The 143,746-nt window shown below is 46.1% G+C and overlaps 2 protein-coding genes across 6 annotated transcripts; both read left to right on the top strand.

Annotated features, from left to right (window-relative positions):
* The first annotated feature begins 33,497 nt into the window (after positions 1–33,497).
* Positions 33,498–95,394, top strand: DLGAP3 (DLG associated protein 3). 2 transcript variants are annotated; one of them, XM_049878701.1, is made up of 12 exons: positions 33,498–33,576; positions 55,928–56,009; positions 57,463–58,620; positions 62,867–63,072; positions 63,410–63,482; positions 73,052–73,265; positions 73,548–73,861; positions 74,267–74,352; positions 92,411–92,895; positions 93,916–94,007; positions 94,276–94,419; positions 95,168–95,394. In XM_049878701.1, the coding sequence occupies exons 3-12, from the start codon at positions 57,514–57,516 to the stop codon at positions 95,384–95,386; spliced, it is 2,940 nt and encodes a 979-aa protein (XP_049734658.1). In that variant the 5' UTR covers positions 33,498–33,576; positions 55,928–56,009; positions 57,463–57,513; the 3' UTR covers positions 95,387–95,394. The 2 variants fall into 2 exon arrangements, with proteins under 2 accessions (XP_049734658.1, XP_049734659.1); XM_049878702.1 differs by lacking the exon at positions 33,498–33,576 and adding an exon at positions 37,578–37,589.
* Positions 95,395–102,923: 7,529 nt separating this feature from the next.
* Positions 102,924–107,069, top strand: SMIM12 (small integral membrane protein 12). 4 transcript variants are annotated; one of them, XM_049878697.1, is made up of 2 exons: positions 102,924–103,021; positions 106,136–107,069. In XM_049878697.1, exon 2 carries the CDS (start codon positions 106,141–106,143, stop codon positions 106,417–106,419), a length of 279 nt encoding a protein of 92 aa, XP_049734654.1. In that variant the 5' UTR covers positions 102,924–103,021; positions 106,136–106,140; the 3' UTR covers positions 106,420–107,069. The 4 variants fall into 4 exon arrangements, with proteins under 4 accessions (XP_049734654.1, XP_049734656.1, XP_049734655.1 ...); XM_049878699.1 differs by lacking the exon at positions 102,924–103,021 and adding an exon at positions 103,043–103,249; XM_049878698.1 differs by lacking the exon at positions 102,924–103,021 and adding an exon at positions 103,044–103,381.
* Positions 107,070–143,746: the final 36,677 nt, after the last annotated feature.

Below are 143,746 nucleotides of genomic sequence, written 5' to 3'. Positions count from 1 at the left end.
ATGGCCAATATCAGTCCATTTCCGCACACTAATGCCTAGGATGGAGCCCTGGTGGTGCAGTGGTTAAGAGCTTGGCTGCTAATCACAAGGACAGCAGTTCAAACCCACCAGCTGCTCCTTGGAAACCCTATGGGACAGTTCTACTCTGTCCCATAGGGCCACTATGAGTTGGAATCAACTCCACGGCAACGGGTTTGTTTTGTTTTTTGGAATGCCTAGGGTATCGATCTTCAAGTGTTTCATTTAATTTTTGACAACTTCTGATTTTGGATTACACCTCAACATAAAGAAAACAAAAATCCTTACACCTGGACCATTAAACAACATCACGATAAACAGAAAATATTGAAGTTGTCAAAGATTTCATTTTACTTGGATCCACAGTCAATGTCCATTGAAGCAGCAGTCAAGAAATCAAACAACATATTGCATTGGGCAAATCTACTGCAAAAGAGGAAAACCCTTAACGAGATGGATTGACACAGTGGCTGCAACAATGGGCTCAAACATAGCAACCATTGTGAGGATGGCTCAGGACCTGGCAATATTTCCTTTCTGTTGTGCATAGGAGTGCTCTAAATTGGAATCAACTTGACAGCACCTGACAACAACAGCAATAACTAAAGCTAAACAAAAGTATAATGTATGATTCAGCATTCAGTGCCTGAAATGGATCCATATGTGCACCAAAAGACAGGTACACAGCATGTTTATAGCAGCATTATTCATAATAGCCTTAAATCAGAAACAAACCAAATGCTTATCAGCAAAAAAATGTTTAAGTAATTTATGGTATAGTCATATCTTGGCATATAACAAGGCAATGAAAAATACCAAAACCGTTGTCATGGAGTTGATTTCAACTCATGGCGACCCTACAGGACAGAGTAGAACTGCCCCATATTGTTTCTGAGGAGTGCCTGATGGATTCGAACTGCCGACCTTTTGGTTAGCAGGTGTAGCTCTTAACCACTATGCCATCAGGGTTTCCAAAAAGAATTAACTGCATGTAATAACATGGATGAATCTCAGACATAAGGTGGAACAAAAGAAACCAGACACAAGAAGTACACTCTGTCTGATTTTATTTTTATATAAAGTACAGCAAAACTAATCTATTATGATAGTATTTAGAATAGTGGTTCTCCCTTCGGGTTATTAACTTGATCTGGATGGTGCGTTACTATGTGATGAATCATGGAGCTGTACACTTAACATCTGTGCACTTTACTTCATATAAAGTATATTCCAATTAAAAAAAGGGGAAAACTGTACTTCTTACAACAGGTGTAAAACTAATGATATACTTTTTTTTTCTATTTAAGAAGAATGCCAATTGAGGTGAAACTCACGTAACATAAAATTAACTATTATAAAGTGAATAATTCAGTGGCATCTAGTACATTCACAATGTTGTACAACCACCACCAAAACACCAAAATATTTCATTACCCCAAAAGGAAATCCTGTACCCATTAAGCAGTCACTCCTTGTTTTTTGCTCCCTCTAATCTTTGGAAATCACCAATTTGCTTTGTCTGCATGGATTTACCTATTCTGGATATGTCACATAAGTGGGTTTGTACGATATGTGACCTTTTATGTCTGGCTTCTTTCACTTAGCATAAAGTTTTTGAGGTTCATCCGTGCAGGTTTTATTATTTATCAGTATTTCCTTTTTATGGCTGAATAATATTCAATTGTATGTATATATCACAATTTATTTATCCATTTGTCCATTGATAAACATTTGGGTTATGTCTACTTTTTGGCTATTGTGAATAAGTGCCACTATGAACATGCACATGCATGTATTAGTCTGAGTACTTGTTTTCAGTTCTTTGGGGGACTATGCCTAGGAGGAAAGCCTGGTGGCATAGCAGTTAAGAGTTATGGCTGCTGATAGAAGCACCACATTGCCCCTCCACAGCAAAGACCTGAAAAACTAAGTTAAACAGAGACAAACGTCATTCCTGGAACTTGAAGTGCCAAATAAGGAGACAGAGAACTCAGCCAAGCACAGAATGGAATAAAAAATTACAGAGGACAGAAAGTGAGGAGAGAGGCGTGGAGGGCCCCAACAGCTAACGCAGCACAGATCCACCATCTTGGACTCCAGTCGGGGATCAGCAGACAGAGGGCATGGGAAAGCTGCTTTGCAGAACTCCCAGCAGGAGACAGAGTACGATACAGGGAAAGCGATACAGGCTTTCCCACCCCCATTCTCTCCCCGCTGCTCTACCTCCGAGCTCCTGGCTGGCTGTGGTGGCTCAGCCGGTGGGGACTGCAGTGTTGTGCCCCTTGGATTCGCCCCATCCACGTTGGAGATCAGCGGACAGGGAGTATGGGAAAGCAGCTTCTCTAAATTCCCAGCAGGAGACAGTGCACCCGGTAACAAGTGATAGATGCTTTCCTAGTCCCCTCCCCCGCTTTGGCCTCCTCTGCTTCCTGCTAGCCGCAGTCTCTTGGCCAAGAGGCAACTGCTTTGGCCTCAGACTGCTTGGATTCGCCTTGCTTACACTGGCCGGGCCTCTGAGCTGGTGTTCGTTCTTTCGGTCTCTTTTGGTTTCTTCTGTGCCTCCTACCACCTCCCCCTCCTTTCTCTAGAACACCTGGCTCTGTGTGCCATCTTTGCTTCTTCCTGAAAGGCTGTGAAGCCCCTCTCCACTGGGGAACCACTCCCCCGGCCTGCGACACCAAGCTGGTGGGATCCCTGGGACTTTTTTTTCCCCGTGTTTTGCTTAGTTCTGTTCTTTTTTTATTTTTCTTTTCACAGCTTGGGAGCCCATTCTAACCGGGTTGCACTGCACGGCTTAGGAGCCACTCCCCCAATCTGCGTAGCCACGTAGGTGGGATCCCTGGGGGCATTTCTTTTTTTCTTTTCTCTCTTTTTTTCCTTTCTATCTTCATTTCTCAGTTCTTGTCTTTCTACAGTTATCTTCTTTTCCTGTTCTCCTGCATACCTGGTGCTGTGTGACATCTCTACCCCCTCTAGCCAGGCTATACTGCACAGCCTGGGGGCCACTTTCCTGGTCTTAGGCCCACAGGTGGGACTCCAGGACTCCTGGAGGCTTTTCTTTTCCAAATTTTTATCTAGTTATTTTCTTCTTCCTTTTATTTTTGCTTTTCTTGGTTTCTTATCTCTCCACTCCAATGGCAAGCTCCCTTAGCACTCTTTTTTTCCCCTCTTTCTTTCTTTGTTTGTTTTTGGCTCCTGTTTTTCTCTCCTTGTTCCTACACCCCATTAGCTCCACACATCACAACCTCCCCCCTCTTTCCTGCCTACCTGCACCGTGCACTGAGAATCACACCCCCGAGCAGCACAGGCACGGCCTACTGGAATCTACTCAGTACTGATTGCTGGCCGGCCCTGTTGGCCCTAGGATGTGCCACAATCAACCCATCCCAGCCCCTCCCCTTCAGCTGGACCTGCCCTGTGCACCATAGCTAGATGGCCCTGCCCCTTGGACAAGGAGGTGAAAAGTATCATGACTACAGACAAGCAAACAACAAAGAATGCACAGCCCACCTGCTCAATCATAACAAAATAAAACAAAAAAATCAGGACAAAAACAAATCTACAATCAAGAAATGAAGAAAATAACTACTGAATGTCCCGAAGACAATATCAAAACATATTAAAAAAAAAAAAAAAACAACAGGCCAGGATGGGCCCAGTAGGAGTCTAGAATAAAACACCAGATGACTTTCTAGTAGAAGAAAAGGCACTAGAGCTACCTGACAGCGAATTCAAATCTCTAATATTCAGAATAATCTAAGAGTTGAAGCAAAAAGCAGACAAAAATGAGGAAAAAAATAGACAAATTTTTGGAAAAGGCAGACAAATTCATAGAAAATACAACAACAAAAAAAGGAACAATTCAGGAAGTAATACAGGAACAAAATGCCAAAATAAATTCATAGCTAAAAGTCATACAAAAACAACAATTAGAAATCCAAAAGATAAACAAGATTTCAGAAATGGACAGTGTCATAGAAGGCCTGAAGAGCAGGTTTGAAATGATAGAAGACAGAATCAGTGAAATTGAAGACAAACATGTGGATACAACTCTGAGGAAAAATCAGAAAAAAGAATGAAGAAAAATGAAGAAACCCTGAGAATTATGTGAGATACAATCAAAAGCAAAAATTTGTGAGTGATCGGAGTTCCAGAACAGGGTGAGAAAACAGAAAACACAGAGAGGATCATTGAAGAATTGCTGACAGAAAACTTCCCTAATTGCATGAATGATGAAAATCTGAACATCCAAGAAGCCCAGTATAGGATAAACCGCGCCCCCCCCCCCAAAAAAAACACCAAGGCCTATCATAACCACACTCCCTAAAACCAAAGACAAAGAAAAAATCCTGTGAGCAGCTCGAGAAAAACAAAAAGTCACAGAGGAAAAACAACAAGACTAAACTCTAATTATTTGGCAGAAACCATGCAGGCAAGAAGGCAATGGGATGACATACATAAAACCTTGAAAGAAAAAAACTGCCAACCAAAATAATAGATCCTGCAAAACTTTCGTTCAAATATGATGGTGAAATTAGGACATTTCCAGATAAACTGAAATTAAGGGAATATGTAAAAACCAAACCAAACTTACAGGAATTATTAAAGGGAGTCCTTTGGTCTGAGAACAAACAACATCAGACCACAGCCTGAATCTAGGATGCAAGATTGTACCAGCCAGATACCAACCTAGGCAATGAACTCTCAAGGACTAATCAACACCAAAACAATTGCAACAGGGAACCAGAGAGGTTAATCTGTGAATGACAACAATGTCAGAACAATAAAAGAAGGAATAAACAGTATATGTATAGTTTTTTTTTTTTTGTATAGTACTCTGTAATGGAGAGGAAGGCAAGGCAATACTGAGTAATAATAAACAAAAAAAACACTGCCGTCAAGTCGATTCTGACTCATAGCGACCCTATAGGACAGAGTAGAACTGCCCCATAGAGTTTCCAAGGAGCGCCTGGCGGATTCGAACTGCCGACCTCTTGGTTAGCATGCGTAGCACTTAACCACTATATCTCCAGGGTTTCCCAAGTAATAATAGACTGGTTCAAACCTAGGAAGATAAGGGTAAATTTCAAGGTAACCACAAAGAAAGTTAACAAAAGTACTCATCAAAATAAAGAAGAAAAACATAAAGTCTCAATAAAAACAAAACCTACAAAAACAAAAGAAATGAAGAAGAAATCCACAAGCAAAAGGAACTCAGCACAGGACATTATGCTTGGGTGAAATAAGTCAATCACAAAAGGACAAATATGAGACCACTACTGTAAAACTCATGAAAATGTTTATATACAAAAAGAAACAATATTTGATGGTTAAAAGGGAGAGGAGGGGTGGGGATGGAAAAACACTTAATAGACAAAAGGTAAGCGGTAACTGGTGAAGGGTAAGGCAGTACACAATACTGTGGAAGCCAACACAACCTGTATAAGCCAAGGCCATGGTAGCTCCATAGACACATCCAAACTCCCTGAGGGACCAAATTACGGGGCTGAGACCTGTGGGGACCATGGTCTTATGGAACATCTAGCTCAATTGGCATAACAGAGTTTATACAGAAAATGTTCTACATTCTACTTTGGTGAGTAGCGTCCGGGGTCTTAAAAGCCTGTGAGTTGCCATCTAGGATACTCCACAGGTCTCACCCCTTCGGGATCAAAGAAGAATGAAGAAAAGTAAAGACACAAGGGAAAGATTAGTCCAAAGGACTAATGGACCATATCAACCATGGCCTCCACCAGACTGAGTCCAGGACAATGAGGTGGTGCCCGGCTACCACCACTGACTGCTCTGACAGGGATCACAATAGAAGGTCCTGGACAGAGCTGGAGAAAAATGTAGAACAAAATTCTAACTCAAAAAGAAAGATCAGACTTGCTTGCCTAACGGATGCTGGAGGAACCCTGGGAGTGTGGCCCCTGACGCCCTTTCAGCTCAGTAATGAGGCCACTCCTGAGGTTTGCCCTTCAGTCAAAGATTGAACAGGCCCATGGAATAAAACAAGACTAAAGGGGTGCACTAGCCCTGGGGCAAGGACTGGAAGGCAGGAGGAAACAGGAAAGCTGGTAATAGGGAATCCAAGGTTGAGAAGGGAGAGTGTTGACATGTCGTGGGATTGTTAACCAATTTCATACAACAATGTGTGCACTAATTGACGAGAACCTAGTTCTGCAGACCTTCATCTAAAGTTCAATTAAAAAAAAAAAAAGAGCTATGGCTGCTAACCAAAAATTTGGCAGTTCAAATCCATCAGGTGCTCCTTGGAAACTCTATGGGGCAGTTCTACTCTGTCCTGTAGGGTTTCTATGAGTTGGAGTCGACTTGATGGCAACAGGTTTGGTTTTGGTTTATGCCTAGGAGTGGAATTGCTAAGTTACGTGGTAACTCTATGTTTAACTTTTTGAGGAACCATCAGACTGCTTTCCTGTACTAATTGTTTCTGACTACCATATTTTCTTCTAGTAGTTCATGATATATATAATAAAATTTGGTTGTTCAATATAACTCTTGTTTATTGTACAGTCTAGTTGAATGGAGTAATATTTACTTTTTGAAATATTACATAAAATTTCTTCTCTCACTGTATTGCCCATTAAGTTATTAATCTCATTTTGAATTCTCCATCCCAGTGATTATTTATTTTATGATTAATTTTTATCCATCCTACGTGTTTATCCATTCTATCATCAAATTTCAGAATTATTTCATTATATCTAGAAAATATTCTGCAAATATTGTACTTTTGTTGGCTAAATATCAAAACATAATATTATTTTTAAAAGAATATCATGCCAATATTCTATATTAAAATTTATATTTATTTAATACTATCATTTGTTTTCTCTTTATTCTGCCCCCCCTTTTTTCAGATGTAATTACTAGATGTGATGTCAACAGCTTCCAAATCCTGAGTAACAGAAGCATCCATGTGTTCTTTAATAAATTATGATGTGTGTGTGAGAGAGAGAGAGAGAGAGGGATATGCCAGACTCCCAAGGCACAGAGACCAGAGATGGACCCTTCTTGCCTCAGTAGATGGGGCCACTGGTCAGGCCCATCTGGTTTCTTTCCTAACACTTGATCTGTAGCGAGAAATTATAAGTTTTCAAATCTCGAGAACAGCTCTTGTTTCAAATATTTATTTCCGCTGTCTCCATAAACAGAAATAACTAACATTTACTGGGTATTTCCTATGTGCCAGGAGCTACTCTAAGCATTTTACATTTGTTTACTCACTAAATACTCAAAGAAGTCTATGAAGTAGATACCATTATTACTCCACTTTTATGCATGAGGAGACAAGGATACAGAGGTTAAGTAAATTGTCCAAAATAATGGAATAACCCAACAATGTCAGTGCTTTCATATTAAAATTTCCTCCCTTGAACCTGGGAGAAGCACAAAAGTCCATTGCAAACCATGTTTCCCAGCTCTTGGTTTAGAAAATACGATCATCAAATTTACCTATCCATCCCCAACCTTTCTCTGGAATTCTAATCTCATAATTTCAGTTGAACTGGAGGTAATTCCTGAGTGCATACCCTGGGAGACAGGGACCATGAGTTTGAAATGGAAGAGTTAAGTCACTGACCTCTAAAACCATGGTGCTTGGTCAACTTTGCTCTGGGAAACCCTTATCCCTTCCATTGTGCATTCCTTAGAAGGAGAGTCTCTTCCTTACCTCCTAAGAGTGATGACATGGACTTTCTGCCTTGAATGCAATGGTAGTGTTCTGGTTTCATGACCTTCAAGCTACAGCTGAATTTCTGCTCCACAAGCATGTAGCATGGCTGAGTTCCTGCTTCGCTGGTTCCCAGTGGTGGTGGTGGTGATAACATCAACAAGAATAGAGTTTTAGCAGGGTTGAGAATCTTGTTGAATCATCAAAGCCTGAGGTTATGGAGTCCCTGCTTGGATGTCCATGGCAATGGGAAAAAGAACGATATTCCTAGCAGCTCAAGCAATTTTACTTCAGGACCTCCCCAACTGAGTGTAACACAGAAAAAGCATTCTCTCCATTTCACAAGAGGTAACTTGAATCCCAGGTATCAAACTAGAGCGCCAGCCTTTCAATTCCGCTAACAATAGCCCATGGAGACTTCTGGCCCTTAAGTGGCAATGAAGGCTCAGGACCTAGTGATGGGAGCCAAGTGTCAGTTTGGAGTGGCACTTCTACGAACAGTTGGGCCCCAAGGTTACAGATTTTTGGCTTGGTTAGCCATAGCTTAAAGCTCCCACTTTTTGCTTGCTTACAAAATGTCTGTTTTTTAAGCTATCAAGATTTAGTTGTGAACACTAATGGATGGCATATATATTCATCAACTGACAAAATTCAAGGTTTCTGGTTACCTTGTGAGATTTCATATATTCATATATATGTATATATATACACACACACAGTGTGGCTATAGAACAGATTTTATATATATATATATATATATGAAGTTACACACTCTATTTCAATTCTTTTAAGATAGCTCTAGAAATTTCTAACATGTATACTGTAAAACTTGTGAAAGCCAGAACCTGTGTAAGGTGGAAACTTGTCAGAGAAGGAAAACTAAAATATTTTCTACTAATAGAGAATGATAGAAAACTGGTTAAGACTTCACCTTGTCAAAGGTGGAAAACTTGCTATACCCAGAAAAATAAGACACTTCTGTTGAGTTCTGGTTCTCACAGGTTTCACTGAACTAAATTTATCAAAGTCGGAAATTAATCATCTCTTTATCCTCCTCCCATAAAATACAAGGATCTTAGAATACTTTGACCCATTCTTTCCAGATTTGTGTTATTGTTGTCATAGATTTTAATTCTATCTTTAAAAAAACCCAATAGACATTATTATTATTGTTTCATATGTTCAAGTTTTGTTTATATTTACTGCATATTTGCCATTTTCTTTGTTCCTCACTACTTCTTGCATCTTAGACCTATTATCCAAGATTACTTCTCTTCCACATGACATCATATTATATCTAAAGAACTTTTATTATTTTCTTTAGTAAAATCTGATCCCCAGCATCTGTCAGTTTGTCATACTGTGGTGGCTCACATGTTGCTGTGGTGCTGGAAGCTATGCCACCGGTGTTTCAAATACCAGCAGGACTACCCATGGTGGACAGGTTTCAGCTGAGCTTCCAGACTAAGACAGACTAGAAAGAAGAACCCAGTGATCTAATTCTGAAAAAATTAGCCAGTGAAAACCTTATGAATAGCAGTGGTACAAAATTGTCTGATATAGTGCCAGAAGATGAGCCTCTCAGGTTGAAAGGGACTCAAAAGACTACCGGGGAAGAAATGTCTCCTCAAAAGAGAGTTGACCTTAATGACGTGAATGAAGTTAAGCTTTTGGGACCTTCATTTGCTGGTGTGGTGTGATGCAAAGTGACAAGAAACAGCTGCAAACATCCATTAATAATCGGAATGTGGAATGTACAAAGTATAAATTTAGGAAAATTGGAAGTTGTCAAAAATGAAATGGAACACTGGAAGACAGATATCCTAGGCATTAGTGCGCTGAAATGGACTGGTCTTGGCCATTTTGAATCAGACAATCATACGGTATACTATGCTGGGAATGACACATTGAATAGGCTAAATATATAAGACTATTTAGGATTTATTTTTTTATATATTTTTAGGATAGTTAGACCAAAAGCCCAGGGCCTCAGAGAGAGGTGGCAAAGAAAAGTGATGCATAAATTAAACAACTTTCTTTTATATTCCTTCTGTATACGGGAATGGTGTTACATTCATCATCAAAAAGAAAATTTCTCAAGTTCTCTTCTGAAGTACAATGCTGTTAGTGACAGGATAATACCTATATGCCTACAAGGAAAACAAGTTAATACGACTATCATTCAAATTTATACACCAACCACCAAAGCCAAAGAGGAAGAAATTGAAGATTTTTACCAACTTCTGGAGTCTGAAATTGATCAAACATACAATCAAGATGCATGGATAATTACTGGTGATTGGAATGAGAAAGTTGGAAACAAAGAAGAAGGATTGGTAGTTGGAAGATATGGTCTTGGTGATAGGAACGATGCCAGAGATCATATGATAAAATTTTGCAAGACCAACATCTTCTTCATTGCAAGTACCTTTTTTAACAACATAAACGGTAACTATACACTTGGACCTTGCCTGACGGAATACATAGAAATCAAATCAACTACATCAGTGGAAAGAGACAGTGGAAAAGCTCAATACCATCAGTCAGAACAAGGCCAGGGGTTGTCTGTGGAACAGATCATCAATTGCTCATATGCAAGTTCAAGTTGAAGTTGAAGAAAATTAGAACAAGTCCATGAGAGCCAAAATACAACCTTGACTATGTCCCACCTGAATCTAGAGACCGTCTCAAGAACAGACTTGAGGCATTGAACACTAATGACCAAAGATGAAACGAGTTGTGGTACGACATCAAGGACATCATGCATGAGGAAAACAAGAGGTCATTCAAAAGACAGGAAAGAAAAGACTAAAATGGATGTCAAAAGAGACTCTGAAACTTAATCTTGAATGTAGAATAGCTAAAGTGAAAGGAAGAAATGATGAAGTCAAAGAGCTGAGCAGAAGATTTCAAAGGGCAGCTCAAGAGGACAAAGAAAAGCGTTATAATAAAATGTGCAAAGATCTGGAGTTAGAAAAACAAAAGGGAAGAACACTCTCAGCTTTCCTCAAGCTGAAACAACTGAAGAAAAAAATCCAGGCCTGGAGTTTCAATTGGAAGGATTTTGTGGGCAAAATGCTGAACGACACAGGAAGCATCAAAAGAAGATGGGAGGAATACACAGAGTCCCTGTACCAAAAAGAAATGTCAACATTCAACCATTTTGGGAGGTAGCATATGACTAAGAACCGATGGTATTGAAGGAAGAAATCCAAGCTGCACTGAAGGCATTGGTGAAAAATAAGGCTACAGGAATTGACAAAATACCAATAGAGATATTTTAACAAAGGGATCGAATGCTGGAGGTGCCCAATCATCTATGCCAAGAAATCTGGAAGACAGCTAGCTGGCCTACCAACTGGAAAAGATCTATATTTGTACCTATTCCAAAGAAAGGTGATCCAACAGAATGCCAAAATTATCATGCAATATCACTTATGTTACACACAAGTAAAATTTTGCTAAAGATCATTCAAAGTGGTTATAGCAGTACATTGACAGAGAACTGCCAGAAATTCAAGCTGGATTCTAAGGAGTACGTGGAACGAGGGATATCATTGCTGATGTCAAATGGATCTTGGCTGAAAGCAGAGAATACCAGAAAGATGTTTACCTGTGTTTTATTGACCATGCAAAGGCATTCAGGTGTGTGAATCATAACAAATTATGGATAACAGTGCGAAGAATGAGAATTCCAGAAAACTTAGTTGTGATCATGCAGAACCTGTACGTAGACCAAAAAAGCAGCCATTTGAACAGAACAAGGGGATACAGCGTGGTTTAAGTCAAGAAAGGTGTGTGTGAGGGTTATATCCTTCCACCACACTTATTCAACCTGTATGCTGAGCAAATAATCTGAGTAGCTGGACTATATGAAGAAGAACAGGGCATCAGGATTGAAGTAAGTCTCATTAACAACCTTGGTTGCTGAAAGCGAAGGGAACTTGAAGCACTTACTGATGAAGATCAAGGGCCACACCCTTCAGTATGGATTACACCTCAACATAAAGAAAACAAAAATCGAGGGCCAAGATGGCTGACTAGGTAGACGCTACCTCAGATCCTTCTTGCAACAAAGACTCGGAAAAACAAGTGAATCGATCACATACATGACAATCTATGAACCCTGACCAACAAACACAGATTTAAAGGGTTGACCTGAGTGACAGAGACCAAGAACGAACAACTACCGGGAAGCAGCGACTGTTTTCGGAGCCTGGAGCCAGCGTCCCAGTCAGGAAACCTTGGCGCAGGGCTTTGGACTGGGTGCAAGGGAGCTGAGCACGGCATCCTGTGGCAGCGCAAACATGGGGCGCAGCCCTAACCCCCTTAACTGACCTCGGGAGGGGGCCCAGCCTGTCCGCGCAGGCAGCACCGCGATGCAGCTGGCGGGAGGAGAAGTCGCCGGGAGGCAGCGACTGGTTTTGGAGCCGGGAGTGCAGCATCCCAGCCGGGGAACCTTGGCGCGGGGCTTTGGACTGGGTGCAGGGGAGCTGAGCACGACATCCTGTGATGGTGCAAACATGGGGCGCAGCCCCAGCCTCCTGAACTGACCTGGGGGGGTGGGGGTCCAGCCGATCCGCGCGGGCGGCTCGGCGATGCGGCTGGCGGGAGGAGAAGTCACTGGGAGGCAGCGACTGTTTTTGGAGCCGGGAGTGCAGCGTCCCAGCCGGGGAACCTTGACGCTGTGCTGTGGACTGGGAGCGGAGGAACTAAGCGATGCTTCTGAGACAGCGCAAGCACAGGACGCGGGCCTGACCCTTGGGGGCAATCTCTACCCAGCCAGCGCACACAGGCAACGTTCCCCTCGGGAATCTCAGATAAAACAGCCGTCCCAAACAAGATAAGTAACTTTGTCTATATTCCGGGGTGCTACTCTCTCCTGTTTTTCTGAACCCTCCCCTCCCCTTCCCAGGCGGCTTCATTAACATTGGAATTTCCTGAGCCAGAGGGAGAACTGCTCCGTGGTTTTTCTTTTCCTTTTTTTGGTCTTTTCCTAACCCATTCTTCTGACCTGAGAGAAGCAACCACAAAAAACCCAGGGACCAAAAATCCTTCCCTAATTGGACTAAAAACACAGAACCAGCTCCAGCCAAGCATATGTGATCCACAGTCTGCGGCTTTCATCCCTACAGGGAACAAGGAGGCTATTATAATGCAAAGGCATTTCTTATAGAGATATGACTGCATTTGTTTTAGCAGATTTACTGGAAAGACAAGTTTCCCAGGTCTGATATCTCTGCCTATTCAACAGAGCCCTCACTGACCCACAACAGGGAACTGAGGGCTGAAGCTCCCCCCAGACCACCTAGCCTCCTGCCTTAGGGGTCTAAGGAGGGTGACACCTACCAATCTGTACTTGCATTGGGGGCCTAAGGTACAGCTGCAGAGCCCACCCACCAAGGTACTTTAGGAATAGAGACACACCTACCTCACTGACACTTGGGGGAAGCCTGTCAGTATCCTGACCCCCCCTAGAGGGTGAACCCCAGCTGCTACTAGAATCTGGTGCACACAACTATCACCACTACTTCTCAAGGTGGGTAGGTGACAGTGTGCATCACACACTTGATGACCCAAAATCAGATTCTACTCAAGAATAGTGAGTGGACTCAGGCATATATATCTGGTAACAGCCCAAACCAGCTGGTAATAGGTCCTAAGTGAGTCAAGGGCTACAACAATCAAGACAGCGCAATCTAGTAGCCCATCTACGTATATTGAAAGAAAACAAAACAAGATAAGACTCAGTGGGCAAATATAGAATAAACCACTACAATATCTTAGAGATGGCTCGGAGACAGCAGTCCATATCAAACTACATAAAGAAGCAAACCATGACTGCTTCTACAACGCCCCAAACTAAAGAATCAAAATCTTTCCCAAATGAAGATACAATCCTGGAATTACCAGACACAGAATATAAAAAACTAATTTACAGAATGCTTCAAGACATCAGGGATGACCTCAGAAATGAAATAAGGCAAGCTACAGAAAAAGCCAAGGAACACACTGATAAAGCAGTTGAAGAACTCAAAAAGACTATTCAAGAACATAGTGGAAAAATTAATAAGTTGCAAGAACTCATAGAGAGACAGCATTCAGAAATCCAAAAGATTAACAATAAAATTACAGAATTAGACAACGCAATAGGAAGTCAGAGGAGCAGACTCGAGCAATTAGAATGCAAAGTGGGAAATCTGGAGGACCAGGGAATTAACACCAATATAGCTGAAAAAAAATCAGATAAAAGAATTCAAAAAAATGAAGAAACCCTAAGAATCATGTGGGACTCTATCAAGAAGGATAACTTGAGTGTAATTGGAGTCCCAGAACAGGGAGGGATAACAGAAAACACAGAGAAAATAGTTGAAGATCTGCTGGCAGAAAACTTCCCTGACATCATGAAAGACGAAAGGATATCTATCCAAGATGCTCATCGAACCCCATTTAAGATTAATCCGAAAAGAAAAACACCAAGACATATTATCGTCAAACTTGCCAAAACCAAAGATAAAGAGAAAATTTTAAAAGCAGCCAGGGATAAAAGAAAGGTCTCCTACAAGGGAGAATCAATAAGAATAAGTTCAGACTACTCAGCAGAAACTATGCAGGCAAGAAGGCAATGGGGTGACATATACAGAGCACTGAAGGAGAAAAACTGCCAGCCAAGGATCATATATCCAGCAAAACTCTCTCTGAAATATGAAGGCGAAATTAAGATATTTACAGATAAACATAAGCTTAGAGAATTTGCAAAAACCAAACCAAAGCTACAAGAAATACTAAAGGAAATTGGTCAGAAAACCAATAATATCAGATACCAGCACAACACAAGGTCACAGAACAGAACATCCTGATATCAACTCAAATAGGGAAATCACAAAAGCAAATTAAGATTAATTAAAAAAAAAATGCTCAAAACAGGGAATCATTGAAGTCAATATGTAAAAGATCACAATAATCAAAAAGAGGGACTAAATACAGGTGGCATAAAACTGCCATATAGAGAGAGATAAAAGGCGATATAGGACAATAGAAGTTAGGTTTTTACTTAGAAAAATAGGGGTAAATATTAAGGTAACCACAAAGAGGTATAACAACTCCATAACTCAAAATAAAAACCAAGAAAAACGTAACGACTCAGCAAACATAAAGTCAAATACTATGAAAATGAGGAACACGCAATTTACAAAGAAAAACGTCTCAGCACAAAAAAGTAAGTGGAAAAATGAAATTGTCAACAACACACATAAAAAGGCATCAAAATGACAACACTAAACACATACTTATCTATAATTATGCTGAAAGTAAATGGACTAAACGTACCAATAAAGAGACAGAGAGTCTCAGACTGGATAAACATGATCCATCTATATGCTGCCTACAAGAGACACACCTTAGACTTAGAGACACAAACAAACTAAAACTCAAAGGATGGAAAAAAATATATCAAGCAAACAATAAGCAAAAAAGAGCAGGAGTAGCAATATTAATTTCTGACAAAATAGACGTTAAAATTAAATCCACCACAAAGGATAAAGAAGGACACTACATAATGATAAAAGGGACAATTGACCAGGAAGATATAACCATATTAAATATTTATGCACCCAATGACAGGGCTGCAAGATACATAAAACAAATTTTAACAGAGCTGAAAAGTGAGATAGACACCTCCACAATTATAGTAGGAGACTTCAATACACCACTTTCGGAGAAGGACAGGACATCCAGTAAGAAGCTCAATAGAGACACAGAAGACCTAATTACTACAATCAACCAACTTGACCTCATTGACTTATACAGAACTCTCCACCCAACTGCTGCAAAGTATACTTTTTTTTCTAGCGCACATGGAACATTCTCTAGAATAGACCACATATTAGGTCATAAAACAAATCTTTGCAGAATCCAAACATCGAAATATTACAAAGCATCTTCTCAGACCACAAGGCCATAAAAGTGGAAACCAATAACAGAAAAATTAGGCAAAAGAAATCAAATACTTGGAAACTGAACAATACCCTGCTGAAAAAAGACTGGGTTATAGAAGACATTAAGGAGGGAATAAAGAAATTCATAGAATGCAACGAGAATGAAAATACTTCCTATCAAAACCTCTGGGACACAGCAAAAGCAGTGCTCAGAGGCCAATTTATATCAATAACTGCACACATACAAAAAGAAGAAAGAGCCAAAATCAGAGAACTGTCCCTACAACTTGAACAAATAGAAAGTGAGCAACAAAAGAATCCATCAGGCACCAGAAGAAAAAAAACAATAAAAATTAGAGCTGAACTAAATGAATTAGAGAACAGAAAAACAATTGAAAGAATTAACAAAGCCAAAAGCTGGTTCTTTGAAAAAATTAACAAAATTGATAAACCATTGGCTAGACTGACTAAAGAAATACAGGAAAGGAAACAAATAACCCGAATAAGAAACAAGATGGGCCACATCACAACAGACCCAACTGAAATTAAAAGAATCATATCAGATTATTATGAAAAATTGTACTCTAACAAATTTGCAAACCTAGAAGAAATGGATGAATTCCTGGAAAAACACTACCTACCTAAACTAACACAATCAGAAGTAGAACAACTAAATAGACCCATAATAAAAAAAGAGATTGAAAAGGTAATCAAAAAACTCCCAACAAAAAAAAGCCCTGGCCCGGATGGCTTTACTGCAGAATTCTACCAAACTTTCAGAGAAGGGTTAACACCACTACTACTAAAAGTATTTCAAAGCATAGAAAATGACGGCATACTACCTAACTCATTCTAAAAAGCCACCATTTCCCTGATACCAAAACCAGGTAAAGACATCATAAAAAAAGAAAATTACAGACCTATATCCCTCATGAACATAGATGCAAAAATCCTGAACAAAATTCTAGCCAAGAATTCAACAACATATCAAAAAAATAATCCAACACAACCAAGTGGGATTTATACCAGGTATGCAAGGTTGGTTTAATATTAGAAAAACCATTAACATAATCCACCATATAAATAAAACAAAAGACAAAAACCACATGATCTTATCAATAGATGCAGAAAAGGCATTTGACAAAGTCCAACACCCATTTATGATAAAAACTCTCACCAAAATAGGAATCGAAGGAAAATTCCTCAACATAATAAAGGGCATCTATACAAAGCCAACAGCCAACATCACTCTAAATGGAGAGAGCCTGAAAGCATTTCCCTTAAGAACGGGAACCAGACAAGAATGCCCTTTATCACTGCTCTTATTCAACATTGTGCTAGAGGTCCTAGCCAGAGCAATTAGGCTAGACAAAGAAATAAAGGGCATCCGGATCGGCAAGGAAGAAGTAAAATTATCTCTATTTGCAGATGACATGATCTTATACACAGAAAACCCTAAGGAATCCTCCAGAAAACTACTGAAACTAATAGAACAGTTTGGCAGAGTCTCAGGTTATAAGATAAACATACAAAAATCACTTGGATTCCTCTATGTCAACAAAAAGAACATCGAAGAGGAAATAACCAAATCAATACCATTCACAGTAGCCCCCAAGAAGATAAAATACTTAGAAATAAATCTTACCAAAGATGTAAAAGACCTATACAAAGAAAACTACAAAGTACTACCAGAAGAAACTAAAAAGGACCTACATAAGTGGAAAAACATACCTTGCTCATGGATAGGAAGACTTAACATAGTAAAAATGTCTATTCTACCAAAAGCCATCTATACATACAATGCACTTCCGATCCAAATTCCAATGTCATTTTTTAAGGTGATAGAGAAACAAATCACCAATTTCATATGGAAGGGAAAGAAGCCTCGGATAAGCAAAGCATTACTGAAAAAGAAGAAGAAAGTGGGAGGCCTCACTCTACCTGATTTCAGAACCTATCATACAGCCACAGTAGTCAAAACAGCCTGGTACTGGTACAACAACAGGCACATAGACCAATGGAACAGAATTGAGAACCCAGATATAAATCCATCCACATATGAGCAGCTGATATTTGACAAAGGCCCAGTGTCAGTTAAATGGGGAAAAGATAGTCTTTTTATCAAATTGTGCTGGCATAACTGAATATCCACTTGCAAAAAAATGAAACAGGACCCATACCTCACACCATGCACAAAAACTAACTCCAAGTGGATCAAAGACCTAAACATAAAGACCAAAACGATAAAGATCATCGAAGGAAAAATAGGGACAACGTCAGGAGCCCTAATACAAGGCATAAACAGAATACAAAACATTACCCCAAATGACAAAGGGAAACCAGATAACTGGGAGCTCCTAAAAATCAAACACCTATGCTCATCTAAAGATTTCACCAAAAGAGTAAGAAGACCACCTACAGACTGGGAAAGAATTTTCAGCTATGACATCTCCGACCAGCGCCTGATCTCTAAAATCTATATGATTCTGTCAAAACTCAACCACAAAAAGACAAACAACCCAATCAAAAAGTGGGCAAAGGATATGAACACACACTTCACTAAAGAAGATATTCAGGCAGCTGACAGATACATGAGAAAATGCTCTCGATCGTTAGCCATTAGAGAAATGCAAATTAAAACTACGATGAGATTCCATCTCACTCCAGCAAGGCTGGCATTAATCCAAAAAACACAAAATAATAAATGTTGGAGAGGCTGCTGAGAGATTGGAACTCTTATACACTGCTGGTGGGAATGTAAAATGGTACAACCACTTTGGAAATCTATCTGGCATTATCTTAAACAGTTAGAAATAGAACTACCATACAACCCAGAAATCCCACTCCTCAGAATATACCCTAGAGAAATAAGAGCATTCACACAAACAGATATATGCACACCCATGTTTATTGCAGCTCTGTTTACAATAGCAAAAAGCTGGAAGCAACCAAGGTGTCCATCAACGGATGAATGGTTAAATAAATCATGGTATCTTCACACAATGGAATACCACGCATCGATAAAGAACAGTGATGAATCTGTGAAACATTTCATAACATGGATGAACCTGGAAGGCATTATGCTGAGCGAAATTAGTCAGAGGCAAAAGGACAAATATTGTATAAGACCACTATTATAAGATCTTGAGAAATAGTATAAACTGAGAAGAACACATACTTTTGTGGTTACGAGGGGGGAAGGGAGAGAGCGTAGAGAGGGTTTTTTACTGATTAGTTAGTAGATAAGAACTACTTTAGGTGAAGGGAAGGACAACACTCAATACATGGAAGGTAGCTCAATTGGACTGGACCAAAAGCAAAGAAGTTTCCGGGATATACTGAATGCTTCAAAGGTCAGCGGAGCAAGGGCGGGGGTTTGGGGACCATGGTTTAAGGGGACTTCTAAGTCAATTGGCAAAATAATTCTATTATGAAAACATTCTGCCTCCCACTGTGAAATGTGGCATCTGGGGTCTTAAATGCTAACAAGCGGCCATCTAAGATGCATCAATTGGTCTCAACCCACCTGAATCAAAGGAGAATGAAGAACACCAAGGTCACACAATAACTGTGAGCCCAAGAGAGAGAAAGGGCCACATGAACCAGAGACCTACATCATCCTGGGACCAGAAGAACTAGTTGGTGCCCGGCCACAATCGATGACTGCCCTCACAGGGAACACAATAGAGAACCCCTGAGGGAGCAGGAGATCAGTGGGATGCAGACCTCAAATTCTCATAAAAAGACCAGACTTAATGGTCTGACTGAGGCTAGAGGAATCCCAGCGGTCATGGTCCCCAAACCTTCTGTTGGCGCAGGACAGGAACCATTCCCGAAGACAACTCATCAGACGTGAAAGGGACTGGACAGTGGGTAGGAGAGAGATGCTGATGAAGAGTGAGCTACTTGTATCAGGTGGACACTTGAAACTGTGTTGGCATCTCCTGTTTGGAGGGGGGATGGGAGGGTAGAGAGGGTTGGAAGCTGGCAAAATTGTCACGAAAGGTGAGACTGGAAGGGCTGACTCATTAGGGGGAGAGAAACAGGGAGTATGGAGTAAGATGTATATAAACTTATATGTGACAGACTGCCTTGATTTGTAAACATTCACTTGAAGCTCAACAAAAATTAAAAAAAAAAAAAGAAAACAAAAATCCTCACAATGGGACCAATAAGCGACACTGTGATAAACGAAGAAAAGATTGAAGTTGTCGAGGATTTCATTTTCCTTTGATCCACAATCAACACTCATGAAAGTAGCAGCCAAGAAACCAAACGATGCATTGCATTGGACAAATCTGCTGCAACAGACCTCTTTAAAGTGTTGAAAAGCAAAGATGTGACTTTGAAGACTAAGGGGCTCCTGACCCAAGCCATGGTGTTTTCAATCCCCTCAGGTGCATGCAGAAGCTGGACAATGAATGAGCAAGACTGAAGAAGAATTGAGGCCTTTGAATTACGGCGCCGGCAAAGAATATTGAATATGCCATGGGCTGTCAAAAAAGTCAATAAATCTGTCTTGGAAGAAGTAGAGCCAAAATGCTCCTCAGAAGCAAGGGTGGTGAGATTTTGTCTCATGTACTTCAGATGTGTTATCAGGAGGGATCAGTCCCTGGAGAAGGACGACATGCTTGGTAAGATGGAGGGTCAGGGAAAAGGAATGACTGCAACAATGAGTTCAAGCATAACAATCGTGAGGATGGCACAGGACTGTGCAGTGTCTTGTTCTGCAGTACATAGGTTCACTATGAGTGAAAATCAACTCAATGTCACCTAACAACAACAACACCAGAAGTCTGCTAGTGGCAAATTCTCATTTTTCCTTCTCTGAAATGTCTTTGTTTCACCATGATTCTTGGAAAGTGTTTTTAACTGGCAAAGATATCTAGATTGACTGTTTTGTTCACTTGGCGTTGAACATACCACTCCACTGTCTTCTCTGTGTCAATGACTACTTTGTGAAGTCAATTGTCAGTTTATCTGTTGCTCCTTTGAAGGCAACCAGTCTTTTTTCTCTGGCTGCTTTTAAATTCTTCTTATCTTTGGTTTTACAGTTTTAATATGATGTTTAGATGTGGATTTCTTTTCATTTATTCTGCTTGACATTTGTTGGGCATCTGTGGATAGATGTCTTCATCAATTCTGGAAAATCATCAACTATTCTCTCTGCAAATATTGCCTTTGCCCCATTCTCTCCCTCTTCTTTTGGGCTTTTGATTTGATGTCTGTTAGACTATCTCATGTTATCCTTCATGTTTCTTAACCTCTTTCTCTGAGCTCTGCCTTTCTGTGATGCCTTCTGGGGATATTTTTCAGCTCTATAGCCTTGTTCACTGATTCTATTATCATCTATGTCCAGTCTACTCTTAAAGACATTTATTGAGTTTCTAATTTTAGTTATTACATTTTTCATTTCTAGGGTTATATTTAGTTCCTTTTATTATCTTCTTGGTCATTCTTTAAAATTTCTTTTTCTCTGCTCATATTTCAAGTTTGACTTTTATTTTTTAATGGACCTGAGATATACAGAATTAGAGAAATCATAACCCTTGGTTCATGGTTCATTGTCATCATTGGGTATGGCTCTCTTTCATTTTGTGTATGTGTATGCATGTATAAAAGAATGTAAAATATCTATAATCCCACCACCCAACCCAAAACATGTCTCCTCTCCCCATCCTATAACTCTGCCCCCCCCGCCCAAACTTGTGACTGTCATTCTCTTGCCTTTTTGTTCTTATAGTTTCACCAAGTGTATATGTAGCCTAAATAATATATTGTTCAGTGTTAGCCATTTTTTAACTTTATGAAAAGTGTATAATGGTGCATGTGATCTCCTGGAACTTTTAATTTTATTTTAACTTGACATTATACTAACTAAGATTTAGCCACACTCTTGCACGTTCTATATAGTATTCTGGAAGCCCTGGTGGTGTAGTAGTGCTACGGCTGCTAACAAAAAGGTCAGCAGTTCGAATCCGCCAGGCACTCCTTGGAAGCTCTACAGGGCAGTTCTACTCTGTCCTATAGGGTTGCTACAAGTCAGAATCGACTCGACAGCAGTAGGTTTAGGTTTATATAGTATTCCATTGCGTGACTATTCCGCAAGTATTTTATCCATTCTTCTGTTAGTGGACACTTGGATGGTTTCTAGTTTTCTCCCCCTATTACTAACAGTCTTGTTAGGAATATTCATGTATCCATTTCTTGATAAACATGAGCAAAAGTTTCCATCGAGTATATTAACTAGGAGCAGAATGCTGGGTTATAGAGTATATAGGATTACTAGTCAGCAGCAAGTACACACCGGTAGAGCTCTTGGTTCGCATCTAGTCTGGTCAATTCCCTTGTGGTGGCACCGGTGGTTAATACTTAGAATATTACCCTGAGAGTATATCAATTTGCAAGCTAATGATAAATTATTTTAAAATGGTTGTTCTAATGTATACCTCTACTGGAAATGTATAAGAGACCCCGTGGATTCATATCCTTTCCAACGCTTGGAATTACCAGATTTTGTAATTTTTGCCAATTAAATGGTTGTAAAATGGTATCTTATTCTGGTCTCGATTTGAATTTCCCTAGTTACTAATAAGTTTGAGCATCTCTTCAAGTGTTTATTGGCTATATGTGTTTCCTCTTCTGTGAATTCCCTGCTTATGTCTCTTGCCAATTTTTCTATTTGTTTGTCTTTTTCTTATTGATTTGAAAGAATTCATATAAAGAAATAAAAATTTTTGATACCAATTCTTAGTCAGTTATATGTGTTTAAGTATCTTCTCCGGATTCATCGTCTGTCTTTTCACTTTCCTTAAGGTGATTTATGAATAGAAGTTCTTAACTTTGATATAATCAAATGCATCAGTGTTTTCTTTCTTAGTTAATGCTTTTTTGTGCCTTGTTTAAGAATTTTTCCTAATCCAAGGTCAGAAAAATATTTACCTATACTTCTATTAAGATTTTGCATTTGACATTTATATCCTTAACCTAACAGAGATTTTATATGTTGTATGAAGTAGGCGTCCAATTAACTTTTTTTCCCAAATAGATCTTCATTTTTTCTCCTTTTCCCACTTATCCGCCATGCCACCTCTGTTATACATCAAATTTCCATATGCAGTCTGTTTCTGAGCTCTCTAGTCTATGTACAGATCATTTTGTCTCTCTGATCCAGGCCTACGTGGTCTTTAAGCTATAGCTTCTTAACATCCTGGTATGTGATAGGACAAATCATGTTGCTTTATTCTTCTTCTTCAGAAGTGCTTAGGGTAATTAATGAGATCTCCTAGCATCCAGTTTGGGAATTTTAATACCATTTTGAATGAAAAGGATCCTGGGGTCCTTGGAAAAATGACTGTTTTCAGGTCTGGGAAAAAAATGTACAAAATGAATTGGAACATAGTCTTATATTAGAAAGGAAGGAAATTACCAAGTATTTCTGGGATTGTGTTAGAAGGACTTAGCAGCCAACTTAAAGATGCTCCCTTTGGCCAAAGATGGGAAAAATAGAGCATAAATAAGATGAATAACTTCAGTGGATTAAAATATATCAAACATGTTTAAATGAATGAGTTTATAATGATGCTTTAAATTCCTCATTGGTCACCTTTGGAATATGCTAGGGAACCAAATCATTAATTTTATTTTATTATTGGGATAAAAAGGACATATAGCAAAAGGCATAAAATACATTAATCTTAAACATATAAAGAAAATTTACATTTATATATATCTGCATAACTCTCACTCAAAACAAGATATAGAGCAGCACTTCTTAAACATTTTTGTGCATATGAATCACCTGGTGATTTTGTTGAAATGTAGGTTCTGATCCAGAGGGTTTAGGAGATTCAAACTGGATTAAGAAGAGGACGTGGAATGAGAGATATCATTGCTGATGTCAGATAGATCATGTCTGAAAGCAGAGAATACCAGAAAGATGTTTCCCTATGTTTCATTGACTATGCAAAGGCTTTCGACTGTGTGGCTCATCATAATCATGGATAACATTTCAAAGAATGAGATTCCAGAACACTTAATTGTGCTCATGTGGAACCTGTACATAGACAAAGAGGCGGCTGTTCGAACAGAACAAGGGAATACTGTGCAGTTTAAAGTTAGGAAGGTGTGCCTCAGGGTTGTATCCTTTCACTATATGTATTCAATCTGTATTTTGAGCAGATAATCTAAGACGCTGGACTATATGAAGAAGAACGGGGCATCAGGATTGGAGGAAGGCTCTTTAACAACCTGTGGTATGCAGATGACACAACATTGCTTGCTGAAAGTGAAGAGGACTTGAAGCACTTATTGAAGAAGATCAGAGACCACAGCCTTCAGTATGGATTACACTTCAACGTAAAGAAAACAAAAATCCTCACAACTGGACCAATAAGCAGCATCATGATAAATGAAAAAAGATTAAAATTGTCAAGGATTTCATTTTACTTGGATCCACAATCAACACCCATGGAAGCAGCAGTCAAGAAATCAAATGACACATTGCGTTGGACAAATCTGCTGCAAAAGGCCTCTTTAAAGTGTTAAAAAGCAAAGGTGTCACCTTAAGAACTAAGTTGAGTCCAACAGCTGACCAATGAATAAGGAAGACCAAAGAATTGATGCCTTTGAATTATGGCGTTGGTGACAAACTTTGGATATGCCATGGACTGTCAGAAGAAAGAACAAATCTGTCTTGGAAGAAGTGTGGCTGGAATGCTCCTTGGAAGCAAGGATGGAGAGACTTCGTCTCACATACTTTGGACGTGTTACCAGGAGGGAGCAGTCCCTGGAGAAGTACACCATGATTGGTAAAATAGGGGGTCAGCAAAAAGGAGGAAAATCTTCCATGAGATGGACTGACACCGTGGCTGCAACAATGAGCTTAAATATAGTAAAGGTTGTATTTTATTCTGTTGTAGGTGGGGCAAGTATGAGTAAGAACCGATTAGACTGCACCTAACAACAACGACAATATATAGATACACCATGTTTTTGCATACTGGCTTGTATTCAGTGGATACGAATTTACCTTTTAATTTTAATAGTTTGTCAGTTCCTTGGATTTTCTATGTTCACAATCATCTACAAATATTGATAGTTTTATTTCTTCCTTTCCAATTTAAACTTTTTTTTCTTTTTATTATACTGGCTCAAACTTCTAGTAAAATATTGAATGACATGGTGATAGTGGACATGCTTATCTTGTTTTTGATCTCAGGGGGAAGGATTTCGATATTTCATGCTTAAGAATAATCTTATCTGTACAGTTAGATAACAATGATTGTGAGCATGGCACAGGGCTGGGCAGTGTTTTCGTTCTGTGGTATATAGGTTCCAATACTACTACTACTAATAATAAAAATAGCAGCAACAATAATACCAAGTGTTGATGAGGATATGCAGCAAATGTTGTTGTTGTTATTATTAGGTGCCGTAGAGTCGGTTGGTATTATTGTTGCTACCTGGTCCTGTGTCATCCCCACGATCTTTATTATGTTTGAGCCCATTGTTGCAGCCACTGCATCAATCCATGTTATTGAGGGCCTTCCTCCTTTTCGATGACCCTCCACTTTACCAAGCATGATGTCCTTCTCCACGGACTGGTCTCTCCTGATAAAATGTCCAAAGTACATAAGATGAAGTCTCATTCTTCTGGCAGTGCATGGCATATTCAATATTCTTCGCCAACACAATAATTTAAAGGCATCAATTCTTCTTTGGTCTTCCTTATTCATTGTCCAACTTTCACATGCATATGAGGGGATTGAAAACACCATGGCTTGGGTCAGGTGCACATTAGTCCTCAAAGTGACATCTTTGCTTTTAAACATTTTAAAGAGGTCTTTTGCAACAGATTTGCCCAATCCAATAGGTCTTTGGATTTCTTGACTGCTGCTTCCATGGGTGTTGATTGTGGATCCAAATGAAATGAAGTCCTTGACAACTTCAATATACGATCATTTGACATTTTTCTAGAGGTTTGAGCCAGTGTAATAAAAAGGAAAAAAACTTTAAATGATTGGAAGGAAGAAGGAAAACTATCAATATTTGTAGATGATTGTGTATGCAGAAAATCCAAAAAATTGACAAACTATTGAAATTAAAAAGTAAATTTACTCAGGTCACTGGATACAAGGCAATATGCAAAAACATGGTATATCAATATGTTGTTGTTGTTGTTAGGTGTTGAGTTGGTTCCGACTCATAGTGGCTCTATGTACAACAGAATGAAATACTGGGAAGTCCATGTGTATAGTAGTCATCTATGTTGGTGAAAAAAATTCATTATTTGCAATGAATAAGTCATCGGTCTTACAAAATCCTATCCTGTGATCTTTGGCGTTGTTTCTATCACCAAGGCCATATTTTCCAACTACCGATTCTTCTTCTGATCCTTCTTATTGGACCTTTTAAATTGTAGCAATTATAGTGGATGTGTGGTGGTATCTCGTTGAGATTTTAATTTTAATTTTCTTTATGAGTAGCGATGTTGACCACTTTTTTTTATTCATTAGCATAGCTTTATTAAAAGCAGGTGAGATACGAAGCAAAGCATAGAACTCAAGCATTATTTTTTTTTACTTTTAAATTACCTTTTGCTGCTAGTTTTTTTTTTTTATTGTACTTTAGATGAAAGTTTACAGAACAAACTAGCTTCTCATTGAACAATTAGTATACATATTGTTCTATGACATTAGTTAACAAACCCACAACATGTCAACATTCTCCCTTCTTGACCTTGGGTTTCCTATTACCAGCTTTCTTGTCCCCTCCTACCTTCTAGTCCTTGCCCCTGGGCTGGTGTGCCCCTTCAGTTTTGTTTTGTTTTATGGGCTTGCCTAATATTCGGCTGAAGGGTGAATCTCAGGAATGACTTCATTACTGAGCTAAAAGAGTTTCGGGGGCCATATTCTCAAGGTTTCTCTAGTCTCTGTCAAACCATTAAGTCCAGTCTTTCTTTTGTGAGTTAGAATTTTGTTCTACATTTTTCTCCAGCTCTGTCTGGGACCCTCTATTGTGATTCCTGTCAGAGCAGTCAGTGGTGGTAGCTGGGCACCATCTCTTTGTACTGGACTCAGACTGGTGGAGGCCATGGTAGCTGTGGTCCATTAGTTCTTTGAACTAATCTTTCACTTGTATCTTTAGTTTTCTTCATTCCCCGTTGCTCTCGAAGGGGTAAAACGCCAGTGGAGTATCTTAGATGGATGCTAACAGGCTTCTAAGACCCTAGATGCTACTCACCAAAGTAGAATGTAGAACATTTTCTTTATAAACTATGTCATGCCAATTGACCAGGATGTTCCCCGAGTCCATGGTCCCCACAGCCCTCAGCCCAGCAATTCAGTCCCTCAGGGAGTTTTGATGTGTCTATGGAGCTTCCATTACCTTGCCTTGGACAAGTTGTGCTGGCTTCCTCAGTATTGTGCGCTGTCTTACCCTTCATCAAAGTTAACACTTACGTATTTTCTATTTAGTGTTTTTCCATCTCCACCCTTTCCCTCCCTCGTACCCGTCAAAGATTGTTTCTTTTTGTGTGTGAACCTTTTTGTGAGCTTTTACAATAGTCGTCTCATACAATGTTTGTCCCTTTGTGATTGACTTATTTCACTCAGCATAATGCCCTCTAGATTCATCCACGTGAGATGACTCGCAGATTCATCATTGTTCTTTATCGTTGCGTAGTACTCCATTGTGTGTATGTATCATAGTTTGTTTAACCATTCATCTGTTGATGGGCATCTAGGTTGTTCCCATCTTCTTACTATTGTAAACAATGCTGCAATAAACATGGGTGTGTATGTCTATTGATGTGATGACTCTTATTTCTCTAGGATATATTCCTAGGAATGGGATTGCTGGATCGTATGGTATTTCTATTTCTAGTTTTCTAAGGAAACACCATATCGTTTTCCAAAATGGTTGTATCATTTTGCATTGCTACTAGCACTGCATAGGAGTTCCAATCTCCCTGCAGCCTCTTCAACATACGTTATTTTCCGTTTTTTTGATTTGTGCCTGTAATGCCGGTGTCTTGGTCATCTTGTGCTGCTATAACAGAAATACCACAAGTGCATGGCTTTAACAAAGAGATATCTATTCTCTCACAATCTAATAGGTTACGAGTCCAAATTCAGGGCATCAGCCCCAGGGGAAAGCTTTCTCTCTCTGTTGGCTCTGGAGGAAGGTCCTTGTCCTCAATCTTCCCCTGGTCGAGGAGCTTCTCAGGCACAGGGACCCTGGGTCCAAAGGACTCACTCTGCTCCCGGTGTTGCTTTCTTCGTGGTATGAGATCCCCAACTCTCTGCTTGCTTATCTTCCCTTTTTATCTCTTGAGAGAAAAAGGTGGTGCAGGCCACACCCCAGGGAAACTCCCTTTACCTTGGATCAGGGATGTGACCTGGGTTAGGGTGGTATTACAATCGCACCCTAACCCTTTTTAACATAAAATCACAATCACAAAATGGAGGAAAACCACACAATACTGGCTTAACCAAGTTGATCCACACATTTTGGGGGGGACATAATTCAAGCCATGACAGCCGGGGTGAGATGGTATCTCATTGTGGTTTTGATTTGCATTTCTCTAATGACTAGTGATTGAGAGCATTTCCCCAAGTGTCTGTTAGCCGCTGGAATGTCTTTTTTGGTGAAGTGTCTGTTCATTTCCTTTGCCCATTTTTAAATTGGATTATTTGTCTTTTTGTTGTAGAGGTGTTGGATTTTCCTGTAGATTTTAGAGATTAGACCTTCGTTGGGTGTGTAATAGCCAATATTTTTTTCCCAGTCTGTAGGTTCTCTTTTTATTCTTTTGATGAGCATAAGTGTTTAATTTTTAGAAGATTCCAGTTATCTAATTTATCTCATGGAGTTTGTGTATTGTTAGTTATGGTTTGTATCCTTTTTATGCCGTGCATCAGGGCCTCTAGCGTTGATCCTGTTTTTTCTTCTATGATCTTTATTGTTTTTGGCTTTATATTTAGTTGACCACGTTTTCATATACTTATTGGCCAATTGAAGATCTTCTTTTGAGAAGTGTTCATTCAAATTTTTTTTACTCATTAAAATTTTTCATGGCTTTGTTTCTTACTGATTTATAGGAGCTCTTTTTTTTTTTTATATATATATATTCTCGATTTAAGTTCCTTATTGGATATATGTATTGGAAATGTCTTCTCCCTGCCTGTGATTTGCCTTTTTAGTCTCTTAATGATATCTTTTGATGAATATAAGCTTTTAATTTTAGCAAAGTTCAATTTGTCAGTATTTTCTCATATAGTTAGCACTTTTTGCATCCTGCTTAAGAAGTACTTGTCCACTTAAAGGTCATAAAGATATTCTCCTATATCTTCTTCTAGAAGCTTTAATATTTTACCTTTACATTTAGGCCTATAATCCATTTTGAATCTTTTTCTGGTCAAGGTTTTTTTTTTTCACTTTTTGAGTTCAAGGTTCATTTTTTTCTCCAACTCATTGTTTTGAAAACTGAAAAGTAAAGGGAACAAATTAATTGTTTCTCTTGCTTCTCCTGTATGAACTGTATCTTAGAATAATCAAATAATTGACAAGGGAAGTTTCTCTTTATAGAGGTGTTCCAGCTAATAAATGAGGACACAACCTCTAACACATAGCACAAAAGAGACATCATAAAAAGAGAAATAACCAGATATGATGTATCTACTGGTGGAAATATACACCACCACCTAGGAAGAATTCTTGCCAAAAAAAATTGAACCTCAATCTAATCAAACCTCTAGATCTAATTATCAATTTATAGGAAAATAGGGAAGAGAGAAATATGATAAATGACTCCACGGGCAAAATCCAAACTGTGGGAAACTCTCAGGATAAACAACCTAGTTTCTTCAACAAATAAACTTGCTGAAACAAAGGAGAGATAAGGACTGAGGAAATCTATAGATTAAAAAAGACTTAAGCAATATCAAACACAATGTATGAGAAGAATTGGAGAAACTTGATTGGATGTTCGACTAGATATTTGATGACACTAAGGTATTATTGTTAAAATTTTTATATGTGATAATGATATTGTGATTATATTTAACAAAAATGTTCTTGTACTTTAGTGATACATAGTAAATATTTATTCATAAAATGATATTATATCTAGGACTTGCTTCGAAATAATACAAAGAGTTGGAGATTGGAGAGATTAGGTGAAACAAAATTGGCTTTGAGCTTATAATCTTTGAATTTAGGTAATAGATACGTGTTTGTTTTACTATTCTGTTTTTTGTGTGTGTGTTTGAAATTTCCTATAATAAAATTTTTTAAACATGTCTTAGTCATTCTTGACTCTTTTCCTGACAAATTTTATAATTAGTTTATCAAGTTCCATGATATTTTGATTGAAATTGCATTGAATCTAGGGATCAATATGGGAAAAACTGACACTACTGCAAAATTAAGATTTTCAATCCATGAGTGTGAAATATCTCTCCATGATTTGGTTTTCTTTAATGACTTTAAGAAAATATTTATAATTATCTGCATCTTTGATTAGATTTATTACTAAATGTCTAACATTTTATAGTTATATATAAATGATATAATTTTAAAATTTCATGTTACTATTATGGTAATGTGTAAACATGCAAATGAGTTTTGTATATTGATCTTCTATCCAGATACCTTGCTAAATTCTATTACTTTTAATAATTTGTCTTTAGATTATTTTCTATTTTCTAGGTAAACAATTCTGCCATTTAAAAATAATGATAGTTTATTTTTTTCTTTTTAATCCTAATATGTGTGCATCTAACAAAGTAGCTGTGATGGTTAAGGTTGTGTGTCAACTTGGCTGGGCATGATTCTCAGTGGTTTGACAGTTATGATGCAGTTTGGCAGTTACATAATGATGTAATCACCTCCATAATGAGATCTAATATAATGGAATTACCACCATGATAAGATTTGTTATGAACAGCTAATCATTTGAAAGGGAGTTTCCTTGGGGCTGTGGCCTGCATCCAATATAAGTGAACTTTTTGGCAAAGCTTGCTGGCTTTTGCTTACTCTGGATCCTGCAGCTGGTTTCTGTTCATCTGACCTCCAGTTCTTGGGACCTGAGTTAGCAGCTTACCTGCCAATCTTGGGATTCGTCAGCCAGCAGCCTGCCATTCTTATCTGCTGATCTTGGGATTTGTTGGCCTCCACAGCCTGTGAGCCAGAGGCGTGCCATCTGGCCTGCTGATCTTGGGTTTGCCAGCCTCTGTAGCTATGTGATGTAAATCAGGAGAAGCCTCCAGCCTGACCCACACACTTGGGACTTTCCAGGCACTGCAACTGTGTGAGCCATTTTCTTGATATAAACCTCTCTCTGTATATTTATGCACTTCAATGTTTTTGCTTCTCTAGAGAACCTAGCCTAAGACATTTGGTACTGAGGTGGGGTAGTGGGCAGCTGCTAAAGTGTTCTCAGCAGGTGTGTCTTATGCTTCAGTTTCTACTTTCGAAAACACTTCTGACTGCAGAGTAGAGAACTCATAAGAATGGAACAAGACTTGAGGAAGGCACCCAAGCACCATACTAAATCTGCTGCAAAAGACCTCTTTAATGTGTTAAGCCTGACCCAAGCCATGGTATTTTCAATCAACTCATATGCATGCAAAAGCTGGACCATGAAAAAGGAAGACCAAAGAAGAATTGATGCCTTTGAATTACAGTGTGGTGAAGAATACCGAATATAGCATGGACTGCCAGAAGAATGAACAAATCTGTCCTGGAAGACATACAGCGAGAATGCTCCTCAGAAACGAGGTTGGTGAAACTTCACCTTATGTACTTTGGACATGTTACCAGGAGGGACCAGTCCCTGGAGAAGGACATATACTTGGTAAAGTAGAGGGCCATTGAAAAGGAAGAAGACGCTCAACAAGATGGATTGACACAGTGGCTGCAACAATGGGCTCAAAGATAGGAATTACTGTGAAGATGGTACAGGACAGGGCAGCGCTTTGTTCTGTTATACATAGGGTCTCTATGAGTTGGAACCGATTCGACTGGGCACCTAACAACAACAGCAACGATGGCTAATGATTGCGAGTATCCCTTCAGGTGTTTGTTAACTCCCTGAATATCTTCTTTGGTGAAGTGTCTGTTTGTGTCCTTTGCCCATTTTTTGATTGGACTGTTTGTCTCTTTGTTATTGAGGTGCTGAAGTTTTCCGTATATTTTAGAGATTAGGCTTTTGTCAAATATGTCACTGCAAAAAATTTTCCCCAGTCTGTAGATTCTCTTTTTATTCTTTTGGCAAAGTCTTTTGATGAGCATAAGTATTGAATTTCCCTTGGTACTTTTGGGCTTCCCCCGGGGAAGGGCTTTCCAAACCCCTTTCTGTCATCTATGTGATGGAGCATCTTCAAACATCTCCTTGGGGGAAGAAGAAAGTGCTCGGGCCCCAGTTCCAACTCTTTTGGGCCTGTGACTTCTACTCTCTGTGCCTCAGTTTCTCCCTTTATACAGAGAGGAGAATCAGTGGCTTCAAGGAGGTACAGGGAGAAGGGAGTTGTTGGGTGGGCACTGAATGAGAACAGCTCCAAGGCCTGTTCCTAGAGGCAGGCAGTTCCTTTCCCAACCCTGGGGGATGTGTTCCCCACACCTCCGACCCCAAAGCTTTCAAGGCCAGGAAAGGTGAAAGAGGGAAGGAAGTCTTTAAGTCTGAACGTTAACCTCCAACCCAACTTTCAGTGTCCAAGGCAGTGTTCCCTCGCACCCACCCAGAGACGTCAGAATCCAGAACTAGCCCATCCCCCCACATCTGCGGCCCCTCCCCCTGCGGCTTCCCCAACGCAGCCCCCACCCCTCCCCATTACAGCATCGATCTGGGCGCCAAGACGGATTGAAGCCAGGGACTGCTGCAGTCAGCTCTCCGCCTCTCCCGCAGCCTGCGTCCTGTCTCTGCAGCCTACAGCTGTACTTCGGACAGTCCCCTTTCCCTCCCTCCTCCGCCCCCGTCTTGGCACAGACCCTGGCTCTAGGCCCAGAGGTGGGCGGGCATAGTGGGCATGGGTGAAGGCCCCAGCAAAGACGACAGGTATAGCAGGGTTTCCCCCCCACACCAGGGATGCCTCGGCTGTGCGGACCGGGGATGAGGAGACCCCTGTCCACGGCTCTAAGACCCGAGACCAGGCACAGCGCCCCACCCTGGCAAGGGCTGGGGCAGAGGAGGGGGCCTCTTGAACCGATGCCGGGAGCTGAAGTCTGGGAGCAGACCTGGAAAACCGAAAGAGAGTCTCCTGAGGGGATATGTCAGGGGGCTGTGTGTGACATTCAGGGTGTGATTCTGCCTCAGTGGGGCACAAGACCGTGTCTGTGAGGCTGTGTGGCTACCTCCCCAACTGCCCGCCTCTGGCCTTGGGTTCGTGTGCCTAGGTTAGCTGTGTGTGGTCGCCACCGTGCGTGCCTGTTCCTGGGTCCCTGGCGAACACTGACTCCGTGGTCCCTGGGGAGGGGAATCGTATTCGCTACCCCAAGGTGGACCGCCCCAGCGCTGTTGGCGAGGCAGGCGCTCCTCGGGGACCCGGGCAGCTGCCGCCGGCTGCGACCTCGGCCCTCCTGGGTCCTGTGCGGGGGCAGGGAACGCGGTCCACCTCCTTCTCCCCGGCGCCCTGCACGGCAGCCCTGCGCGGGGGCGGGGCGGGGGCGGGGGCGGAGCGCGCGGGCGGGATCCCCCCGCCTCCCCTTCCTGGTCCCCGGGAAATCCAGCCTCCGTGGCTTGGCCGCCTCCCGCTCCCGCGCCCGCTGCCGCTCGGCGCTCGCTCAGGGCTCCGCAGCCGGCGCGGCCCCTCCGCTGGGGGCTCCGCAGTGCCGGGCCCCGGTTCGTGCCCGCCTGCCCGCCGCCGCAGCGCCCCCGGCCCGGGCCGCCGGCACCATGTAATTCGGCCGGAGCCCGAGCCGGGCCAGGTAAGCCGCGGGGACCGGTGGGGACGGGGCCGCGCTCGCCGCTCCCTCTGCAGCGCCCCCCAGGCTCGGCCGCCCACGCCCACGCCCCGGGCTCCCGCGGCCTCGGCTCCGGGCCCCAGGAGGGGGGAGGGGCTGGGCCTCCTTGGCCGCCCCCGCCCCCGCCCTGGCCTGGCGGCCCGCGGGCCTGAGCTGAGGGGCGGGCGCCGGGACCACGCGGAGGACCCGCTGTCCGGGGAAGGGCCGCGGGGGCAGGCCAACCCCGGCCCTGCCCCTCCTCGGCTGGCGGCTTGGGTCTGAGAGGAGGCAGTCAGCTGGGTTTGGGGAGGTGGGAGTGGTGGTGTTGGCGAGATCCGGAGAGAAGTTTCCTCTGCAGTTGTGTGAGTGTGGGTGCGTGTCACCGTGCCTGCGATGAGTGTGTGAGTGTGTCACCGTGTGAGTCTGTGGGAGATTGTGTGTGCCAGTGAGTGTATGCAGGGTGAGTGTTGCGTGTGCTCTGTGCATGTATCTGTGAACGTGTGTGTGAAAGTGTGTATGTATGTCTCTGTGTGTATGTGAATGGATGTGTGTGTGCTGGTGTGATGGTGTCTCTGTGAATGGGTCTGGGTGTCTGTGTCCTGTGTGAGTGTGTTGGCTTTGTGCGAATGTATCTAAGCAGGGTTCATTCTGAATCACCCACACTTGGGCTTTGTCCCCCTCCTAGGGGATTCCTAATGGTGGTTGGCAGGGAGACCAGACTTTTCAGAGGTCAGATCACTCCCCTGCTCCCCCCGCCCCCCCCCCCCCCGCCGCGAGTCTCCATGGACTCCTCACCCCTGACTGTCAATAGCTGTATGGCACCTCCCCACCTTCCTTCCCACCTTCACCTCCTCCAGGGAGTACCCTGTGTGATGCTCCTGGTTCTGTCCTTACTGCTTACCGGGGCCCCTGGTGGTGATAGGGCTTGGGGTGGGCTGGGAAGTGTGTGCCTGTATGTGCTTCTCCTCCTTGGGACCTGGGAACTTGTGCCATCCCAGTAATGTTTCACTGAGGACCTTTTAGGGCCAGGAGCTGAGGAGGCCAGGTGGAAGCTTCTGCCCTGTTCTAGTCATCAGAACATGTTTGTCCCAGACTTCCAAACCCCAAATCTCCAAGTTCTGGGTCATTGGTTCAGCCCACTTTCTCCTGGTAGGTTTGTTCTAAAGCTCTTTGAAGTAATGTAATAAAACAATGCCATTATGTAAGTCCAGGGCTTTTAAAAAATGCTACCCTCTCAACTCTTCTTATCTCTCCAACAGGCTTGGAAAGCAGGCAGGGCAGATATCAGGTTAAGCTATATGAGATTGCCAATTTTCAACTTTTTTTCTTTTTTAACCTACAAAATCAACAGTTTCATGTAGTTCAACTTAATATGATGCCAGATGAGGATGTTGAGGCTTGACAGGTGAATTGCTTTTCACACGATTACACACTACCAGTCAGTGGTACAGGAAGACTCCAACCCAGGTCTTTCAGTGACCCAAAGAGCCAGGCTGGGCCGAGGCTGGAGAGTGGTAATCCCTGGTATGTTCCTGCTAACTCTGGAGGCACTGCCTTCCACCTCCTCCCCACTCCCCCCCCCCGCCCGAGCATTCTCTGAATTCTGGGGCTACTTCTGTACCCAGCTGCCAAGGCCTAAGAGGGAGAGGGGGAAAAAAAGGAGGGAGGGGAGGGGGAGGCTTCGTGAGTTGGCAGTGAATCAGGGTCTAAAAAGGGAGCTGGGAGGGCTAGGGTGGCAGGTGTTTCTAAAAGGAACAGGAACATGGCATGAACAGCCTCCTATACAACCCCCGTATCTCCCACCTCCCATTGCCCTACTGATCTGGCAGGCAGTGCCCACTGCATTTTGTGCCAGGGGGCTCATGTCCAAGGAGCGCGCTTGTATATGGTTACAGAATGATGGTCGAGGAGGAACCTTAAAGTCAGCCTAGTCCAACCTCTAAATTACAAAGTGGGGACACTGAAACCCAGAGAAAGGAGGGGACTTGCTCAAGGTCAGACAGCACACTTTTGGGTTCCCAGGCTACTCTCAGCCCAGAAACTTTCCATCCCTCCATATTACCCTCCATTTCTGAACCCCATCTCCACCTCAGTCAGAGCTGAGCAGAGATTTTGGGAGAAGAGATGAAGACATGATAAGCTTAAAGGCTGTAGATCCTTCTATCTGGGGCTCCTTTCCAGAGGGAGGGGGCTGAAGATGCTCCTGGGGATGGGGATTCCCAGCCATACCCACTCACTACCCAGGTAGGCCATGGGCTTGTGTTGATGCTTGCTGTTGAGGGCCTGGAGCTGTTGCAGGCCAGACTCGCTGACTCTCTTCTGTGGCAGTGCCTGCTTTCAGCTGCTGCTTGACACCTGACATCCTCTCTCCAGCCGATGTTGGGGCTTGAGCTGGCTAAGTTCCATTTTCCTTCATCCCACCCAGTTTCTGATACATTTTGCCTCTACCTGGGCTGACAGTCCCTTATCTTCCTGGATTCCTGAAGGGTAGAGAAACTTCTGAGTCTTGTCTGATTTTGGAAGGGTCTGTAGTTACCCCTAAACACTTTCTGACTAAACTTTCCGTGAGTGTAGGGTGAATGATAAAGATGATTGTCCCCATTTTACAGGTGGGGAGCGGAGCTTCAAAGAGGGGCCTCCTATTTGGTTGGTTTTTCTCTTAATCCACTCCACCAACATGAGTAGAAGAGGTTCCTGGAGTGAGAGGGTAAAGGGAGCAAATGACAATAGAGGATTTTGTCTAGAGGGGCTTCCAAAGGCTCTTTCCAGCGTCTTACCATCCCGATGGTCAGGAAACCTTCCCAGAGTCTGATTTCATTCCCACTTCGTGGAGCTAAAGCTTTGTCTCTCAGTGGGGGCTGGAAGAACAGCTGCGTACCCTGCACTATTGCAAGCATTGTGTCTAGATTTTCTTTATTCACCCCCCTCTCCAGTCTGAAGGCTGCTGGCTCAGCGGGCCTCCTGCCGTCTGGGGAGTCTGGGTTTGAGCTGGGGTGAGGTGGTGGCACCATCGTTATGGTAACGAGCTGCCAGCTCATTGTTGTTAATAACTTGTCAGGCCCTTGGGCTCAGTGCAGCATCCCTTCCCACCAGCCCTTCTTCCCATGTCACAGACAGAAAAAGTGAGGCTGTGAGGTCTGTGAATAAGGAGCCTTGGGTGGGGGTGGCCTTTTCCTTGAGACTGTAGCTGGAGAGCTGGGGTGGGGGTGCTTAGGGACTAGTTTACACACATGGTTACCTAGGTTTGCACATGATTTCATGGGCTGTTACATGTGGATACACCCAGGATTTGCTTGTGTAAACCTGTACATACTAGCTGACATGTTCGTGTGCTTTTGCATAGCAGCCTACATGCTATGCAAACATGCTTCCAAGTTTCAGAACATGCTTGTGCATGAATACTGCCTCTACCATCTATCTGCACATAAGGCACCTAAGAAATCTGGGTTTGTGGGGGTGTCCAGGTTTGTGGGTGGGGATCTAATCTTTTTCTGATGTAGCTTCAAAGTGTCTTGTTGACAAAGGGACGGAATGGTCCCAGCGTTCCTTCTCTTCCTTTCCAGTCAAGAGTTCAAGAGCGGGAGTGGGCAAGATGGTGGTGGTGGTGGGGGCGCGGAAGCTCCTAGCTCCCAAAGACCTCTGCCTTATGCCCTTTGAGCTCAGGTAGCCCCTACCCCCCTCACCTTCTGTTCTTTCTCATCCTGTCCTCCTGTGTGTAAATATTAAAGAGCTGAGCCTGCAGGGCTGATGTAGACATGGGGAGAGAATGAAATTAAAAAGGATTCCCTCACCCCCATCTCGACACCCCCGCCCCGCAGTCCCCCGCTCCTGCTTCCTCCCCTCTCCCCTTCCCTCACTCAGTGCTTCCACATGTCTCTCCTCCCCCCAGTCCAGATGGGAGCTGGCTCCTTCAGAAAGGGGGCTCAGAACAGGGTGTGGGGAGCTACCTCTTTCTGCCTCCCCCCACCACATCTACCTACTGGGCTGGGGGCTCCCACGTGAGTATTTCTTTGATTTTTGGGGTGTTGGTTAAGAAGGAAGTGATTTTTAGAACCAGCTGTGAGTGGCATTGAGAGACTCAGGGCTGGAAGGAGGTGGGTGGGGTCCTGTCTCTAGGCTCCCTCAGGGAAGCCCGGCATCTGGGTTTCTTTTCTGTCTTTGGACATAGAGGGAAGGGAGGAGTATCATGTGCCCTCGATGGATGGGAACAAGTGTGGGAGGGGCAGAGGGAGAGGGGCTTCTGTTCTGAAGAGTGTGTGTAGGGGGGTAAGGCTGCACCTTCTTGGCATCCGAGGTTTCTGGCTGCGGCCAGAGACCCCGGGAGCTGTTCTGAGTCCTGGATTTTCTCCCTGGAGCTGTCCCGGGTGCTGAATTGGTCTGTGCTTGAGCTCTGGAAAGGCAGCTGGGCAGTGTTGAGGGCTCACTAGAAAAATTCTCCCAGATGACCCACTTTCCGTGGGCAGAGTCCCTGGGTGGAAAGCTAGCCTCTGGGGTCCTCCTTCTGGCTCTGGGACTCACAATTATTAGTGATATTTGGGAAAAGGACCCACCTTTCCCTGTTTCAGTCCCCCCCCACCCCCGCCACCTTTACAAAATCACCCTGCTCTTGATGTGGGAGTAGGGACAGAGAATGGTATTGTGGCTGTGAGATCTCTTCTCCTTGGGTCATTTGTAGTGCAAAAGCTTAGGAGTACTGGCACCAACCTTTCCCTTACTGGGTCCCAGGAGTTCAGGCTCAAGGCAGTTCTGGATTAGGAGAGCTTGGAACTTCCTGAAGAGGGTAGAGCTCAGGAGTTCAGGATAATCTGACCACTTGGTATTCCCTGGCCCACTATACTTTGGGATGCAGGAAGGAGACAGAGATATTCTGTAAGCCTGTCTCGTGCTCTGATCATCCCAACCGTAGCTTAGAGTAGGGTTGGGAGAGACTTCTGTTTGGAAGGAAGATTTCCAAGCAAAGGATTCAGGGAGTGGGTGGGGTTGTTCAGTGCCACGGAGCAGAGAAGGAGGAGGCTACTGGAGACAGGGCAGTGGGAAAAGAGGAAGATCTGGGGGAGTAAAAAGATTCAAATTGGGGGATGGGATCTGGGTTTCAGTCCTCAGTTCCTCTGAAAATCTTTTTCTCACTGACCTAGGGTCAGAGTCATCTCAGTTATTTGGATTCTTCTGCTCCTTCTTTGTAACCATCAAGGGAATAGAGTGAGGAGTTACTTCTCCAGGTCCATTCCCTTGTCATCCCAGGAGGATGAGAGCCAAATGTCAGGACATGCAGATGAGACTGTGCGGGAACAACAGGCAGGAGGGGTTGATGGCAGCTTCACCTCCCATCCTCAAGAGCACAATCAAATATTCAAATGGGATGCTTCCTTGGGGAAGAGGAAGGAGAGGGTTTCCAGATGATGCTGGGCATAAATGGGGTGTGGCAGGGAGTTCAAGAAAAGTGGGAGGTACCTAGGGACCCTAAACTGAACCACTTGATCCCTTCCCAGATGTGGCTTCCAGTTAGGGACCCCCTCACCCATCGTGTTTTTGATGTAACCCATCAAGATGATTCCTCCCTTCTCTAGCTGCTTGGGAGGAGCTGAGTTTTCCTGTGCTGTGGGTGCTGGGAGATGGTGGGTGTGGGTGTGGGTGCCTGTTTGGGGAGGGGAGGTGTTTGTGCTCCACTCAGCTCCCTTGGTTACATAACAGCTTTGATAAGACTTTACTTTGGAGCTGTTGCTACTGCCTGAAGCAGTCACCCCTCCACCCTCGCGTAGATTGCTGGATGTCCACCCCCTTCTCTCTGGCCCCTTGGAGAGTCCTGTTATTCATGATCCAGCATTCTAGCAGCTGCTTCCCTGCCAGGGGGTGTCTTCGGCTTGTCTCTCTGCTCCCTACCCAGTTCCTGTTTTTAAATATTTGCTTCTTTTGTTATGTTGAACCCAGGTCACCTCCCTTTACATCTTTGAGCCTCCACATCTATCCTCTTTCTTGGCAGGGCCCTTGGACTGGGCTGGGTGGGAGGGGCTCACTGAACCGCCCTCTGGGGAAGAAGAGGGACATCCTAGGATGTTTTAGGGCCCAGAGAGAATTTCCTCAGTTTCTTTCTCTGCCCCAATAACTATTTTGGAATCTGGGAGCAGTGGACCATACCCAGAGGTACTGAGAGGAAGGACTCCGGCCTCGGCATTTCCTCTTTATTTCTTCTTTCAGAGTTAAAGGGTTGTGTACATGGGAGGGGGCTGCCTCTTGGGTGGGAAAAAGCGCACCTACTCCAATGTCAACCACCGATAGGTTGTCAGGAAATATTTGGTTTCTCCAGTCATGGAACAAGGGGTTAACAGAGCTCTGCATTAAAATGAATTTTTTCTGAGAGTAGGTGGGAATGAAGTATGTCCAGGAGTGGGGTATATTCAGTTGATAATAGGAACCACTTTCCAAATAGAGAAGTGAGACATTCTGGCAAGAGGAGAGAGCAAATGCAAACTTGTGATGCCACTTGGAGAGAATATGGACTTCTGGCTTTGTGGATGGGGTGGAAGCCAGGAGAGGGGCTAGATATCTCTGCAGGACCTGTGATTTCAGTGCACTTACATGTGTATTTGTGCCTGTGAGTTGGTATATGACTATGTATGCATAAGTATGTGTGAGTATGCTGTTTGCGTGCACATAAATTTATGGGTATATGTGTGTAAGTGTGTACATGTATATACATATGTACATACTATGCATGCATTCATGTATATGACTGTGAAGGCAGTTACTTAATTCCACCTATGTGTGTATAGTGTGCTTACCCAGAGGCACATATATGTGAGTTTAAAGATGGATGTGGGCATGTGTGTGGGTATATATATGTGTGTGTGTATAAATTAGCAACATATGAATAGATGAATATATGTAGTATGTATGAATAAACTGTGTGTCTGTGTGTGAAAGAGAGAGACTGAACTTGGGGGCTGCCCCAAAATTGTTTTCCTGTTAGTTTGAATTTGATCCACCCTGGTGCCTATGGCACTTCTTCAGAAAGCAGGTTCCATTAGGTATCTCAGATTCTCGCGTCCTGAGGAGCCAAATGTATCCCCAACTATCCATACAAGGGGCATTTTCAAAGGAAAAGCCAAAAAAGGCCTAGTGGACAGCTGAGTAAGAGAGCCAGGCCCAAGGTTGTTAAGACGCTGTGGTGCTCAGAGGTGTATGTATGGAAAGACTACAGGGGAGGAAACTTGAACATCACTACAGAGATTTAAAGAATCAGGTAGAATAGGTTGCCCTTAGTGGACAAAGGAGACAGGGGGCATTAGGGAAGCTCAAATGTGTGTATAAGCCTCACATATACAGGGTAAATGACGATGTGTGTATACACGTATATGTGTATGTTACTTGTCTTGCCATGCTATGCATATCTAAACATAAGTGCACTTTCTAATATATACAGATATGCCCAAGTTTACAGGAGTGTACATACCAACACAAGGATCTGTCAGCCTGTATACCAACACACATAAACAGGTGAAGAGAGTGTACAGAACTATGTGGGCATATGCAACCTGTGACTGCATCCATGTGCACCCCACTCACCCAGGTTCATAAAAGCCTGCAAACCCGTCCTTCCCCATTACATGGGCCTCACCCAACGCATTCAGTCATTCAACCAGTGTTTATTTTATGCCTGCAGTATGCCGCATTCTGTGCTAGACACTGGGCATGGTCCTTGACCTCAGGGGATTTACAGCGTAGAGAGGGTAGAAGACCTGAAACCATGTAAGGCGGTGTTAAGGTAGGAGGACTTAAGTGTTCATGGGGGGCAGTGAAGACATAAAGAGGGTGTAGTTAGTTCTGGAGCGGGGAGGGGAGGGATTTGATAAAGAATCCATAGAGGGGGAAGCCTTTGAGCCTAAGCTGAAAAGATGAGCAGGTGTTCACCAGGTGGGCAATTGTGGGAAAGGCTATTTCAGGGAGAGGAAGTGTCCCATCAGGTCTCCCTAATTCCATCCTTGCCAGTCCCACCTCCATTGACTTTCCCCAATAGCAGCCAGAGTAAGATGAGGTCATGGCTTTCCATTCTGCTCAGAGTGAAATCCAAAGTGTTTAGCATGGCCTGAGTAACCGAAGTGCTCTGTATAAAATAGCCCCCAATTAGAGCCCTGATTACAGCCAGAATTCTCCTTGGAGGCAAGGATGGGGAGAGTTCATCTCACATACTTTGGTCATGTTATCAGGAGGGCCCAGTCCCTGGAGAAGGACATCATGCTTGGTAAAGTGGAGGGTCAGCGAAAAAGAGGAGGACCCTTAACGAGATGGATTGACACAGTGGGAGCAACAATGGGCTCAAGCATAACAATGATCCTGAGGATGGCACAGGACCGGGCAGTGTTTTGTACTGTTGTATATGGGGTCGCTATGAGTCAGAACCGACTTGATGGAACCTAACAACAACACTGCCCTGGTCTTAGGTGCCATTCTCTTCCTCTGTCACTCTACTTCTACACAGGCTTACTTTCTGTTCCATGAAGTGCTGAGCACTGTCCCACTTCACAGCCATTACACTTGCTGTTCCCTCACCTGAAATGCTCTTCCCTCAGATATCCACATGACCTGCCCCTTGACTTTATTCACGTCTCTGCTCAGAAGTCAACTTTTTGGAGAGACCTCCCCAACAGTCTATCTTAAATATCCCCTTGTCCTTCTATCCCTCACTCCACTTTGTCTTTTTATTTCAGTACTTAACACTGCCATTATTTCACATATTTATCATCCTTTTTCACTTCATGAGAATGAGAGCTTCATCAGTTTTGTTCACTGATAAAGCTACTGTGTCCAGAAGAGTGCCTGGCTTTGAGTAGGCACTCAGTACATATTTGTCAAAAAAATGAATTTTACGCAGATCACACTGGCAGCCAGGGAAGAGGATAGATCAAGATGGGGCAAGATTCGAGGTAGGGAGGCCAGTTGGGAAACTGTTTTAATAGCTTTGGTGGGAAATTAGAATCAGAGTGGCCTGATGCAGAACATTGGCAGTGGTGATGGAGAAAAGGGGAGATGTTGCACACGCATGCACGCACATGCACGCACTCGCACGCACTTACCTTAGCCAGCCAGATGTACTGTCTTAGCCATCAAGGAAAGATTAAGGAGGAAACTAAAAGTGTCTCTGTGCGTATGTGGTATGTCACAAGTGTGAGGGCATTGGTGGTTCAGTGGTAGAATTCTTGCCTTCCGTATGGGAGACCAGGGTTCAGTTCCTAGCCAGAGCACCTCATGCACAGCCATAACGCACAGCCACCATCTGTCTGTCAGTAGAGGCTTGTGTGTTGCTATGATGCTGAACAGGTTTCAGCAGAGCTTCCAGACTAAGATGGACTAGGAAGAAAGGCTAGAGATCTGCTTCAGAAAGTCATCCAGTGAAAACTGTATGGATCACAATGGTCTGATCCACAACTGATCATTGGGATGGCACAGGACTCAGCAGCATTTGGTTCCATTGTGAATGGGATCTCCATGAGTCAGGGGCTGACTTGATGGCAGCTAACAACAACAGTGTATCATGAATACCCCATGACCAGCTGGACCCCCTCCAGCTAAACTTGGCTGCCATTTTCCCTTCCTTTTAGGTCTCATCACCACCACCCTACATGTGGCCACTCCCGCCAGTCAGGCTGCAGAGGACTACCACGCTGGGGGCATGGCTCCTCTGTGATGCAGGGCTCCTCCTAAGGAGACAGTGGTCAGGAGCAGAACCCTGAATAATGGGAAGGATTTTAGGAAGTTGGAACCACAGACAGACACTTAGAGACACACAGAGAGATGAATATGGACCCAGAGCGGAGAAGGGGCCCACCTGTGAAGAACTCAGAGCTGGAAGGTTAGGCTTGGCCTAAAGCTCTTGAAGCCAGATGTGGTGGGAGGCAGGACAGCATCCTCAGGCAGCATTGAGTGTCCAGCCCCCACCTCTCTCCCTCTCTCTTCCTCTCCCTGCTCCACTCTCAGTCCTCTCTCCTGGTGGGGTGGAACCTTGCACCCTGGGATGCCTTGGCCAACTATGGACTCAGGAATGAGTGGTCCCTCTTTATGTCATGTGAATCCTGATTGTCAGGAGACCCAGGGAAACTGGGGTTTGGTAGTAGGGGAAGAATTTCTTAAGAGCTTCAACTTGAGTTGTTTTCCTCTATCCCAAGAGTATATGAAGAATTCAGCTTCTGTTACAGAATGAAGAACTGAGGTTAGACTTCAGGCAGGACCAATCAGCTGCTGGCATGAAGGGACTAAGACTTAAGTATGTGGGAAACACCATGAGGAGGGCCAGTGAGAGGAGGACGAGATGCGAGCTGGGGGCACCCCGCCCATGCCACTCCCTGACCTCTGGTGGAGGAGGCGCCTAGGCCTAAGGATCCTCTGGATAGTTCCTCCCCCAGACCTCCAAGCCTGGGGCAGGAGTGCCTCCTCCCCGTGTGGCCAGTGCTAGAGGCCCTTCCAGGTTCCGGGGCGCATGGAACCCTCTGCCTGTCTGCTGCCGGACTAGCGGCGGGGGCGCTGCAGCCGCTCCCCTCCCACCTGGGCTCTGAGTTTGGGGGTTGGGCCGAGACAGCCGCCAGAGCCGCCCACCTGCCCGCGGTGTCATGGCAACGACTCTGCCCACGTGGACGATGGGGAAAGGGAGAAGAGAGGAGAGGAGGCATCACGACAGATGTGAGGATGGGAGGGGGCTCCTGGGGCCCTGCGTGCTGGAGCCCCCCACCTCCTGTCCAGCTCCGGCCCCGGCTCTTTTCACCCCAGAGACCCCAGGGTAGGGCGGGGCTAGTGTTCCAGCCCTGGCCTCAAGAGGATGTGTTTCCTTGGCTGTCCTGGGAAATGACGACCTCAGCCCCTTGCTCCCTGGGGCAACTGCCCGGGCAGGGGTCCTGGGGAGATGAGGCTTTGGCATGTGCAGGCCTCTCCCTCCCCCCCGGCCCGCAAGTTGGGGTGGTGCCTGGGGCTGAGGGGAAGCGAGCCCGACCTACTTCTCCATTTTCTCACTATTTTTCAAAAGGAAAATGACCCATTTTTCAGCCAATCGAACTGGGGCCTGCGCCCAGGCTGATTCCTTGAGCCCCCCTGCCCAGGCTCTGCCCCATCCGCAGCTTCTTTGCCACGTGCTGGGTCCACTTCCTGAGGGAAGCAGGTGCACCTGTGTGGAGGGGGGCCTTCCCTGCCATGCTGCCAGGCTAGGCAAGGGGCCTGTCCTGAGTGAGGTCTGGCTGGTCCTACCTCAGCCCCCCACCCTTGGGGCAGACCCTGCACCCCTTGGCTGCCACAGCCCTGGGCACTCTGAGTGTCCTGTCCACCATCCCCATACACTCCTAGAACTCATCCCCTGGAGGGACAGTAAGGGCCCTGGGGAGGGCGGGAGACAGGCCTCCATCTCACCCTGTTTGAGTGCATGGTGGTGGGCTGTCTTCCCCAGGAGGCTGCATTTCCACATGGAAAGGGAGAGCCTATGGCCTTGGAGAACTATGCCTGTCTGTTTGTCTCCCTGGCTGCCAGAGTTCCTCCCAGGGCTAGAGGTTTCTGTCTGTACCTCTCTTTCCAAGCCCCTCTGCCATCTAGGATATTAGTCTGGGCCTCAGAGCCCCCTCCCTCCCTCAGCTATATTGGCCTGGGCTGGCTTGGGGGGTGATTAGGGATTTAATTATTTAGTTTCTCCAGCTCAGTAGATTAATTCCATCCATCACAGGCAGGCCGAGCCTTCTCCCCGTCTCAGGGCAGCCTGGCCAACCCCAGAGGGAGGGAACCTCATTGCTCACCTGGGCCTACTATCAGATCTGGGAACAGTGGTGAAGCTCTTGTTGGGGGAGGATTTGGTGTGTGACATTGAGCAGATGTGAGTGCCAAGGGATGTGAAATGAACATACATATCTGTTGTGTGGGGATACACATGTGTATAAGGCTCTGTATTGTGTAACTCCTGTGTGAATAAACGGGTCTGTATACACAAGCATCAGTGGTCATTGGATGAAAGTGCACGTGTGTGAGCCCTTGTGGGAATAAGCTTGTGTGTATCTGTGTACATTGTATAACAATGACTGTATATGTGAGGACATATACCCTGTAAGTTGTGTGTGCATGACTTTGCATGGCTGTGCAGTTTGTGTCTGGATGAACATACGTGTATGTTGTAAATGAACAGTCTTGGGAACATGTATGCCCATGTGCAAGGGAGGGATGGCCGGGTGGAGGTTGGATGATGAGTCAGGACACACTGGGACCCCCCTAGTGGCCTCTTCAGACCAGTGTGGTCAGAGAGACATGTCACTTGAGACATGCTCTGTTCAGCCAAGTCCCTGGGTGGTACAAATGGCTAAGCGCTTGACTAGCTGAAAGGTTGGCAGTTCAAATCCTCCCAGAGGTTCCTCGGAAGACAGTCCTGGTGATATGCTTCTGAAAGATCACAGACTTGAAACCCTATGGAGCAGTTCTACTCTGCACACGTGGGATCACCACGAGTCAAAATTGACTGGATGCAACTATCAACAACTGTTCAGCATTGGGGTTGGCATCAGACCTGGATTCATATCCCTCTTCCACCACCTGCATGATCTTGGGCAATTTTCTTTATATTTCTAAGCCTCAATTTTCTCATCTGTAAATTGGGAGTAATAATGATACCTACTGCATAGAATAGTTGCAAGGATGACACAAGAAAACACATCTAAAGCACTTAACAGAGGGCCTGAACAGTTGTAGGCGTTCAAATAGTTGGGTCTTAGACTTCAGAGTTAAAGGCACCAGGTGTTGTCTTGTCCCTTCTATACCATCCTCCAAAGTGGTTCTCCAACGTCTGCTTGCATGCCTCCCCGAACAGGACACTCAGCTTTTCAGGAAATCCACATCACAGTGGCAAGCTCTGCCTGCTGGGGAGTCATGGTCCAGCTGCAGGAAGTCATTTCCCTCCTGCCTTCCCCCTATGCTTCAGCTGCTGAGTACTACTTCTTAATGGCTCAATCTCTGACCCTGAACTTACTGAGTGCCTACTGTTTGCCAGGTCTTGTCCATACAGAGATAGATCAGATGAATCCTGGCCCTCAGGGAGCTCATAGCCTGCAAACAAATATTTACCCTGCTGTGCTGGATAGAGAAATGGGACCTAAGGAGGTAGGAACTGCTATGCCCTGGGTTGATGGGGGAGTACTCTTAGAGAAGGCTTCTTGGAAGAAGGGCCACTTGAGCTGTGTCAGAGGCCAAGGTTGGGAGGACAGGCCCTCCACACAGAGGAATCCTACAGTCTGTGCTGCCCTCTCTCCACATACTCTTTCTTGCTGTAGCTCTAACTCCTCTTAAGCTCAGAAACCCAGAGGAGAGTAGGGGCTTAAATACCCCAGAGGCTGGGGCAGGCAGAGTTTCAGCCACAGCTGAGAAGTTAGAAGTGCCATCATGTGGACCAAGGAGTCAGCCAACCAACGGGCCCTTGTGGAGCCCCTTGTGTGCCAAACCCTGTGCTTGACTCCCCTGTGGGAGAGGTCCGAAAGGAGAAGACCCTGGTGCTGGCAGACTCTGTCCCAGTGTACACAGAGAGCTTATGTGACAATGTGCTAGCCCGGGAGGCAGCCTTGTGCTCTGATCCTGGTGGGAAAACTGGGCTCCTGAGCCAGAGGGTAGAAAAGGCCATGGGCCTGGGCTGGCTAAGCAGCTACTGTCCCACGAACGCCTGCCATGGGCTTGGGCTCCTACCTGTTGTCCTCTGGTGTTCCTGGCAGGTTCAGGTCTGGTAGAGCCCTGGAGGCCAGGGCAGTACCAGCTCAAATCTCACCAAATATATACAAATGAAGAAGGCTCTAGGGTGCTTAAGTTGGGAGAAACCAACATATGGAGACATGTGTGCCAGTTGCTTGGAGACATGTATGCCAGATGCCACAACCTTAGAAGGTAGTTATTAGCTGTTGTTGTTAGCTGCCTTCAAATTGGCCCCAACTCATGCTGACCCCATGCACAACACAGTGAAAGGCTGCCTGGTTCTTCACCATCCCCATAATCAGTTGGGGATTGGACCATTGTGATTCATAGGGTTTTCACTGGCTGATTTTTGGAAGTAGATTGCTAGGTCTTTCTTCCTAGTCTGTCTTAGTCTGGAAGCTCCATTGAAACCTGTTCAGCATTACAGCAACACTGAAGCCTCCACTGACAGACAGGTGGTAACTGCATGAGGTACATTGGCTGGAAATCGAACCCTGTTCCCTTATATGGAAGGTGAGAATACTTCCACTGAGCTACCAGTGTTCCTGTTTTGCATATAAGAAAATTGAAAATGGAGGCTCAGATAAAACAGATTTTTCATGGTCTTGCAGGTAGGTTGTGATGTAGCGGTTGGAAGCAGGGGACTATAAGGTCTCCAGCACCCAGCAATGAGGTTCCTGGGCTTTCCCTTACAGATGTCTAGATTTGGAAGAGAAAACACCAGCCCTGCCAGAAGGGGTTTGTGGTCTGTGAATCAAGGGCATCTAGTTCTCTTAGATGCCACCATCTTTGGCCACCAGGGCTGCTCTGCTGTCTTCCACATGTTCTCAGTGTGGGAGGTCTTCAAAAGGAGCCTAGGCAAACAGAAATTCCTAGATGCATGAAATAAGCGAATTTCCAGAGAACCCATTTCTGATCCCATCCTGATTCAGGTGTGATGATAGCCTCTGCCTAAGGCTGTCTGAGAAACCCTCCCAGAGGCCCTGTTTTCAGATCTCAAGGATTTTAGTGGTTTCTGTCTTGTCATTAATAGCTAACCCTTGGCACTGTGCCAAACATTTTACTGCATTATCTTATTAATCTTCTGGACATCACAAAGAGAGAAGAACTATTCTTCCTCCCATTTGAAAGATGAGGAAACTGAACTTCAGAAAGCTGAAGGAACTTACTTAAGACCAAATGTCTAGTAACTTGGACCTAGGATTTGAAACTGAACAGTTTAGCTCATGATCCAGAACCCCCAGTTTCTCTCACCAGCTGCTCTGAGCAGGAGTCCTCAGGACTTCTGGCCCTGGGAGTTCTCCTTCTCAGCGGTGGGCAGAGATGGCTTCCCTAAGAAGGCCTCTTTAGGAGGGGGAGCATGGCCTGAGATTTGGTCCAGTTGACATGAAGAGAGGAGCCAGCTGAGAATGGGCAGAAAACAGCCATGACTTTGATCAGGCAAGGTTGATCAGCATGAAACCTGAATTGTGTCTGGAGGGGCCCTTGGCAGCCCTGGAGGAGGAGGAGGAAGTCTAGACTGTGCACCTCTTGGCCACATAACCCCGGCTGGAAGAGGAGCTAGGGACCAGCAAGTTTGAAGAGACCTGCCAGGGACTGGGTGGTGCACCCTGAGCCCTGCTCCTGCAGCTCAGTCCTGGGAGCTCACCCCACAGCCTCACTCTCCTCCACAGCATGGATAGTCTCATTTTTCCTCCTCTTTCTCCTCTCTCTGAGCCCTTGAACTAAACAAAGGAGCACAATTTGGGAGACCCTGATATAGCAGAAAAGAATCATCTTTACCTGCCAATCGAGAGGGGCTAGATGAATGTGATAAGCAGGGCTGGGTTTGGAGGATGGATTTATGATACTGAATCTTCAGGTACTGTCCAGAGCCTTTTGAGGAAGAAGAGTGGAGGTTCTTTCTCTGGGCTGTTGTACGCAGAGTAGAGCGCCTGAGTGTGGCAACTGAATACATTCATTCATGCAACAAATCTGTTTTGAGCACTTGTTACATGCCAGGCATTGGTTGTTGATACACTCAAGATGCTGCAGTGAATGAGACAAACAATCCCTGTCCTCCTGGCGCTTATGTTCTATGGGAAGACATACTATAAACATGTAATAGATAAAGAAAATAATCTCAAAGAACAATAATGCTCTGAGGACCATGAGAGAGGGTGAGGTCTAGCGTACCTGGGGGGTGGCGCTTGACTTTAACTAGAGTGAGTGGTCAGGGAGGGCCTCTCTGAGCTGAGACCCGGAAGATGAGAAGGAAGAAGCCAGGGGAATATCTGGGGCAGAGCGTTCTGGCAGAGAGAACATCAAGGACAAAGCCCCCTGAGGGGGGATTTTCAAAGAGATTATAGGTAGTGTGGGTTATTCACAGGCTGAACACCCTTTATCGGGTCCGGAGATGGATTTAGACTTAGATCTGCCTAAAAGTCTCGAGTGTTTTGGGGCCAGTAAGCCCGTTTTCTGTGAAGTTCCTGCCCTAAGCCTCCAGGAAGAGTTGATTAAATAAAAAAGTAATAAAGATGAATCAGTAAGACCCCTAACCTCCCTTCTTCCATTCTGCTCCTCCTTCTTTTGCATTCTTTGGGGCAGGATAGGTAGGAGAAGGAGGTTTTTCTCTGGGGTTCTAAGAGCTGAGCTGGGCACCATGCATGCTGAGTCTTCAGCAACAGGGCTGGGTAGTGGGGTTGAGGAAATAGGGCACCAGAGGTCCTGCCAAGAGCAGCTGGGCAAAAAATGTGTCAAAATAGTCAAGGGGTCTCAGGCACAACTGAATGCGGGGGAAGTGGTGGGGGTGGTACCTACCCATGGGCACAGGTGAGCAAATCAGGAGTGTGGGCTGCAGGTCAGAGGCTCCATGTTATGGCTCCCAGTGGTCATCCCTTTCACAATCTGGACAGTGAGTGGGTGGTGTAGGGCTGGACAGGGAAACTGAGGCAGAATTCTGGTCATATTGGTTATATTAACACAGGGAAAGGGGGTGAGTAGGCAAAGCCTGAAACTTTGAAATCCCAAGGCACACACAGCTCACCCGCAGGCCTGGACCACAGTCCTACAGCAGCAAAACGAATTTCAGGCCTCACTTGCTGTAAATTCTGCATTGTTGTAACTGGTGGGGGGTGATCTCTTAGCTCCTATGTGGGGAATTGCATAGGTTAACAGAGCAACTATACCCCTTGCTGCTATTTGGACCATCACGTCCAGCTTGTCACCTTCCCAGGTGGCTTCCTGGGGGAGTAAATCAGCCAATATTTGACTTTTGAAATCTTTATCTTTGCCCGAGACATCTCTTCGTGTGAACCCTTGGAACCCTGGGCACCCAGGTGTGACAATTTTATCTTTTCCCCAGCAGAGTTCCTTTGGTCTTATATGGATGGCCCAGAGAGATTAAGTGGCGTACCCAAGGTCACCCTGTAAGCCAATGGAGGAGGTAATAAAAGTACAAATAATGATAGCTACCTTTGTTGTGCCAGGTAGGGTGCTAGTGATTTGTATGCCTTACCTCATTAACCGTCACATCATTACTACCTTTATGGTGGTTTGGACATTATCCCCGTTTAACAGACGAGAAAATAGGCTAAGAGAGGTTGCCTAAGTACATGCAGCTAGTAACTGAATCAAAAAGGATTTGAATCCAGATAGTCTGATGGCCGAATCGATACTGATAACTGCTTTGATCCAGGTAGTCTATGAGTAACCTAGGTTTCAGGAAAGGAAAATCAACTGATTTGGCTGGGCAGAGCCCCAAGGAAGGGGAAGAGAAAACACTCCAACTCCTTCCTTTGGAGCCCTTTTCCTTCCCACATTTTCCATTCTTTTTCTGGAAGGTAATTGCTTGGGGCAGTGACAGCCTCCTGGCGAATTACACAGCTGGTTTCCCAGAGAGATGTGTAACAACAACCCCACCAGCCTGGCAGCCCCCAGCAAGTTCCGGTTTAAGAAACTAATTGCTGGATTGTATAAAATAGTTGGTGCTAAATTGGGTAATTTCTTGGTGACGGTACGTGTGCCACTTCTTCCATTCCCAGATAGATTCAAGTTACATCAGAGCAGAATTTGTCACCCACGGCACCCTCCCAGACTCCTTCGCTCCCCACTTCCCAGCCAGCCACAGGCAGTTGCTAAAGCACCTGCTCCCCTGGGCCCAGAGATTTGCCATACGGGCACCTTTCTTTGTCCTGGGACAGTAGATAGATGACCTGGTGCCATAAAATGGGGAAAAAACACCCTGCACCCAGAGCTGTCATAGGGCTTCAAGGAGCTTCCTTTATTTTGTACATATCTCACCTTGGACTTGGAATAAACTCAATGCTCACCACACAGGGGAAAAGGCTAAACCACTCTCTGGTTACTCTACAGTGTGTGGTATGTGTGAGGTTGTTTTGCTTGCTTTTTTAAAAAGCAAGCTCACTTTCATTATTGTGTTTACTTTAAAATGGTGTTTAGTAAGTTTGACTTATCTGGGCTAACAGCACAGGTAGGAGAAAAGCTAAGACTTCGGAGTCAGGCAGCAATGGCCTTGAACAGGTCGACTAACCTCTCCAAGCCTCAGTTTCTTCATCTGTAAATTGGGTAGGGGGAATAATATTTACCTCTTGGGATAGTTGTGGGAATCAAATGAAATATCCTAAGTGAAAGGATCTTGTTCTTTGTAGATTCACCTTCACTCAACAGGCACCTGCCATATGTTAAACATTGTTCTTTGTTGTTGTTAGCTGCCATTGAGTCAGCCACTGACTCACAACGATCTCATGCACAGTGGGGTGACATGCTGCCTGGTACTGTGCCATCACCATGATCGGTTGTGGATCGCACCATTGTGATCCACAGGGTTCTCACTGGCTGATTTTTGGAAGTAGGTTGCCAGGCCTTTCTTCCTAGTTTATCTCAGTCTGGAAACTCTGCTGAAACCTGTTCAGCATCATAGCAACATGCAAGCCTCCACTGACAGATGGGTCAGTGGGTGGTCAGATGGGTGATTGGCTGTGCCTGTGGTGCACTGAATGGGAATTGAACCAGAGTCTCCTTCATGGAAGGTGACAATTCACCACTGAGCCACCATTGCCCCAGGCATTGTTCTAGGAGTTGGGAATAATGCAGTGAATAAGATGGATAGAATTCCTGTACTCACGTGGTGCTTACAGTCTGGTGGGAAAGACAGACAATCTCAGAGTTACACAAATTTAAAATGGTAACGATGATAAGAGCTATACAGGTACATGGTGCCTTGAGAGCAGACAGCAGGGGGATCTGACCTAGTCAGTGAGGCCGGAGAAAGCTTCCCTGAGGAAGAACAACTGAGCTGAGATCTGAAGGGTATGTAGGAGTTAGCAAGCCAGAGGTGGGCAGGAAGAGCTTTCTGGTCAGGGGGAGTAGGCCCTATGATGTGAGGGAGCATGGAACTGAAAAAGAGCCAGCATGGCTGGAGCAGAGAGAGCAAGGGAGATGGCATGTTGTGACAGGCCACTGGAAAAGTAGGAGGGTTAGGCCTTGCAGGCTTTGCTGGACAGGTTAAGGCGTTTTATTCTAAGGATATCAATAAGCCAATGAAGAATTTTAAGTGGAGAAATGACATGATCAGATTTGTGTTTCCAAATGATCATTTGGTTTGGAGCGGGATAAGAACAGAAGCAAGGAGATCAGTTAGGAGGATTTTGCAGAAGTCCAGGCAGGAAATGGTGCTCTGAAATGGCTGTGCTTTCTGCTGCAAATTCAGAAAATCTGGCTAACAGTGGTTTAAATAGAGAGTTTATTTCTTATCACATATAGATCTGGAGGAAGCAAACTACTTGTCTTGTTGCCATGGCTCAATGATGCCAGGGCTAGCATCTCTGCTAATCTTTAGGCTTTTCCCCCATGGTGGCAAAAGAGCTGCCATAACTCCAGGCATCATGGCTGTGTTCGACAAAGGGGAGGGATCGTAAAATATTTCCTAGATACCTTCATCAGGCTTTTACGTATATCTCATTAGCCAAAACTGAATCATGCAGCCTTTGGTTATAAGAGAGGCTGGGAAAGATGAAAGGTGGTTGGGAATGTGTTTTAGCTAGTTAGTGAACAGTGATTTGGTGCATATGAAAATAAGTGGGCAGGCCTGAGATATTTTTAGGAGGTAAAGTCCATAGGGTTTGGTGATGGATTGAAGTATTAGTCCTCTCCTCCCTTGTTTTTTCTTCCTATTGATTGTATTTAGTAATGGGATGGGGTTGGCAGAACGTGATCCTAAGGCGTAATATATAGGAGGAAGCCAGTCATTGATTAAATCTTCTCTCTAGGAAATCCAAATCCAGAAATTGGATATTCCCTTCCCCTGGTAATTTGAATTTAATTGTATTGTTGACTATTTGAACATCGGGAATTTTCAAAATTCAGAATAAAGGTTTCACATGAGGCACTACATTGTGTAATCTTTTAGTGTTTATAAAGTGATTTAACGTCCGTGATATCATTTGATATTCATTAAAACCCTGGGAGACAGGTGAGCAGGTATCATTAGGCTAGAGAGGTCAGGTCACTTGTCTAATGTCATACCTTCTGATCCCAGAGCTTCTGCTTTTTCTGTTAGCTATTGTGCATTTATTGTCCATAGTGGGTAAGTGCTACGGCTGCTAACCAAAAGGTCAGCAGTTCGGATCTGCCAGGTGCTCCTTGGAAACTCTATGGGGCAGTTCTACTCTGTCCTCTAGGGTCACTATGAGTCGGAATTGACTCGACGGCACTGCGTTTGGTTTTTTTTTTTTTTTTTATTGTGCTTATAAAGGATATGGGAGCCCAAGGTAAGGGAGTCAGGGGGGTGGTTTATCTGGAGAGTAGCAATTACAGGGACCCATCCCCTCTGAGACTAGAGCCAGAAGAACATGGATTGATGCCAAGGAGAGTGAGGTTTGATAAGACCTTGATAAAAGCTCTGGGCTTGGCATCAGCACCTGTGCAGGAGGTGGGGGAACCTGGCAATGTCCATCATTGAGAAGCTCAGTGTCAGGCTCCAGCTGGATGTAGCCAAAAACAAAGCAAATGACATGGTGTGGTAAAAGTGCCGTGCGTCTCAGACACAGGTCCTGTCTGGGGCGGGGAGAGGAACGGCATGCAGTAGACAAAGGACTAGGCTATCAAAAGTTCTTTCCAAGGCAGGAGGATGCTGCCACGTGCTTTTCCAACAACTGTGTGGGAAGCCATCTTGATAGGAAGTCTTCTCTGCTTCCCCAGAGAAGGGCACCAGAGGAGAAGAATTATCACCTAGAACCAGGCAGCTGGCATCTGTGAGGCCACCCCAGTCTCCCTCCAGGCAAGATAACCAGCAGCTTCTATAGGCTAAGCCACAGGGTGGGCTGGGGGCTGGCATGTCTCACCCTCTCTTCTATGGAAGATTCGCGGGAGACTCCACAATCTTCTTCATTGTCTCACACCCCTCAGGGTCAGGAAGTTCTTCCTGGCGTCTGACCGCATCTCTTCCACTACTATTAATTATGTTCGCAAAGCTAGCTCTTCTTCCTGACGTCCCTGTGTCTAATAACGGCATCATTAGTCTTCCAGTCACGGCTGCTGCAAACTTCAGAGTCGTCTTCCTTTCTGACTCTCTCTCCCTCCTCTCTTCAGTGTTTGTCAAACCTAACTGTGTCTGCTGGAAGTCTCCCAGCCCATTCCTCAGAATTTCTTCTTTGTGCACCCCTTCTGCCTGTGTGCCTGCTGTTTTCTCCACTGGAAACTATCCCTCCTCCACCTTTGTCTGTGGAACACACAGCCATCTTGTACTCTGTCTCAAACACCCTTTCCAGTGGAAAATCTTCCTTGATTTCCCCTTGTTGAATATGGTCTTACCCTTATTTGAATCAGCCTAATACTTTGGTATATCTTTCAAGTACAGTCATTCGTTCACCTCCTTAGTGAACATTTATTAAGGACTTCCCCTGAGGAAAGGCCTGAGTTAGGTGCTAGAGATTCAGAGATGAATAGGACTTGGTTCCTACCGTGTAGGAGACCACATTCTAGTTGGGGAGACAGAAAGAACCAGACAATTTCAATGTAGTGTAATAGCTATGTTCATGGAGGGAACCTATGGTGTTATGGAAGCCCAGCAGAGAGGTGTAACCCAGAATAAGAGCCTGGAAAGTCTTTGAGGGAGGGTGGGACTTAATGTAAGTAAGTGGTAGCCAGGGAAAGGGTTTTGGGGTGGGCAAAGGGAGCTTCTAGGAGGGAACAGCTTGTGCAAAAATGTAGGGGCCTAAAACAGCTCTGCCATGTGAGAGATTGTTTCCCTTTTAGAATATAAGTACTTTGAGGATGGGGACCACACTTCAGTCACCTCTATACACTTCTTACTCAGTCTTGCTTATGGTAGCTGCTCAACAAATGTTTGTGGAATAGGAATCTTATTTAAGGGCAGTGAAATTGCAATGGCTCAGCACCACAGACAGAGATCACACAGACACCTGCAGTTGGAGGTAGTCCAACCTGTACGCTCATTTGCATATATTTGCATAATGAAGCCAACTTCATTTCCCTGGGGGTCCAAAGGCACTGCATCATGGGGGATCCAATCAGTTCTGGTTTGGAAGGTTGGAAGGGAGACTCAACGCCAGAGACTGGTCCTCTGAGGACAATGGGAGAACCTTGTTCTCTCTTTGCTTATCACCTTTCCCTTTTCCATCAGGAGCCAGTGGTCCTGAGCCTTCTGAAATTAGGATTCTGGCTGTGGTGGAGATCCTGACGCCAAAGATGGGATGCCCCGAATGGTGAGTGGTAGGAGCATGGGACATGGGGATTAGAGTCAGGCTTTCAAGTCAGAACAGCTTAGTTTGAATCTTAATTCAAAGTGACTCACCCTTTTACAGGCTTTGTGACCTCGCCATTCTGAGCCTCAATTTCTCCATGGGCAAAAGATAGGTAATACCTACATCACAGGATTTCAGTGGGGTTAGAGAATGTTAGGTATGTCTTAGGTCGTATCTGGTACTTAGCAAGTGCTCGAGAAATGATAGGAAGTGAGCTGTGAGCAGGACATGAAAGAGGCCTGTAGCAGAGTGGATATGGGGAGGTGGTGGGAGGAGGAAGGGAGGATGCTGCTGTCCGGAGTCTTTGAGGCTGTCATCCTCTCCTTGTCAGCAGATGGCCCAGGAGCCTGGTCTGGGATGAGGGAGGGAGCCGTCTGCCAGCTCCTTAGTCCCTGTCCCCCCTGCTGATACTCCCGCCTGCTGTAGCTCCTGTCCTGGCAGCTCCTGGAGTCCTGATTGGAGGCAGATCTTGCTGAGAGGTGACCTCTCTGTCCTGTAGCCTTGGCAAGCCTGGAATGGCAGCCAGGGGCACTGGTTCCAAAGCTTTCTCTCCCTCACCTGCCTGCACTGCCTCCCTATTGTTTCTGGGAGGCAGGAACTCCTGGGTTCCAATCCCAGTTTAGGATTCAGATGCTGCCTCGTATAGCCAAATTTCCCCTCTTTATGTCTTCTTCTCCTTCCTCCATGACTCCCCTCCAGTGGGAAGTGATATCTTCCCAGGCTGGTGGTGGTGGTGATGATGGGGCAGAAGGGGCAGACGGGAGTAAACAGCAAAAGGGAAAGTTTCATTGGGGGAATATTTGGAACCTAGAGGAGGAAGGAGGAGGAGTCATCTCAGGTTTTCCTTCCTATCTCACTCCTGGAGAAAGGGAGTGTGGAAGAACTTTCCTGCTGAATGGTGCTGCATATGTGGATTTGGGTTCAGTGTTCTCTTTGGTCACGGCTGCTGGGAGCTGTGACTCTGTGGCCTGGCTCTTTGCAGCAGTGGGGAGCTCTAGTGGGAATGGGGCAGAGGGATGGCTCTGGATTGAGTTGCCTAAAACCAGCTTATTAAAAACTAGTTCACCTAATCACTGGCTTCTTTGAATATTTTTATATATATTTGGGTATCCTTTCATTTTGGGTAATCTAAGGACTTTTAAAAACCCATTTGGCTGAGGGCATTTCTTCTTGTGGTAAGTATTTATCAAATTTGCAGCATTTGATGAATGGTGGGATTATTTTGTGGCCTCATGAGTGTCTTTTTCTAGTATGATTATTTTAAGGACTTTCTAGCCCATTTGTGGAAAGACAGTATAATTAATTACAATAAATGGCATGTATGACCTAAAGGAATACAAAATACCTAATAAAAGGTGGTTTTAGGTGAAGTGGCCTGTTGTTCAATCCAATCCCTTTCTCCCTGTTTTCTTAGGAGGTTCCTGGGGCCTGGCCCCCAACAGTATGAAGAGCCTTTGCTGAGGCCATGAGGGGTTACCATGGCGACCGAGGCAGCCATCCCCGCCCAGCCCGCTTTGCTGACCAGCAGCATATGGACGTGGGCCCAGCTGCCAGGGCCCCATACCTGCTGGGCTCCGGGGAGGCCTTCTCCACTGAGCCCCGCTTCTGTGCCCCAAGAGCTGGCCTGGGACACCTCTCTCCCGAAGGGCCCCTGAGCCTGAGTGAGGGGCCATCAGTAGGCCCTGAGGGAGGGCCAGGAGGGGCCGGGGTTGGGGGGGGTAGCAGCACCTTCCCCAGGATGTACCCCGGCCAGGGCCCCTTCGACACCTGTGAAGACTGCGTGGGCCACCCACAGGGCAAGGGTGCCCCCCGCCTGCCTCCCACTCTCCTGGACCAGTTTGAAAAGCAGTTGCCAGTTCAGCAAGATGGCTTCCACACGCTACCATACCAGCGAGGTCCAGCAGTGGCCGGGCCTGGGCCAGGACCGGGGTCTGGGTCTGCCCCAGAGGCCCGCAGCGAGAGCCCCAGCCGCATCCGGCACCTGGTTCACTCTGTGCAGAAGCTCTTTGCCAAGTCCCACTCTCTGGAGGCACCAGGGAAGCGGGATTATAATGGGCCGAAGGCTGAGGGAAGAGGAGGCTCTGGGGGAGACAGCTACCCTGGCCCAGGCTCTGGAGGCCACCACACCTCCCACCACCACCATCACCACCACCACCACCACCACCACCAGTCCCGGCATGGCAAGAGGAGCAAGAGCAAGGACCGCAAGGGGGACGGGAGGCACCAGGCCAAGGCCGCAGGCTGGTGGAGCTCTGATGACAACTTGGACAGTGATAGTGGCTTCTTGGTGGGCGGGCAGCCCCCTGGGGAGCCTGGTGGTCCCTTCTGCCTGGAGGCTCCGGATGGGTCCTACCGGGACTTGAGTTTCAAGGGGCGCTCGGGTGGGTCAGAGGGCCGCTGTCTTGCCTGCACTGGCATGTCCATGTCACTGGATGGACAATCGGTCAAGCGAAGTGCCTGGCATACCATGATGGTCAGCCAGGGCCGGGATGGATACCCAGGGGCTGGGCCAGGCAAGGGCCTCCTGGGTCCAGAGACCAAGGCCAAAGCCAGGACTTATCATTATCTGCAGGTGAGGCTTTGGTGGGGGTGGGGAACAGGGTCCTCAGCCCTCACCAGTGTTGTCACCCAGGGAGCAGTGGGAAGGATCAAATGGGGGCCAACTGTCCTAATACAGAGGCTCTGGAGACAGGGAGGATCTGCCCTGCCTCACTGTGTCACCCTGAGAAGTCTTTTGTTCTTTGGGGGCCCCAGTTTCCCCATTTGTGCAGTGAAGGGTCCCTTTTATTCTGACATTTATTCCAGTTGACCTGCAGCTTTGGACAGTTTGTGCTGGTCTGTCTCATGGGGATGGATGGGGAATGAAGTTGAGGGTTGGCAGTGGACAGGACCGTGTGGTACAACCTGGTTGTAGCTTCTTTTGAGATTGGAGGTCAGCAGCTGGAAAGCAGTTCTGCCCCAAGGCCTTCTCCAGACCTCTTTCTGCTCATACCTCAGAGGTCCAGATTTTGTGAAGGTCAAGCTGATCTTTAAAGCTGCCTCTTCCCAAAGGTGCCCCTACTGGAGTTTTTTATCCTGGGATTCCTGTGGTGGGACAGCCCATGAGGTTGTAGAGGACACCTGGGAGCCCTGTCTCATGGGTCTTCCTAGGCTAGGGGGCACGCTGAAGCCTAAGCCCCATACCCAATGCCAGGGTAGGGCCTCCTGGGGATGGATGGTGTCAGTGATAGCTGAGACGCAGTTCGCATTCTGTCTGACCACTTTTATGGTGAGACTAGGAGTTCTGATCCTTCTATGAGCCTTCATCCCAGCCTTATCCATTCCAACCTTTCCCTTCTCCATCTCCTCACTGCGGTGGGGGTCAGAGGCTGTTCTCACTATTAACTGTCTTCCTCTCTGCCCCAGGGCCCCCATGCCCTCTGGCATGCTTTCATGAGTCCTCCCATAGTTTTAGGAGGAAAAGCCAATACAAAATCTGGAGGCCCAATAGACTTAGGGCTATTACCAAAACCCACATTCCACATACTTAGCCCGCATTCATTCATTCAGTGAGCATTTCCTAAGTGCCGTGGAAAAAAAAAAAGGAAGACACAGGCACTGCTCGTGAGGAGCTCCCAGTTTGCAGAGCGAGGGTGGGGTGGGGGGGCAGGGATAGACAGGTAAACAGAATGCAGGGTGATGAGCCTGTGATAGGAGGGAGCCCTGGGCACCATGGAAGCGCAGAGAAGGCATCTCGTCTACTTAGAGAGAGGGTGGCTGGAGATGGCTTGGAATGGCTTCTGAGAGGAGATGGACTTAACCAAGCATTGAAATAGATTAACGGCATTCTAGGAAGAGACTAGGGCATGCTCAGAGATATGGAGAATTGAGACTGCATGTGCCAGTTGCTGTCTTCTACTGGCCTTGCTGATAAGTTATTCTCATGGTATGGCTTTCCAGGGGAACTCAGTGAAAGCCCAAGGGAGCAAATAGGGCCCGGTGGAAACAAGAGGGGATGGGAGACAGAAGGGCAATTGGAGACCTCCAGGATTTAGGATTTCTGGGTTGGCCTTGGATTGCACCCTCCCAGGTAGGGATGTGCTTGCTCTAAGCTGGAAATTGAAGATTCTGGCAGAAAGGGCCACCCCTCCCCCACATACCTTAGCCCTGGCCAGCCCTGGGACCTGGATGCTGCTCTGCTGCTCCCTGCTGCTTCTCCAGGGCTGCCCTGACCTCCGGGGGCTTCCTTCTTAGCATGCACCTCACAGTGTCCTGCGGAGGAGCAAGGAGTTCTGCAGTGGCTATGGAGCAGGAACCCTGCAGTGTGGCAGAGCATGCCCTAGCTGTCCTACCTGCTGCCCTGGCTCTCTCCACCTGCCTCAGGCTTCTCTCTGCAGAATATGGGGAAGGGGAATGATCCATCCAGGATCTGGGGTTCCAGAGCACCTTAGGACTGGGAAGTCTCAGTCTATGGGGAGAGAACCAAGGGGCTGCGGGGACCCTTCTGACAGCCTTCTGCCCCCGGTACAAATGCAGGGGAGGCTGGCCCCATCAGACTAGGCTTCTTTGTTGGACTCCCAGCCTCTTTGTTGAGACCCTGTTTCTCTCACTTCAGCCTCTGTCAACCCTTTTCCAGAACCCCCATTTCCACGCCGAGCCCTTGTTCCTTCATGGAATCCTGTACTCTCCCCGTGTCCTTGTCTCCTTCCTCCCTGAGCGCTGTCCCTTACAGTAGGTTCTTCCATGGAGCCCCATCCCTTGGCTGAGTTCCTTCGGAGAGACCCATCCCATCCTAATTTCCCTTCTCACTGTCTCCTCGCCTAGCCCCATCTATCTTTTCCTTGAACTCTTATGCCTGCCCTGAGCCCTGACTCCTCTCAGAGCCCTCATCCTCACCTCATTTAGCCTGTTCTTTACAACAGGTATGTTACCAACTTCCTTAACCCATCTCCTGTGACTTCGCTTATACCTCATTCTTTGCAGCGTGGGCCAAACACCATGGTCTCCCTCCGCTCCCTATCAGTGCACCTTTAGACTTGTCTAGATCCCCAGTCACCATTACCTTCTTCCCCCCGGCTCAGAGGAAATACTAGGCTGAGCCCTCCACCAGGGACTTGAGCCATCTTGTCAAGACTTCCTTTGTCTGTGACCCATTCCTCCCCCACTTCTGCATCTAAAGACCATCTTCACCTTAACTGGCTCTTTCCCTTATCTTAAAAACATGTCCATGTCTCTTCCATCCTAAAGAATCCCTCAAGTTCATATTCCTTCTTGTCTCCTATCTTCCCTTCGTACCCAAGTTCTTAGCGCATAGGCTCTACTTCTTCACTTCCCTTCATTCTCTCTTTCGCTGTGGTCTGGCTCCCATGTCCCCTCTCCTCTGAAATGCCCTGGCAGTGGTCACCAATGGCCTCCTGAGAACTATCCTCACAAGGTACCGTTCAGTGCTGATAATACTAATAGTTAACATTTATTATGCACTTGCTACGTTCTGGGCACTCTGTATTAGCTCTTTTATCCTTCCCACCAACTCTGTGATATAGGCGTAATTATCACTACTATTTTCCAGATGAGGAAACTGAGGCCTGCAGATTAATCAATTTTGCTCAAGATAACCTAGTTAGCAAGTGGTGGGGCCAGAATTTGAATAGGAATCTGTCAACTCCTGAGCCCAAGTCACTAACCTCTGAATGCACTGTACCATTTGACATTATTGACTCCTTTAATCTTGAAATGTCTCCTATTTCTATGACATGGCATTCTCCTGACTTCCCTCCTACCCTCTGCCCACTCCTTCTCAGGTGACTTCATAGGCTTCTCTTTCTTTCTTTGCCAGTCCCTTGTTAAATGTCAATGGTTCCCTCCCCAGCTCGCTTTTCTTCTTTCCCTCTGGGCTGTCTCGTTCGCTCCTATGGATTCAGCTGCCACCCATGACTCCCACATATCTGCCTCCAGCCCAGATCTTCCCACTGAGCTCCAGAACCAAATACCCAGCCACCTGCTCCATAGTTCCATGCCAAACTCAAGACACTCAACCCTAAATCCATCACCTTTTTCCCAAGACCATTTCTCTGGAAGTCTGTGGCTCAGTGAGCGACAGCACCATCCTCCAGGTCCTCAGCCAGAAACCTACCAGTCATTCTTGACTCCTCCGCACTCCCTCATCCCCCACGTCTAATCAAACTCACTGAAGCTCCTTAACATCTCTCGTTTTCATCTCCTCCTCATCCCCCTCATTGTCATTGTCTTAATTTAGGCCTCATCATCTCTTGCCTGGATAACAGCATCAACCTCCTAATTGGTCTCCCTGCCACCACTTGAGCGCTTCTCTGCTCCTGGCCCTCTGCAATCCATCCTCTGCTCGGACTGTTGGAGTGCTCTTTCTGAAACACAAATCTGATGTCACACCTCTGCTTAGAATCCTCTGTGGCTCTTCACAAGAACGGAGGGGGGAGTTGGAGGATTTGGAATGTAAGCAGGTTTTGAGGATGAAGGAGAAGGAGGGGTAAAAGGTGACTGTGGCCAGGTGATGCTTCGTTGGTGGGGGTGGGATTGCTACTGGTCGCTTTGACCTCTGATCTTCAACTTCTTGGCACCTGGTCTGCTCACCCCCAGACTCTCTAAGTGGCCCTGGGCTATGTGGCAAAAGGTCTGTGGAGGGTGATGAGGCATCTCCTGTTAATGGAGGGCATGGTCCAGGACATCACCTTTGGCTCTCCTCTGCATGATCCTGGGTGTGGCCAGAGCAGAGCGCCTCCTGTTGGCAGTGGGGAAGGGGGGTCCTGGCCTCTAGATTACGTAGGAACGGGTCTGAGAGACAGAGGCATCTGTCTCCACAGGTGCCACAGGATGACTGGGGGGGTTACCCGACTGGTGGCAAGGATGGGGAGATCCCCTGCCGCAGGATGCGGAGCGGCAGCTACATCAAAGCCATGGGGGATGAGGAGAGTGGAGACTCGGATGGCAGCCCCAAGACATCTCCCAAAGCAGTCGCCAGGCGCTTCACATCCCGCCGCTCCTCCAGTGTGGACCAGGCCCGGATCAAGTAAGAATGGGGTGGGGATGTGGGGTAGCGGGGGTGGATGTGGGAAGCTGATAATGGGTCCCTCCAGGAGATTTGTGTAGACTGGGTACCAGGTGGGTAGCCCTTGGGTGTCTTACTGTGTCCCATGTTAAGGGGGCTCCTAGGTAATGGTCCTTTTCTAAGTGTCTCATTGGAGGAGTCTCTTTTCCTAGGGGCCCTGGCTGGGGGTGGGGGGGGCGGTCTCTGCATGAGGAGCCATGGTGAATAGAACCTGCTTAGGGGCCCCAAAGCTATCATTCCCCCTCCTGCACCTCCTAGCTGAACCCCATTCTGACACTGGAATCTTGACCTTTCCCAGCTGCTGTGTCCCACCCCGGATCCACCCCCGGAGCTCCATTCCTGGCTACACCCGTTCCCTCACCACCGGACAGGTAGGGAGAGGCCCAGGGTATCTGAAGGCAGGGGCGGAAATGGGAATTCAATCCATGCTTGGCTTAGGCCTTAAGGATCAGAGGGTCTACCCATGGAGAGAGCTCAGATCTGGTTCCAAGGAAGCTGGAAAGGCTGCCCTGGGATTCGTGGAGCAGACTCTGGGGTTGAGAGTCTCAGAGAATCACATCCTTAAAACCCACCAAGTGTCCTCAAAGTGATGAGCTTGTAAGGGCAACACCGGTTCTCTGAGGTTCCCCAGCCCAGTCCTGGCCTGGTTGCTTCCAGCCCACCCCCAAGCAAAAAGTGGAGTTGATCTGTACAAAGAACGGATAGGCAGAACCAAAGCCTCAGTGCTGATTTGAGGTGGAATTCTGCCCCCACCACCTCCACTCTGTGTGACCACTAACAAGAAACTTTGCCTAAACGCCTCCATTTCTCATCTGTAAGATGACAGTAGTGATATTTACCTCATAGAGGTTTTGTGACAGTTCAATGTGAAAATATAAGGAAATACAAGGTGGTTGTTGTTAGTTGCTGCCGAGTCGTCTCTGACTCAAGGCAACCTTATGTATATCTGAACAAAACATTGCCCAGTCCTGTGCCATCTTCACAAGTGTCTGGCTCCGAATTGGTATTTTATAAATGTAAGCTCCACACTGAAGTATAGATAGAAAACTTTTTCCCCTTAATTAATCTGAGACAGTGCAGTTCAGTAGTTAAATGCTTGAGATGGGTTTGAATTCCAGCTCAGCTACTTACCAGCTAAGTGACCTGGGGGCAAGTTACTTGACTTTTTTGAGCCCCACTTTTCCTGTTTAAAAATAGGCATCATAATCGTGTTCTTGGTTCATAGCCAGCACTTAATAAAGGTTAGCTATTTTTACTGTTTGCTGGGAAGAGAAAAGCAATGCAAAAAATGGTCCACATTGGCTCTTATTGTTCACTGCTACAGTCTCTCAGTATTCCTTTGTTACATTTCCTGGATCAGGGAATCTGACTGGCTCACCTAGCTTTTCGTATCAGACCAGCCTATATGGGAGCATTGGCGGTTCAGTAGTAGGATTCTTGCCTTCCATGCGGGAGACCTGGGTTTGATTCATGTGCAGCCGCCACCCATGTATCAGTGGAGGCTTGCATGTTGCTATGATGATGCTAAACAGGTTTCAGTGGAGCTTCCAGACTAAGATGGACTAGGAAGAAAGGTCTGGTGATCCACTTCTAGAAAAAATCCAAGGAAAACCGTATGGGACATGATGGTCTGATCTGTAACCAGTCACGGGGATGGTGCAGGACTGGGCAGCGTTTTCTTCCCTTGTGCCTGAGGTCGCCACGAGTTGGGGCCGACTCAACAGCAGCTAACAACAACACATCGCCAAACAGTCTTCATTTTACTTGACCTGTTAGCAACATCTAACACAGCAATGGTTCTTTCCTTCCTGAAACACATCGCTAGGTTGGTTTCTAGTACACCACACTCGAGATTCTCTCCCTGTCTGCTCTTTCTCAGTCTCTATCACTGGTGCCTCCTCAACGCCCCAGAATCTAAACCCTGAAGTTTAGAAGTCCCTGGACTTTTCTCTGGAAACCCTGGTAGTGTAGTGGTTAAGAGCTACGGCTGCTAACCAAAGGTCAGCAGTTCAAATCCACTAGGCACTCCTTGGAAACTCTATGGGGCAGTTCTGCTCTGTCCTATCAGGTTGCTATGAGTTGGAATCGACTCGATGGCAACAGGTTTTGGACTTTTCTCTACACTCCCTACTTAGGTGGCCTCACATGGTCTCATGGCTTTGAATACTTTCTAGAGCTTGAGGACTGCTAAATGTATATCTCCAGGCCAGACTCTCCCATAAATGTCAGGCATATATATCTAACTATGTATTGAAATCTCACTTGGTTGTCTAATAGACATCTCAAACTTATGATATCCAAAACTATATTGTGAATACTTCTCTCCCCAAAAGAAATCCCCACTCCACCCACTGTCTTCCCCATTTCAGATAATGGCAATTTTATACTTCCAGGAGCTCAGGTCAAAAAGTTTGAGGGCAGCCTTGACTTCTCTCTCCCTCTTACATCCCACATCCAGTCCTTCAGCAAATCCTGTTATTGCCACCTTCAAAATGTATCCATAACCCAACCACTCCTCATCACCTCCACTGCCAGCACCCCGGGCCAGATCACCATTTTCTTTTGTCTGAACTATTCCATTACCTCTAATCGGTCTCTTTGCTTTTACCCACTTCATTTTTTCTCAGTACAGCCAGAATGATCATTTAAAAATATAATTACATTCCCCTCACTCTTCTGTTCAAACCCCTTATCTTACTCAGAGTAAAGTCAGGGACTTTACTATGACTTACAGGGCTATGAATGGTCTGGCCCCTACTATCTCTCTGAGTTCCTCTGCTAACACTGTTTTCCTCCCTCACCCGCTCTGGCCACACTGGCCTCCTTGCTGGTACTCAAACACAGCAGGTGTGCTCCACCCTCAGACCTTTGCATTTGCTGCTGCCTCTCCCTAGGTGCTACCTCTTCCCGGTTGCTCCCATGGATCACTTCCTCACATCTTTCAGATCTTTTTACAAATCTTCTCTCTATCCTCTGTGAATATCTGTTGTCATCAAGTCGATTTTGACTCGTAGTGACCCAGAAGGACGGAGTAGAACTCTATCCCCAGCGACCACTAATCTGCTTTCTGTCTCTATGGATCTGCTTATTCTAAATATTTCACATAAAAGGGGTCATACAATATGCAGCCTTTTGTATCGGGCTTCCTTCATTTAGTATGTTTTTGAGGTTCATCTAAACCGTAGCCTGTGTTGGTACTTCATTCCTTTTCATGGCTGAATAATATTCCATTGTATGTATATTAAGGTATTCTTTTAAAAAATTTTTTTAATTGTAATTTAGATGAAGGTTTACAGAACAAACTAGTTTCTCATCAAACAGTTAGTACACACATTGTTCTATGACATTGGTTAACAACCATATGACATGTCAACACTCTCCCTTCTGAACTCCGGGTTCCCTACTACCAGCTTTCCTGTTCCCTCCTGCCTTCCAGTCTCTGCCCCAGGGCTAAGGTATTCCCTTGTAAACAGCATATAGTTGGATTTTTTTATCCAGTCTGACAATCTCTGCCTTTTGAATCAGGCTTTTTTATCCATTCACATTTAATGTGATTTTTGATATGGTTGGATTCTCTCATATCATTTTTGTTTCTCTGTTCCTCCTTTACTGCCTCCTTTCTTCTTTTGTATGAAATAAAGTTTTTTAGTGTACCGTTTTAATTCCTTCGTTGATTTTTTACTGGATTTTTATCTATTTTCTTAGTCATTGCTCTAGAAATTAAAAAATTCTGTTTCTTTGCTCAGATTTCCTATTAATAAAGTCATTGTTATCATGCTTTACTTTAAGTCTTTATACATGGTTTCCTTAGTTATTTTGAACATATTTATAATAACTTTGTAGTCCTTGTCTGATAAACCCAACATTTGGAGACATTCACACTTTCTGTTTATTTGCATGTTTCATACTTTTTGTTAGATACTGAACATTTTTAGATAATATTTTGTAGCAACTCTGAATTCTGACTCTTCCTTCCAAAAACTGTTGTTTCTTTGTTTGGTTGCCTGGACTAAATCTGGGAGGTCTGCTGCTTTTGTATCATGTGACCTCTGATGTCTCCTCTAAGTATTTCTTTTCTCTAGTTTTTTATGTTTAAGCTTGGCTTCCTAGGGGTCGCCCCTGTTTCTGCATAGCTTAATACTCACCCAAAGATTGGTCAGAGGTTGTGCTTAAAAACCTCAGGCTAATAGGGCTTCTTCTCTCTGCTTACAGTTCTATGTATGGCCTGGGAAGTGCAAACTTCAGGGTGTTTTCAAGTCTGCCCTGGCTTTTACTTTTCTCCAGGTTCTCTTGCAACTCTTTTGCATGTATGCACAGGCTCCATTGGCCAGGTATGTGTGGGTGGCGCAGGTCATTTCTGGTTTCTGCTATTCATGCACAGAGCCTCTAGTCAATCTGGGTTATGTGGACAGCTTGTCAAATCCCCTATGGCTGTCTCATCTCCTGGAACTCCCCATTAAATCCTCAGCTAGTTCACCTGTTCATTTCTTGCCTCAAATAGTACTGCAGTCCCAGGTTAGCAGAGCTGCTGGCCTTTCTTGTTCTTGACACTATAACTGACAATACTGCAAATCAAATGAGCCCTCTGGAAGTAGCATTGAAGCAGCTGGTTTTCACAGCCTGCCTCACCCTTGTTTAACTACTGTACTTTTAGAGCTTGGGGGTTGGGGAATGGGAGCAGCCCTAGGCAAAAACACCACAAACTCATGCTATTCTCACCTGAAGCTGAGTAATTTTCATAAGTAACTGCTTCTTTATTGTATGCCCTTGGTCAGTTATCAGAGTGATAAAAGGGTTATTTTTGATAGTTTTGTCCAGCTTTATAGTTGTCTTGGGGCATAGGATTTGGTGTCTTCTTTACACTGTCATGCCTGAAGTCCTAAGTCTGGAAAATTCTCAACCACTACCATTATGTTTTCAAATATTGCCTCTTCCACACTCCATCTAGTCTCTTCTTCTGGAACTCCTATTAGTTGTATGTGAGACCTTCTCATTCTTTCCTTCATGTACCTTAACTTCTCCTTCATATATATACATATTTTTTTATCTCTTTGACTCTCTATGTTGCCTTCTGGATAATCTCCAGATCTATCTTCAGATTCACTAATTTTCTCTTCAGCTGTGTCTCTACTGCTGTTTAACCCATTCTGTGTGCTTTTAATTTCATTTTCTTTTTATTCTAGAAATCTGATTTGATTCTTTTTCAAATCTTTCCCATCTTTTACAAAGTATTTTATTTTCTCCTTATGTTCTCAGTTTCATCTTTCAGGTCTTAGAAATTTTAAACATAGTGTAAAAGCTATTCTGTTTTAGGTGACGTAATACTAGTTTCTGTAACAGATAAATGCTGACTTCTCAGTGGCTCAGCTCAATAAAGGTTTAGTTGCTTGCTTTTGCCACAGTCTGTATTAGTTATCTATTGCTGTATAATAAATTACACCAAAGTATAGCATCTTAAAACAACAAACATTTATTATTTAACAGTTTCTGTGGGTAAGGAATCTGAGTGCAGCTTAGCTGGGTGCCACCTGACTTACGTATTTCACAAGGCTGCCAGGAAGATACTGGCTGGGGCTACAGTCATCTCAGTAAGTGACTAGATCCACTTACCAGCTTGCTCATGTGGCTCTTGGCAGGTCTCAGGTCCGGATCCTTGCTGGCTATTGGCCAGAGACATCAGCCTCTTTCCACATGGGAATCATCATAGGGTTAATCACAACATCGCAGGTTGCTTTTCTCCAGAGAGAGTGTCCAAGTTTTTTTGTAACCTAAACTCTGAAGTGACATCCAGGGACAGATTACCCAATAAGCAGGGTACACATGGACTTAATTGTGCTTACTTACTAATCTGTAGTGCACAATTTCACCTGGTTTTCACCACATCTGATGTGGTAAGTTGGTACATACCGTGCTTACTGGTTAATCTGCCCCTTGGTTACATCCCACTGCATCTGCCATATTCTGTTCTTTAGAAGTGGGCCAGTATGTCCAGTTCACATTAAGAGGAAAGGATTACACAAGGATGTGAATGCCAGGAGGTGTAGATCACTAGGGTCCATCTTAGAGGCTATCTGCCATATAGCCCAATATTAGCTCATCTTCAGTGAGGCTTTATCTGTGAGAATCCTGAACAGCCTGGATTAGGAGTGGGCCCCCCAGGAAAACTTTACAGTTGCTTCTGTTAGGGGTCTTCCTGGTCTGGGACCATTTTATGTTAATTTTTAATTTTGGGGTCTAGCCCAGGCAGACTGTATGAATTGAATCCGTGTGTGTGTGTGAGGGCCAATTTGTGGTTACAAATTCTTTGCAGATTTACCTTCCTCCACCCAGGGCCTAGGCTACAGACTAGCTTCTTTGTTGTCAGCCTGTGCTGATTATTGATTTTTTCCCCTAGTTTGTCTTTTCATCAAAGGTTTTTCCCTTCTTGGCTTTATGCAGGCTCTCATTGCCAATATCCTGCTTCATGTAGATCCAAAGCCTTACTCCTGTGCCTGAGTGGGTGTTAAAACCCAAGCCCTTTGGTTACTGGGACCAGCAACCACTGCCCCCTACTCCCACTTCCACTGGTCTGTTTGCAGCATCAGCTCACACAGTTAATATTCTGATTTTCTGTCTCTTCTTTGCTTTTGTCCCCTGGGGACTTATATTGCTTTCTAGTGAGCTCAGCTATGCATATAAAACAACGTTTGTTATACTTTATACAGTGTTTTAAAGTGTTTTGAAGTAGGAAGGTTTTCAAAAGGTTACCTAAACTAAATAACATATGTAAAGTATACAGAATGTCACCTGGTCCCCAGTTGGACCCACCAACTCTAGCATGGACAATTTCAATTAGATCCAAATAAGGTATTTTCTTCTGAATATCCTGTGCCTTTGCAAATGGTTACTGATTCTGAGTTCTGATTCGGAGAAAGGCTAAGGTTCTCATTCCCCAAAAGGACTCTTTGACTTGTACCCTGTCGCAAGTAGGGGTTGAAAGTAGAAGGGTGGAAAGAGGTAGGGGATGATAGAATTCACAGTACAATGTTACAATTTCATAATCATAATACAGTAAAGATCAACTCAGGTGCAATATTCCTCTGAAAGTCCGTATGAGTCTGTGTTTCCCTTGGGTCCTTGCCCATGACTTCATTCAGTGGCCTCTACATACAATCATTCATGGGGGTGGGAGGAATTTCTCTTGGGATTATTGGGAGGAATTTTTGTGGTCCCGTGTTGGAACCCCAGAAACTTCCCTTGGCCAGTAGAGATGAGATGTGTGTGGACTGGAGAGTTACTCACCTTCCTTCTGTCTGCCTTAGATGGAGCTGGTCATGGGTATAGCCTATAGGTGGAATTCCAAGAGCTTTAGAACCCTGGGAAAGAGAAGCCTCATTCTAAGAAGTATTGTCACTGTGATTTAAGAACCTTTTGCTCCTCATAATAATATCTACTATATGTTAGATACCATGCCTAATACTTTCTACACCAAAGAGGGCTAGGGACAGAGAGATGCAGAGTGAGATTCCATCTAGGCCTGATATCTAGGCTCGAGACCACAACTCTCTCTGCTAGGGTTAGGTCAGCTCCCCTGTGCTCCACGAGGACCCCTCTGGGCTGAATTGGTTGTAGTTGGGAATGTCCTGAGGCTGGGCCAGAAATAGCAGGATTTAGATCACTCCTGAGCTGCAGGAAGCACCCTGACAACTAACTCCTGGCTCCTGGTACTTCAGGGGTCCTGAGATAGGCAGATTGAGAGGTAGACTCAAAAGGAGGCATGGTGAAAGCCACAGCTGTCCCAGGAATTTGGCTTGTGTGGTCAAACATGAGAGAACTTCAGCTTCTACAGGATCCTGGATTGATTTTTCCATGGCTTGTGTGTTCTGTGCCTTTGTAATGAAGTTCCTTTAGAAAAGCTGCAAAACGATGTCCAGATAGTTCTTCTTTTTAATTACTCATTGGAACCACTGAATCTGAACCTTCAGCAAATTTGACTCTGAGCTTCCAAGCTGCCAAAGGAAAGAGAGGCATGGAGTTGGAGCTTCCCAGGTTCAGACTCTAGAGGTGGGCCTGGGTTAATGGAAGCTGCATAAGCTCTCCAGGGGATTCTGGTGCTCAGTCAGCCTGCAAAGGGAACCAGAAAACTTGGCATCTAACTCTGCTTTTACCACTTAGCGGGTCGGCATCCTTGGACAATTCATCTGCCATGTCTGAGCCTCAGTTTGCCCATTAATAGGATGGGATGGAAATTCCTGCTTTATCTGAGAGAGGGTCTAGTGAAATCCCATTATGCTTTGGAGGCCAAGTTATGAATCAGTGAGCTGCATTTTACACACGGATCAAGCCATTCTTAGGGGCCTCTGTTGGCTGCCCATAAGTGCGATGGCATGAGTCTTTCCTAGGAAGATGTCACCAGATGCAGCCATGGGATACTTGTTATTACACTCATTTTGATGACCTTGTCCATGACTTCATCCAATGGCATCTATGTAATTATCCACCAGGGTGGGAGGGGGTTTCTGTTGTGCTCTGTGACAGGAATTGTGGTTCTCATGAGCACCTGGTCTCTTTACTGAATGCTTACTATGTGCCGGTAACTGCACCTCGTGCCTCACATTTTTTCTTTGAGCTCTCTCAATAGCCCTATGAGGATGATCCCATTATCACTCCCATTTCACAGGTGAGTAAACAGATCCAAAAACTTTAAGTAACTTCAAAGGCCACACTGCTGGAAGTGGCAGAGCCAGGTGGGTCTTACTCCGTAGTCCGTGCAGGCAACCATCAGGCTATACTCCTCATTGCTCTGGCTGCTTGGAAGCCCAGGGTCAAAGGTGCACTATCTTGAGAATGCACAGGACTCTGTCACCTGTGCTGTTGGGTGTAGAGCTTACCTCTGGCACCATCTTCTTTTCCTCCTTTTGTTTTTCCTTTGTGCCAGTTCTCTCATGTAATGCGAATGAAGCTGCAATTTCTGTGGTAAATTTAGTCTTAGTGCAGTGTTGTGCAACACAGTTCCATGAGCAACATTTTTGTTTTGCTTCTTTCTTACTTGCTTTAATTTTTTAACACCACGGATCACAAAATTTCAGAAACAAAAACCAAAACCTCCTCTGGCAATGGCTCAGCTTTCCTCAGATGACAAGGGCAGGGAAGGAACGAATGGGCCAAGTCAGAACCTGTCAGTGGGCAGAGGGTGGGGGGGAAGGCTTGGAACACTCCAAGGTTAATAATTCTTGCTCCATCACTTACCCATTAATTTCCATCCTGCCACTTGGTATATATCTCTATAGGTTACTTTCAATCAATTTTGTAACATAGTAAGTTATAAATAATCAAATAAAAGTGTCCTCTCCTGCAGTCCCCTACCCCCCATATCTGGGCAGGAGGGTGGATGTCAAGTCCCTAGTCCCCAGGGGTGGGCCTTGGTAGAGAGAAGAAGATGGGGTAGTCTGGAGACATTGGGAGATGCACAGATGGGGTTGTTGTTGTTATTGTTAGGTGCCATCAAGTTGATTCCAGCTCATAGCCACACCAAGTGACAGAGTAGAACTGCTCCATAGGTTTTCTTGGTTGTAATCTTTCCCGAGGGAATCGCCAGGTCTTTCACCCACCGAGCTGCTGGGTGGGTTCAAACTGCCAACCTTTCTGTTAACAGTCCAGCACATAACCGTTTGTGGCACCAGGGCTTCTTACAGGTGGGGTGGGGGTATTTAAATGAAAGGCCGGGCCCTAATAGCAAACCCGCAGAGCAGCACAGGGCGGAGGTGCTCCCATCTGCCTTTGCCTCTGCTCTCTTGCCAGGGTTTCCTTGAAAATAAGTGCAAGAGATTCACAAAGAGGCACAGCCTCTGCAGATCTGGAGATGCACCTAAGGCAAAGTGCCTCAGAGCTTACCTCCCCTCACCCCCCGCCCGCTCCACCCCTGCACCTCCGTAACTGTCTTCCTGCCCCCTGTCACTAGCTCAGTGAGGAGCTGAACCAGCAGCTGGAGGCCGTGTGCGGGTCCGTGTTTGGGGAGCTTGAGTCCCAAGCGGTGGACGCCCTGGACCTGCCCGGCTGTTTCCGCATGCGGAGCCACAGCTACCTCCGGGCCATCCAGGCCGGCTGCTCTCAAGACGACGACTGCCTGCCCCTCCTTGCTGCCCCTGCCTCTGTCTCAGGGAGGCCCGGCTCCTGTAAGTACACCCTTTCTGCCCCTGGCCGGGCCCTAGGTCAGAAAGCGCCCTGGGTTCTGGTTCTGGCCCCCGCCACAGCTGTGCTGTGTGACTCTGGGCAGACCGCTTGCCTCTCTGGGCCTGATGACGGAGAGAACAGTCCTTGGCTCTGAACGTAGCACATGCGGAGAATGCGTGGCTGCTGGGTCCTGTGGGGCCGCATGGGCGTGTGGGGTGGTCCGCCCCAGATGGCTGCGGGAACGCGTTTCTCGTCCGCTCCATCTCTACTTTGCCTGCTCACAGCCTTCAACTTCAGAAAGGCCCCGCCCCCCATCCCGCCGGGCAGCCAGGCCCCGCCCCGCATCTCCATCACCGCCCAGAGCAGCACGGACTCCGCCCACGAGAGCTTCACCGCCGCCGAGGGCCCCGCCCGGCGCTGCAGCTCCGCTGACGGGTTGGACGGCCCCGCCATGGGCGCGCGCACCCTGGAGTTGGCGCCGGTTCCACCTCGGGCCAGCCCCAAGCCCCCCACACTCATCATCAAGACCATTCCTGGCAGGGAGGAGCTGAGGAGCCTGGCGCGGCAGCGGAAGTGGCGGCCGTCCATTGGGGTGCAGGTATGGAAAGAGGGACCCAAGAAAGACCCAATCCCTGGCCGGTTGGAATGGGTTGGAGGTCTGAGGGGCCTTCTGAATATATAAACCTCCATGGTTTGCTCTGAGCTGCAGGTATACCCGGTGTCTGATTCTCTCCAGGACTGCCCCAGCCAACCCCAGCCCACCCCCTCGTCCTTTGTCCTGGCACCATTGCCCCTATTGGCGAGTGGAGAGCAGTGCCCGGTGGGTGCCACCTTGCTGCCTCTGACCTCTTGGGTCTCTCATCTTGTTCAGCCAGATTGCTTTGCAGAATCTGCCAGCTGCCTTGGGGCTCACCCATTGCTGGCCGTTCTCCCTGGAAAGTTTTACAGGGCAGGAAGGTCCCTTGGCTACCTGCAGCCACTGACTGGTCTGCCTTACCACCAGGTGGAGACTATCTCAGACTCAGACACAGAGAACAGGAGCCGAAGAGAGTTCCACTCCATCGGTGTACAGGTGGAAGATGACAAGAGGTAGGTCAGAGTCGGGGCATCCCAGGATTCCTTGGGGGAGAAGGAGAGAGAGGGCTTCACAATGTCCTCACTACTCACTCTTCCTAGAAGGGAGACCAAGCCTTTTGAGGGGAAAGGAGTCAGAGCAGCCAGAGGTTATTCCAGAGGTGTCACCAGGGCAGTTGTCAAATCAAAAGTGAGCCCTTGTATCCATGCCTCTCCCGGGTGCTCTTAGGCGGACAGGAAATGTACAGCATGTTGGGGGAGGGACAGGGGTCTCTGGGTGGTGCAGTGGTTTGCTCTCAACTACTAACTGAAAGGTTGGCAGTTCGAATCCACCCAGCGGAAGAAAGGCCTGGTGATGTGTTTCCATAAGGATCACAGCCAAGAAAACCCAGTGGAGTGCAGTCTATTCTGAAGCACCTGGGCGTCGCCATGAGTCAGATTCGACTTGATAGCCATGGATTGTTTTTTGGGGGGTGAGGGACAGAGGTAACAGGTAGGTGCTGAGCAGGCCTCCAACAATTGTCCTTTCTAGGGGATAACAGGATCCTGCCAATCCCTCGTTACATCCTGTGGTGTACAAGTATGTGAGCTGAAAAAGAAACAAACGCGAAGATTGCCACTCAGGGGCCCCTGGCAGATATAACACTCCTCCTCACTTGGCTCACACAAGCATTTAAGCAGTCGGGGGTACCTCTTGTATGCCTGAATCTGTGGTGTACCAGAGACTGTAGAATTACCCGCAGCCACTATGCTGGCATTAGGCAGCCTCAGAAACATTGCTTCCTTAATTTCCACCTGAAAAATTAGCACTGGGAGCTCTAGCAGGAATACTGGGAAGCATCTCTCTGTTGTGGGGTTTCTCTGGGAAGACGCTTTCTCTAATGGCCATGTGGCAGTGCCACCATGGCCCATCTGCTCTTCAGGCTGTGATGTCGCCAGGCCAGTGACCCTAGGTATGGTTTCTGGGAAGCTGCCTGGGGCTGGCTGTAAGGGTTTCATGGTAACCTGTGTTTCCCAGGCTATATACCCTCTAAACCCATTGCTGTCAAGTTGATTCCGACTCATAACAACCCTATAAGGACAGAGTAGAACTGCCCCATACTGTTTCCAAGGAGCGCCTGGTGGATTTGAACTGCCGGCCTTTTGGTTAGCAGCCGTAGAAACTAGAGTCACGGTAACAGTCCCAGGCTGCTGTTCCCAGTTGCCGTTGTTGGACCTTCAAACCTCCCCTTAAAGCTCCCCCAGCTATTTTTGGGAACCCCTCAGGGTGCCTTGAGTGTGTGCCTGCTCAAGTCTTCCTGTGGATCCTGGGGGATTCACCATTTTTCTCCGCTTCTGCTTTGGCTCCTGCAGTTTCATCTGCTCCTGGGGTTGTAAAAGCCTTCACCAAGAGTGCCCAAGAGCTGCCCTTTGTTGCTTCCATCACTCCTGAGTCTGCTCTCCTCTAAACTCTTAATGATCCACAAAGATCGCAGAAAAGTAGCACTTTATGGCAACTCCCTAAGTCCGTGACTTGAATTCTTGAGAGATGAGGTAGGAGTCACGGCGGGATGCAGGTCTATGCTCAGCATCCTGTCCCTACACTAGAGCTGCTCATGGACCATAATGTGACCCCATGTGCCCCAACTTGCTTCCTCAGGAGGCCTCTTAGTCTCTCATCCAGATAGATTCCTGGGGTTCCCCCACCCCCTTGACAAGCCTGAGTCCTGGGAAGAGTATAGCAGGCATTGTAGCTGGGACTCCTGCTAAACTAACAAATTCTGTCATTCATTCATTCAGTAAATACTTATTAAACATCTGGCATTTAGTAATAGGGTTATTAACAGGATTATTGAGGATGTGGCAGCTCCTGTGCACTGTTTTAAATGCATCACAGACATGAATTTTGTCCTCATAAAATTTATGGTCTAGAGGGAAATAGAGGCAATGAATAAATAATCCATGAATAAAAATATATTTACACATTATGGTATAATATGCAGTGGAATATTATGTTACATTATGGTGGGAATATGAAAGAAAAAAGGAGGAGCTAAGAGAGAAGGGACTTTATGTAGATTGAGTGACATTTAAGCTGACTTCAGGGATAACTAGGAACACTTGGGTCATGACTGGGGGGAAAAGTGTCCCAGGGAGAGGGAAAAGCATATGCGAAGGCCCTGAAGCAGGGAAGTTTGATGCGCATCAGGACCTGAAAGACATTGAGTGCCTGGTGTGGAGTGAGTAAGGGAATGGTTTGGAGAATAGACGGGCCAGGTCGTGTGGAGTATGGGTATGATAGACAATTGAGATTTAATTGTAAGTAATGAGTTGCCATGAAAAGGTTGAAGAGGGAGTGTGCCATGATTTAATTTATGTTTACGAAAGATCACTAGCTGCTGAGTGGAGAATAAATTTGAGGGAAGTAGTAGTGGAGAATAAGGTGGCTGGTAAGGGGGTTCTTTATGATCCAAAAGAAAGATAATGGTGTTTTGGACTATGGTGGCTACTGTGATTGAGGTCTTATTCTTTCTACTGCATTTTATAATTGGAAACTCCTAGTGTGTGGGTGCACTATTAAGTTTTGTATATTGATTTTGTATTCAGCAATCTCGTTGCTCTCTCTTATCCTCATAGTTTATCTGAAGATCATGATGGATTTTCTATGTAGCCGGTTATATTTTCTGCAAACAAGAGTTCTTTTCAATCTGTATTCTTTTTATTTCTTTTTCTTGTAATAATGCACTGAATAGGATTTCGAGTTCACTGATGATTGGTCGTGTGCTTAGCCCCTGCCTAACCTTAATGGGTACGCATCTCAAGTCCCACTCTTAAGTACGATCTTTGCTCCAGATTTTGATGGATACTATTTATTAGGTTAAGGGAATTCCCTTCTATTCTAAATTGGCTAAGAGTTTTTATTTTAGTGTTTAAATGGAACACGAGAGTGAAATTTTATTGAATGCTTCTTCAGAATCTATTTAGATGATCATGGCCTTTCTCCTTCGATCCTTCCTTAATGCGATGAACTACATGAATAGATTTTCCGCGTTGACCCATTCTTTCATTCTTGGGATAAACCCCGCTCAACGCCATTCTCAGTTTGGATTAGGTTTAACTGTGAGTAACAAGGCCTCAGTGGTGCCTTAAACAAGACAGAAGTTTCCTTTTCACATTAAAAACAAAAAAACCTGGACGTAGGATGTGCAGTGCTTGGATTCCAGGCTCCTTCTATGTTGCTCCTCCTCCACCTTTTGTGTGTTACCTCTTATCTAAGAGGCTGGGGCAGTGGTGGTCCACTGGCAGAATTCTCTCCGAAGACCCAAGTTTGATTCCAAGCCAGTGCACCTCCTGCGCAGCCATTGCCCTCTTGTCGGTGGAGGTTGTGTGTTGCCATGATGCTGAACAGGTTTCAGAAGAGCTTCCAGATTAAGATGAACTAGGAAGAAAGACCTGACAATCTGCTTCCAAAAATCAGCCAGTGAAAACCCTCTGGATCACAACGATCTGATCCCCAACCAATTATGGGGATGGTGCAGGACTGGACAGTGTTTCACTCTGTTGTGCATGGAGTAACCATGACTCCACAGCAGTTGACAACAACAAGGGGCTGACGTTCAAGCTCCAGCTGTCATGTTTCCATTCTGAGCAGTGGGAAGTAGAAAGGGAGGAAAGTTGCAACACGTTCACTTACAGCACATTGGCCACAATTTCATCACATGGCAGCACCCAGCTGCAAGGGAGGTTGTGGAATGCAGTCTTTTAGCTGAGATGTAATGTGCAGCCTGTGAAGTCTGGAACTAAAAATCAGGATTCTTATGGCTAAGGAAGAAAAGAAGTTTGGATAAAGAGAGCCTGAGCAGTTTTTGCCAGTCTTGATATATTTATATGCATTGCTGGATTTGTAGAGCTGTTACCTTATTTAATATTTTTATCTCTGTTCATAAGTGATATTGGCCTGCAAATTTGTCTTTATTGTTATTATTCAGTTCAGGTATTAAGGTTATACTACTTTCTAGGAGCTCTGGTGGTGTAGTCATTAAGCACTCGGCTGCTAACCGAGAGGTCAGCCGTTCGAACCCACCAGATGTAACAGTCTTCTTCTGTAAAGATGGTTCTTGTTGTTAGTAGCCGTCGAGTCAGATCTGACTTATAGTGACCCTACGCACAACAGAACGAAATACTGCCCAGTCTTGCACCATCCTCACAATCATTGCTATGTTTGAGCCCATTGTTGCAAGACATTGTGTCAATCCATCTTGTTGAGGGTCTTCTTCTTTTTTGCTGACCCTCTACCAAGCATGATGGCCTTCTCCAGGGACTGGTCCCTCCTGATAATATGTCCAAAGTACATGAGACGAAATCTCACCATCCTCACTTTCAAGAGGCATTCTGGCTGTACTTCCAAGACAGATTTGTTTGCTTTTCTGGCAGTCCATGGTATAGTCAATATTCTTTGCCAACACCATAATTCAAAGGCATCAGTTCATCGATCTTCCTTATTCATTGTCCACCTTTCACATGTATATGAGACGAATGAAAATACCATGGCTTGGGTCTGGAGCACCTTGGTCCTCAAAGTGACATCTTTTTTTTAACACTTTAAAGAGGTCTTTTGCAGCAGATTTGCCCAGTGCAATGCGTCCTTTGATTTCTCAACTGCTGCCTCTCTGGGCGTTGATTGTGGATCCAAGTGAAATGAAGTCCTTGACAACTTCAGTATTTTCTTCATTTATTATGATGTTGCTTATAGGTCCAGTTGTGAAGATTTTTGTTTTCTTTATGTTGAGGTGCAGTACAGCCTTGGAAACCCTATGGGACAATTCTACTCTGTTCTACAGGGTTGCTATGAGTTGGAATCAACTTGACAGCAATTTTTTTTGGGGGGGGAGAGGTTTAGTCTCCTAAAATGAATTTGGTAGTTTTCTCTGTGTTTCTATTCTTTGTAACAATTTGTGTAATTCCTTGAAGGTTTGGTAAAAGTTGCTTATAAAACTACCTAGGCCTGATGCCTTTTTGGAATAGGAGAAACTTTTTTTGGAGACAGACATATAGTTTTGCCAGCCCCATTTGTTAAAAAGACTGTCTTTTCCCCCATTTGATGGACTTGGGGCCCTTGTCGAAGATCAGGTGACCATAGGTGGATGGATTTACATCTGGGTTCTGAGATAGGAAAAGCTTTTTGAACTATAGATTCAGTTTCTTTGGTAGTTATTGATCTATTCTGATTTTCTTTTTCTTCTTGAGTCAATTTCAGTTATTTATATTTTTCTTAAAAAAAATGACCTCTTTTCAAAAATTGACAGTTTTCAAAATTTTTAGTACAAAATATTTATTATTATCATATTATAGTTTTATTAATTTTTATTGTATCTGTAAGTTGTGGCTTCTTTTTAATTCCTAATACCATGTGTTTATGCTTTTCCCTCCTTTCTTGATCAATCTTGCCTGAGGTTTATATATTTTACCCTTTTAATATATTTTTTAGAAATTATATTTTATTAGTCTTTTTAAAAACTATCTTTTGGTTTTGATGAGCACCTCTGTTCCTTTTATCTTTAGTATTTCCTTTCTTCTACTACTTTTGTATTTGTTATTTCATTTTTTCTACCATTTGTTTTTTTTCTTCAGCCTTTTGAACATTAACTTTCAATATTTCTTATTTTCTAACGTGCTTTTCAGGATATAATTTTTTTTCTAACTAGATTGCTGTAGCTGCTTCTCATAAGTTTTGAGGTGCAGTATTTTCATTGTACAGTTCTAAATCATCTGTAACTTTCATCATAATTTTTAAAAATTAAAAAATAAAGTCTTTATTAAATAATTGTATTTCCAATATATAGAGTTTTCTGCTAAAAAGTGTTTAATCTCCATTTCTCTACTAATTATCAGCATTTTTAGAGCATTTGTAAAAGCAGATCCTCACAGCTCTGTGAGGTATACTATCACTCCTACTAACAAAGGCAGAGAAAAACTCTTTTGCAGGATTAGACAAATCTTTGCGAAAAGTAAGAACTGTTGGTCAGAAGCTGTTTTCCTTATAGCCGTTCATTCTACCCAAGTAGAAGGAAGATGTTATAACCAGTTGCTAGGAGAAAAAAAGAAAAAGGAGAATTTCTGCATTGCTTCAGTTGGTGAAATGAAGTAGCATGGCTAACTGATACTAAAATTCATAAAAATGATTTAAGAAAGCATGAAAAGTAGCATTTTATTCTACTGTTACTGTTACACTGTTTGTATCTTAACTAAGCAGCTTATCTTTATCTTACTGGATCTAATTTCATCTGAAAATAGTTTTTTAAACTATCCTTGTAAATACACTAGAAATAAATCCATTTTATTATTATTATTTTTTTTATAATTTTTATTTTGCATTAGATGAAGATTTACAGCACAAATTAGTTTCCCGTTCTATCGATAGTTTGTACATAAAGTGTTACATGATATTGGTTGCATTCTCCACAATGTGTCAGCATTCCCCCTATTTTCACCCTAGGTTTCCTGTTTCATCTTGATTTACACCTTCCTGCCTTCTCATCTTTGCTTTTGGACAAATGTTGCCCTTTTGATCGTGTGTAATTGATTGTTCTAAGGAGCATATTCCTCTTGGGTGTTGTTGTTTATTTTATGAGCCTGTCTATGATTTGGCTGGAAGGTAGTCTCTGGGAATGGCTTCAGTTCCACTTCGAAGGGTGTTTTAGGGCCATAGTCTTGAAGGTTCCTCTGGTCTCTGTCAGACTGGTAAAAAAAACCCAAACCAAACCCATTGCCGTTGAGCCGATTCCAACTCATAGCAACCCTATAGGACAGAGGAGAACTGCCCCATAGAGTTTCCAAGGAGCGCCGGGTGGATTCAACTGCAGACCTTTTGGTTAGCAGCCGTAACTCTTAACCACTACGCCACCAGGCTTTCCTCACACCAGTAAGTCTGGTCTTTGTAGTGAATTTCATTTTTTGTTCTACAATTTTTCTTCCCCTCTGTCCAGGACCTTCTGCTGTGACCCATCAGAGCTGGGTACCATTTAGTTCTTATGGTCTCAGGTTCATGTAGCCTGTGGCTCATGTATAATTACTTTTTTAACCATGAATAATTTAGGAGGTTTTTTTGGGGGGGGGGGTTTCCAAATGTATGCTTTTGAGGGGGGCTAACTTTTAATTATTGATTTCTAAATTTACTGCTTTGTGATCATAGTATGTGTTCTGTGTGTTATTTATTCCTTAGAATTTGTTGAGGCCTCCTCCATAATATGTGCATATCATATATATATGATCAAACTTATAAATTATATTTTTCAAATGTTTGTCTTTAATTGTATTTTAGATGTTTGGTCTACCAGTTCTGAGAGAAGTGTGTTAAAAATGTCTCACGATGATTGGGGATGTGTCATTTTCCCTGGAAGTTTTATTAATTTTACTTTAGCTTGAGCGTGTGCTGTTTAGAAGCATTCGGGCTTATGATTGTTATATCTTCTTGGTGGGCTGGCCCTTTTATCATCAAATAGTGGGCTCTTCATCCCAATATATGCTTTTCTATCCCTTTATTTGCAACTGTCCTATATCCTTGTGTTCTAGATGTGTTGTCTATAAGCAGTAGGAGCTAGAGTTTAGTAGACAGATTTAACTCATTTATATATTTTTTGATTAATGATTCATTTAGACTTATTTCTCTTTCAAAATGTTCTATTTGACGTGTTTTTTCTTTGCTCTCCCCGTCTCCCCCTTTCCACCTTCTGTTGAATTAATTGAGTATACTTTCTTTTTCCTTCCACTAGTTTGGAAGTTTACATTTTATTAATGATCTCTCATAAATCTTTTTAACAAATGTACTTCATTTCACATTTTTCTGATTTCGTATACTTAATTTAGATTTTTCTAATAAAGTATGAAGGCAATCCATATTTCTGTCTTTCTCAGGAACAAGACAAGGACCTTGGAACACTTTAACTTCCTTCTTAAACTCCCTCCTCCCCATCTTCCATATTATATTTATCCAGTATTTTGGTTCTGCGTCTTTTAAAAAAAACCTGCTAAATTAGTTGTTTTTGTATCTTTTATGGTTTGATATTTTGGATTTACAAACATGTTTTAACAATTTATGTGTTTGCGATTGCTTGTTACAGCCCACTCTTGTCTCCTGGGTTCAATTTCCTTCATGCTGAAGTACTGCTCAAGCTTGGGACCAGTTTTCAAGTTAATATCTCAGCTTGAGGTTTCTGTATTTCATTGGTAGCACTCGCTGGAACCCACACCCACACACAAAGCAGCCTTCATGTTCTGATTTCTCAGCATCCTACTTCCAGGCCCCATTCCTGAATCAGTGGCATGGGTTTTTCAAGTCCAAGTTTGTAAACGAAATGGCCCTTCTTGGCTGCTGGCTCTGCACAAGGGTCTGGTTCCAGCTCCTCACGATGCTTAGGTTAGGGACCTCTCCTCTCACCCTTGCTCAGCGTTACCATCTAGCCTCTAGCATATGTCTGGGCTGCTATTCCTGTGGATCACTTGGCTTAGACTCCCTCTCACTACTCAGGCTTTGAATTTCCTCTTTGCTTCTGATATCTGAAGAGTTCTCTTTCCTATTTTCAAACTTGGCATTGTAGTGAAAACATCTTTTTGATTTTTACTTCATCCAGCATTTCTCTGTGTTTGGGCGTTGGGTGGGAGCTTCCTAAGTTGGTTGAGTTCACTGTATTGATCATCTGTCTGGATGAGGCTGTTAGCAACAGGTACAGAGAGAAGTGGACCGATCTGAGAAGCATTTTGGAGTGGAAGTCAGGGAGGGGCAGGAACAGGCAGAGAATGTGATCTTCCTTGTTCTGGTATCAGTGCTCAGGGAGGTCTTGGCGAGGCAGGGGATGGGGGGAAAATAAAAACCCAACCCATTGCCGTCGAGTGAATTCCAACTCATAGAGACCCTATAGAGGGGGAAATAGTACTCAATAAATGTCTAAAGAACCAAATTGCCTGGGACAGGTTATCACACTGGGAATTCAGAGGGACTGACAGGTGGGGAGAGGAGAAACCTGGCACTTCTCCCTGGCCAGGCTCCCTTGCTTGTCTGCTGCAGGCATCCTTAGTTATGCACTTGTACTGTCCTTTCTGTCCCTTATGTCCCTGGCGCTGTAAGTCTGACTCACCACACGCCATGCCCCAACTGGTATATAAAAGCGAGCCATGAACACCAGCAACTTTCTAGGCAAAGCTCCAGGACTAACCCTCCCACCCATTGCTGCCCCATTTTCCTGGACTCTCTCGTCTTTTCTCCTGTCTCGCGGGCCCTATTGTCTGTCTGTCTCTCTACTTTTGCCTTAAAAATTTCCAGAGAGGTAAGATCTCTCCTTTTGTGTCTTTGCAGGGTGTTCCCTGCTAACCTATTGGTTTGAGAAATTCAGACTTATTGCCCCTTATACCTGGGAGTTGTCTGTAGATACCTCTGTGTCTTTCCGTTTGCTCATCATCAGTGGTGACTTAATCTGGAAAAATATAGGGGTGAGAGATGGTGCCCCATCAGCTCCACCTCTACTCCGCCCTCACCTGCCATTCGTTTGTCCACTTGGTATTCAGTTGTCAAGAACTGTGCTGGAAAGGACAAATATTGTATAAGTCCACTATTATAAGAACTTGAGAAATAGTTTAAACTGAGAAGAAAATATTCTTTTGTGGTTACGAGAGGAGGGAGGGTGGGAGAGGGGTATTCACTAATTAGTTGGTAAATAAGAACTACTTTAGGTGAAGGGAAAGACAACACCCAATACGGGGAGGTCAGCACAACTGGACTATACCAAAAGCAAAGAAGTTCCCTGAATAAACTGAATGCTTCAAAGGCCAGTGTAGCAGGGGCAGGGATTTGAAGACCATGATTTCAGGGGACGTCTAAGTCTATTGTCATAATAAAATCTATTAAGAAAACATTCTGCATCCCACTTTGAAGAGTGGCGTCTGGGGTCTTAAATGCTAGCAAGCGGCCATCTAAGATGCATCAATTGGTCTCAATCCACCTGGATCAAAGGAGAATGAAGAACACCAAGGACACAAGGTAATTACAAGCCCAAGAGACAGAAAGTGGCACATGAACCAGAGACTACATCATCCTGAGACCAGAAGAACTAGATGGTGCCCAGCTACAACCAATGACTGCCCTGACAGGGAACACAACAGAGAACCCCTGAGGGAGCAGGAGAGCAGTGAGATGCAGACACCAAATTGTCATAAAAAGACCAGACTTAACGGCCTGACTGAGGCTGGAAGGACCCCGGTGGTCATGGCCCCCAGACCTTCTGTTGGCCCAGGATGGGAACCATTCCCGAAGCCGACTCTTCAGACATGGATTGGACTGGACAATGGGTTGGAGAGGGATGCTGGTGAGGAGTGAGCTTCTTGGATCAGGTGGACACTTGAGACTCTGTTGGCATTTCCTGCCTGGAGGGGAGATGAGAGGGTAAAGGGGGTTAGAAGCTGGCGAAATGGACACGAAAGGAGAGAGGGGAGGGAGAGAGCAGGCTGTCTCATTAGGGGAAGAGTAATTGGGAGTATGTAGCAAGTTGTATATAAGTTTTTTTTGTGAGAGACTGACTTGATTTGTAAACTTTCACTTAAAGCACAATAAAAATTATATTAAAAAAAAAAGCAGAGCAGTCAGCAAGAGAGACTGAGAAGGAATGATCATGGAGGTAGAAGGAATATCAGGGGAATATGGGGTGATGGAAGTCAACTTCAGAGTATTTCAAGGAGGAGGGTAGAACGAACTGTGTCAACTGCCACTGAGAGGTTTCGATGGTTAATTTTATGTGTCAACTTGGCTAGGTGATGGTTCCCAGTTGTTTGGCCAAACACTAATCTATTTGCTCTCAGGGAGTAGTTACATGTGATAAAATCAGTTAGTCTTGGGTATAGCAGATTATCTTCCGTAATGTAATTACCTTCCACAATGCAATCTAATGTAGCATCATGTATAATGCAACCAATCAGTCAAGGTCATCCTAAATCTAATTACTTCTGAGTCAGAAAAAGAGCAGAATGAACACAGAGACACACACATACCAGAGAAGACAGACACCAAGTGAGGATCATCTATAAGCCAAGGGACCAAGGAAGGCCTGGGACTGCCTACAAGGAAGGCATCAACACAGCCAAGACCCTCGTTTTTGAATTTGTACCCTCCAGAGCTGTGAGAAAATAATTTTCTGCTCTTTTAAAAAAAGAAAAGAACTGTGCTGGGCATGGTCATTAAATTGTGAGCAGAACCATGAGTGTCCCTGCCCTTGTGAAGCCTACTGCCGTTTCGTTCTAAGAATCTTATAAGTGATGTGGAATTACAGCTGTGACAGATGCCACAAAGTTTAGGTGTGCACCATGGTTAGAGAGTCAAAGGGGTCAGGCATGGCTTCACTGAGGAAGTGACACTTGCGAAGAGATCAAAAGGATGAAAAGTAATTAATGAAATAAAAATGGAAGACAAGAGTGTTTAACGGAGAAGGGACTGCATGTGTCAAGGCCCCGTGTTGGGAGGGAACATACTTAAGAAACAATTACCAGTTCTGTCTCAAGGTGTCCTCCTGCACCTGTCTTCCCAGACCCAGCATTCTCTGTGCCATGACAAAAAAATGCATCAAATGTGGTAAAAATTAGAAGACTGCTCTTGGGGTCCTTTCAGTCATAGAAACCATGTTATTCTGCCTCCAGCTCTCTCAAACCGTGGGATCCCTTGTGTCTTTCACTACTAGCTCCTTCCCACGGAGATCTTATACTGATGTTTCCAGATTCAGCAAACAACAACAAACCAGGATACCCAGTTAAATCTGTTTATCGGATAAACGCTGAATAATTTTTTTAGTCTGAGTGTGTCCCATGCAATATTTGGCGCATACTTATACTAAAAAAAAAAAAAAAAATTTTGATCAGAAATTCACATTTAACTGGGCATCCTGTATTTTACATGGCAACCTTACTTATACCCACATGTGCCCACCCAGTGCAGCCTGGAGGACTCTGTGCAGGCAGGTGTAGACTCCTCCTGGCATCATGGTCATTTCTAGCTTTGCGACACTGGTCAGGGCCTGTGCTGAAACAACAGAGCCTTCTGAGCAAGGGGAAGGAAGATTCCATCCTCGCGAGTTATATTCCAAGAACAGTCCTGCAAAAACGTTGAGGAGCTGGCTGACCGTAAGGCCTGGGCATGCACGTTGAGTCCATTCTATAGTACACAACTCCAAGGACAGTTCCTGACCCTCATGACTCCTAAATCTCCTCCTCCAGCCCCACCTCGGCATCTCTACCACAGGCCTCAGGCTGTGGTGATGGACTCTGGGACTCCTATGTCTAAGCTCTTAGGTGCTGTCTCAGAGAGGGGCCTTCCCCAGAAACTGGTATGATGCCTGCAGTGGCACTGCCCTTCTTCCTCCCTGCTCATTCCCCCCTACCCCAGTCTGCTGACAAATACTCCTGGAAAAAACTCTTGACAACTTCTGGAAGCTGAGCATTCCTTTGCACACCGTGTCCCTTGGGATAATTTAGGTTCTTCCCAGAGGCTTTTGTGCTATCCCCTAGAGAATCACGGCGGCAGTGTCTCCCTGAAGTAACCACGATAACAACCCCCAGAATCATCAGGAATGTGATCACTGTCACCGTGAAGAACTTGGTGGGGGGTGGGCAGTGGGTGAGGCACCTCGGCCTTGTGAGAAAACAATGGGGAAGAAGTTGCTATGAATTATTGACGATTCACAAATAAAACCAGTTTTCATCCTGTGCTTCCAGCTATTGGTGAAGACCACAACAAGTACTGCCAAATCCAGAACTAAATAGAGACATAAGCCCTGGACTTCAATACCCTGAAAATCCATCTGTTATAGTTACGAGTCCCTGGTGGCACAAATGGTTAGGTGTGCAACTACTAACTGAAAGCGCTCGACTACTAGCCAAAAGGTTGGCAGTTCAAACCCACCCAGAGGTGCATTGGAAGACAGGCCTGGCGATCTGCTTCTGAAAGGTCACAGCCTTGAAAACCGTATGGAACAGTCTACTCTGCACACATGGAGTCACCATGTGTCGGAATTGACTCAACAGCAACTAACAAAAACAACAGCAACGTAGTTAGATTAGGTTTGGCTGTGAGAGAAACACTAAATGACATTGACTTAAACATGATAGAAGTTCACTTCTCTCTTGCTTAGAAGTCCAGAGGGAGTCATTTGAGGATTGGTAGGTGCTCACAGTGTGAGAATCACTGCTCCTTCTATCTTTTGCTCCATCATCCTTAGTACTTGGTTTCTACTTGCTCCAAGATGGCTGCTTGAGGTCCAGCCATCGTATCTGCATTCTGGTCAGCAGAAATGAGGAAGGGACAAAGAAGGGCATATCCTCTCTTTTTAAGAGCATTTCCTGGAAGTTGTACGTACCACTTCAGCTTATATCCTATGGGCTAGAACCTAGCCACATGGCTGCCCCAGCCTCAAGGGAGATGGGTGAAAGAATCTTTATTCCAAGTGGCCACATGCCCAGCTAAAAATTGTGGAATCCTGTTATAAGGATGAAGGGGAGAATGGATGTTGGGAGATAATTAGTGGTCTCTACTATCCTTCCTTCCAGCCAACCAATCAATGTTTATGTGTGAGGAATTGTCCTAGGTTGTCCTAGGTACTATTTAGTAAGGGACATAGATATGAAAATAACTAACACAATGTGGTATGGAGTATAAAAGAGGATTTGTTTGAGTGCTGTGGGAGAACAGATGGACATGATCAACAGCGATCATAATTATTAGTAACTACAATGCCCAAGCTGGGTCCTCAGTGCTAATTCTGATCATTCATTTGTCCATCGCCCTTTCTTTTCAGTGAGAGCTCCAAACCATCCCACTTCTCCATAATAGCTAACAGTTACCATTACAAGCCAGGTGCTATTCTAAGTTCTTTGCATAGATTAAAAAAAAAAAGTTCTTTGCATAGATTATCTCACAGTAATTCAGTGAGCATTGAATATTCTTCTCATTTACACATGAGGAAACTGAGGCACAAGTCATAGAGTTGGCTTTTGGACCCAGGAGCCTGGCTTCAGAGTACACAAGGCTGTGCTGCCTCCCCTAAGGCTGCTTATTTGCATTCTTTCTCCAGCTCCCCACAGACCTGCAGCAGATAAGCTCCTCACTCACTCCATTGTGATGATTGAGGCTATCCAGTGGGATCTCTCTCTACTTCCAGGCCAGTTCCCAGCTTACTTGCATCTCTTCCTTTGCTTCCTCCACCTGCCGCTTCTCGGGGAGGCCATACATAGAGTGTAATGGTTTACCAGGTGGCCTCTATGGCCAGACTGCACTAACTTGATCACCGTCTCAGTCTTGTCTGGGCACCTTGATTTTAGGGAGCCACTTAATCTCTCTAAGCCTCGGTTTTCGCATCTGTAAGTAGGGTGAGGATAGAACACATTACCCACTAAGTGCTCAGAGAGTTTAGTTTTTGTTTATAAGCCCTCTCCCACATCCCATTAGTTTCCCATTGCTGCTGTAGCAAATTACTGCGAATTTAGTGGCTTAAAACAACACACATTTATCATCTTACAGTTAGGCAGGTCAGAAGTTTGAACTGGGCATCACTGGCCTAAAATCAAGGTGTTGACGGGACTGTGTTCTTTCTGGAGACTCTAGGGGAGAATCCATTTCCTTGCCTTTTCGAGCTCCGAAGGCTGCCCTCATTCTTTTGACACCCATCTTCAAAGCCTACAGTGGTGGGTTGAGTCCTCACATTGCTTCACTCCAACCCTGGTTCTGTCATCACATGGAATTCGCTGACCCTCCTGCTTCCCTCCTTCACATTTAAGGACCCATGTGATTACATCAGCCCCACCTGGATAATACAGGCTGCTCTCCTCATTTCAAGATCCTACTTGCAGAGCTCCTTTTGCCATGTAAGGTAACATATTCACAAGTTTTAAGGATTAGGACATGGACCTCTGAGGGTCCATTCTGTCTACCTCACAGGTTCTCTCTCCCCTCAGGTATGGTGTTCAGGAACCATTCCAAATAAAATAAAGCAAACCAAACCAAACCAGTTGCTATGGAGTTGACCCTGACTCATGGTAACCCCATGTGTGTCAGAGTAGAACTGTACTTCAGTGGGTTTGCAATGGCTGTGATCTTTTGGAAGTAGATTGCCAGGACTTTCTTCCAAATAAAATGTTCTTCCCTTCATGGTGCATCCCCTTCTCTTGGAGGCTCCTTGAGAGAGTTGTCTTCACTAGTTTTCCCCATTTCCTTGTACCCCACTGCAGTCTGTGTCTGCCCTCACTACTCCACCAAAGTTAGTCTTGTTCTGATCATCAGTGGCTTCCATATTGCCAAATCAATGGACACTTCCAGTCATAACCAGCCTATGTTGGCTGTCAGTTCCTTCTTGAGACCCTTCTCTCCCCTATTTGCTTTTAGGTCACTTTCTCCTGGTTTTCTTTCTCTTCCTCTCTGGCTTAGACTCCACTTGTCCCTGAAATGTCTGTGTTCCTTAGGGCATTGAACTTTTGGATCTGATCCATTGCTTTTCTCACCTCACCTTCTTTTCTTGGGTGATCTTGTCCCAGACTGCTGGTTTTAAATACCACCTGCACAAGGATGACTGACTTCTGCTTGTACTGTGCAAATCTCTGGCCCTGGCTGGGAGTGTTGGTGAGGACTGTGCTTCCAGTAATCCTATAAGCTCCTCAACTTATTTGGTCTTCCTTGAAGCAGTTGCAGAGACACAGAGAGCTCAGTGGGGAACCAACTTGAGAACCATGAAACCCCTGTGGAATTTATGCTTCTGTTCCAGACTGTGGACTCTGTGGCCTGTTTCCATCAAGATAGCATGTGATCTTCTTAGTACCTCTCGGGGGACAGGGTGAAAGGCAGCAAACTCACTGGTGCCAAAGGACAGATCTGTGTTTATTGGGGATAATAGGAAAGCAAGTAGGGATGGCAGATCTTAAATAATGTATTTATTGGGGTAGCCCCCACCTTTACTTGTGTGGTTTGCAGCTGCTGGAGCTCCAAAGGAGCCAGCACCTAACTGGAACGTAAAGGCACAAACATATTCCAAGGGCGCCAAGGTGCATCCTCACAGTTGAGTTAGACACACAAGCCTCTCAGCAGAAACAGAAAACTTTAACCAAAGATTGGGGCTACCTCCGAGTGTGAGAAGATTGTTGGGGGAGGTCCAGCACTGAGGAGTGGTATTGGTGTAGTCAGGAAGATTCATAGAGCAAGAGGGAGCTTGAGCAGGGAGTGGGCAGGGAAAAAGAGAAGGAAGGCCATTTCAGGCAGGGGAATAGCACATGCAGAGGCTTAAAGACAGGACTAATTATGATCTACTTGGGGACAAAGAGACTGCAGGGGGATGAGGTTGGTGAGGAGTACTGTGTCCAGAGTATAAGGGCCTCAGGTAGATGCTAGGCTAGGAAGTTTGAACTTTATCTTGTTGGCAGGGAGAGCTATGGAAGGGTTTTGAGCAGGGGAATGACTTAGGCAGAGCTCTGCTTTAGGATGACTACTCTGGTCTTGGGTAAGACTGATGAGGGATTGCTGAGCCCCAGATCTTAAACTATATAAGGTGTAATTTTAGAGAGGATGAGGTACCTTGGCAATTACTGGTCCATCTTCATAATACACACACACACGCACACATGGAACTCAGGTCTGACTCCTAGTCTCGTGCTCTTCCTCTGTGCTGTGCAGAATGGAGACAGAGGTACCTGAAGGGAGGCTGATCCGGAGTCAAGGTGGAGAATGATGCAAATCTTGACCAGGGCAGGGTGGTGTAGATGTCAAGGTGAAAGCCGTGTGGGAGGCAGTGTAGATATGTTCTCTCTTGCTCTCTCTTTGTGTGGGGGCTGGGACATAGGGCTCTTTGGAGACTGCACATGAGTGCATCTCTCTTTTCTGGGTCCTGCAGCATCCTTCTGGGCCTGGTTGCTATGGCAACAGGCTCCCAGCAGGCAGCCCGCCAGCTGGAGGGAAGCAGGCAGGCAGGCAGCAAGGACTGGGCAGCAAGAGGAAGGCTGAAGTTGTGGGGGGTAGGGGGAAGCTGGAGGGGACCCTAGAGCTGACCCCCCCAAGCCCCTTTCTCTTCTGTCCTTGGCCCATACGTGGGTGGGGGTAGCTTAGGAGACATGGACTTTTCTTTTGTGATCCTTGAATTGCCAGACTTCAAACTCCTGTTTGAGCCCCCACCCCCAGTCTCCTGACTCCCACTTCTTATTGTCTGGCCCCAGCCTTGTGTGTCTCAGAGGGCCACAGACTTCACAGAAAAGTGCCCCCACTCTGAACTCGGAGAGAAAAAAGAACAGGGCCAACTGACTTTGTTTTGCATATGATTTGCATATTATTAACTCAAAGGACAAGAAATTTCCAGGCCTATGTCATTCCTGCCAACAACTTAATTCAACTCTGCTGGCGCTGGCTGGATGTGTCTGGCCAAATTCTGGGCTGAGCTGTGGGGATCCCTAGAGAAGCCTTCCCAGCCACAGGCCCACCCCACCCCAGCCGCCCCAAGGCATTTCTCCTCCTGATGTTATAGCAGCTCATTCGATGGGACTTAAGGGCTTGGGCTGTGGGCCCCGGCAAACCTGGGTCCAAATTCTGGTTCTGTTTTGTAGCTGGGTGCCCAGGGGCCTCTCTGTGCCTTAGTTTCACCTCTTGGCATGGCTGAGGACCTACCAGTACAGCTAGTATAAGCTACTACAGCCGTACCATTTGTTAAAATATTGAAATACTTCTGTATTCATTGATGAGTAGCCACTTCCTTGGACCCTCCCTTCAGACCCTCTGGTCCACCCAACAATCCGGCTTCTACCAGGCCCTGCTCCAGCACTGTGGTCTGTGTCCTGATTGGTACATGCCTGCATCTGTTCTGTCCACGTAGCACTGGTTGTGAAATACCACCTCTCTCTAGAGGTGGTACAACAGGTAGGTATATTACATGTCTACCCGTTGCAAGGACTCATCTATTTACAGTGTGTGGGTTGATGTCCATCACATTGCAGGCTCCGTTTCTCATTTGTTCCCCATTTGGCTTGGGGTGGGAGTGAGGGCTGGGATGAGACTGGCCGGGGCAGAGATGACAGCCACCTCTCTCATCAGGCGGGCAAGGTTCAAGCGCTCCAACAGTGTGACAGCTGGTGTGCAGGCAGACCTGGAGCTGGAAGGCCTGGCCGGCCTGGCTACAGTGGCCACAGAAGACAAGGCCCTGCAGTTTGGACGCTCCTTCCAGAGGCATGCCTCTGAACCCCAGCCCGGGCCCCGGGCCCCCACCTACTCAGTCTTCCGCACGGTCCACACACAGGGCCAGTGGGCCTACCGTGAGGGCTACCCACTGCCGTATGAGCCGCCAGCCACCGATGGGTCACCTGGCCCTGCCCCTACCCCTACTCCCGGCCCTGGAGCTGGTCGCCGTGACTCCTGGATAGAGCGCGGTTCACGTAGCCTCCCCGACTCAGGCCGCACGTCCCCCTGCCCCCGGGACGGCGAGTGGTTCATCAAGATGCTGCGAGTAGAGGTGGAGAAACTGGAGCACTGGTGCCAGCAGATGGAGCGTGAGGCAGAGGACTATGAGCTGCCCGAGGAGAGTGAGTGAGGGGACTCTGTGGGTGCCACTGGCTTCTCGTGTGCAGGGAGGGACCATGGCCGGGTCAGTGTTCCCTGAGAGCTGCAGGGTAGGGAAGGTGGGGCAACAACAGAATAGGAGATCCCTTTGGTTGGGCATGAGTTGGCTTTCCTCACTGTTTGGTTCTTTAGCACCAGGGCTTGATGGGTCACCGTTGGCAGCAGGCCACACTGGGAGCTCTTGAAAGGAAGCAGGGAACAGCCTCAAAGCTAGGGTCGGGATTGGGGAAACTGAGTAGGCAGAAGGACTGGGCCTTCTAGTAGATGGTTACCCATCCAAGTCACCAAGCCCTTGGTGGCAATGGAGACATTGTTAAGATCTGGGCTGGTATGAGGATCCAGGTCTGATCCAGGTGGTAGGACCAGAAATATGACTTCAAGGCAGAGGAGGAGGTGGTTCGCACTGTTAGATCATGTTGAGACATAGATGATGGAGATTCAGCCAGGTAGATATGGCCTTGGTCTGAAGGAGGGTACAGTCCTTCCCTGCAAGTCCAGTCTGAGGGGAGACACAGTCTTGCCCCAGACACCCCAAGCTGAGGAATAGTGACTAGGAAGACAAGTGTCATGCACATGAGATTATTGTTAATTCTTAATGAGCCAAGTAGTCATGCACTGATGAGTGCCAGAGTCCAACCAATGGGTGGCTACTGAGCTAGTGCCCTGGCTAAGGCTAGGGGTAGGCAGGGCTGGTGTCCGTCTGCTCTCTGACATGGAGGAGGAAGGAGACGGGAGGATGAGTGCTCATTAATGTAGGTTGTAGGAAGGAAGGAACATCAGTGTCTGAGGATACAGTCTTCTTGGTGGCATGGAAAAGGGGCTGCTTGTTGGGAATTTGAGGATGAGGCTGGGAGGGGCCTGGAAGAGACAAAAGATAGATCGTGCCAATTAACTAAGGAGTCAGTGTCATTCAGGGCAGACATTCTGGAGGCTGGGGAAGGAGCTGCATCATTCCCCTTCCTGAATCTCCTTCTACATTCTAGTCCTGGAGAAGATCCGCAGTGCTGTGGGCAGCACACAACTTCTCCTGTCCCAGAAGGTTCAGCAGTTCTTCCGGCTGTGTCAGCAAAGCATGGTGAGTGCCCATGGCAGTAGAGCTTACTGGCTTTATGTACCTGGCAGGTAACCCAGAGTATGTGTATGTATGCCTGGAGGTGAGACCAGGTGTTTGTGCCCAAGAGGGTGAGGTTTGGGCTCTTTTTTGTTCCTCTTTCTCCCAGTCTCCACCTGGCTTTCCCAGGTTGAACTTTCCAGCAATAAGGGTGGGCAAGGCTTTCTCTGGTCCTGGCTGGGATTCGGACCTCCCTGACTGGCTGCCTCCCCTCTGGCTTCCTCTTCTACAGGACCCCACTGCATTCCCCGTGCCCACCTTCCAGGACCTGGCGGGTTTCTGGGACCTCCTGCAACTCTCCATTGAGGATGTGACCCTCAAGTTCTTGGAGCTACAGCAACTCAAGGCCAACAGCTGGAAACTCCTGGAGCCTAAGGTAGAGGGGGTAGCCCCTTCAGGCCAAGAGTTCAGTCCTTACAAAATGCCTTTCCCCGGAGAGATGTGTTGGGGTTAGGGTGGAGAGGAGGGCAGAAGAAGAGACCCATGGGCAGCAGAAGCATCCCTGGACTGGTGATGGGTGATGACTGTCTTCTTCCAGAATACTGCACTCGAGGTTACTGCCACCTGTTTGGCCCCAGTGATCATCGCTGCCTGAGCTGTCAAAATCCTGAGGCTGCCTCAGCCACCCTGGGTCAGCTGGGGTTTGAGGGGGCAGAACTAGAGCTTCCAAAGGGGCAGACTGCCCTCTCCTCTGGCCTAGGCATATGGGAGTGAGGCCCTGAGGGTCCTCTCAGCTCTGCAGCTGTGCAGCTACCTTGTCCATGATGGGGCCCAGAGGCCTAGTGTGTGAACCTCCATTACTTTGCCAGGGGTGAGGGGTGGGAACGGTGCTTGCTACAGATCTGGAGCGAAACAAACCCGACTGGAGCTGACAATCTGACGCGAGGTGTTGAGAATGGCGCCACCAGGGGGAGCTCGAACTCATGACTGCTTTTAATGAAAAATGTAGGTTTTTGACTTTGTCAGCACAGATACACCTGGGGCTTCAGGTCCCGGACTAGGCGGCCAATTCTAGCCGCTGTCACGTTTTGGTTGCACATGGTGTTAACTCCTCCCGGGCGTAAGTCGGGGCGTCGAGGGTGGTACCCGCCCCCGAACTAAGCCGTTGTCCTCTGTCCCGGCAGGAGGAAAAGAAGGTCCCTCCGCCAATACCAAAGAAGCCCTCGCGGGGACGGGGCGTGCCGGTGAAGGAGCGCTCCCTGGACTCCGTGGACCGGCAGCGGCAGGAAGCGCGCAAGCGGCTCCTGGCGGCCAAGCGTGCCGCCTCCTTCCGCCACAGCTCGGCCACCGAGAGCGCTGACAGCATCGAGATCTACATCCCCGAGGCCCAGACCAGGCTGTGACCAGTCCGGCCCGCCCAGCCCGGGCCCGGCCCGCGGTTTTCTACCCGTACTGTACACCCAGCGTCGAGGTCACTGTGAACGCGGGCGCCCAGTGCGCCCGCCCTGCCGGCACCGCACGCCCCGGCCCCATCTGCCCGTCACACTCTCGTGGGTTTTTTACCTTCCTGATCCCCACGCGAAGGCGCCTGGTCTGGGCTGGGGGCCGTGCCTCTCCACCCTGCGCCCCCAGCCTGGAACTTTCTCCCTCCTGGTCCGACGCTTTGTCCCCACCTCCTTCTCCTGGGCACCATCTCTGCCATTCTTTCCCCCCACGGGCCAGGCCGGGCCGGGTCCCTCATCTGGGCTCTGCGTCCCCCCCACCCCGCGGGGCTGGGCTTCGTGGGGATCAAGCTTCGTGGCTTTTTATGAAGAATCCCGAACCCTGCCTAGGAGCCTTCCCCACCCTTCCAGGGGCTCCACCCTTAGCCCTCAGCCCACCGGGCCCAGGGACCACAGTGGCTGGACCAACCCAGGACCAGGGCGCCTGGGCCTCTCCCCTTTCGCAGTTGATGGGGAGGGGAGATGGGGGCTTCCCCTCACCACACCTGTGGCTGTTCCCACATTCCCTTGAGTATCCCAGGAAAAATAAAACGGCAGAACTGCACTCCAGCGGGCTGCTCTCTCCAGAAGCGGCTGCCTCTTTCCCGGGCTTGAGGGTGGTGGTGGAGGCAGCAGGGAGCCTAAGTTCTCGGTATGGGGAGATCAGGGGTTGCCTGAGCTTCTTCCGGGTATGGACCTGATGGGAGAAAGGGGTTCGGCCCCAGTGGTGGCCGCATTAAGGATCTCCGCTCTCCTGGAGGGGCGGGAGAGGAGGACGTCAAGAGGGACGGTGTCAGTCTCTCCTCTCCCCATAGTCCAGTCCATTTCCCTTTCTGCCTTCCAGTCATTCCAGGGTTCCCTCAAAGACACAATCTTGGAACTCACTGCCAGGCACACAACATGCCCAATAAACAGGGAGTGTGGTTATTATAGGTGACCCTGGGTGCTGCAAAGGGCTAAGTGCTCCCTACTAACAAAGTTGCCTCAGAAGAAAGGCCTGGTGATCTATTTCTGAAAGATCACAGCCAGTGAAAACCTTTGGAGCAAAGTTCTACTCTGAAACACGTGAGGTGCCATGAGCCCTAATGCAACCAAAGGGATGGGTTTCCTGTATGTGGTTATTATTAGGCACTCAACAAATACTGGTTTGTTGGGCACGGTGTTCCCTCTGATCCAGTCTTTGCTAATCAGCCACAGAAAACTGTCAGTTTAGTACTGCCACGCTCTTTCTGATGTCTTCTATGGGTGGGCACTTTGGTGGTGTTGGGGGAGGGAAAAGACGACAAAGAACAAAACTTTCCTGGGAAGCTCAACAGCAACCAAGCCCCAATAGTGATGCTTAATATTGTATTGAGTGATTACTGTATGTCAGGCAAGGGGGTGAATGTATGAACCAGTTTAGGTCATCCTTACAACAGCTCAGGAGAGGTTAAATGATCAGTCCAGTCACAGTGCTGAAAGTGATGGACTCAGATCTGTCTAATGCCAAATCCTGAGCTTCAAGACTCCGTAGCCTTCTTCATCCAGAAAGGGCTGCTGAATCAAGCTTGACTGCAGCCCCCACCTGGAAAGCACCCTTTCCAGTCTTTGAACTGACCTTCCACCTCTCCTTAGGGGCTAGTGTGTCACCCTGAGGCAGGGGGAAAAGCCTCCAGGGAATGGGCTGCTGTTCTGGGCCACTCTGGACCAGCCTGTTCTCATTCATTTATTCAGTAAACGTTTATCAAGAACCACTGTGTGGCACTGTTGGGCATCAGGGAGAACACGATATGTCTCTGCTCTTACGGAGCTTATGGTCTTATGGGAAAAGCAGACAAATAAACAAGCAGTTAAAATACAAGGGTGAGTGCCAGGAAGATGACTAGGAATTATTAGCCACGGAAAGGGGGTTGGGGCTGGGGAGAATGTTCCAGGTCAGGGAACAGCTGGGCTGAGTCCTGGAGGAGAAAGAGGTGTTGAAAGTGCCGGGGCTTCATCATGCAGGGCTTTGGGGTCATGTTGAGGAGTGTGGAGCTGGGACCTGAGGGGTGTGGGGAGCCACAAAAGGGTTATGAACAGCATAGTGGCATGAACAGATATTTAATAGGCTGGTTTGGGGGACTGCTTCTGAAAAGCAAGAGGTCGTACACACAGAATCACATGAGACCACTGGAAGGTAGAGAGGACTCTCGTGATCCAAATTCCCAAAGGTTAATCACCTTGGAGCTGATCCCATATAGATTCCTGGGCCCTGCCTAAGACTTCGTGAATAGACTCTCTGCCCTCGAATGAGTTAACAAGTATCCACATGACCCGGATGGGTGTCTGGCTTGGGAACACCTAGATGGGATTACCATCCACAGGTTTCTACTGAAATGCTCGTTATGTGCTGCTTCTAGACTTGACAAGTGAGGCCTTGGCTGGGTCACTTTACCTCTCTGAGATCCAGTTTTCTCATCTTTCAAATCAGGACATAGGTGAGATTTGAACTAGATGAATCTCAGAGCAGATATTGTTATCACCCCCATTTTGCAGATGAGGAAACTGAGGCTTAGAGAGGTTAAACAGCTTAACCTGGATCACAAAGCCGGAAAGTGACTGAGTCTGGGTTTAACCCTCTACATTAGACAGTTTTTTTATGAGTCCAAAGCTGTCCAGGTTTCCTGGGATCATCAGATATATGGGAGTGGGGATGCAGGAACCGGTCATCTGCAACTGTGTGATCATCCTGCTATGGACACGACGCCTATAATCTCCCTGCATGATGTGGGGGGTCTCCTTTGGCTGTTGCATTTCTGCAGTTGCACTGGGCCCCATACGTAAGTGAAGGATTAGATCCAGCCCCTGTGCCCGAGTTGCTGTCTGGCTCTAGCCGGGCACATAGGGGCTGGGGAGACCAAGGGAGGAAGCCTTTAAAAGCCAGGGAGTCCTAGGGAGCCTTCTGCAAGATGGGCCTTTTGAATTGGGTCTGGAAGGATGGATTAGAATTTTGTAGTCGAGGAAGAATAGACATTCACTTCAGGCAAAGGGACCTGCTTGGGCAGAGGCATGGAAGGACATGGGTGTAGGGAATTGTGGGAAGAGGTAAAGGCTGGAGAGGGGCAGCAGGCCAGGCAAAAAGCATGGAGGAGATGTTGGCCAGAAGGGGACCATGGCAGAAAGGGGGTTAAGCTGGTTCATGGTTTTATTTCAGTTTTTGAAAGATCCCTTTGTCAACAGAATGAGAGGCGAAAGGCAAGGAGACCATTGAGGGAGCTGCTAAAATGGTCCAGGTAAGAGATGACGATGAACTTGAGGGGCATTTAGGAGACAGAGGTTCTGTAAGTTGAAGAGCATCTGGAGAATGCTGCAGACATGGGGAGGTCTTGAAGATGTCACTGAGGGCTTTGGCTCTGTGAATGAGCAGTGCCATAAGTGGACACAGGACTTCACAGAGGAGGAACAAATTTGAAGAATACTAAACGTATCAATAACAGTTTACTGAGCACTTAGGAGGTGCTGGAATCGACTCCATGGTAATGTTTTTATTTTATTTTATTTTGGGAGGTGCCAAATACCATGTCAAGTGCACTTTACCCCATTACCCCATTAGATAATTTAATACCCACCACAACTTGAGGGGGTGGGTACTATTATTATCTTTAAAACAAACAAACAAAAACAAAGGGTAAATTGTGGCTCTAAGATTAGCAGGCAGCAGAGTCAGGATTTGAACCCAGGTTTGTCTGGTTCCTAAGTCTGTGCTCTCAAGTCCCATTCAGTTCAGCCTGATGGAACTACTAGCCATCACTCAAGACTCCGCTCAAGGGTAGCTCCCTCCGGCGAGCCTTCCTGATTCTTCCTGGCTGAGCCGGGGCTACCTGTGCATACTTCTGTTGTGGCACTTCTTACACTCCATTGACATTTTGTGGACCCATCTGCTTCCTCCATCAGTCAGAGAACTCCTGGAGAGTAGCCGTGGTTCCAGTCATTTTTACATCCTCAATGTTGATTGGCTGAATGAATGCTGGTCATTCTAGGCAATTCTGTTTCCTTCTCCCTCCGCATATTCAATTAGTGAACAAGTTCTGCTAATAACCATCTCTTAAATATTTCTTTTTTTAAAACAAGGATTAAGTATTTTATTGCTTATTAAGAAGCATTTTTTAAATTGTGATTAACACACAAATTGTTTTGTGACATTGGCTGCCAACCTCCACGATCCGTCTTAAATATTTCTTGACGCTGTTTCTCTCCGTCTCCACTGCAAGAGGCTAGCGTCGGGCTCTTTGAGATCACAGAGGAAGGGTATTTAACCTGATAATGCAGTCTTGGAGGCTTCCTGCAGGAGGTGATCCTTACGCTTGAAAAATGAGCTACTTTGGTAAAGTGGGAAGGGCACCCCAAGTAGATGAAAAAACATAAGTAAAGGCAAAGAAGTGTGAAACAGCTTGGTCTGGGTGAGGAAATACAAGGGGCCTAAGCCAAGCCAAACCAATCCCACTGTCGTGGAGTCAATTCCAACTTAGAGCAACCCCACAGGCTTTCTAGGCTGTAAATCTCTACAGAAACAGACTGCCACAACTTTCTCCTGCAGAGCTGCTGGTGGTTTTGAACCATTGACCTTTCTGTTAGCAGGCAATTGCTTTAACTACTGTGCCACCAGGGCTCCTTATAAGAGGGTCCAAAAAAAACCCAAACCCTTTTGCCGTTGAGTCAATTTCTGACTCATACAGACACTATAGAGCAGAGTAGAACTGCCCCATATGGTTTCCAAGGAGCAACTGGTGGATTTGAACTGTCTACCTGTTTTTGGTTAGCATCCGAACTCTTAACCACTGCGCCATACAGGGCTCCATAGGGGGCCTAGTACTGTGTTAATAGAAGTAAGTAAATATGCTAGGCTGAGACTAGTGGGATGAGGCTGGAAAGACAGGGCCAGGGAGGGGCACTAAGGGACTGGTGAGCTGTGCTAGGAGGCTGGATGTGCAGTTTGTGATTGGCTGTTAATCTCCAGGTTGGCAGTTTGAACACATCCAGTGGCACCAAGGAAGAAAGGCCTGGTGATCTGCTTTCGTAAAGATTACAGCCAAGAAAACCCAGTGGAGCAGTTCTACTCCGTAACACACGGGGTTGCCATGAGTTGGAAGTGACTCCATGGTAAGGTTTTTTTTTTTTTTTCTGAGTTATGCTAAGGAACTTGGAAAGAGCCCTGGTGGCAGTGGTTAAAGTGATCAATTGCTAACTGAAAGGTTGGTGGTTCGAAACCACCAGTGTCTCTGTGGGAGAAAGATGTGGCAGTCTGTTTCTGTAGAGATTTACAGCCTAGGAAACACTATGTGGTTGCTATGGGTAGGAATCGATTTGATGGCAGTGGGTTTGGTTGGTTTTGGAAGGAGCTTGGACTCCGAGGCTTTTTTTCTGTAGGTGATAAAATAGACAGCTGTACAGGGGACAGTAGGGGCACGAGGAGGGTGTGAATACTTGTACCCGAGGGATCAGGTTAAGACTTGGGTTTTACTATATTTCAGTTATTTGTAGACTAACAATACCAATTCCAAGCTACTTGCCATGGAGTCAGTTCCAACTCATGGCCACTCTGCATGTATCTGAGTAGAACTGTGCTCTATAGGGTTTTCAATGGCTGATTTTTTTTGGAAGTAGATTGCCAGGCATTTCTTCTGTGAATGCTTCTGGATGGACTCAAACCTCCAGTCTTTCGGTTAGTACTTGAGCACTTAAGCATTTACACCATCCAGGGGTTCCTAGACTAAAACTTAACCTAAAACCAAGCCTACTGCTGTCAAGTTGTTGTGGACTAATGGCGACCCCATGTGTTACAGAGTAGAACTGAGTTCCATAGTGTTCTCTTGGCTGTAATCTTCACAGAAAGGAGCCCTGGTGGAGCAGTGGTTAAGTGCTTGGCTGCTAACCAAAAGGTCAGTGGTTTCAATCCGCCAGCTGCTCTGGGGCAGAAAGATAGGCAGTCTGATTCCATGAAGATTTATAGTCCTGGTAACCCTGTGGGCAGTTCTACTCTGTCCTACAGGGTCCTTATAGGGTCAATTTGACAGCAACGGGTTTCGTTTTTCAGAATCTTTATAGCAGCAGATCTCCAGGCCTTTCTTCCACAGTGCTGCTGGGTAGGTTTGACCTGCCAACCTTTAGGTTATCAGTTGATTGCAGACCACTTGCATCACCCAGGGACTTTAGACTAACATTGTTACAGGGCAAGGCTTCCCAGCTTGGGACTAAGCCCTGCCTATGTTCTTGCCTTCTACTGGCCAAGAATGACCAGGAGAGGCTCAGAGGTTCCACAAGAACAAAGGTTTATTAGGGACAGAAAGAAAGTAAAAAGGTTCGAGAGGGAGAGATGGCGAGGGGTTTCCACCTATGCTAGCCTCCAGTCTCTCCTGAACAAAGGATTTCCTAGGGTTTATAAAAGGTTTTCTTTATTCATCAGATGGGTGGAGATTTCCAGGAGAAGGGGAGGAATTATGAAAATCAAATGCACCAACAGTTGGAACTCAAGAAGGATTTCCTTGCAGAGGTTGTAAAAACCAAGATGGAGTCTGTCGGGAGGGCTGCTGGGGTGTCGGACAGCACTTGTTCTGGGATGTTGCGCATGCGTGATGTCTCCAAATTCTGGTTCGAGTCCCGGAAAGGGTTCCCTGCTCATGATTATCTCATGTGAAAAGTCATTCATAGGTTACCTTGATTTTTACTGTGCATGCTCTGCACCTGGTGCGGGCGATGAAAAACAACTCAGGATGGTTATCAGTAATTTATAGCTGGTCAAGCATGTAGAGGTAGGAAATATGGCCCCTTATTCGACTCGAGGGCACTGGGTTTGGGATCTAAACACCTGGTTTGTTAGTCACAAGTAGTCCTCGAGTGCCAGCAGTAAAAGTTATATGGGCCTGCACTTAGGCTTATATTCCAAGAGTACTGACTCAGAGGCTATTTTTTTACAGCCAACCCCATCTCTTGCCTGTCTCAACACTAGCTACAACAACAAAAACAACACTATGTCCCTGGCACAGCACTTTACATATATCATCTCATCTAACCCTCACAACAACCCTGTGAAAAGGGCATTATTACCATTACACAGAAAAGAGAAATGAGGCTCAGACAGGCTAATAACGTTTCCAAGGTCACACAGCTGGAAAGGAAGCTTAGATCTGAAGAGGTTTGAAGCAGTAAATTAGACTCAAGTTTCTTGAGGCAGGGAGCATGTCTTTTGTTTTTGTGTGCGCACACCTGGCTCTAAGAAGACACCTAATAAACGTCAGTTGAATAAATGGACGACCTTTCACTTTTTCCACGCAAAAAGCACGGGGCAACATCCCTGGGAAACCTCCTGGCCACCAGAGGGCGCTGTTCTCGTCTTTGAGGAGCGGGGCGCTGTTGTCGTTGCCTAGCTTCTTCCCGTCCTTTGGGTGGAGCCCAGCCAATCTCTGTGCTCCGAGAGCACCAGGGGCCAGTGGGCGGGGTCAGGGGGGAGGCCCAGCGGGGCGTTGGGAACTGCAACGTCCGTGTTCCCGGAGAGCGGGCAGAGAGCCGGGGCGGGACGGAGCTGTGTGGGCTGGGGCACAGGTGAGCACGCGGTCCCGGTGGCGGCTTCTTGGCCGGGAGAGGCTGCCAGGGCCGTCTGTTGCCATGGTGACGGCTCCAGGCCGTGACCTCTGAGTTAGGGGAGGGGTGATCCCGAGTGTCCGCCCCAGCCCTTGGCTGACTTCTCTTCCTCTTCCCGTGGCTCCGATGCCGAATCGGGGGGCCCAGTTGGCCCCCTGCATACAGGAGCTTTAGGCTTCAGGCATCCGGGTGAGGCCAGAGGCTGACGAGTCCATGAATGTGGTGAAATAGGAGCTGGGGACCGGGAACCCAAAACAGGAGGAAGGGTAGATACTTGGACGCTGATCGCACCTGCGCCCTCGTCCCCGGACCGGGACTCAGGTGACGGCCAGGATTAATTCTCCCACCCTGCTCAGGCCTTCTCTGCCCTTGTTAGCAATTCTCGAGTTTGGGACTGCAGCTTCCGGGGCACTGGAACAAGGGCGGATTTCCCGACAGCCCAGTTGACCTTTACCGGAGACTTTGGCAGGCTCTCCAAGCCGAGCTGGAAATACACGTCACTGTATTTGCGAGACACATCAGTCTCTTTCCCTTTGACACTCTGGGAATGACTTGATAGAGTGTCTAGCTTCCTTTAGTCAGCAAAGGCAGCTGCTGTGTTCCTGCCACCTTCAGAGCGAGGGTGCATGGGTGACTGCTGTGGCTTTACACTAGTGAGTTGTTTGAGCTGTCATTCGTTCATTTATTCATGTAACACTTTTTTTGTTTTTTTTTTTGAGCACTTTGTGCTAGGTAGGCGTGGAGGGGTAGAGGCATGGATAGGGCATAGTGGTAGACTGCACAGACTTGGTTCTTGCCCTCTTGGGGTTTAAAAGTCTTAAGAGAAATGCAGACAAGGGATAAGCCCAGCATAGGCCTGACCCAAAGAAAGTGGTTTTAAGTGTTCAATAAATGAATGAATTGACATGTTTAGTAATGGTTAGAATGTGAGCAGGACAACAGAGAGACCCTGTGCTGCCAGTGAGAGAGAGAATATTAGTTGTGAAGTCATGCTTGGTATGTTTTAAAACATTGGAAATCTGCATGGGGAGTTGGTGTTTAGGGAAAATGTTTACTTAGAGGGAATTTGTGTAAAAGGCGAGAAAGAAAATAGAGAAGTATTAGGTTTGAGATTCCTTGTGGGTACCCCTTTTAACTTCTACAGCTTAGAGTTTCACAGATCTCTGAGTACCGTCTTAGAGGTTGCAAAAAAGGGAGATTCTCCCACGTAATGAAATGCTAAGCTGATGGGAAAAAATTGCAGGAAGGCCTCCTAAGTCCAGGATTTGGACAAAAATCACGCACATACCTGCGTTGTGTTCTTACCACGAGAAACAGCACAGGCTTTGAAGTTGGAGAGGCCTGGGTTCAAAATCAGTGGCTCCATCGCTTCTGGTGATCAGGGTGGAGGGGAGGGGCAAGTTAGTATAACGTCTGTGAGCCTGTGTGGCCTTAGACAAAAATCCAAGCTGATACTTCCCACCTCGTAGAAGTGTTGTGAGGATCAGTTGGTGACTAGTGTGTAAATTGCCCAGCCTGGTGCCTGGTGCTGAGACAAAGGACCAGGAGAGGAACCTATTTTATTGAGAGTTTTTATCAGGAATGGGTGCTGGACTTTGTCGAGTGCCCTTTCTATGTCTATTGAGATGATCATGTGATTCTTGTATTTGGTGAATTACAATGATTGATTTTCTAATGTTGAGCCATCCTTGCATACCTGGTATGAATCCTGCTTGGTCAGGGGATATTTTTGGTTTAAGGTTTAAAGATCTCAGGGCAGTAGTTTCAGGGGTTCATCCAACATTCATGGCTCCAGCGTGTCCGGAGTCCATGAGACTCCATCGGGTTCTCAGTGGCTGATTTTTTGGAGGTGGACCATCAAGCCTTTCTTCCAAGGTGCCTCTGGGTGGGATGGAACCGCCACCTTTTCCTTAGCAGCCGAGTGCGTTAACCATTTGCCCCACCCAGAGATTCTTGGCACATAGTAAGTGCTCAATAAATGGCAGCTATCGTTATCATTGGTAATTTTAAACAATGGAAATAATTGTTGAGGCTAAATGCCCATTACCAACAAACAAACAAACAAAAACCCCAAACCCATTGCTGTCAAGTCAGTTCCAACTCATAGGGACCCTACGGGACAGAGAAGAACTGCCCTATAGAGTTTCCAAGGAGCAGCTGTGGATTAGAACTGCCAACTTTTTGGATAGTAGCCGAGCTCTTAACCATTGCACTACCAGGGCTCCAAATGGCCATTAGAGTGACCCAATTTGTATGTTTTTACATTACTTGTCTTACTTCATTTCAGGAGCCCCCAGAGCCATTCCACATCTTTTTATTTTCAAGTCCTTAGGTGTCCAGAGTGTATATAATGGGTTTTTGATATTTTCAGGAGCTTTTAAAGTAAATGTGAGGGGAATACGGGTTTAATTGAAAACAGTGTATTTTGAAAATGGTTGGGCCAGCAGATTTATAAAGTATAGGTTTGTCCCGTTATTAGAAAACTTAAGTTCAGAATAGGAAAAAAACCTTTGTCTATCAAAATCCAAAACGGTTGGGTAATGGATTAGGGTTTTGGCTATTTAAATATGCTTCTTATATGTTACATGAGGAAAGTCAACTACTTCTCGTTATCCTGGAGCCATAACACTCAGGGTGGGATTGTGCTTTGGGGGGTGGGGGAAGGGGGAAGAGTACCTGGCTGTGCTCATGGAGAAATTGCATAGAGCAGAAGAGGGCTTGTTTTCCCTTCTTGAAATGTTGGCAAAGTCTAGAAGGAGGACCTGTATTCAACAACAGGCTTGGAGCTCTACTAGATAGCTCAGAGGTCCCCTCATCTGCAGTAGTCAAAGAGTATAGCAGATAAGATGGAGACTCTTCCCTTTGCTTCCGAACAATTGCATCTTGCAGAACTTCCTAGATTGTTTCAGGGACCCAACTGTTGAATAAACAAGGTACCCTCTGGCATTGATCTGCATGGGGCGAATGCTCAGTAAATTGGGCCAGGCTGCCCGGTAACTGGAGAGCCTGGTGGGTTGTCCATAATTGGGAGGGGATGCTGGTCTCTCCCTAATGCTGCCTTGTCCTCTTCTGCAGATGCCATGTGGCCTGTGCTTTGGACCGTGGTTCGTACCTATGCTCCTTATGTCACATTTCCGGTGGCCTTCGTGGTCGGGGCTGTGGGCTACCACCTGGAATGGTTCATCCGGGGAAAGGATCCCCAGCCAGTGGAGGAGGAAAAGAGTATTTCAGAGCGCCGAGAGGACCGCAAACTGGATGAGCTGCTAGGCAAGGACCACACCCAGGTGGTGAGCCTTAAGGACAAGCTGGAATTTGCCCCGAAAGCTGTCCTGAACAGAAACCGCCCAGAGAAGAATTAACGGAGGAAACAGGGCCCTATGGGTCCTGCCAACATGTCAGCTCAGCCTCAGACCCCACCTTTGATCTGCTTTGTTGTTGCTTATTCTGCTGCTCCTGCATCACACACCCACACATACTGGCTGCTCTTCTAGGGCCGGCAGATGCACCAGCAGCCGAAGGGCCAGTGAAGAGGAAGGCCCTTATGGGTTCTGGCCTGAAGGCTGCACCTGTTGTGTGGTAGCCACAATCGCTCAGGCTTCTGAGCTCGTGGGCTTACTGCTGGGAGGATGTGGGGAACCACCGCAGTCCTATTGGTGGTGACTGTTATGAAATGGCCTCAAATGCTAGTGGCTGGGATTTGGGTGTTACCTTTAGGAGGAACACCTACATTTCTAGTTGCAATTTGTGCTGAGAAGACTTGGGAAATCTACCTGGCTCCTTCACTAATTTGCCCTTTCCTTTGTGCTCATTCTTCCTGAAACCCTGTCCTACCAGCTCAGGAATGAGATTCCTTGGGGGAAGGAAAGTGTTTTTCTGTTCTTGGAAGCCCAGGTTATTTACCTTGGGACAGGGAAGAACCTGGTGAATTTGCTTGAAAACAGTCACCATATTTCACCCTCCCATCGTTGTACAGTGCAAAATGTGATTAAACTGGCACATGAGAACCATATTGATCTTATCCTATCTTCCAGATGGTGTTTGGGGTCTCCTTAGGTGTTATGCCAGTGCAGACACTTCAGGGTAGGATAACTTTGGTGTTTAATAAGGACTCCGGGGCCCTGGAAGCTTTGTTGACTAGCGTGGCTGTGGTGAGTTCTGGAGGTGCAGGTTCCCAAGAACCATTTTACTATTTTAACAAGAAGATCATAGGACCTTTCAGAGCCTAAATTGCAGGAGACCAGGGGAGCTTGACAGAGCCTATCAAATTTCCCATTTTCTCTCTCTCTCTCTCCTCTCTCTCACACATACTTCCCCCTATTAAAGTAAAATATGGACATGAAAGAAAATTTAGTAGGGGTAAGAAAAAGGTCACCTGCACTTCCAGCTCTCTAATATGACCACTGTTAACATTTTGTTCCCTTTCACGAATTCTCTGCACAGTATTCTTCTAGGGTGCTGTCATGATGATACCTTTAGTTTGATATTCTTTTTTTCAGATAACATTTCATATTACAATCATCTTTCCATCGTATCACATGGCCTTCGTAATCATAATTGTTTTTAATAGCTGCATAACTGCCCATCAAGTAGAATATAGCATAGTATGTTTTGGACAGTTTCCCTATTGCTGGATATTTGGGTGGTTTTGGGTTCTTCACTAGTATAAGTATTGCAAGGAATATCTTAGAGAAGGCTTTTTCTGCATTTTGGGGTAGATAATAAGAACAGTAAATAGCATTTTAGATGAAATGGGATGAGCAATTAAATGTCTTTCCTAAAGGGCTGTAGGAGTTCTAAATACTACCACTTACCAAGTTGCTGCTGAGGCTATAAAGGGCATGAGAGCAGAGGGCAGGAAGGAGCCTAAGAACCTCTTGCCTCATGAAGTTGCCTGATGTTTAACCTGAGTGAGCAAAAGGCAATAATGAGCATTGTTGTTAGATGCCATCAGTTCGGTTCTGACTCATAGTGACCCTGTGTACAACGGAACGAATCACTGCCCAGTCCTACACTATCTTTACAGTCATTGCTGTGTTTGGGCCCATTGTTGCAGCTACTGTGTCAATCCATTTTGTTGAGGGTCTTCCTCTTTTTCACTAACCCTCTACTTTACCCACCATGATGTCCTCCCTTCTCTAGGGACTGGTCCCTTCTGATAACATATCCAAAGTACATAAGATGAAGTCTCACCATCGTCGCTTCTAAGGAGCATTCTGGCTATACTTCTTCCAAGACAGGTTTGTTTGTTCTTCTGGCAGTCCCATGGTATATTCAGTATTCATTGCCAGCATCATAATTTGGATGCATCAATTCTTCTTCAGTCTTCCTTATTCATTGTCTAGCTTTCGTATGCATATGAGGCGATTGAAAACACCAGAGCTTGAGACTGGCTTATCTTAGTCCTCAAAGTGACATCTTCGCCTTTTAACACTTTAAAGAGGTCTTTTGCAGCAGATTTGCTTAATGCAATATGTCGTCTGATTTCTTAACTCCTGCTTCCATGGGCATTGACTGTGGATCCAAGAAGAATGAAATCCTTGACAACTTCAATCTTTTCTTCGTTTATCATGATGTTGCTTATTGGTCCAGTTGTGAGGATTTTTGTTTTCTTTATGCTGAGGTGTAATCCCTACTGAAGGCTGTGGTCTTTGATCTTCATCAGTAAGTGCTTCAAGTCCTCTTCACTTTCAGGAAGCAAGGTTGTGTCATCTGCATATTGTAGGTTGTTAAGGAGTCTTCCTCCAATCTCATGCTGTGTTCTTCATATAGTTCAGCTTCTTGGATTATTTACTCAGCATACAGATTGAATAAGTATGGTGAAAGGATACAACTCTGATGTACACTTTCCTTGATTTTAAACCACACAGTATCCCCTTGTTCTATTCAAATAACTGCCTCTTGGTCTATGTAGAGGTTCCTCATGAGCACAATTAAGTGTTCTGGAATTTCCATTCTTTGCAGTGTTATCCATGCTTCGTTATGATCCACACAATTGAATGCCTTTGCATAGTCAATAAAACACAGGTAAATATCTTTCAGATATTTTCTGCTTTCAGCCAAGATCCATCTGACATCAGCCATGATATCACTCCTTCCACATCCCCTTCTGAATCTGGCTCGAATTTCTGGCAGTTCCCTGTCAATGTACTGCTGTAACCACTTTGGAATTATCTCCAGGGAGGTTTTATTTGCATATGATATTAATGATATTGTTCAATAATTTCTGCATTCTGTTGGATCATCTTTCTTTGGAATGGGCACAAATATGGATCTCTTCCAGTCGGTTGGCCAGGTAGTTGTCTTCCAAATTTCTTGGCATAGATGAGTGAGCGCCTGCAGTGCTGCATCTGTTTGTTGAAACATCTCACTTGGTACTCTTTCAGTTCCTGGAACCTTGTTTTTCACCAGTGCCTTCAGTGCAGCTTGGACTTTTTCCATCAGTATCACTGGTTCTTGATCATATGCTATCTCCTGATATGGTTGAATGTCGACCAGTTCTTTTCAGTACGGTGACTCTGTGTATTCCATCTTTTGATGCTTCCTGCATTGTTCAATATTTTGCCCATAGAATCCTTCAATATTTCAGCTCGAGGCTTGAATTTTTATTTCAGTTATTTCAGCTTGAGAAATGCCACGCACGGTTTTCCTTTTTGGTTTTCTAACTCCAGGTCTTTGCACATTTCATTGTAATACTTGACTTCGTCTTCTTGGAGCCACCCTTTGAAATGTTCTGTTTAACTCTTTGATTTCATCATTTCTTCCATTCACGTTAGCTACCTTACGTTTAAGGGCAAGCTTCAGTCTCTTCTGACATCCATTTTAGTCTTTTCCTTCTTCCCTCTCTTTGTAATGACCTTTTGCTTTCTTCATGTGTGATGTCCTTGATGTCATCGCAGAACTTGTCTGGTCTTCATTCGATAATGTATTTTCAGTGAATAAGTCATTGAAATTCTGTCATGCAGTCTCAGGAGTCATTTCTATCACCAAGTCCATATTTTCCAACTACTGATCCTTCTTTGTTTCCAAGTTTCACATTCCCATCACCAGTAATTATCAGTGCATCTTGATTGCATGTTTGATCAATTTCAGACTGCAGAAGTTGGTAAAAATCTTCATCTTTGGCATTAGTGCTTGGTGCATAAATTTGAATAGTAGTTGTATTGACTGGTCTTCCTTGTAAGTGTGTGGATACTTCAGGATAAATTTTGAAATGTTCTTTTTGGCTATGAATGCAATGCCATTCCTCTTCAGTTTGTCGTTCTTGGCAGAGTAGACCATATGATTGGCCAGTTCAAAATGGCCAATACTAGCCCATTTCAGTTCATTGATACCTAGGATATCGATCTTTATGTGTTCCATTTCTTTTTTGACTACCAATTTTCCTAGATTTATACTTCATACATTCCACATTCCTATTATTAATGGGTGTTTGCAGCTGTTTCCTCTCGTTTTGAGTTGTGCCACATCAGCAAATGAAGGTCCTACAAACTCGACTCCATCCACGTCATTAAGGCCGACTCTACTTTGAGGAGGCAGCTCTTCCCCAGTCGTCTTTTGAGTGCCTTCCAACCTGAGGGGCTCATCTTCCAGTACTATATCTGACAATGTTCTGCTGCTATTCATAAGCTTTTCACTGGCTAATTTTTTCAGAAGTAGACCACCGGGTCCTTCTTCCTAGTCTGTCTTAGTCTGGAAGCTCCACTGAAACCTGTCTACCATACTGCTGGCATAGCTTCCAGCATCACAGGAACACACAAGCCCCCACAGTATGACCAACTGACAGACGAGTAGTGGCATGAGCGTTAGATGGAGAATGAATCTGCCGTTACAAAACCGGGAGGATGTTTGCCTTGCTTCTCAGGTTCTTTCTCCCCTGGCCTGACCTAGGGTCGGCATTTTTTAGGTGAGAGAGTTGTCTTAGCAGTTGGGTGAGGGGAAGATTTCCGGAATAGGTAGAGATGCAAACTGTGGAGTGGGAGAAACTGGCCGGGGCAGGCAAGTCGGCGGCATTCCCTGTGTTGTTGAAGCATAGCGGGACTGTGGAAATGATCTGCGGTTGCTTCTCAGGAAATAAATTTGTTGGGCTGTGTGGGGAAGGATTGTCTGTTACTGAAGCAAAGGATGAGATTTCTGGCTCTGCAAGGATCTGCTAACGGGAGGTTCTGGTTACAGGCACTGGCTGATGGCAGGCCTAATTGACAGACCAGTGCTGCCACCGTGTTGCAGGACTGAGTATTACTAAGCTTGTGAGCCCTTCAGGGGGCTGAAGCAAGAGTAGCAAACTTTGGTGTCTACAGGAGTCAGTCAGGCCTACTTACAAGGGACAGTGGTTATTCAGCTCCTTCCAATTGGTGCTGCTTGCCCAGTGTTACCAGATTTTCCAATTTTTTTTTCTCTAAGAGCTGCCAGAAATTCAGATTTCTCCCCCTCGTGGAACCTCCTGATTTTTAAAATGCTGATACAATTCATTAAAAAAAAAAATTCTTAGCATGCTAACATACCCCTGGGCTGTCGGTTTGCAACCTCTAAAACTGACCCTGCCCTTCTAATGAAATCCGAGATAATAAAATATGCATTTTTGTAGCGATGTAACAACTTGTGGCAAATATTAGATCCCAGGATTGGTTTCCTTCAGAACAATTCTTTAACGCGCACTTTAACGTCAGCCTAAGCAAAACATCTTGAGGGAGAAAACCCTACAGAAACACCACCGAAGACGTTTTTCCACAGATGAAGACGTTTTTGGATTTTCAGGTATTTTAGAATAACCCTGTCATCCAGTGCCTGGCTGAGGCAGCCCTATCTTTGGAAATCCAAGTTGCTCCCTTCCTCCACTCTCACTTTGTGCTCCTTTTGAAATATTTAAAAGGGCACATCCTCCCGGAATTTCTGCCTCCAGCGAGTGTACTATTCCCAGGTACGTCGTCTTTTCCCCTGGGCTGGCTGAAACCTGCTGCTGCTGCAGTGACTCTGGGGTAGTGCCCACGCTCCGGCCTCTGCTAGGCAGCCATTAAGTAGCAGGGTTTATGTGGATGTGGGCACAGGAGGCTGGGGCTGCGGGGCTGAACCAGGGCATGGGCTGGTTTTCTTCCATGCTTGCTGCCTCACCTTGGACACACGTCATCCTCTTTTTGACTGTCCTAACAGTCACGATTCACTGAAACTCATTAGTCAGTGCATGCGCCTGGGGCTTTGGGGCTTTTTACTTGCCCACCCTTGGGTCTCTTCCCGGCCCAGTGATGGTGGTGGCTTCAGTGCAAGGTTATCCTGTCCAAGCACGGCAGGAATCACTTCTCTGCCGGTCAGCGGCTCTGCGTCTGGTGCTTTTCCACTCTCTCTTGACCTTTCCTGTACCTGCTGCTGTGTTAGCATGTCTGCTGGGCAGCTGCCAGGCCTAGCCTGCCAGGGAGCGCTTTGGCTCTTGTCAGCTTCCCAGGGCCCAGCTGAGTGAAACACCATGGAGGTAGTTTCACCTCTGGGTTAGAAGCTGGGCAGAGAAAATGAAAAAGCTCCTGTCATTTTTCACTTTTCCCCTTCTACTTTGTTCTGGGTCTCTAAGTACTTGTAGAGTGGTAGAGTAAAAATAAAGTGGATTCTAGAGTCTGATAGATTTGAATTATGAATACCGCCTCAACAACTAGCCGAATGACCTTAGGCCAGCTGCTTAGCCTTTGGGAACCCCAGTATCCTCATCTGTAGAATGGGGACAAGAATACCTGTTTTTGCTGCATTGTTGTAAAGATAAGGTATTGTGTGTAAAATTCTTAACATAGTCCACTGCAGCAGTAGGTGCTCAGTAAACGTTAACTTCTTTAATTTTATGACAGGAAGAGCCTACGTTTCCTCCAATAGTTGCATATGTCCTTGTGATCCTGGTGAAGTTGGGGTCTGGAAGAGAGAGCAACACTGGCTGGAAGAGTATAATAATAGGGAACCCCACAGGGCCTGGTGGCTGCAGGTGATTTAGGGATATTTTATATAAAGGACTGCCTTGCCCAAGGACCAGGCTGGCTAAGAGGATCTCAGGCAGTCAGTCCTATGTTACTAGGTAGGTTGTGTTTCCTCAGCGTAGTCTGGGAGGTCAGCGAAGGGAAGTGGGGCACAGAGCATTGCAGAACACCCAAGAGGGCTGCATGTCAGCATGGCACCTTGGACTTAGAGAACTGCGCAACCTGGGGCATGATACCCCGCCTCTCCTGGCCTTGGTTTTCCCACCTGCAAAATGGGATGAGGTGTTGCCTGCTGATAGTGTGTAAGAGCCTTGAGCCATTTTCGAGAGCGCTTTGAAAATGTACAAGTGCTAAGTGTTACATCCCAGTGAAACCTCATGTTTTATCTCATTGGAACGGCAGCCAGTCTTGATAATGAAATATGAATAAATGTTCTTTTATTCCTTTTATGTACACATAGTCTCTCTTAAAATATTTGTTGAATACAAGTCTTTGAGAATCAGCTTTAAGAGTAAAGACAAATTAGTAACTGGTCTATCAGTTTTCATCCTGTTCAGCAGTGCCTCTGTTAGTACTTAAAAAACAGTTTATTTTTTCTTGAATTAAATTATTAACGTGTATCTGTTTATCAAATCCCTTTTAAGAAATGCAAAGGTTAAACCCTCTCTTTTTTTTTTTTTTTAAATTCCAAATGGGCCCTCCAAATTGTTGAGGTTTTAGCATACCTAATAGCGTCCCAGCAAGGGCAGCTCTTCTGTCCAGAAGAGCCCCACGTTCTTTGTGCTCTTGTGCCCTCCTCACCCTGTTCCCGCATCCCAGTGCTGGGCTCGTTGCCCGTTCCCATTCGTTCTGAACCAGGTGGTCAAGTGCAGGTGGAGGAGTTTGCATAACACGTTTATTGGTCTGGATGTAACCTAGTCTGCAATACGTCAAGGTGATTTTTTTAAACTAAGCTCTCCAAGCTCCCCAACCCCGTCCCTGCAGTTGACATTGTCTTCTATTTCAGAGAGGAGGGGCTGGCCGTAATGGTTGCAGTCTGCCTGCTCTCCGCTTTATCCTGCTCAGTTGGTGATTCCCCAGTGTGTGTGTGTCAGAATCACCTGGAGGCCTTGTTGAAACAGATTCGCTGGGCCCCACCGCAGAGTTTCTGATTTAGAAAGTACGGGATGGGGTCCCTAATTTGCATTTTTAATACATTCCCAGGTGATACTGATGCTGCTGGTCTGGGGACTACACTCTGGGAATCACTGTTCTTACTTATCCCAGGGACTGGCAAACTTTTTCTGCAAAAGGCCTGGCAGTAAATATTTTAGGCTTTGTGGGTCACGTGTGGTCGCTGTTGCATGTTCTTTTTTTTTTTTTTTAACAATTCTTTAAAAATGTAAAAGCCATTTTTAGCCTTCCATCGTAAACCTTTTCTAGACCCTATTGTCCACTCAAGTCGCATTTTCCTTTTCTTCACTGGAAAAAGTAGTTCATACTCATTGCTTCCACGCTCCACCTAATCACTTCTTACCCCTCTGCTGCCTGATCTCTGCCTCTACCACTAAGATGGCGAAGCCATCTTGCAGGTCTCATGGTCTCAGCTTGATCCTAGTCATACTCTAGCTCTTTGCAGTATTCCACACTGTCTCCTGGAATTCTCCCTTGACGTCTTTCTCACCACTGTCTCAGTTTCCGTCCTCCTAAATGTGGGTGTTCTTCCAGCTTCATTCTCGTCCTTTTTATTTCCTGGGCAGTTCTAGTCTTATCCATGGCTTCGGTCACCACATATATCTGCTACGACTCCCAAATGTATATCTCTAGGTCTGAACTTTGAAGCCCCAGACCATGATTTGAAACAGCTTACTGTACATCTCTGTCTAGATTACCCAAGGCTTCTCACATTTAACTTATCCAAAATAGCTTCATGGTAAAAAATGTAGACCTGGGTTTGAAGCTTAACCCTGGAATCTAATTGTGAAGTGACTTCTCTAAGTATCATCTGTAAGATGGTGATAATTCTGCCTGCCTCACAGAGTTGTTGGGATGACTGAGATGATGTTTGTAAAACACCTGGCACAGCTCCTGGCACAGAGTCCATCTTCGCCATCCTGTTGCTCAGATGGAGATCTCCAAGTTGTTTTTGCCGCTTCCCCCTCTTCTGATGCTTCTCCTCTCATGGGTTCCATAACCAGCCTGTGGTGACCCACTTCTTCAGTATCTAGGACTCATCCTCTGTTCCCTGCCTCACTCCCCTGCTTTAGATCCTCGATATGTCTTGCCTCAACTCTTGGTTTCTTCCTGCAGAGTCTCTCCATTTCTGCCAGCATTTTCTTTCTAAAATACATGTTTGGTGAGGCTACTGTCCTTAAAGACCTGTGACTCCTGTCACCTGTAGGAAGAAGACCAAAGCCCCTTGCTTGCCTTGCAAGCCCTCTCACCATCTTGCCCCAGCCTGCCTTCTCAGCTGTGACCCCCATCACTCCCCACGACAGTCAAGTTTTGCTTTTCCCTGAATGTTGTGCCGTTCAAACCTTGATGCCTCCATACGCCCTCTTTATCCTGCTGCCCTGCTGAACTCTACCCCAGATACATGGAATCAGAATCTACAGTTTAACGAGATCTCCAGATGATTCTTATGTATAACTTCCTGGGAACTCGGTAGAAATGGAAGTTCTCAGCAGGGGTTTAAACCAGAACAAACCAGTTGGAAGCCCTGAGAACTCCTAGTTACGCTTTGAGATTTAGCATATATGGGTCCTCACCTGACTAAGCTGAGATCGTCATTCCCTCCCTGCCTCACTAGCCCTTCATTCATTCTTCTGTGGTAGCATTTGTTACAAGGCACTGTGACTGGTATGTGTCTGTTTCCTGCTAGACTGAGTTCCTTGAGGGCAGGAACCAAGTCTTACCTCTCTGCCCTTTGCAGAGTGCTTGGCACATAACCATTTTCAATAAACATCGAATGAATTGAAAGGCCCCTGACTGTGATTCTGGGCAGGAGCAGATATTGAGCTGGGGGTCAGACAAGCCTCTTTAAAGGATAGGGAGCAGGGCTACCAGGCTTGTGCTTTTGAGTTGCCTGGCAGCTTAGCGCTGATGACAGCTATGTTTCGCTACAGCTTTGCTTTCCCCAAAGCTGGTTATAAGGGAAATCAAAAGCAACTGCTGGCTTAATTCTCCCAGGGGAAGTGGGGCTTGGGCAGAGGGCTGGGTTTCCCCACCGAGTAGGACCTGGACCAGGATAGCCCATGATGAATTTGACCCTGATGACTCTGTAGTGGGGAACAATGTCCTCAGGAAAGCATTCAGGAAACCCTTCGTGTAGCAGTGATCAAAGCTCTGCAGCAGCCCAGCAGGGTGGATGGGAACACTCCAAGGAATCCAGCAAGGCCCTGGGTCTGAGGGGAAGGAGCCACTCAATGCACTTACCAGGTGGGGCTCAGATCAGCAACCCTTGGTGTAAGGAAATTCTGGGAAGGGGTGGGAATGCCTGGAGAGCCTGTGTGTAGTGTCTCCGTTGTGCTGTATTTCCCCTTGGTGCCTTCCCTCTGGCGGAGACTGGGAGGATAGGGTTTGACTTGGAGGTCATGCCTGGAAGCTTTGAAGACAGATGGGGCAGGCTTTGGTTCCCCTCTTTCATCAAGGAGCTGATATAAAACTTGTGTTTGTATGAGACCCTCTTTCACTTGTCCCTCTTCTCCAAGGAGTTCCAATAGAAGAAGAGCACTGATTCTCCATATGCTAAAAAGGGAGTGTGAGGCCCTCAAGGAAATGGCCGACCCAAGATAACAGGGAGTTCTAGGCAGAGCTGGTCTGGCAGCTAACCCTTGCCCTGCCCCTCCCCTTCTCCTGTTTGCATCTTGTCAACACATCAGGCCAAATCAGCTTCTGGCCTGCAGAGTGGCTGACTGGATGAGAGGAAATACCCTTGAGTGTTCACTGGTCAACGGGCACAACTACAGTACCTCCTGCTGATGACTCACGGGACCTAACGCTGATGAAGGGTTGTTTTGTTGTTGTTAGGTGGCATCGAGTTGATCTTTGACTCACAGCGACCCAGTGTGACCGAGTAGAACTGCTCCATAGGCTGTAATCTTTCTGGGAGCAGATCACCAGGTCTTTCTGTCCGAGGAGCCACTGGGTGCATCCTAACCGCCAGCCTTTTGGTTAGTTGCCAAGTGCTTAACCGTTGGGCCACCAGGGCTCCTTTGATGAATTGTACAACCTGCTTTTCCTGCTCCCTTCCTGGTTTCATTTTCCCAGTGCAGAGACTGAAGATAAACTCTTGGGGTAGCTCTGCCCCTGTAATGCTCTCCCGGCCGTTTTCCCCACGTGCGGGAGGGTAGGAGGTCACAGTCTTTCCCACGGATGGGAATCCAGTGTTTATCATTTGGTGGATTGATGACAAGGCGGATTGTTCAGCTGTCGCCTCCAGCGCCTGTCCTTGGCTGGCTCTTGTGGCACTGACGTATCTACTGGGACCTTGCTGGGCTCAGGGCCCACCTGCTCCCTCCCAGAACCTTGGCTCCGGAGGTAGCCTACTGGAGTTCAAAGCCTAGCACTGCCACTTACAGCCATGGGTCCTTTGGTGAGCTGCTTCTTGGTGTTTCAATGTCATGTGTCAAATGGGGCTAACAGATTACTTTGAGGGTTAAAAGATGACACAGGATTAAAAGAGAACACGTGCCAGCATTTAGGACAGAGACTCACTTAGGAGTGAGCTGGATATTGTGATTAGTGATGTTTTGTCCACTCCATGCATTAAGCCAGGATTGAGACCCTCTTTTCTCTGGGCTCTGAGGGAGGGCGCCCGAGCATAGAGGGGAAATGGGCCACAGTAATGCTTTGGAAGAGGGCTGGAGAATGGTGAGGGCACCCTTAGCCCATCACTTTGGCTCTGCCATTTGATGCTCCTCTGCTGGGTTCCACTACCTCCCTGACTCCCCAGTCACTTCCTGCCAGGCCTTGGTATCTTGCAGCACCTCCAGCTCCACCTGGGGTCCCCAATTCCCACGCAGCCCCGCCCTCGGTTGCTTCACTCATTGGCCTGCAGGCCAATGGGGATTTCTGTAGGAGGCTGTAGAAGCTGGGCAGGTGAGGAGTAAGGCTGAGTGGAAGGCACCCTGCCTGGCTATTGTGCTTCCCAGAGAACTATCCCACTGGGAGGGTCAGTCCCCCTGTCCCTACCTCACAAGCCGCCAGATCATGAGGCGGGAGAGGATATCCAGGGTAGCTGCACATTTGGGGCACATATCCGGAAGGGGCTACCTCTCCGTGGAGGAGAGTGGCAGCAGCCAGAGCCTTTGGCATGGGGTGCCCAGCCTCCTGAGGCCAGGGCCCACTGCTCCTTGGGCTGCCTGCTTGGTCCTGGGATGGGACTACTGCTGGCTCCTCCTCTCCCCCAAGAGGCTAAGGCTAAGGGTGGGAGCGAAGCCTGAGGCCAGAAGGCTCTGTGAGCTGATTACCCCTGTGGCCTCTAGGGCCAAGGAACAGTCAGTTCAGCAGGGGCGGCATGGGTCCCATCCTTCCCGCCTGCCGTATCAGAGCCTGGACGCCCTTCCGCCTTGCAGGGAGGTTGATAGAGCCCCAGCCGCGCCCAGGCGCTCCCAGTGGGGGCCGCTGACTTTGAGGGGGATGACACAGCTGCCTTGGTTTCGCTGACTCTGCAGCTGTATGCACCCAGCCAGGTGGGAGGGGTGGAAACAGCGCTGAGAACCCAAACATCACTGCCATTGTTTTTTCCAGGAGAGTTCCCCGCCTGATGGGGTCGGTTCAGGCTGATATTCTACTACAGACTCCCCACCCTGAGCTCGTGTATTTTTTGATAAAAGCAGAGGGCAGGGCGGGGAAGTGGAGAAAATACCTTTTCTCCAGTGTTTTAATATTAAAGTAGAGAGAATATATTTCCTCGTTTGTTTTAGTACAGCTGTATAAGCTGTGATTAATCTCTAGTCTTTAGAAAATGGCACAGGTTCTGTTCCGGATATGGCTGAGCAGCCTGTCCCACTCTTAACAAACACCCTAATACCTTACAAAATGTTTTCTCCTGTTCACAATGGGTGATTGAGAGCTGGACATAACTAACGCCATAATGATGCTCTAAGTAATCTCTAAAAACATTTTTTTATTACACCAGCTACATCGGTCTCTTCCAAAGGGGTGCGGAGCTCTCTCAGCTCCTGTGGCCTTGGTCTCTCTTCTCTTTGTTCTCTTGAGAAATGGCCTTCAGCTTATAAGACAGCAGCTAGAAAAGCCTCCTGGCATTTTTAATCTATGACTTTCTTTTCTTGCTCCCTATCTCAGCCAGAGTAGACTTGGCAAAACAGTTCCACTAGCCGAGAGATTTTTATGTGAGTTTTTTTCAGCCTGTTACAAACATACTGATTAGAGCCCAGATGTCTGACAGGCATATCTTTAGTTTAATGAAGAGTTTCTTGTAGTTTTGTGATGTATAAGACCATGTGTGGCCTACATGCTGAAAACAGGTAACCCTGGCCTTCCCACTAGCTCTTTAAAATTAGACAGAATTTGAGAGAAATTTCATCCCCTCTGTCTCTTGAATACCAATATTCAATAAAGCCTTCTTACCCTTACCTTCTCCTGTCTCAGTATTGGCTTTACGGGCAGGCAGGCGTTCTAACCTGCGATTTGCAAATTCTGGTGCCCAACGTGGGGCTCTTTGCTGCTTGAGACACAGAGACCAGGGCAGGGCTCAGACTGGCCAATTAACCCTTAAGCGGCTACTGGAGGTTTTTTTTTTTTTTTTTTTTACCTCAAAAGGGAAACATTGCCTGGTCCCTGTTCTCACCACAGCACCACTGGTCCCTAACCACGCAGAAATAAGGTAAGCAGGAAACAAGACAGGCTAAGGGAAAAACCCCAGGGCGAGTCCAGGATTCCTCTCCCTGTTGCGCTCAGGGCCAGGGCAGATAGAGCAAGCCCAAGGGGGCTTAGACTCTTGGTTTCTGAAGTGAGTGTTGCTTCGGATGACTGACCCTGTGAGTAGGCTCGCGTAAGGGACTCTTGGTGGCTCTAGAGTCTTGGTTTTGGTTTTTGGGTGTGTGAATGAGGCAGCCAAGATCATCTCTGTCATCCTAGGGGTTGTCTGAGAGGTTGAGGCTGCTAAGGCAGTCAAGATCACCTCTGTCAACCTAGGGATTGTCTGAGAGGTTGAGGCTGCTGAGGCTATAAAGATCACCTCTGTCATCCTAAGGATTGTCTGAGAGGTTAAGATTGCCAAGGGTGAGTGTGAGGCTGGCCAAGTAGCTGAGTGTGTATATGTGTGATCTGTATGCATATCAATAGAATTGTCTGTGTGAAAGTGAAAAGATCCCATGTCATCTTCGTCATTGTGCTAACCCCTATTTGTACAAACCCTGTTGACAAATTTGCGAATATTTTTAGTCCCAGTTCTTGAATTGTGACAATTGGTCCCATAGGTCATCAGAAGTCTACCATGCCCAAGGTGTCTTAGACCAGCATCTAAGAGATAAGGGGGGTTCTAACTGAATTAAGAGTAATAAAAAAAAAAATAGACTTCCAAGTAAACCGTGCAATTCACCATGATCAGGTTCAAAAGAGAAGAATTACCACATTAATAACTACTAAACATTTGAAAACAACACCCAACATGGGGGGGGGGGTGGGAACTCATCAGTGCCTGCTAAATCCCTCCTGGCGTGCATCCTAACAAACTAGAAAAGATAGAGCTGTGAGCTCATGATTAAAAACAATAATAATAATAATCAGAGTGTTTTTATACAATAATGTTTGACATAATCAGCTAAAAAAAGTCAAAAACATCGTCCACAATATGGTTCCTTGATTTTTAGTATGGTTTTTCAGCTTAATTTATTTTGTAAAAACAAAAAAAATGAGCTGAAGTCCCTTATGTTCAAGCTTTGACATCACTATATCAATATAAACCCCTCTAACCAAGTTCTTTTTCAAGGTGAAGAGGAGCCGAAAGCGCTTCCCCATTCTTCCAGCAAGAACCCCTTGCTGGAGGGATGGGCTCCAGTTTCAGCTACGGCCCCTCCTCCTCCTTATTGTGGCAGTGATGCCGCTGCTGGGAGAGGACAGGGTCAGAGGAGAATATATACTTCCTGCCAGAGCTGGGATTAGACTCTAGTATGGGTCCATCGAGGGGAGCAAAAGGGAGAGACATGGAAGAGACCAACGGTGGAGATGTGGCTTCAAGTATGGTCTCCCCTTCTCATACCCGGCAGGGTACAGTTTTTGGAGAGGGAGCCCCGGAAAACCAGGCAGGGCAATATCCCTTGAGAGAAGTTCTAGCCAGAGTAAATACTGAGGGATGACCACGAAGATAGATGCTAGTTGCCTTTAAGGTCCTCAACAATAGAGACCAAACAACAAAAACAAAAAGGTTAGGTGAGAAAGTGATACAGCGGGCTAGAGGAGAAGAGAATGAGAGAGAGAGGGAGAGGGAGAGACAGGTGAAACTGGAGAGAGTTCTAAAAAGTAAGGGTGTGAGAAGAGAGACAGAGAATGTGAAGAAAAGAACAGTGTGGAACCAAGTACAAAAGAATACCGATTTGTGCTGGGTCTGAAGAGAATTAACCAAATAGTAGAAGATGTACATCCAGTAGTCCCAAATCCCTACACCCTCCTTGTCACCACACCCAGCCAATATAAATGGTTTTCAGTGCTAGATCTAAAAGATACATTCTTTCACATCCCCTTACATCCTGAGTCTCAACAATTACTTGCTTTTGAATAGACTGATACAGCTACTGGGGTGAAACAACATCTTACATGACAAGTTCTCCTCCAGGAATTTAAAAACTCTCCCACTATATTTAGAAAAATTTTGACAAGGATTTAAGGTTGTTAAAACTGAATCAAGGTCTGATTTTATAATATGTTGAGGAAATTTTGGTGGCTAGTGAAACTAAAAAAAGACTCTGACCAAAATACTGTCTTAGTTTTAAATCACTTGACAGAGTGTAAGTACTGGGTATCTGAGAAAAAGGCCCCAATTTCTCTCCCACAAGTTAAATATTTGAAATTTCAGATTTCTCAAGGACAGCGAGACCTTCTCCCAGATTAAAGGGAAGCAGTCATGCGGGTGACAGCCCAAAGCGACAGCTAAGAAGATTCCTAAGAATGGCTGGGTTTTGTCAAATCTGGATCCCTGGGTTTAGAGTCTTGACAAAACCCCTTTATAAAACCCTGAAAAGAGAATAAAGAGAACGTTTAAAATAGGCTTAAAAGAATGTCAACAAGCCTTTAAAATACTAAATATATGTTGATGACGACCCCAGCTTTGAGATTGCCTGATTAACAAAAGTCTTCTGAACTGTTTACACATGAGAAGAAGGAGATCGCTTTGAGAGTTTCGACTCAGACTTTGGGCTCCGCCAGGCGCCCCGTGACATACTTCTCAAGGCAATTAGACACTGACTAGCGGATGGCGACCCTGTTTGCAGGCAGTGGCCGCAACCTGCGACTTGCTCCAAGAAGCCAAAAAATTCACACTGGGCCGAAAAGTGACTGTAAATACCCCATATACCATTCCTCCTCTCTTAAAAAAGGGGGTGGGGAGGCTCTGGCTTATGGCGGGCCGCGTGCAGAGCCGCGCGCCCCAGAGGCTTCTAGAGCGGGGCGGGGGCGACAGAGCAGCAGTCCTTCTGCAGGCCTTGTCTTCTCCGGCGGTGGCGAGAAGCACCCCAAGAGAGAGCTGAGAAATGGCACCCCAGAGGTGGGCAGTGGGCGGGGACAGCGGAGGCTGGCTAGAACGCCGGGAGCTGCTGCTGCGCCATGGCGAGGTGCTGGCGCTGGGTGGGCACCTAAAGGAAGCGCTAGAGACACTCCACAGCGCTGCGCCGCCGAGGCCCCGACAGGCCCGAGCGCCTCCACACCTTGACAGACTTAGTGCTCGACTGCCGGCTGGGCCACCCGCTGCACTGGAGCTCACCCCGGCTGCGGGCACCCACGCTGGCGCCGCCAGGCTCCTGGGCTGCCGGGGCTTCCTGAGCGAGCTAGTGACCGTGCCCTGTGGCCACAGCTACTGCCGCCTCTGCTGGGCCCGCCTGCTGGCCGCCTCCAGCGTCGTCCTCAACCACCTGACAGAAAAGCGGTTCCCGAGCCTGAGAGAGAGGGCCTGGGCGGCCGGCCGGCTTAGCTTAGAGAGCCACTACCACAGGGGCGCTGTGACCGCCAAGTATTTCTTCAGTGCTTAGCCCTTGATAAAGATTTTACAACTGTAAAGCTAAAATGAAAAAAGATTTTTTGTGATTTAAATCCCCAGGGGGGCGGGGGGAGCCTGAAAGAGCCTTCCTAGAGTTCACTGCCATCCATTAAAAATAAAGCTTTTGGTTTATAACAGTACCAGCTCTACATGAAAACACTCATTATGGGAGAGACACAAGTCTCGAATAAATTCAACAGAGTTGCCAGACCAAAGATTCTTAAGACAGTTTGTGAAGTCGCTAAAAGATATTTGCTGTGTGTTAAAAACAAAGACGGTGCCACACCCAGCAGAGCCCGAGATCCAACATCAAAGAACAAAAGTGAGAAAAGATTGACAAGTAGACTTTACGGTGATGCCTTGAGCACCTAGAAACTTCAGGCATTTACTGGTTTTTGTAGACACATACTCAGTGAGTAGAGGCTTTTTTTTCCTTGCTAGATTGAACAAGCTCAAAGAGTGACTAAAGTGTTACTTAAAGAGATTATTCCCCCATTTAGTTTGCCACTCTCAATTCAGAGTGATAATGGAGGAGCCTTTGTAGCCCAGGTAAATCAAAAACTTAACAAGGCCTTAGACATCAACTAGAAGCTGCACTTAGCATAGAGGCCACAATCTACTGGAAAGACTGAAAAGATAAACCATACTTTAAAAAAGACCCTGACTAAACTTTGCCAAGAAACCCATTCCACTTGGTTACAGGTATTACCAATTGCCCTGCTTAAGATTTGGGTAGCCCCTCAAAATAGACTTAAGTCCTTATGAATTCATATATGAGACCATTCCTGAAACAGTCAACTTTCCCACCTCTGTCATCACAGAAGTCGGAAAGAGAGACTGGGTCCAGTTCTTAAGAACAATTATAAATACTATGAACAAATATGCTCCTTCTCGTTTTCCTTCCCCTCCAATGTGCCTCTTCATAGGCTCAAGCCAAGAGATCGGGTCCTCTTAAAGATTTAGAAAAATCAACATCCAGAAGATCAACTAGCCCCCATCTGGCTGAGACCATATGAAGTCCTCCTAACTACTCATTCCTCTCTGAAACTGGCCAGAGTAACTGCATGGGTTCATCACACTAGAATAACAGTGGCCTCATCTCCTCAGAGAGAAACCTAGCAAAAAAGACTGAAGAGTCTTCATACACCTGCACTTCAGTTCCAGGACTAAAATATAAATTCTCAAAGATTCAAACCTGACTCTAATCCTTATTCTTTTTCTATTCCAGATCGGGCCTGCCTTGATCCAAAAAGAGTCAAGCCAGGCTCCTACAATTCTCCAGTAAAGAGACACTTTGACTTTACAAGTAGAGGATACCCTGACTCTCCCTTGTGTTATCTCTTCTTTAACCCCTATAGGTCCTATTAAGTGGATTCTAGAATCCCCAGGGGAAGAACAGTCTATAGTTCAGAGGGCGACTAGAGATTTTCCTCAAACTTCCCTTATGACAGACCTACTCAGTTTAAAGATGGTGATTTTTCTATTATTATTCAAAATGTTACTCTGTCTAATACAGAGACATATTTCTGTGTGAAATATAAGAAAAGATACCCCACAGATGTCGACATCAGCTGGGGAGAAGAGACTCATGTAATTAGTACTGAGAGAAATGGGGGGGGGTGTTTGTGCCATAATTGATAAGACTTGTTGTACCTAGATTAACACTTGAAGGGAGGTGAACATTAGATTAAAAGCAGTCCATTAAGTTGCTGGATAGACAGATCCCATAACACGGACCAGTAGACTGTGAACTTAGATCTCGAATCTATTCCCGTCCATAAGATCTTGATTAGTCCCTCTTAGTCTGTGTATTTGTACTCCATGTTTTCTGAAAATCTTTGTCAAAAGAACTGAGACCACCTTAAAGACAGAGAATATATTTGCCCTAGTTAACTGAGAGAATTCTCCAAAGAGATGCTCACCATGTGATTCACTTAGACGCTATTGCCTTTCATACTAACTCTACTAACATCCACCCTAAATAAACATTCCCCAACTTCATGCCCCTCTTCAACAAGAAGTAGCCAGATTGAGCCACGCCCCGTTTCCCAAGATGGTGAAACCTTCAGAAAAAAGGGGGGATCGAAGTAGAGAAAATACCTTTTCTCCAGTGTTTTAATATTAAAGAAGAGAGAATATATTTCCTTGTTTGTTTTAGTATAACTGTATAAGCTGTGATTAATCTCTAGTCTTTAGAAAATGGCACAGGTTCTGTTCCAGATATGGCTGAGCAGCCTGTCCCACTCTTAACAAACACCCTAATACCTTACAAAATGTTTTCTCCTGTTCACAATGGGTGATTGAGAGCTGGACATAACTAACGCCATAATGATGCTCTAAGTAATCTCTAAAAACGTTTTTTATGGCACCAGCTACACTGGTCTCTTCCAAAGTGGTGTGGAGCTCTCTCAGCTCCTGTGGCCTTTGTCTCTATTCTGTTCCTTGTTCTCTTGAGAAATGGCCTTCAGCCTATAAAACGGCAGCTAGAAAAGCCTCCTGGGATTTTTAATCCACAGCTTTCTTTCTTGCTCCCTACCTCAGCCAGAGTGGACTTGGCGAAATAGTTTTACTAGCCGAGAGATTCTTATATTGTGAGTTTTTTCAGCCTGTTACAAACATACTGATTAGAGCCCAGATGTCTGACAGGCATATCTTAACTTTAATAAACAGTTTCTTGTAGTTGTTTTATGATGTATAAGACCATCTGTAGGCTACGTGCTCAAAACACTAGGTAACCCTGACCTTCCCCCTATAAAACTCTCCCACTAGCTCTTTAAAATTAGACAGAATTTGAGAAAAATTTGACCCCCTCTGTCTCTCGAGTACGGATATTCAATAAAGCCCTCTTACTGCTTACCTCCTCCTGTCTCATTATTGGCTTTACGGCAGGCGGCTCAAACCCGCGATGTGCGGTAACAGGCGTGGTTCAGAAGTTTGCAGGGATTCAGAATTGGCCACAGGCAGCAGCAAGTGAGCACTTTGCCATTCCCTGGAGCTCCCTCCCTATCTCTTCATCCAACCCTATTAAGTGGGCTGAAGATCATTTCCTGGGCTTCTGATGGTAAGTTACCACTCCCCCAGCTCCCTGGGGTCAGCAGCCCTGGGTCTTATCTAGCCTTTGTTCTCCAGGGCTCAGGAGCCAGCACTGGGGGGCCAGGGAGGATGGATGGGCTATGTCAGGCTGCCCACTGCCTTCTGCCCATCCCGTTTCCCGAGTCCCAGGGGAGCAGAGGCTCCCTGCATCTAGGAAAAGAGCTGGTAGTTATTGTTACGTGCTGTTGAGTTGCTTCCGACTCATAGTGACCCCATAGGACAGAGTAGAACTGCCCCATAGGGATTTCAAGGAGCAGCTGGTGAATTCAAACTGCCGACCTTTTGGTTAGCAGCCCAGCTCTTAACCATTGCACCACCAGGGCTCCAAGTTTCAGCCACCCTCCTATCCTGTGGACCTTGTTAGTTTCAGGGACCTGAGGCAGACAAATCCCAGAGAAGGAGAGAAGGAAAACTTCTGAACTCACTCCCTGAACTCCTTCAGGCTAAGCATGGATGCTCCATGGCCCCTCACTGAATCCTCTCAAGGTCCCTGCAAAGCAGGAATCGTTCTCTCCACTTTCATAGATAAGAAAACAGAGAGGCCACGTCACCATGTAAAGCACAGCTTGAAGAGATGGTCGTGCTGGGAGTTAAGTATAGGTCTGTTGGCTCGGGACCGCTTTTCTACCCAGGGACGGATCAGTCAGTAAGCATGGTAATCACGGGCTTACTTGTGCTTACTTACTAACCTGTAGTGAACAATTTCACATGGGTCTCACCACATCTTTGACGTGGTGAAAAAATATGGAATTATTCACTACAGATTAGTAGTAAGCACAAGTAAGCCTGTGTTTACCTTGCTTATTGGGTAATCTGACACTGTTTTCTACCCAAGTGAAGCTGGTAGTCCACTTTGCCTTTCTTCTCTGACACTGACGATGGAGGGTGGGAAAATCGGCCAGGGCTTCCCTCTTCCTTCCTTCCATTCCCTGCAATTCCCGGACGCTCCGGGCCTGGGGCTCCTGGCTGGCTGAGCTATAGCGCTCAGATCTCCAGGGCCTATGAGGGAATGAATGGGTTGTCACCTCTTGACCTGTCCTCACCTCCACATAACCCTCCCCACCACCCCCCAGGCGACCACAATGGCCTGAGACAGATTCAGGGCCTGCTTTATTGAAACTAGAGAACAATATTCGTGGAGGCTGGCTGCTTGAACAGCTGGCAGCCACCACCAGCTCTTCTCCAAGGTTGTTTCTGCAGTGCCAGGAAGTTGGGGGAGGACCTTCAATGTTTGGGATGTGGGATGGGAGTCTCAAGAGAGAGCGTGACAGGAGGGGGCAAATGGTACCCTCCCCATCCGCAGTATCTAAACCTGTCCTCCAGCACCTAAACCTGTCCCCCAGTACTAAGCAAGCCCATGGGTAGTATGGGCTACCTCTTACTAGGGCATGGGTAGTATAGCTCTGTCTCATTAGCTAGGTTACCCTGGGCAAATGACTTAACTTTCCTGCATCTCTGTGTCCTCATCTTTAATATGGTGATTTTCTACCTACTTCACCAGGTAACTGATGGCAGAGGCTCAGTATATTGGCTCCTCCTCTTGCCTCTGGCCTTCCTGCTACTTGGTAGGTGGTCTTGATCTCTTTGAGCAACTTCTGCTGGGAGGTAAGGTGCACAACCTGGGGAAGCCTTTCCCGGAATCCAGCTGGAGCCTGGTGATAAAGGAGACCTCCCTACTTCCTCAAACTTTCTTGCTTTGCTTTGTTTTTTGCAATGTGGATGAAGCCGAACACGGAAGAAGCTGAGGGAATTGTGATTATCCACTCGAGAAGATAAGATTGGAGGGGTGTAAGCCTGCCAAAGGTTCATGGAGAGCAAAGTGACCATCAGACATCGGGAAACGGGCTTCGTGTGCAGCAGAGGCCTGCAAGTAGCCATGAGAAAACCTTCCCTGCAGCGTAAGGCTCAAGAGCCTAGAACTGGGGTGGCTGTGGGGGAATGGGACTGAGGAAGGCTGTGCAATCTTTAAAAACAGATCCGGTTTTGCTCTGCTGGGCTTAGGTGGGGTTTGGTCAAGATGTGGAGGGGACTGGTCAGAGGCCAGCAAGGGATTCATTCACCCTGGAGTTCAGAGGTCAGGGTGAGACTGGTGCCATCCTTAGGTGAGAAAATTGAATTTTGTAGGAGAGCCTGGGTCAGGGGGCACAAGGGAAACCTTGACTCTGCCCCTTCCCCCAGCTTTGCCTTGTTGTATTTTCGGAGACGGCACAGGAAGTGGGCCTTCACAATGTCAGGATACAGGAAGTTATCGGACTATTGAAGGCCACTTCCTGTGAGCTGGTCATTCACATAGATTTGTCACCGGCTATCAGGCCTTTTGGGCCCTGCCATTGTCTGGAGGGGCTGCAAGAGGCTGGGGGCCGCCAGCAGAGGCTCCTGGACACAGAATGCACTATTGTGCTGACCTGGCAGCACCCCATGGGGTGGGGAGGAAAGTGGCGGGTAAGAGGGGGGTGCCTGCCTCTCATTGTCATTGACTGCACAATGGGGATGGGGGCTGGGGTCCGCTCCTGCTCATGGGAGCCTGAACTTCTTGGAGAGGGGCTGACTGCAGTGGGAGCCTGGGTTCAGGCATGATGCCAGACAGAGCTGGAAAGGGGTTGGAGCACTTTACTAGCAGCGTTGGGTTTTCTAGATCTCTGCCAAGAGACATCCCATGGGAGTGGGCTTGGGATCAGGCAGGCCTATATTTTGAAATCATACTCCGCTGCTATTGACTGTGTGACTTTGGCCAAGTCACCTCACCTCTCTTAGTTCAGTCCTGCCCTGTAAAATGGAGATAATCATAGCTACTTCAGAGGAATGAACATTACTTGAGATAAAACCTGTGGGAAGTTTTTAGCTTGGTACCTGGCACATATTGTTATTATTGCTAGTTGCCATCCATTAGGCCTGACTCATGGTGGCCTTATGTATAACAAAACTAAACATTTCCTGGGTCTATGCCATCTTCATGGTCATTTGTATGGCACATATTAAAAACAAAAACCAAACTTGTTGTCATGAGTTGATTCCAACTCATAGCGACTCTGTAGGGCAGAGTAGAACTACCCCATAGGGTTTCCAAGGCTGTAATCTTTATGGAAGGAGCCTTGATGGTACAGTGGTTAAAAGCACTCAGCTGCTAACTTAAAAGTCAGTGGTGGGAACCCACCAGCTGCTCCATGGGAGAAAGATGTGGCAGCCTGTTTCCGTAAATATTACAGCCTTGGAAACCCTGTGGGGCAATCCTACTCTGCCCTAAATGGTTGCCCGAAGGCAACAGGTTTGGTTTTCTTTTTTGGTATAATCTTTATGGGAGCAGACTGCCATATCTTTCCCCACAGAGCAGCTGGTGGGTTCGAACCACCAACCTTTCAGTTAGCAGCAAGCACCACCAGGGCTTCTATGGCACACATTCCAGACCAAACCCGTTGCTGTTGAGTCGATTCCAACTCATAGCAACGCTACGTATTAGATTCTAAAAAATGTTAGTTCTCTCTCCACCCTCATCTCCTTCCCTTCCAATTCACCTCTGACCGCGCTGTCTGGTCTGTCAGTGAGAGAGTGTCAGCGTCTGCATGGGGTATGAAGAGTTATTTTAATATCAGCCCAAACAAAATACAACACTGCCCTCCTTTATGCCAAGAATATCAAATCAACTGGTAATTATCTGCACTAATGGATGGCACAGAAGCACATGCTTTTTCTTTGGCCATGTGCCTTTGGCCTTATCTGTGAATCTGGGAGTGTCTGAGTTCTAGAAGTTCACTTCAAGCCAAATAATGAAGTGGTAAGAGGGCAGACCTAGCTCAGGAAGAGGAGAGTTAGACAAGTGTCTAACCTCTGCCCTGTTCAACTCTGTAACCCTTCAGTGCTAGGGGTGGACCACTTTGCTCTCTCTGCTATATGAGATGGAAATAGCATGGACTTTGGAGTGAGACACCTGGGTTCAAATACGGACTCTGGCCCTCACTGACTGTGATCCTAGGTGAGGGCTTCGACTTCTCTGCGTCTGTCTCTTCATCTGTAAAGGGATAATTGTGTTTACTTTGCGGGGTTTCTGTGAGGATGAAATAAGGTAATGTCCATCACCCAGCTACATTTCCTCTTCCTTTCCTTTCCCTTTTCTCTCTGTCACTTCAGCCCTACCCTGAGCACAGAGCCCTTTCCAATCATTCCTGGTGCAGGGACACCACTAAGTGTTTGGGTTTCAGAAGGTTTTCCTGCCCTATTGTTTGGGAGAGCCAGGGTCACACTGTTCAGTATGATAGCCACTAGCCACATGTGACTATTTAACTTAAAATGAACTAAAATAAAAAATTCAGTTCTTCAGTCTCACTAGCCACACTTCAAGTGTTCAGTAGCCACAGGTGACCAATGGCTACTGTACTGCACAGCAGTGACAGAACATTTTCATCATCTCAGAAAGTTCTACTGGACAGCACTGAGCTAATGGGTGTGATATACCACAGAGTTCAGTAAGCAGAAGGAAATAAACTAATGGAAAAACAAGATGTGGATTACTGAAAGCTGGGTCCAGTATGCCCCTCTGCTATGTGGAGTGTCTGTGGGGTTTGGACTCTTCATGCTGGGCCTCTTCCTCCTTCAGAGGAGTTAATCCAGAGCACGCTTGGTCTGACACTCAAATGCCAGGGAGCTCTAAGGCTGGGCTGAGAATACTGCCAGGGTTGGGCCATCTCCAGGCCTTACAGACTAACATAGATTGCCTTGGGTTCCATGGCGTCCATGCAAGTGTAAATCGTGAGTGCTTAGGCCTGGGGAGGTCCCATCCACAACTGATCATGAGGATGGCCTGAGACTGGGCAATGTTTTATTCCATTGTGCATGGGGTTGCCATGAGTTGGGGGCCGACTCAATAGCAGCCAAAAATAACAGGCCTGGGGAAGACACAACCACCGTAAGACTCTTTATAGCAAAGGCTGCTGCTCTAAGCCCTCCTCCCCCTTTGTCTCCCATTCTTGGGGGTAGAAACCATAGCCATTCCCATGGCCTTGCCCTGACTTCAATGACATAGCTCGTCCCCAAAGAGTTGATCGCAGTTCCCACATGTGACTCTCAGTGTCTCCTTACTCACCACGATTAGGGGCAGGTGCTGATCCCCTGCCAGTGAGCTCACTTAGCTCGGCCTGGTCCCTGAGCCTGACTTTGCCAGGGCCATCTGCTGGGCTTGGGGTGAGCTTTGTTGCCAATAGCCTCGTATACACGAGTCTTGGACATTCCTGGACCTTAACTGTCTAACCTCGGCTACGTTTTCCCAGATATACAGTCTATAACCTTTGCATTCCTGCCTGATCAGGCTTGAACACCCCAGCTAGCTTAGCCAGGGCCCCCCAGTCCTAGCCAGGTGGACTGGGATCTTGCTCTGAACAGACCCACCTCCTGAAACCTGTCTGCTCGGAACGTCAAATTGACTGAAAGACATCAGTGTGGGGCTGGATTGTGCCTCTGGAATAGTTAATCCTGTCTGCCTAAGTCTTAGATTTCTTTCCTTTTCTATCAGTTTGTACCAGCAGTGAAGTCCTAGCATGCCTGGCAACTGAGGCCATTGTGTTTGACAGATTTAGGAAGACCCCACGAGTTTGCCCACCTTGGGCAGGTACACAGACCATCACAGCAGTTAGAGCTCAGAGGAGCTTGACAGGTGCTGAGGTTGGGATGTGGTCTGGGTCACACTTGAGGTCAAGTCATCCTCAAACTTGGGAGAGATAGAAGTTCTCTAGTCTAGAGTATGTTCTGCTTCCATTGCTTGTTTTACAGTTGGAGACCCCGAGGCAAAGAAAAGAGAAGTGACTGACTCGAGGCCACCCTGAGGGTCTGAGTGGAGATCAAGCATCCATCTTGCTGCTCTTGGTCAGAGGACTCCCAGCCCCTTTCTGTGTTCAAGCCTGGCCCCTTTCCCCAGCACAGAATGAGCTGTTCTCTGGACCCTCACCTGACTCCTCCCTCCTTCCCTCCCTGTCCTTGTGAGGTTGTGATCAGAAAGGAGGTCCTCAGGGCATCAGAAGGTTTCCAAAGGCACTAGAGACTGCCCCCACCACCCATTCCTGCCTCTGCCTCATTTGACTGCTAGCTTCAGGGTGGGGGCATCCGGGAAGGTGTCGCCATCCCAGAAGCAAACAATGTTGCTAATCATGCCATTGTCAAGAGGAACCCAGGGGACAGCCCAACTGGCACCCCCCCATCCCAAGTTTTCTTTTCCCTGGCGCTGTTGCTCTTTGTGCTTCCTATCTGCGGAAGGATGGAAAAGGGCATATGGGGGCTGGATGGGGCCTTAAGCTAGTGACCAAAATCCAGCTTATACTTGTTCAGGCAAAAAGAGACCCTAGTAGTTCACAGAATAGGTTTGATGATAGCCATGACAGTCACCAGGACTCCCTCTGTCTTTCTCTCTGCCTGTCACCTCCGCATCTCTCTAAGGTGGCGACAACCTCTCACTACAGACCTGTTTCTTCCATGTGCTGGAAAACGGGATGACTGATGGGCTTACGAATTACAGGCTCTGTCACAGGAGAGGGTCTGGCTTTGATCCCTGATTTTCCACATCCAGAAATCCCTAGAGAAGGGGCACATTGACCAAGGTAATGAGTAGTGGCTGGGGAATAAGTATCAGGTAAGAACATGGCAGCTTCTGCAGTGGGTGGGGCCACAGTTCCTGAAAGGCAGATGGTTCCTTCTATGGCATTACAAGAGGGACCAGGTGTGACCATGCCTCTTAGGCAGAGCAGGGCTTGCAGTGGTGGGCTCTGCCCTCTCTGCTATGGTGATTTCTCAACAGAAGTGCATCGGCCTTAGAAATGGAACCGAAAGAGGATGGCTAAGAGGATTCCTAGGATCTTGGCGTTGATATGGGCCTTAAAGGTGGCCCATAATGGTCTGTGGACCTAGAGAGAGCCAGACTTGGCACGAGTGCCACCAACCCTGCAAGTGACTTAGGCTCTCTGAGCCTGATCCCCATCTCTAAAAGTGCTTGTAGTGTGAATTTCCCTGGCCTCACCAAACTGTATGTACAAATGAAATCACATTGGCCTTAATAATCTACTTTTTCTACGTCATAACCCCTCCCCCATCTATAGGACCCCAATCTTCTCCTACTGGGAGAGTTCCCAGGGTATCTCACGGTGTTCCTAGCCTGACCTTTTGTGATCGGCCCTGGCCTACAAGCCACAGAAGGGCTACAGGGCCACTGAAAGAGCCCTTATTCTATGCCCAGTGGCCTCCAAGTGCCCTCAAATCTGCAGGCTTTTTGGGTACTGGGAGGCACCATGTTTCCTTCAGTCCTCACTGAACTAGAGCCACTGGAGTTCCATGAGAAGGTGGTGAGAAGGACCCTCTCCCAAACCTAGAAATGCTTTGTCACTGGGCCTGAAAGCAGTGTGGCTTGGGGGCCTTCTCTTGTAAACCCCACCCCAACCCCCCAGGAAAGAAAGCGCCTTTGCCTCTGCCAGTAGCTCTTCTCTCTTCCTGGGGTTCCGACCCAGTCCAGGGAACTGGGCCAGGGAAAAACATCTTGCTCTGGCCTCCTGTTCCCTGGAAGCCCGCCCTCCTGCGTACTTCATCTATGTCGGACCCTCCCCTTGTGAATAGATGTTGGGGCTGGGGGAGAGGCAGTGTCCTTTTCAATGTTTCAGAAATAACCAGACCCTGAATCCCAATTTAGGCTCATCTGGAAAACCCTGCTTATTCACAGTCAGTGAAATTCCCTCTGGAGCACAGTTCTAATCTGACACACATGGGGTTGCCATGAGTCAGAATTGACTTGATGGCAATTGACTTGGTTTTTGTTTCCAGAATTTAGGAGTTCATCAGTCTTCTCCTTTGAGGAATCAAACAAACAACAACAACAAAAACCCAGTTTCATTGAGTTGATTCCAGACCCCAAGTATGTCAGAGTAGAACTATACATAGGGTTTTCAGTGGCTGTGACCTTTTAGAAGCATATCATTGGGCCTTTCTTCTGAGGTGCCCCTGGGTGGATTTCAGCCACCCAATTTTTGGTTGGTAGCCAAATGCTTAACCATTTGTGCCACCCAACATTGGGAAGTTGGGGGACCATAACTACCTCTCTTTGTGTGGCTGTTTGGGAGTCAGGAGAGCAGACCCCCACTGAAGGCCAGGATGACCTGGCATGGCTTGGCCAGATGGCGCTAGCATTCTGCTGGCCCAGCAGCTACTCTGTGGTCTTCTGGGGAAAGCTCTATGGGTCCCAGTGTGGTGAAATCAAAGCTCCTGGCTGGTGGCTAGGCGTGTCAGGGTTTGGGCCAAAAGGTCATGAAGAGGTAATTCTGGTTGACATGTGGGCAGGAGACATCATACTTAGGAGGGGAGTGAGAGAAGGTGGGTTCTGAGAGTCCTGAGAACCTATGTTTCACCTGGACTCCTCACTGCACTGTGGGTGTCTGTTGTTGTTGTTGTTAAGTGCCATCGAGTCAGATCCGACTCATAGCGACCCTATGCACAACAGAACGAAACACTGCCCGGTCCTGTGCCATCCTTACAATTGTTGTTATGCTTGAGCTCATTGTTGCAGCCACTGTATCAATCCACCTCATTGAGCGTCTTCCTTTTTTCCACTGACCCTGTACTCTGCCAAGCATGATGTCCTTCTCCAGGGACTGATCCCTCCTGACAACAAGTCCAAAGTATGTAAGACACAGTCTCGCCATCCTTGCTTCTGAGGAGCATGCTGGTTATATGTCTTCTAAGATAGATTTGTTCGTTCTTTTGGCAGTCCATAGTATATTCAATATTCTTCGCCAACACCACAACTCAAAGGCGTCAACTCTTCTTCGGTCTTCCTTATTCATTGTCCAGCTTTCACATGCATATGATGTGATTGAAAACACCATGCCTTGGGTCAGGTGCACCTTAGTGTTCAGGGTGACATCTTTGCTCTTCAACACTTTGAAGAGGCCCTTTGCAGCAGATTTACCCAATGCGATGTGTCTTTTGATTTCTTGACTGCTGCTTCCATGGCTGCTGATTGTGGATCCAAGTAAAATGAAATCCTTGACAACTTCAATCTTTTCTCCATTTATCATGATGTTGCTCATTGGTCCAGTTGTGAGGATTTTTGTTTTCTTTATGTTGACGTGTAATCCATACTGAAGGCTGTGGTCTTTGATCTTCATCAGTAAGTGCTTCAAGTCCTCTTCACTTTCAGCAAGCAGGGTTGTGTCATCTGCATAATGCAGGTTGCTAATGAGTCTTCCTCCAATCTTGATGCCCCGTTCTTCTTCGTATACTCCAGCTTTTCGTATTATTTGTTCAGCATACAGATTAAATAGGTATGGTGAAAGAATACAACCCTGACACACACCTTTCCTGACTTTAAACCAATCGGTATCCCCTTGTTCTGTCTGAACTACTGCCTCTTGATCATGCAAAGCTTCCTCATAAGCACAATTAAGTGTTCTGGAATTCCCATTCTTCGCAGTGTTATCCATAGTTTGTTATGATCCACACAGTCAAATGCCTTTGCATAATCAATAAAGCACAGGTAAACATCCTTCTGGTATTCTCTTCTTTCAGCCAGGATCCATCTGACATCAGCAATGATATCCCTGGTTCCACGTGCTCTTCTGAAACTGGCCTGAATTTCTGGCAGTTCCCTGTTGATATACTGCTGCAGCCGTTTTTGAATGATCTTCAGCAAAATTTTGCTTGCGTGTGATATTAATGATATTGTTCTATAATTCCCACATTCAGTTGGATCCCCTTTCTTAGGAATAGGCATAAATATGGATCTCTTCCAATCAGTTGGCCAGGGAGCTGTCTTCCATATTTCTTGGCATAGAAGAGTGAGCACCTCCAGCACTGCATCTGTTTGTTGAAACATCTCAATTGATATTCCATCAATTCCTGGAGGCTTGTTTTTCACCAATGCCTTGAGAGCAGCTTGGACTTCTTCCTTCAGTACCATCGGTTCCTGATCAAATGCCACCTCTTGAAATGGTTGGATATCAACTAATTCTTTTTGGTGTAATGACTCTGTGTATTCCTCACGTGTCTGTCAGTTTGTCGTACTGTGGGGGCTTGTGTGTTGCTATGATGCTGGAAGCTGTGCCACCGGTATTCAGATACCAGCAGGGTCACCCATGGAGGACAGGTTTCAGCTGAGCTTCCAGACCAAGACAGACTAGGAAGAAGGACCTGGCAGTCTACTTCTGAAAAGCATTAGCCAGTGAAAACCTTATGAATAACGGCGGAACATTGTCTGATATAGTGCTGGAAGATGAGCCCCCCAGGTTGGAAGGCGCTCAAAAGATGACTGGGGAAGAGCAGCCTCCTCAAAGTAGAGTCGACCTTAATGACGTGGATGGAGTAAAGCTTTCAGGACCTTCATTTGCTGATGTGGCACAACTCAAAATGAGAAGAAACAGCTGTAAACATCCATTAATAATTGGAACCTGAAATGTACGAAGTATGAATCTAGGAAAATTGGAAATAGTCAAAAATGAAATGGAACGCATAAACATCAATACCCTAGGCATTAGTGAGCTGAAATGGACTGGTATTGGCCATTTTGAATCGGACAATCATGTAATCTACTATGCTGGGAATGACAACTCAAAAAGGAATGGCACTGCATTCATCGTCAAAAAGAACATTTCAAGATCTATCCTGAAGTACAACGCTGTCAGTGATAGGATAATATCCATACGGCTACAAGGAAGACCGGTTAATATGACTATTATTCAAATTTACGCACCAACCACTAGGGCCAAAGATGAAGAAATAGAAGATTTTTATCAGCTGCTGCAGTCTGAAATTGATCGAACATGCAATCAAGATGCATTGATAATTACTGGCGATTGGAATGCAAAAGTTGGAAACAAAGAAGAAGGCTCAGTAGCTGGAAAATATGGCCTTGGTGATAGAATCAATGCCGGAGATTGAATGATAGAATTTTGCAAGACCAACGACTTCTTCATTGCAAATACCTTCTTTCACCAGCATAAACAGCAACTATACACATGGACCTTGCCAGATGGAACACACAGAAATCAAATTGACTACATCTGTGGAAAGAGACGATGGAAAAGCTCAATATCATCAGTCAGAACAAGGCCACGGGCCAACTGTGGAACAGACCATCAATTGCTCATATGCAAATTCAAGCTGAAACTGAAGAAAATCAGAGCAAGTCCACAAAAGCCAAAATATGACCTTGAGTATATCCCACCTGAATTTAGAGACCATCTCAAGAACAGATTTGAGGCATTGAACACTAGTGGCCGAAGACCAGACGAGTTGTGGAATGACATCAAGGACATCATCCATGAAGAAAGCAAGAAGTCACTGAAAAGACAGGAAAGAAAGAAAAGACCAAGATGGATGTCAGAGGAGACTCTGAAACTTGCTCTTGAGCGTCGAGCAGCTAAAGCAAAAGGAAGAAATGTTGAAGTAAAAGAACTGAACAGAAGATTTCAAAGGGCCTTTGGAGAAGACAAAGTAAAGTATTATAATGACACGTGCAAAGAGCTGGAGATGGAAAACCAAAAGGGAAGAACACTCTTGGCGTTTCTCAAGCTGAAAGAACTGAAGAAAAAATTCAAGCCTCGAGTTGCAATAGTGAAGGATTCCATGGGGAAAATATTAAATGATGCAGGAAGCATCAAAAGAAGATGGAAGGAATACACAGAGTCATCATACCAAAAAGAATTAGTTGATCTTCAACCATTTCAAGAGGTGCGTATCTACCCAGCTGAAAATGACAGCCCAGCCTCCCTCCCGGGCAGGAGTCCCTTCGGCAGTGGACCTTCTCTGGCAGCTGGCAGATGACCTTTCAGCCTCTGCTAGAATGCTTCTGAAAGCAGCTCCAGGAGCAAAAACTCATGTGCTGGATTCAAAGACATCTTCATATGTTGGAAGGATGAAAACCTAACAGAATAATTAGCTGCATAAGGACAGGACGAGAAGAGCTATTTTAAAGATTGTCGTTAACTGCCATCAAGTCAGTCCCCGACTCATGGTGACCCCACGTACAACAGAACGAAATGCTGCCTGACCCTGCGCCATCCTCTTGATTGGTCACTGTAATCCATAGCGTTTTCGTTAGTTGATTTTCAGAAGTAGATCACCAGGCCTTTTTTCCTAATCCTTCTTAGTCTGGAAGCTCTGCTGAGACCTGTTAAGCGTGACAGTAACACACAAGCCTCCAGGTGGTGGCTGTGCGTGAGGCGCATTGGCCGGGAATTGAAATCAGGTCTCCTACGTGGAAGGCGAGGATTCTACCACTGAACCACCGCTACCCCACGGTTTCACGGTAGTTAATCTGAAAAGCAACCTTGGGGATGGTAGGGGTAGGGACACGAGAAGAGGGATGGGAGGAAGGGGCTGGGCTAAAGGCATGGAGAAGGCCCCCTGAAGTCACTGGAGCATGTTTGAGATCTCCCTGAGAGGAGGGCATCCTCCCCCAATTAGGAACCAGGCCTAACTCTCCTCCAACCCCCCTGCTCCCTGGGAAAGGCCCTCAGAGGAGGTTCTGGCTGGATCACTCAGTCCCCAGTGTAAGTTGGGACCAGGTCATTGACCCGTAAAGGGAGCATGCAGAGGTGGTGTCCTTGGGGACCAGGCAGGATGAAGAGTCAACTGAAAGCTGCTCCAGGAACATTGAAGCTGGTGGCTTCCCAGAAGATGGCTGTATACTCAGGAAGGCTGTGCAGAGCTGCCCTCTGCCCTGGATCTAAGATAGGGAGGTGGCCACCAGGACCTACTGTATGTCCATCCAGCCCTCATTTTCCACGAACAAACACACAGAAACCAAGATTAGCTGTGTGCACACATGAGGCACTGTTAACCCTGTGAGCTTGCACAGAGCATGTACACCCACACCCGTGCACACACGTGGGCCCTGATGTGCCCACACCATGTCCTTCCCATCTTCAGCCACTCTTGTCTGGAGAAGGCATCCAGGCCCAGGCCTGTCCCCTCCTCCTCTACATCCCCTCCCCCCAACCAGCCCCATCCCTGAGAAAGTACAACTCAGGGGTCCCCAGGGCTGCACAGGAAATGCTTTGCGCGCTGTGGGTCAGCCAGGCTATTTTCTGTCCCAGGACTGGAGGGGGGTTGGGCCGGGAGCAGCGGGTCATGATGCAGTCAGCTGTTTTCTGCCTCTTTCTCTGCCTCTGTAATTGACAGTCAGTGTTTCTCTGTTTTTCATTGTCTCTGTCCTGCCTCTGGATTTCTCTTTCAGGACTCAAGGTGTTTTTGACCAATGCTCTTTGCCACCTTTCACTCGACATTTGCCTACATACCCTTCAAAATGCGGCTCAGGGCCACCTCTGTCAGGAAGCTTTCCCTGACCCCTCTGGTCCAGTATGGATTCCCTTCCCTTTGCAGGTGGGATGCTCTCAGAGCTCTGGGCTGTTGTGGATGAGTTATCTCTCTGCCTGTCAGCCAGACTGTGAGAAACTTGAGGGCAGGTATGTGTCTTAAGGACTGTTTCTCAGCACCTGCGCACACATACTTACACACACATGCATCCATGCATACCTCATTCATTCCTACATGGGAGACGGTATACTGTAGTGGTTCAGAGCCTAGACTCTGGGGTCAGACTGTCTAAATTAAAATCTCAGCTGTGTGACATGGGGCAAGTTACTAACACTCTGTGTCTCATTCACTCTACTGTAAAATGTGAATTTCACCAGTACCTCCTTCATTGAGTTTTTGGTGAGTTAACACATGTAAAGCACCAAGAATGGTGGCTGGCCCATAGTAAGTACTCCCAGATGTTAGCTAGGTTGTTATTTTACCCATAATAAAATGAAGAAAATTGCCTTTGCCAGTACTTCCCTCAGGGAGAATACTGTATATGTTTGGGAAGAATACTTTGATCATTTGTGTGGAACCCCCTTGCCAAGAGATATATATCCTTGAGTGATAACTGCTTGAATGCCTTCTAAGGAGGGTGGGTTGGGGTAACCACAGGCTTTGTTTAATTGGGTGAGGTATACAAGTTTTGGACCAGAACTAAATTGTTTGAGACAGGAGAGTCTGGGCAAAGTATGGGGCAAGGGCAAAGAGGAGGATGTTTTAGTTCCTGTTGCTGCTATTACATTTAACACAAATGCGGGAGTGTAAAACAACGCACATTATCTTACAATTCTGAAGGTTAGAAGTCTGAAACTGGTCTCCTTGGGCTAAAATCGGGATCTGCAGGGCTTCGTTCCTTTCTGGAGGCTCTAGGGGAGAATCCATTTCCTTGCTTTTTCTCTCTTTTTCTAGAGGCTGTCGAATTTCTCCGCTCACAACTCCCTTCCTCTGTCTTCAAAGGCAGCAATGGGAGAGCCAGTCCTCACATCTCACTCTGACTTCTCTGCCACCCTCTCCCATTTATCAGGACTCTGTGATTACATTGGGTCCACCCAGATGATCCAGGAGAATCTCCCTATCCTACTGTAAACTGAATAGTCATCTAATTACATCTGCAATCTTAATTCCCTGTGCTATGTGACCTGACAGCCACAGGTTCTGGGGATTAGGGTGTGGACCTCTTTGGTGGTCCATTACTCTGCCTACCACGGAGGACTACTGGTGGAGGGAAGGAGACCTGGGAATAAACGTGTCCAATTAGTATTCTGGGGATCTTACTGTAGGGTGTGTATCTCCTTTGTCTTCCTCACAAAATCTTCAGTGCTTCCTGAATCTATAGTGGTCAGATGTTTTGGAATGTATTTTCTTAAAAAAAAAAAACAAAATATTATTTTTCAGAGTAGTTTTAGGTTTACGGAAAAATTGTGCAGAAAGTAGAGAAAGTTCCCACATATACCCCCTCTCCCTGCACACAGTTTTTCCTATTATAAACATTTTGTGTTCTTGTGGTACATTTGTTAGAATTGATGAGCCAATATAGTTATATTATTATTAACTAAGGTCCATAGTTCCCATTAGGGTTCACTCTGTATTGTACAGTACTATGGGCTTTCATAAATGTATGTCATGTACCCATCATTACAGTAGCCCACAAAATAGTTTCATTGCCCTTCAAATGCCAGTGCCCTGTGCTCCACCTGTTCATGCCTCCTCCATTCCCCCTCAACTCCTGACAACCACCGATCTTTTTACTCTATAGTTTTGCCTCTTCCAGAAGGTCAGATTGTTGGACTCACACAATACGTAGCTTTTTCAGACTGGCTTCTTTCATTTAGCAACGTGTGTTCAAGGTTCCTCCAAGTCTGTTCATGACTTGATAGCTATTTTCTCCTTAGCACCGAGTAAAGCATCATTGTATGGCTGTACCACAGTTTGTTAATCCATTCATCTGCTGAAGGACATCTTGGTTGCTTCCAGTTTTTGGCACTTATGAATAAAGCAGATTTTTGTGTGGACATAAGTTTTCAACTCATTTGGGTTAAAACCTAGGAGCATGAATTCTGAATCATATGGTAAGATAGTGTTTACATTTGAAAGAAACTGCCAGACTGTCTTCCAAAGTGGCTGTACCATTTTGCATTCCCACTGAAATGAGTGAGAGTTCCTGTTGCCCCACCTTCTCACCAACATTGGACAGAATGTATTTTCTTTTGGGGAGATGTGAAGACATGTGGAATCTTTAAGAGTTGACACCTGGGATGGATTACCCAATAATCTCTGATGTGGTAAAAAGCAGGTGAGACTGTGCACTACAGATAAGTAAGTCTGTGCGTACCTTGCTTCCTGGTTAATCTGCCCCTGGTTGACACCAGGCAAAACCTGAAGCTTCCCACAGCTGGGGCAGCTGAAAGTTGGGTCATTCATTCATTCACTCAATCTACATGTACCTACCCTCAAGTCACTCACAATCTACTGGAGGAGACGGGAGTACCAACAGGTAAGAATCGCTCCCTGTTGGGAAGGTCATGATGAAAGTCTGCACAGTCAGAGCACAGAGGAGGCTCCCAAATCAGCCTGGAGGGAGGAGAGGCCGGGAAGGCTTCCCTGAGGAAGTGACGCCTCATCTGAGTTTTGAAGGACGAGTGTAAATTCACCAGGTAAAGAAGGGGAAGGGCATTTTAGGCAGTCTGGATTGTCAGAAAAAGGACAAGGAGATGAAGATGGAAGCCAGAGTGGTGAGTGTGTGTATGTATGTGTAAGACTTACTTGCGAAGTCTTTTTTAGGGTCTCTCATTAGGAATATGGGCATTGGTGATTCTGTGGTAGAACTCTCACCTTCTATGCAGGAGACCTGGGTTTGATTTCCGGCCAATATACTTCATGTGTAACCACCACTGTTTGCCAGTGAAGGCTTGCATGTTGTTATGATGATGAATAAGTTTCATTAGAGCTTCCAGACTGAGACAGACCAGGAAGAAAGCCCTGGTGACCTACTTCTGAAAATCGGCCGATGAAAACCCTATGATCAAGATGGTCTGGTCTGCCACCAGTCATGGGGATGGCACAGGGCTGGGCAGCACTTTGTTCCATAGTGTGTGGGGTCACCATGAGTTGGGGGTTAACTCAATGGCAGCTAACAACAACATTAGAAACAAAAGGAAAGTCCCCCCCCTCCCCCATATCTGATCTCTGTTATAACAAGAACTTATCACACCTGAAGAATCCTTCAAATTTACTGAACACTCTCATTTGGAAAGTATCTCAGCTCGTCATTTTTTTAGCTGAAGAAGCCGAGGCTGAGAGAAAGAAGCAGTTGTCTTTCCCAAGGCCACACAGCCATGTGGCAGAATCAGGACTAACTCCAGCATCCCTGCTTCACAGCCAGGCCCTGAGCTCTGCAAATTATTGGGTGTCCTTCCCCCACTCTCTGGTTGCTGAGGCAGCTGGGAGCTGGACCCGAGTTGCCTAGTGCTGCTCATGTTTGTTCTCCCTTCTTCCCTGGACAGGGTTTCCTGTGGGTGGAAGGGGGGCCTAAAGGCCTGGGAGGTGTGCATTGTTCATTTGCACCTGGAGAGTGAGCTCATATCAGCAGACAGACAAGGGAAGGCAGCACCGGGCAGAGTCTGGCTATTCACTTGGCCCAAGCCCCTACCTCCATCCTTGCCTTCTCTCCCTGGGAACTGGCTCTTCTGATTCCTGAACTGAGCTCCAGGAGACCAGGGACCTGGTGAGGCCAGGAAAGTTCCTCAGTTTCCCTGCCTGGAAATGAGGGGGTTGAATTAGATCAGGGTTCCCTAGATGTGGTCTGCCAAACATTAGTCTTATAGAATACTCTTCAAGGAAAGGGTTACATGGTGACGTAAGCCCATGATCCCTTCCTTCCTGGACTTTAATGGTGCACACTGGCATACTGAAGGCTCTGAGAAGCCCTGAAATAAAGAAATCCATGTTAACCGATGGTTCTCAAACTACTTATCTGACCACAGAACCTTTCTCAGTACTCCTGTCCTCATAGTGTTCCATTGGTAACACTTTGGGAACTGTCGAAATAGATGCACTCTAAGGTCCCTCCTCACTCCTACCTCCCACCCGTAAGCTTCTTGAAGTTAGGGATTATTGTGGACACCT

This window comes from Elephas maximus, chromosome 3, assembly GCF_024166365.1.
Source record: "Elephas maximus indicus isolate mEleMax1 chromosome 3, mEleMax1 primary haplotype, whole genome shotgun sequence".
Lineage (NCBI taxonomy): Eukaryota > Metazoa > Chordata > Mammalia > Proboscidea > Elephantidae > Elephas > Elephas maximus.
Note: the sequence above shows the minus strand (reverse complement) of the source record. Positions and strands in the feature narration are given on the sequence as shown.

What these genes read in the sequence shown, in the direction of transcription:
- DLGAP3 (XM_049878701.1), top strand. Translation starts at nt 57,514, where the DNA reads ATGAGGGGTTACCATGGCGACCGAGGCAGCCATCCCCGCCCAGCCCGC. An exon ending in CTCAGGGAGGCCCGGCTCCT is followed by an intron (nt 73,266 to 73,547) that starts GTAAGTACACCC and finishes GCCTGCTCACAG; the next exon opens with CCTTCAACTTCAGAAAGGCC. An exon ending in CTATGAGCTGCCCGAGGAGA is followed by an intron (nt 92,896 to 93,915) that starts GTGAGTGAGGGG and finishes TCTACATTCTAG; the next exon opens with TCCTGGAGAAGATCCGCAGT.
- SMIM12 (XM_049878697.1), top strand. Translation starts at nt 106,141, where the DNA reads ATGTGGCCTGTGCTTTGGACCGTGGTTCGTACCTATGCTCCTTATGTC.